At 35.1% G+C, this 106,983-nt stretch overlaps 7 protein-coding genes and 1 long non-coding RNA gene across 17 annotated transcripts; 4 read left to right on the forward strand and 4 right to left on the reverse strand.

Annotated features, from left to right (window-relative positions):
• The first annotated feature begins 5,751 nt into the window (after window positions 1–5,751).
• On the forward strand, window positions 5,752–43,652 carry LOC119069626 (DNA-binding protein Ewg). 6 transcript variants are annotated; one of them, XM_037173757.1, is made up of 9 exons: window positions 5,762–6,330; window positions 9,430–9,768; window positions 9,840–10,265; window positions 10,330–10,473; window positions 10,683–10,835; window positions 12,916–13,044; window positions 13,123–13,270; window positions 13,360–13,487; window positions 20,089–20,355. In XM_037173757.1, exons 1-9 carry the CDS (start codon window positions 6,295–6,297, stop codon window positions 20,281–20,283), a joined length of 1,698 nt encoding a protein of 565 aa, XP_037029652.1. In that variant the 5' UTR covers window positions 5,762–6,294; the 3' UTR covers window positions 20,284–20,355. The 6 variants fall into 6 exon arrangements, with proteins under 6 accessions (XP_037029661.1, XP_037029652.1, XP_037029634.1 ...); XM_037173739.1 differs by lacking the exon at window positions 20,089–20,355 and adding an exon at window positions 43,617–43,652 and having other exon boundaries at window positions 5,763–6,330; window positions 13,360–13,790; XM_037173728.1 differs by lacking the exon at window positions 20,089–20,355 and having other exon boundaries at window positions 5,763–6,330; window positions 13,360–13,955.
• On the reverse strand, window positions 28,103–34,760 carry LOC119069607 (transcriptional regulator ATRX homolog). 3 transcript variants are annotated; one of them, XM_037173702.1, is made up of 15 exons: window positions 34,603–34,760; window positions 32,783–33,382; window positions 32,518–32,700; window positions 32,173–32,244; window positions 31,661–32,110; window positions 31,356–31,593; window positions 31,113–31,293; window positions 30,473–31,052; window positions 30,257–30,409; window positions 29,994–30,192; window positions 29,504–29,927; window positions 29,264–29,435; window positions 28,783–29,143; window positions 28,539–28,720; window positions 28,103–28,472 (listed from the first exon to the last, which is right to left on the reverse strand). In XM_037173702.1, exons 2-15 carry the CDS (start codon window positions 33,362–33,364, stop codon window positions 28,224–28,226), a joined length of 4,026 nt encoding a protein of 1,341 aa, XP_037029597.1. In that variant the 5' UTR covers window positions 33,365–33,382; window positions 34,603–34,760; the 3' UTR covers window positions 28,103–28,223. The 3 variants fall into 3 exon arrangements, with proteins under 3 accessions (XP_037029597.1, XP_037029611.1, XP_037029603.1); XM_037173716.1 differs by lacking the exons at window positions 32,518–32,700; window positions 32,783–33,382 and having other exon boundaries at window positions 34,603–34,758; XM_037173708.1 differs by lacking the exons at window positions 32,518–32,700; window positions 32,783–33,382 and having other exon boundaries at window positions 29,504–30,192; window positions 34,603–34,758.
• LOC119069659 (visual system homeobox 2) lies at window positions 42,138–66,323 on the reverse strand. Its single transcript, XM_037173780.1, has 6 exons — window positions 65,090–66,323; window positions 53,116–53,294; window positions 52,930–53,037; window positions 45,829–46,005; window positions 45,611–45,716; window positions 42,138–42,597 (listed from the first exon to the last, which is right to left on the reverse strand). The coding sequence occupies exons 1-6, from the start codon at window positions 65,457–65,459 to the stop codon at window positions 42,491–42,493; spliced, it is 1,047 nt and encodes a 348-aa protein (XP_037029675.1). The 5' UTR covers window positions 65,460–66,323; the 3' UTR covers window positions 42,138–42,490.
• LOC119069669 lies at window positions 48,100–51,323 on the forward strand. Its single transcript, XR_005086375.1, has 3 exons — window positions 48,100–48,205; window positions 48,987–48,989; window positions 51,313–51,323. It is a non-coding gene; the product is annotated as an uncharacterized LOC119069669 (long non-coding RNA).
• Window positions 66,324–89,750: 23,427 nt separating the features above from the next.
• LOC119069675 lies at window positions 89,751–92,000 on the forward strand. The gene is made up of 3 exons (XM_037173799.1): window positions 89,751–90,028; window positions 91,422–91,542; window positions 91,607–92,000. Exons 1-3 carry the CDS (start codon window positions 89,807–89,809, stop codon window positions 91,888–91,890), a joined length of 627 nt encoding a protein of 208 aa, XP_037029694.1. The 5' UTR covers window positions 89,751–89,806; the 3' UTR covers window positions 91,891–92,000.
• A 1,272-nt stretch (window positions 92,001–93,272) lies between these two features.
• LOC119069684 (multiple coagulation factor deficiency protein 2 homolog) lies at window positions 93,273–95,123 on the forward strand. 3 transcript variants are annotated; one of them, XM_037173827.1, is made up of 5 exons: window positions 93,327–93,366; window positions 94,180–94,207; window positions 94,260–94,358; window positions 94,414–94,664; window positions 94,947–95,123. In XM_037173827.1, the coding sequence occupies exons 3-5, from the start codon at window positions 94,330–94,332 to the stop codon at window positions 95,090–95,092; spliced, it is 426 nt and encodes a 141-aa protein (XP_037029722.1). In that variant the 5' UTR covers window positions 93,327–93,366; window positions 94,180–94,207; window positions 94,260–94,329; the 3' UTR covers window positions 95,093–95,123. The 3 variants fall into 3 exon arrangements, with proteins under 3 accessions (XP_037029706.1, XP_037029714.1, XP_037029722.1); XM_037173811.1 differs by having other exon boundaries at window positions 93,273–93,366; window positions 94,180–94,358; XM_037173819.1 differs by lacking the exon at window positions 94,180–94,207 and having other exon boundaries at window positions 93,293–93,366.
• Window positions 95,124–96,651: 1,528 nt separating this feature from the next.
• LOC119069715 (cell wall integrity and stress response component 3) lies at window positions 96,652–103,857 on the reverse strand. The gene is made up of 2 exons (XM_037173844.1): window positions 102,587–103,857; window positions 96,652–102,291 (listed from the first exon to the last, which is right to left on the reverse strand). Exons 1-2 carry the CDS (start codon window positions 103,583–103,585, stop codon window positions 102,223–102,225), a joined length of 1,068 nt encoding a protein of 355 aa, XP_037029739.1. The 5' UTR covers window positions 103,586–103,857; the 3' UTR covers window positions 96,652–102,222.
• Window positions 103,858–104,841: 984 nt separating this feature from the next.
• Window positions 104,842–106,760, reverse strand: LOC119069704. The gene has a single exon (XM_037173831.1). The coding sequence runs from the start codon at window positions 106,623–106,625 to the stop codon at window positions 104,874–104,876; it is 1,752 nt and encodes a 583-aa protein (XP_037029726.1). The 5' UTR covers window positions 106,626–106,760; the 3' UTR covers window positions 104,842–104,873.
• Window positions 106,761–106,983: the final 223 nt, after the last annotated feature.

Raw genomic sequence — 106,983 nt, forward strand, 5'->3', positions numbered from 1 at the left:
GGTTTGGTTTTTATTGGTAAACATCGATTTGTCATTCACAATCATACTACAATTAAATTATCAAATACTGAAGAGCAGAATTGAACATTTATCGTATGAATAAAACTTCACAAATCGAAAACACTGAAGCCAGTCCTTGTTGGGCCCATTGTGCTATTTCTCCGTTCAAAAAAAATTGTCAGATTCCCATTTCGGGTTGGAGTAGCCATTTGCTTCCTGTAATAAAAGAAAGCACGTTAGCCAGGTCAGAAGTCAAATAAAAGTCTCCTAGATGCATCCCGCCAAAAATTCTTTTGACTCTCTACAGGTCGCAAGCGAATCCCATCTTTCCTGATGACGTCGTTTAGTCCTGTCCCTTACCAAAGATTTGATCATATCTGCATACCTACTCACGGCAGGTTCTGGTCCGATGAAATCTGAACCACTACCCTCTCTCGCAAGTTCGTCAGCTTTCTTGTTACCCAGTACTCCGGAATGGCCTGGCACCCAGGTAAATATGACTTCATTGTCTCTTGACAGCATTTCCAGCATATCCAGCATTTCGAGGCACTGGAGGACTACTCTGGCCGAGACTTTCACTGAAGACAGTGATCCGATAGAAGATCCACTGTCTGAACAGATCAGAATCTTTTTATTCATGATGGCATCTCGTAGCATCTCTCTTGAACTTGGTGGTATATACACCCTAAGGTATGGATATTTTATAATCTAGATCCTCTGAGTATACTCCCGAACCTGTTCCTTCACTCGTTTACGATCCATCTGTGTACACCGTGACATCTGCCTCTATTGGCGGCATACCCAATTCCCAGTCAGACCTCTTTGGCAGACAAGTCTCAAGACTTCTGGCATTTCTATTTCGCTGAACTCCTTCTTGAGTCGCGTCAAAACCTTCGCATGACCAAAATCTCGATCTTGCTCTACCCGATTACCTCATTTGTACAGCCGGTACACTATCAACTCATGATTTCGATTACTTATGGTCTTCAAACAGGATAAAGCGATGAATAGTTATTTATGCATAATTACACATTAGAGCCTAATAAAGTACTTTGCATCGAGTTACATACGTTATAAATATATAAATGAAGTAAACGAGATCAAAATTACATGTTTATCACAAAATTGTCCAGAACCGTACGAAAATGTTGCTTTCCTCCAACTTCGTTGTAGTACCTCATTCATTCAACTTCATAAAAACACTCAATTGCTTGCACCGAATGTGGGCTTCTTTTAAAGCAGAGATGCGCGCCGTTTATTTACAGTCAATACATTGTATACAAAATAAAGTTATAAACGAATCTTCAAATGTTTAAATGATAGAAGAATTTTTCGTTTTTGAACAAGCTCTTGTGGTGAGTACACCTTCTGTTCTTTGAAATTGTGAATTTTAAATGTTCAAATATTTCATTATGTTCATTAGGTTGAGACGACAGAGTAACGAAAAATTGTTAAGAAATTTTTAGACAAAAAGATTTACAAGAAAAACTACTCAATGCGGCTTCGCTCAACAATTTCATATCCTTTGTATATTTATATACGCTTAACATATCCAGTTTTATAACTTTACAAAGTCTTTGAGTCTTATTTGATCTCCGATTTTACAGAAACTATATATACGGAGAAAAAAGAACATTGATTGAATTAGTTCCGCTCTGACTAACTTAAAGTTTGCTTATTCGGATTATTCTTTCAGGAATATTTTGATTGAAAACTTTGTTTATTCGAATACTTATACACAACGTTCGATGAATTCCTTGTTCTTACTTCAGTCTCATATAAATAGGTAGTGTTATTACAGAAGACATAATCAAATTATGAGCAAAAAAGGTAATTATGAAGCAGAAAATTACGGTTTTTCCTCAAGCGTTCGTTATTCATGAATGATGTCGCCGTAAAAAGGAATTCTTTTAATTATTTGATCCTATTATAAGTAGATTATGCACCTCTGTCTAAAATGTTTATTTTGACGATTTGGAAGTTATGTATGTACCAAACTGAAGGCATGGTACATAATCTAAATCTCTTAGCCTCTTAGCATAAGTTAGGAATAATGTTTTGTTTATAGTGTGTAAAAAATGAAAAATGAGCGACAAAGTCGCGATATTTCGACACTAGATGAACAGACATTTTAAGTCGCGTGAAAATAGTTTTGACAGGAAAATGTTTAAATATTTTGTTTATCGAGTGTCGAAATATCAAACAAAACGTTGATTCTAACTTATGCCTCCAGCCGAAGCACCGAAGCTGACTTTGACAGTCCGTTGCTCCAGCTCGTGCTGGAAACCTCTCGTTCACTAAAAACTAAAAAAAGCCTCTCAGAATGCCTCAGGAAAAATACTATTGAACTCGAGGGGCCTGCGCTATTATTTTGATAACATTCCAGATTTTCTCATACTAGGTCCTGTATATGATTATGCATGATCCTGCTCGACATAGCTGGAAATAGTAGTTATTTGTGTATCAAGGGGAGAAAATAGGAAATTCTAATAAGAGTGCTTCGCTCTGGCCGCAATTCGCTTGTGTTGGAATTTCCTATTCTCTCCTTGAAGTGAACACAAAATGTTTCATCCGTGCGTGGCGTGAATAACCGTTTTATACACTAAAGAAAATACATAAAACTAAAACAAAGTGACAGTTGCAAAGAGCAAGGCCTCTTGTTCACCCCATGTGAGAAACAAGAAGTGAGAGAAGTTTCTCACGATAAACTGTCGTCAGAGAGAACGTTAACAAAGCACCATCTTCTCACCGCATTTAAGTGGGGAAAAGGGGGGAAAATAAGTCTATTCATGCCGAACAAACGATAAGGCGCATCATAAAAAGTAAAGATCTTGTATCAATCTGTTATAAATCAAAAGAAGTAAAATTGATTCAAAATTAAGTAGGTGATATGAATCATATGATATGCGTCTTCGAAATCTTAAATGTTTGTGATATTATGCAGTACAACGCCTCTCTTCCATTTGGGATTGTTCATTGATTTGATACTCGGTTAAGGGAATTTATTCGATAAAATATTCACGTGAATCCAAGGAAAAGATGCCCTTATTGCACCACGAAGTCAATAAACGGTCAATATAGTATAACCTTCAAACCACTTCCTGATTTATTTGTTTACAATCGTTGATCACATCTAGTTCAAAATTATGTCAATCACACTTTTGAGGTTAACAAAAATTATGTCAAAAATGTGAAAATGTCTAAATCACGACAGAGTAAAGTTAACCAGGCAGGAGCGCTGATTTGACTAGGGACCTGAATAATCTAGTAGCCTCATATTTTTTGCGAACAAAATTTTTCAATTTATGTCAGTGTTCATTTGAGTCAAAGCACCTAGCAGGGTAATAGAAAAAAATAAAGTAGTCTTTTAATCGAAGTATGCGAATATTTCCATACATTTTTTTTCATAATGTCATTGCAAAATTACCATTAAGGCTGCTAATGGTATTATTGGTATCAAAAAACTGCTCTATTTGACGTGTAAAAAGCTCTATTACCCTGCTAGGTACTTTGTTTGAGTTCATTTTCATCCAGTGTATTAGGTCACTTATTTGACGTTTCGAAAATGAACCGCTACTGCCTGGTTTATTTTACTCTGCCGTGTCCAAATTTTAAGTGTTCATGCAAAAAAGGCAATGGGGGATTAAAGTTTTTATGAGTCATTTTTAATCGACGTAAAACATTATTCTAAACAAAAAATTGTTCGACGGTATGTCTCTAAAATGCACTGATCTTTTTAAAACGTCGTCTAAACTTCGAAACGTACAGCCGCCCGTAAGAAGATTACTTAATGGCGGCCCTATATTTTTGATTTTACACTGTTTTTAGAAATGCCCACGTAGTTCTTGCTGCAGAATACCTTACACATACTTATTTTCATCTAGACTGGAAACGGCCTCCGGCACATTTTAGGATACTGACAAAATTGGGTCGATTTAGGGTCGTACTTTGTAAACAAAATTAATTTCATAAAAACATGTTTGCATTTTAGAGGCAGACCGTAGAACAATTTGTTGCTTAGAATAACGTTTTGCATCGAATTGGTCAAAACTTCAATCCCCCATTAATGTAACCAGGTATGGTACCAGGTATGGTTTAATATCCAAGGTTCTGAAAGAACAGGTTAAGGCACTCCTGAGTTGATGACGAAGACAGTGAAACACAAATTTTGACAAAGTGTTTAAGTCACAAGTACTGAAAACTGAATACACAACTAACTAACAACAGCTAAAACAACTTGAACATAAGTTACACAAAACAAAGAAAAGCTTTCTCGTTAATGTTGATGAAAAACATAATTTGACAGATGACTCATACATTTCCTGTCCATTTTTCAAGCAATTCAAGCTATTTTCAGCCATTTTTCACAGTCAATGTAAATATTCATCTTATTTTTTGAATCACCCTAATGGTAGCCGCTCACACCATACAAAATTTGAAATGATGCCAATGACGCTTTGACAGAATAGTGAGTCTAAGCCTGGAGATGTAAATCAAACGTACTCATTGTGATTCGAAAAATGATTTTAATGTTTTGCACCATTGCGATGAGCACCATTTTCTTCGTGGAAAAACATTTTAGGAAAATCTTTAATATAAATTTTTTTTCCCGTTCTACATTCGACATTTTTTATTCTTCGACGAATAATAACGAGAGTCTAGCAATGATGATTTCTCGAAGTAGACGTTTTCCTTGATACAGAAATTTTTATACGTAAAAAATTGAATACACGAATTTCGGTTTCAAAGCATTGTGCTTCGTGCTGTAACTTGTATGGTAGATCGGAATTCACATTTTCTGTAATCCATGTATTACCACGGAACACGATAAATTGCGCTTAATTATTAATTTTTTCCGAGAAAGTGTCGATGAAATCGTTAATCAACCTTCAGTTTAACATAAAGTTCAAGTAAATTCAGCACGTTGCCGGTTATTGTGACTTGTCAACTTCAGGCACATCGGAAAGTGCTAAGGGAGTCAAAGAATACCTCCAAATAAATTTCTAAAAATCAAAAATTTGACTTTTGATTTTTAGAAATTTATTTGAAGGTATTCTTCGACTCTCTTAGCACTTTCCGGTGTGCCTAAAGTAACTGCTCAAACATTATCCCCTACGTGTTAACACTTTCCACGCTTTTGATGTTCAAACCTTTAACTCTATCCATATGCCATATCAGCTATTGTTCAAAAATGTTGTCAACTAGCAAAAATTCGATAAATTATCTAATCTTTACTGTGCTTGGAACTACATAAAGCATACTTTTGCAACAATAATTGGCACACAGATTTAGTTTAATGAATTAATCGAACGTTCAATCAATCATAAAGGAAAATCTGTGAAGCTCAAGTCATTTAAGCGATCGACCAACAATTTGATCACATTTTGTGTGAGTTGAACCAACTTCATTGCGTATACACAGACCTAGGATTCGATGTTCCTATTTGGAAGTCATCAATAATAATGCCTCAGGGACGTTGATAATCAAAGACGGTTAACTCCTCTATAATTTGTTTATTATTCTCATGGTCCTTTGTTACTAAATAATTTGCAATATTGAAGTATGCGCCACTCGGTAATTCTACATCTAAAGTGAAATCGTAATTTTTGCTTGTCACAGTGACAATGTCACTCCAATATGATTTTCTCGTCGCGTAACTTCAATTTTGAAAAATAAATTGCGCGTTCAACGGCGGATCGAACGACAGAAAAGTTTTGCTCTCATAAAGTGTAAATGTGCTCATAGCACTCTCATATTATTGATTTTTCGAACAAAATTTTTTTCACAAATTCTGACATTCATCATCGCCATTCTTCAGTCGAGAGAAAATTGTAAAAATTTCAAATAATGGTGATAAAAAACGAGTGCTAACTTCAATAAATAAAGTGCTTTTGTTTTTGTCCGAAGACAAGCGTGAAAAGTGCACAAGGTATCCAATTTTTGTACGCGCAAAATCGTGTATACATTCGACACTGGGCTTGCGTTTCTCCAAAAAAATTGTTTGTTTTCAAAATATAAATATAATAATAATGTGTCTGCCTAGCCGCTTTTCAAAGGGCAAACGCGAATTTCCGTGCTGCGCTTCATAAAAAATACCTCATGTTATTCCATTCATAAAGTGATTATAGCCAGACAACCGATTGCATTAGTTTGTGTCAAATGCACAATTTTGTATAATTGTACATTAAGCGAAGACGAACTAGAACAAAAAAAAGATCCGTGAGCATACGATCCACTGATTGATAAGAAGAATGCAAATGCACCCCAACTGTATATAAAAAGAAAGTGATCAATATGCAATCCCAACAGAGCCCCAATTATGAGTACACTGTACGAATATGAATGTTTCTATATATAAATGTATTCTATGTTTTTTTGTTACACGCATTTTTTTGTGTTAAAAATCCTAGACCCATCCATGATACATGGAGAAAACCCTTTAATTTTTCACTCAATTTTATCATTTATCATTTATCATTCATTTATCTGCTGCATGGACCAAAGTCGTTTCTGATTCTTTCCTAGTAAATCATTTCAATATCGTTTCCATTTTATCAGCCAGTTGATGAACGGGAATTGATGTTTTTTTCTTTTTTTTCGTTTCTTTTCCTGTTCCTAAAAGTTATGCATTTCTTATATTGATTTTTATTCCCGTCATATTGATTTTGATATATAAATAAACATCGACGCCAATGCACTCTGTGTGTGAACGTGTTCACCAGCCATATCGCTTTATTTTGTGTTTGTCGATGTTTTGAAATTATTGAATGCACTTTTCCATATAATGTGTATCTCGGTTTATAACGTGATAAAAGTTGTGTGTTGTTTTAGTTAGAGTAGTGATAATTATGGTTTTATGTTTAAATATGTTTTCGACACTTTTTTGTAACTGAAAACAGTTTTCTTGGATGGTGAATCAAAAGAATATTTTACGTTAAACCAATAAGTTAAGCTTCCTGAAAGAGTACCGAATAACTTCTTAATGATCTACAAAAACATAGGCCCAATGATGGTCTCGGCCAAGCCGGCTAGCAACCGCACACAAATTGTTTACAAAATTACGAGGTCTAACATCTGATATTGGTCTCTTGCTAATTACTTTACGTTTGAGTGTATAAATACAGTGTAATCTCCACTTTCTGCTACGGATACAACTTATCGTTAAGCTTCGTTATGCTATTGAATCCTTAGAGGAATCATACCTCTGATCTGATACATCTCGCAATGAGAATGGACTTTTCTACCTGTCGTCTTTAGAAAGACACACAGGGGTTCAGAGAGTCTACGGATTATCTGTGTAAGAAAAGAAATTTCGTCCATTGATCCACCGTTCACTCAGAGTCTCAGCGTCAGTTTTTCACCATATTCAAAACTTCAACCGAGCTAAACAGAACAACAAAAACCACGACAGAAGAGCCATATTCTAAGTCCAAATACAATCAAATCCGCGTAAGAACGCAAGAGCGCAAGAGGTATAATTACTCTAAGATTGAATCAAGACGAAATTTCTAGAAATGGTTGGGACCTGTTCTTTTGAGTAAAGAGGGTTTTATCAAAAAGTGTTAAGTCAAATTTCATTTTATTATTGAATAAGGGATGTGACCCACCCCTTACTAAAGGTGTTATCGTAAAGTTCCTCAAAAGTGATTGCTTTCGCACTCATTTATTTCAAGGGAAACGTACATATATTTAAACTAAAGCATTTCCGTTAAAACCTAATTTTTAAGATTACCGCTGACATTTTAATTCTACTGGGTCTTCTGCGAGGTCTTCTGTTTTGAAACTCACATCACACCAATCGACAACATTGTTGTTAAAACTGTTAAAACCACACAAGAAGCACATTTACGAACAAAATCTGAATTAAATCACATCGAAATCACCGAAATTATTACATTTTTCACAGCCAACACTAAATTTTTGTATTGGTATTCGTTAAACCATATTCGACTAAGTTTAAGGTGGATGTGATTTGGGTGTGAAATTGAGTGGGAGATGCTATTTTCATAGATTTTCTTTTTGTAAAATCTTTTCAATTTGGTAATATTTTGGAAATGCCCGATGTACGAGTTTCTTATTTTTCGTATTTCTGATGATATTTGACAAAAACTCGTAAAAAAAAATTGATTTGTCCCTCCCTTATTGTATGAAAAATGAAATGGACGAAACGGTTTTTGCATAAAACACTATTGAAGTATCGAAATATTCGGAGATGAAGTACGTCGCTAGGAGCATTCGTTATAAGTATTTGTACAGTTCCGAATTTGTACAGTTTTGCTTCCGTTAATCACTTAATTAAATCGCTGAAGATCTTGTCGTTTTAAATTTATGACTTTCATAGAAGTAATTTGAATTTCACGCAAGTGTAAAGTAATTGTAACTTGTAAACACATCAAATTGTATATGTATGTACAGCCGCTGTTTGTGGTTCATCTACTATTTCTTATTAAGTATTAAATGAATCGAGCATCAATTGTACTAATCTACAGTCGAATGGGAAATTATTTGTGTTTTCGACAATGTACATCCAGGGCCTATTATTCCGAATTTCTTTAAGAATTTTCGTAATTTCAAATAATTTTTAAATATTCCTAAAATTCTTAAAAATTACTAAAATTCTGAAATGACGTAAAATTATACGACTTGAATATACATTCTACGTAAGAGATATAGTATTTGAGCCTCACGTAAATAACATTTTCCTTGCATCACTACTACTCCTTGGTCTCCGCTACGCTTCGCGTCGCTCCATCCCTGGACGTTTTCACCATCCTTGGTATGTAACATACTATTTCCTTGCATCAGTACTTATCGGAGAAATTCCGTCTTTGACGGATGTTGCATCTCCGAATTAATGTCAATTCTTCGTTAGGCCAAAGTTTTGTGGAATCCATTACATACCACAACAAATCAGATTTCACTTTTCGACGAGCGTGGTGAGACAATAAAATCTTAAAAACATTCTCGACAATGAACTTCCGTGCCTTTGTACCATTAGTCTTGGGGATCATAGATCATTACATGTAACTTAATGCGTGACTAACCATACTGTGACTATTTACTTCTAGTTTTCTTTGAGTTTTGACAGTTTTGAATGTAGGAAGAAATTTCTGTCTAATTACTGAGATAACAAAGACGAATGCGGTGCGTGACTCGCTCATCTTATTTGCCTGCGCATTCTTTTAAGTTTAGCAGAGTTAAAGTCATTATTCTGTGAACAACGTCTCTTTTCAGAAAATTTTTCCCTTGAAGAAACTGACGTCCTAGTGGCTGTTTGTTAGCTACAGTCTTGAACTTAACAACACAAGATTTATTTGCATCAAATATTCAGTTTAATTTTTCCTTGTTTCTAGTGTTGTTACGTCCGTAAACAGATTAGAATCATATCAGGCCACTGGGATATCTCTAATGTTATCATTCACATTTCAGATCACTGAAATTCAATTAGTCGACAACAATCAGACCATGAATCAGTCAACTGAAACGGAAACGATAGAAATGATGGACGATGGCGTGATGACTGGCATGTACGAGGACGACGATGACGACGGTGCCACCAGTCCAGAAAGTACTTACAACGATGATGACATGAAGGACGATGAAGGCAGGGACGATGACGTTACCGCTCAATTAGCTGCAGCAGGTGTTGTAGGTGTTGCGGCAGCAGCAGCCATATCATCAGCAAAGAAACGAAAGCGACCGCATTCTTTTGAAACGAATCCATCAATACGGAAACGACAACAGAATAGACTACTGAGAAAATTGAGGGTTTGTGTCCATTCATTCGGTAGGGTTACGATGTCGCGTTTTTATGAAAACATTTTTTTCCCTGTCTACAGCAAACTATATTCGAGTTTGCAACGCGCGTCGGTCAACAGGCAGTCGTACTGGTAGCGACGCCGGGAAAACCAAACACAAGCTATAAAGTATTCGGTGCCAAACCACTTGAAGATGTTGTCAAAAATTTGAAAAGCATCGTTATGGAAGAGCTGGAATCGGCACTGGCTCTGCAAGCACCGCCACCTATACAAGAAGATCCATCACTGTTCGAATTACCGCCGTTGATCATTGACGGTATACCGACACCGGTGGAAAAGATGACTCAAGCTCAATTGCGCGCTTTCATACCGCTCATGCTGAAATATTCCACTGGCCGAGGAAAGCCTGGCTGGGGCAGAGAATCCACACGGCCAGCCTGGTGGCCGACTGAATTGCCGTGGGCGAATGTTCGAATGGACGCACGTACAGAAGATGATAAACAGAAGGTAAATTATTGATGAGTGCACTGCTGGAGGACCAATTAAATTTGAATTTCTGGTACCAATTTAGATAAGCTGGACGCATGCACTGCGGAAAATTGTCATAAATTGTTACAAATATCATGGACGAGAAGATCTCCTACCGGCGTTCTCTGAGGAAGACGAAAAGGCTAACCAATTAGCGACATCAAACTCATCAGTAACCTGTCAGAATGTAAGTTCAATGTTTCCGATTGTTGTTCTTCTAAGACCATTTAGCACAACCACTTAACCCGATCATGGTCATTGGATCATCGAAACTAAAATTCATTTAGCCGACACCCTTAATATAGCATCTTCCACAGACTCCACACTGCCTATTGAAATCTAAGAAACTAAATTTTCACTTTCTTCCAAACATTGTGTTCGATTTATCGTGTATAGGTGGGAGTACTAAAAATTCACAATTCAGGAGTTGTAACATCAACTTCAACGTCCAAATATGCCGGCTCCAAAATCGAAATTCAATCGCCAAATACACAGACTATTGCAAACGCACAGGTTTGCCTTGACACGATGCAACTAAACGATGTGGATGTTCGTACTAACTCAATTTCACTATTTTTAACCAAAATGTTTTTCGATTTCGAATTTTTCATTTTTTTTTTCTTTTTCATTTTTTTACACCCCCAACACTGGCACTTTTTTTGGGAATTTTAATTCTGAAAAAATCTTTATTTTTTTCAGGATTTTTCGGTATTTTCAGATTTACAATTCCCAAAACAGTCAGCCCCCACCCCATTAATATCTCTTTCGTTTGTGTGTGTGATCATTTTGAGTTTTATGGCTTGGCACAATTCTTTTTTGTTTGTTTCTTTTTTTGCTTCTTTTTTTGGTATTAACACAATAACTCACAGATTCTGAATATCGGCTCTCAAACAACTATTTTTTAGTATCGTCCTGCAGCCGTATCACTGAATTTTGACACCATTCTTTCACTAGTATTGCTCGTCGACCATTTCTATAAAAATATTTTTAAAATCCCTTCTTTACGAGTGAAAGAAACTGATTTTGAATAGGGTTGACGTGTTACGACGTCGACTGCACTTAGTGACCAATTTAGAAATGTTGTCGAATGGATCTGTATTTTCAACAGGTCACGAAACTTGAATCATTGCCCGAGTAAAAAAAAGTTCTCATAAAAGAATCTAATCTGTTGGAGTTACACTTATGACCGACTCATAGAGGGAAATTTTATACGAAAAATCCCACTGAAAATCCTCATTTCGACAGATTTTACTCGGGTGATCTAGAAACGTTACAAAATCGATCGTCAAAATTTTCTTGATCTAACAGATCCCGAAGTAACGGGTCCCACGTTACTGAATTATTACAGCCGTACTTATAAGGCTTGAATCACGTTTCAATCGACACTAAAATTTGGCATTCTGTAATTTAAAGAAAAAAATCTCGCGGGACATGCTACAAAAGATCCCTATGCGTCTACAGTAACTAACATTCTAAAATCAAACAACCTAAGAAATGTCAGTTTTACGTTAATTTTGACATTTTCCGGTTTATAAGACGTAATAGTACATTATACGTCCTTGTTTGCAGATTTTTATTTTGCCGAGAGGGAGGTTTGTAGCCAGAGCCGAAGTCGAGGGCTATAATACCTCGTGGAAAAATACAATCTCCAAACAAATACGTGAGGTATTTTACTTGCAGCAAGTAAAAGCGCATTATTTGAATACGGGTGTACTTGTCACATGCGAGTATGAGTAGGAGAACCAATGAACAAGCCACTGTCACTTGACATTTGAAACACTGGGAGCCTCAACGGCATATAATGCGCTGGTTTTCGATTCTAAAACCAGGACATTGTATGGCATTGAGGTTCTCTGAAACTATTTCTGGAAAACATTTTCACAAATTTTCTTGAATTTTCCTTTTATTAGATTTTCTCAATGTTCCCAAAAAGTATTTGGAAAAATCTCAGAAAATTCGGGAAAATCAAGGAAAATATTTTCACAAAAATATTGTCTGTTTCAGAAAGTTAGTCACTGTAGAACAAAACGTTGAAGTCGTTTCCGCGTTAATCGTAATTTTTTTAAAAATCAAATAGCCGAATTTCTGCAAATAATAGTATTCAAGGGGAAAGCAATGTAAAATAAGAAAACGAGGAACGGTTCACAAAGTCAAGAAAACGTAGCATTCTATGTACTATCGAGTACCCTGTACGCTTCTGACATTGAACCAATCACATTCCTTTGAGGGAGTCGGATATGATGTAAAGGAAACTAGGTGATCATCATCGTATCAACAACTATTGACAGACCATTTGTGTTTGGTTTACACTTTCTTTGAATTATAGTCCTCTAATTGTGGAGGATTTTGTTTAATTTTGCGCACAGCTTTCAATTATTATTTCTGTTATTCTTTCGGTATTATTATCTTTGGTTTTTTTTTTGCTATCTATTTTTTTCTTGTTCGATACCAGCCATGACGATTGTTTCATCGAAATTACCATAGTCATAAAATGACTCAATTCAAGTCACTTTTCGATTGAACAACGTCGTTTATTTTGTGTTTTTAATTTGATTCGTTCATTTGATTATAATTTCTGGTATTTGAGCTAGCGATAAAAAAGTAAAAGGTTTCCCAACTCAATTTTCAGTATACACAAGCCATGATCCACTCCATTCAAAATGCCGATGGAACTGTATCAATTATTCAAGTTGATCCGAATAATCAAATTATTACACTTCCCGATGGCACTACTGCACAAGTACAAGGAGTCGCAACGGTAACCGATCGCTTATTTCCAATTATTAGTATTTTGTCGATAGAATGAAACTCACGTTTGATTTCTGTTCCACAACAGCTGCATACAACACAAAACGAACAAGGAAATACTGTGCAAACCATTCAAGGACTCGAAAATGGTCATGGTGAAAACATGACGGTTGATTTAACCGAAGCAACATTAGCTCAAGATGGACAACTGATAATAACCGGTGAAGATGGCCACGGTAAGATTAACTTTTTTTTTCTAGTGCCTAGTACCGACAGGGACATTATTTTAAATATTGAACATCCCCTTTCCTTGAACCCGCTACAGGCTATCCAGTTTCAGTCAGTGGCATGATCACCTTACCGGTATCGTCATCTGTGTACCAAACAATGGTGGCGAATATCCAACATTTGCACACGAACAGCGACGGAACACTATGCATCACACCCATGCAGGTACAAAATAATAAATCCCAAATGCACAACAACAATTTCAATAGTACCGCATCAGTAAAAGTAGCACGAACGATAATGAGTACACATAATACTGATACAATAATCCGATCGTCGTCGGACAACAAAAACAATCGCAACAACAACACGATGGCCTGTTTGATACCGAAAGTCGAGCATGCCGACGCGGATCACACGCAGGCGATTGTCGATTCGGACGGTAATATTATTATTCGGTTGGGTGATAATGATCCGATTAAGATCGAATGTGATAGTGAATCGACGAATTCGTGAGAATTAAAAAAAAAAATGGGAGGGGGTTCTGGTTCGATTGGAATGGAAAATTCGATCGATTTGGTGAAAGTGCAAGGGAAAATATTTACTAAGAAAATGCCAAATAGAGAAAAATGATTCGATGGATCGAATGGAGAAAAAAGTTTTTTGTTCTCGATACCTACGAGGAAAAGTTTTTCTTTTCCTAAAAGAATAATGAAGAAAATTTCGTTCAACAGAGAACAGCATTATCGTTGTTGTTGTTGTTGTTGTGGTTGTTTACCAGCAGCGAACTTACAATTATACTTACAATAGGGGTAAACCACTATGGTTCGGAAAGCTCGTGAGTATGACGATTACGTAGACCTTTGTATTCTATGTATTCTTTGGTAGAAACGTCAAAAGTTCACGAATGTGCTATACTTACAAACTTTACGAACCATAATGGTTTACCCCTAATATATTCGTCTGTATCAATATTATCGTGTAATTTATTGTTGTTTCTAGTCTCTAAGATTTTTAGTTGTTTTAATTTTTTGAGTTTTTATTTCAGTTTTTTTTTAGTGAAAGAAAATGCCAAATTTAATTTATTTACTTCAATGACCTTTTTTATGTTAAAATATACATTGCATACTATTATGTAGTTGATTGATGAGAGTGTACATTAGAAAATCTGTCTTTTTGACGAAGAAAAAAAAACGAGCGGTGGAGAACGTCACATCAATATTGATGATTTTTGAATTCGTTAAAATGATTGTGTCTCATTTGTCAGCACCTGTAGATCACGTTACTGATTCTACACACATCGAAAATATTCGTCACAATAACACAAAATGCTAAATTTTTCTGCTGTGGTGACTCTTAAGTTCATTCATAAAGCCACGGTTGTATTTGCTAATTTTCTCGCTCATAGAGCATGTCACACAGTACTAGTTTATACTGAAATCTACTAAAGGGACACCTTTATTTTCGTAGCTGAATACGGGCGTTCCGTGAAGTTTTATGCTGGAAACTACAAGGGCGTCATATTTAGCTATAGAAAATGTGCTAAAAAGTGGAGAGACCCAAGGTGAATATAGTGTGGAGGTAATACTATACACGGTGCGGTTGAATGAATTTTAACTGAGCATTTCGATGCACTTTTGATATTTTTGGTTATTATTAGTCAAGGTTCCACAAAAATTTTTGATTTTTATCCGTACCGTCGGTGACATTGGTGCATTGTCTACAGAGAGAGTGGTGGGAAACTGATTGTGGTTTCAATCGATAGTGCCTGATATTCTAATAACAATTGTACCAAAATTCGGTACCATAAGTGCAAGTGAAGCCGGCAGAGACACGCTAAAGTTGAAAAAACGTGATTTTCAAGCAGTCATAGAGGCATGGATACTTGAGGGATGAAAATTTAGGGAGAAAATTAGCGAATACAGACCCGTGTAAAATCAGATGAACTGTCAATTTCGCATCAAAGAAAAGCAAATTTCTCAATTTTGTAAACGTACTGTGCCAGTATTAACTATCGCTGTGTAAAAACATTTCTTGTGTACACGGCAGAGTAAAATAAACCAGGCAGGAGCGGTTCATTTTCGAAACGTCAAATAAAGGACCTAATACACTGGATGAAAATGAACTCAAATGAACACTAACATAAATTGAAAAATTATATTCGAAAAAAATATAGGGCTACTAGATTGTTCAGGTCCCTAGTCAAATCAGCGCTCCTGCCTGGTTAACTTTACTCTGTCGTGCTTGTGTAGCGTAAACTCAGTGCGGTGGTAAGCTTTGGCAAAAATTTGAAAATCTTACGTCGCAATGGGTTTGTTCCCAATAACTGTAAACACGAATTTTCACTGGCCGAACGAACACGATGTAGTCCATAGAGATCGGGTTATGTCTCTATGGGAGAAATTTGACAATAGTTTGGCAATTTATATGGCCTTGGAGCAAACCTGTAAAGCAATGGAAATCTCGCAAATGTTGTTGTGTAAGTCACAGTAAGAGTAAACGAGTCAAAAATATCAAAAATATCACGAGTATGTTCATCCTTAAAGTAGAACCATTGTAGCATTACCAGTTTGACATCCGTTAAGCTGACCTAGCAATGACAAGGTTTACTAAAAAGTTTGCGTGATAGTTGTTAACGAAAACAAAGCAAAACTACACAAATCAATTTTCCTCCGTTAAGTTGACAGTTCTCACTTTAAGCTAAGATCGTAGTCACCACCGGATCATCCGTTCATGTTGACACCTCGCTCATTTGAGAGCTTTATGAACTTCTAAAGGGACCATCTTTTGGGACCAATACCTTCATTTCGACACCAATATTGACTTTCTACGATGCCTGACAGCTAAGAAATACACAAGGATTACTCTCGTTAGGGCTTTAGGGTTCAGAAATAAAACACAGTGTTTTGTGTCGGATAATGTAATAATCTGGCATAGGTTTCAAGCCGTGGCCTTACGACATGTGCAACGCTGACCTATTAGATTTCAGCTATTTTTCTATCGAAAATGAAGATTCTTTTCTATTGATTGGATTCACTGCAATCATTCGAAATTCATTTCAAATTTGAAACAATTTCAGCCTTTCCAGAGAAAAGAAACGATTCAGAATGTCTAATATTCGGTAATTGATTCCTTAAAATTCACAAAATTTCCTAAGAAATTAGACCGAACCGTTCACAGTATTTCGTGAATTTGCTCCCAAATATTAGACATTGATTCAATGTCTGAAACGATTGACCATTGCGACTTCAATTTATCGTTAAGACTTAGACGAACTGAGACGAAAGTTTTGACACTGCTCCAGACTGGGAGTAGTTATCCTGCGAATGTATACATTTTTGGACGTTTCATTTCCCCAAATTACATCACCTTTTCCGATGGAATGCTAAAATCTAGGTCGTATCAATATCTAAACTAAATAACTCAGACTCAAAAATTCCATCACCAATTGTCTCAATATATTGACGAATATTTCAACGAAGTAATAACGAAGAAATGTCTCGTGAACGATTAGGAGGCTTTCTATTATTTAACATACAAACGGCTGATCACGGCTGAATGTATCATCGTATGTGTCAGTCAGTCGTTTTAAAACTGGACACAAATTATGACGAGGAGTGTACTCCGACCCAATCTGTTGTATAATACCCAGAAGAACGAAAAAGTGCAATTATTAAAAAAAAAATCGTTAACCGTTTTGAAGCAATGAACGGCGGAGTTCTAGAATTAGTACAACCAATTTTTTTTAGCCCAAAGTTTTGTGATAATTTATGAATTAATCGTAAACTTTATAGTATGAAATTGACGAGTCAACAAAATTTCAATGAAAATTTTCAATAATTTTTAATTCTTAAGTCAAATAAATAATTTAGTCAGTGAGGCGAGTGTAATATAAGATCAGTTGATCGTCGGTTGGATATGCGACTTGATATCTTACTTCCGACACAATGGACCCGTAAGTGATCAGACAATGAAATCGCGTATGTTGAAACCAAGTAAGGATCGGCGTAGTTTCACTGTTTCTTAAACTTCTAGTTGTTCTTTCTCACTTCGGAACCCAATTAGAGATGAGGGGGTTACCCAATTTTTGGTAAATAAAATCCGACTCGACCGATTTACTCTTATCAGGTTTCCAGAAATTAATTCTGGTTGGGTGGGGTTTTCAATTTTTCAGTTCAGTCTTTCTAGTAAGACTGACTTTAACACTAACACTGTTGATCGCTTATTTACCTAAAATTTATCATCGGCTCTAACAATTCAATTCGGCCGAGATCGGGTTTCCGTTTCCTTCCTCGAGCCTGCTCATCTCTGAAACGCATTAAAATAACTGATCACAATATATACCAGCTCGAAACTAATTTTAGATAGATGTTAGCCTGCTAAGTTTAACTAAATATAAATTAAATTTTTATTTATGATAATTGCTAACACTAAAATTTAAGTGAAAAATCTTTGGAAAATTAAGTTAAATTGTCTAATGTGTAGATGGATCCAGTTTCGTTTTTAAGATTAATTCTTGTATTCTAAATGTAATTAGTTTTTCCGAGTATCTTTTATGCAGTAAATTAATGGGAAGCTTTATGATCATTTTTCGTTTTGTATTTATTATTTGTTTTTATTTTTAAATTTCGTTTTTTTTTTTTAAAGAATCACAAACTGTAAATTCGTACTCACAACAAATATCATCATCAACCTGAATTTTGCCATTTTTAAACGTGTAGGAAATAATCAAAAGATTTTTATTTTATCATTTTTTTGAAAGAACGTACCAGTCACATTAGGTTTAATCATTTTAGTTTTAAAGAAATATTTTTTTTTTCAAATGATTTTTGTAATTAAGAAAAGATAAGTGTAAAAAGAAAAACAATGAAAAAAAAAACAATTTCCTATATATGAATTTTATCTATATTATTCGATGTTAAACTTTTATTTTTAGTTTTTAAATAAATGTACCGATTTGAATTTATGATTTTTTATTTTTATTTTCCAGCATGATTTTTAGACCAGTGCCTCACGACACTTTAAGTTTCTAATAGTGCTACTATGAGCATACGGGGCTATTTTTTTGAATTCTTATAAAATTCTTAAAACTTCTTACAAAATTCCTTAAAAGTCCTAAATGTTGAATGCCTAAATTTAACATTTCAGATTTTCTGGAATTTTTAGTAATATAACTTCTAAAAAATGCCCTGCATGGCATTGTAGACTATGACATATTATGTTAAGAGCAATGCACCCTTTTTAAATTTGTAGCCTACTTTTAGGCGGGAAAATATTAATTTTTTGATAATTTCTCTGAACTAGAATCTTTTTTTGAAAAAGTAAAACCATTCAATCACGCAAAAATTCGGTTACTTTTAACACTTTAAAGGTTACTGTGGCTTGTCGACTTTACGCACCCTGGAAATCAGCAAAAGAGTCGAGAAATACTCCAAATAAATTTCTAAAAATCAAAATTTAAATTTTAGATTTTTTAAATTTTATTTGTATGTAACCCTCGACTCATTTACTACTTTCCAGGGTATCTAAAGCTCCAGCGTGCGCATTATTCTGCAATGTGTTCAAGGAAAAATTGGTTTGTTAGTCATAGCTTAATTCACTTGGAGAAACCTGCGCAGATAACATAAATTTACACTATATTCAAAGGTTTTTCCAAGTGGGGTAAGTTATCACAGACAAACCTTATTCTGGTTTCATGACTTAACTTTAAAAAAAAAGATTTTGGTTCAAAAAACGAATATTTTTCCGCCTAAATGTGGGCTACAAATTTTCAAAGGGTCCATTGCTCCTAAGAGGAACCTACATATGGCTAAATTGTGGCGTACATTTCGGGGCCAAATTATTATTATTTTGATGATGATTTTGATTTTGACATTCTTCAAATCGATTTTTGACCATAAAGCCATGATGGCTAATTTTTGACCAAATGGAGAAAAATGTAGATCTGGTTGTGTTCTACATTTTTCTCCATTTGACCAAAAATGAGCCAACATGGCTTCATGGTAAAAAATCGATTTAAAGAATGTCTTGGTCAGAAATATGTCACTAAGTTTTATGATTCTTTGAGAAGCGAATCAAAGTGTTGTGGGGTACTGGTCCATTATTATTTGCCCCCAGTTTGTTAACAGTTTTTTTCTTTCTTTTCTTCAATGTTCATTTTACTTCTATTGTTTTGATCTCACATCTTTGTGAGAGTACAAAATTACGTAAGTTTTATTTTGTTTAGGAACGAACAGTTTAAAAGTACGGTTTTGTGTGAAGTGTGTTGATACGAGCCGAAGGCGAGGTCAATGTAATGATTTTACATGATACATACAGAAAACCAGAAAGTGCCTGAAACATGAAAAGTACAGTTTACGATGCATATAGCATGTAAAAGACTTGTTACATGCTCTAAGCACCCAGATCAATTTCCCGATGAAATCAGACATTTTCGACCTTAGAGAAAACCAAAAACAGGAAGACTTCGATGACTTCGAAATTGAACCACATCATTTCAGATTTCAACATTTATTTACATTGAAATCTTAAAAACCCAAAATGATTTGTGAAGGTACACAAATCCAAGTTGTTTGATCGGTACCACGGTAAAATAATAAATGATTGTCAACAACAACAATTCGTACCTTTACAGTTTCATCAGCTTTTATTTTCAGAGTTTTTCGATTTCAGTTTATTAGTCGCAAGTATTTTTGTTTCTTTGTAATATTTTAAAGCACGAGAGTTAAAATTTATGGTTTGTAGCCGCTTAGATTTCGTTGAAATCTTTCAAAATTAAAAAAATTGCAAAATTTTATTAAAATAACTAATTTACTCAACAATCTAGGTGGAAAATGGTGACGGACTGGAAACAATAACCGTCTCACCCGGCATGCATCAGATGATGATCCAAGGTCCACCGGGAACCGAGCCGCAGGTTCTGCAGGTACTAAGTCTAAAGGATGCGACCGTGTTAACGAAAGCTATGGCTGCAATGCAAGATATTAAAACGGAGGACGGTACCACTATTTTGAACAATTAGATTAGCATATAGAACGTTTTTTGGTGAGTGAGCTCTTGCATTGACGATTTTGCAGACTGCGAGTTTATTTATTTATTTATTTTTTACATTTTTAATTTGTGTACCTGAGACAGATTATTTTTAGATTTTTGTTTTTGATTTAGAGCTGTGGTTCTCTCTATTTATTTTTCTGGTCAGTTTTTTGTGATATTTAGAAGAAAAAATTAAACAAATTTGATTTCAACGGATAGTCAACGTCTAGTCATATTAGATATCCATTTTGCCATACGAAGAAAAGAAAAGAAAAATGCTCGCAAACATGTCAGACTGGAGCCCGAACCTGATCTTGCCCTAAATTTGAATTATGATTTCAGATTCGACACGAATCTGACCCGAAACTGAATTTTTTTATTTCGGGTTTTACTTGAACCTACAATTTATCGGGTACAATCGAGTCGGATTCTAGTAACTGAAATTAAAGATTGAAAATTTTCAGGTAAAACCTGGTCGAACCTGAAATATTGAATTCAGATTAAGGTTCAGGCGGGTTCAGATGACCTGGGGTCAATCTGGACGTAAACTGGTAACCTTTAAAAAATCAGGTCTTGCAAACTTAGTACTTTCTCATTAACCGTTTTTATGGTTGGTTTGCAGGGAAAACATTTTCCATATTTTCTTGAATTTCGCCACATTTTTCTAGATTTTTCCATATTTTTACAATTTCTTTTTAGAAAAGTTGGAAAAAATCAGTAAAATTCCGGAAAATTCAGTAAATTATGGTAAAATGTTTTCCCGGATATAGTCCATGTTGGTTTGTAAAAACGCTAAGACCTGAACTTAGTCCAAATATTTTAATAGAATCAACAAGCAACTTATTACTTTGGGGGTGAGTAAATGACCTCATTTAAAACATCCCCTTTTAAAGTACGGAAGAGGATAGCATATTGATCTAGTGGACAATGTACTTATTTACCGTTACAAAAACACCATCCTTGTTCCCATAGCTCAATACGGTTGTTAAGTTTTATCCTGAATACGACAACATAGCCATATTCAGCAAAAGATAATTTGCTTACAAGTGGTAAAAACGTCACCAAGATCCATACCCTACTGAAACTGATTTTTTCGGTTTATATTTATTCAGCCAAAGTTTATAGATCTAAGCGCTTAAACACTCATCGTAAAAAGATCGTACAACCACGACCAATTTCTCAATTTGTTATTTTATTTTTAAAAAGTTTTTCTTTTCGTAATTTATTTCTATTTATTCGTTCCTTAATTTATTGTGATTTATAATTTCGTTGAAACAAAAAATGAAACTTAGCGGAAAGATTTTTCTAATTTAATTTTCCTTTGGTCTAGTTTTTAGTGCAATTTATAGATTAATTTTGTAAATATCGAATGATATGCATGAGGCATATAAAAAAAGTGAGGTGTGAGAATAAAGAAGAATTCGTTTGCCTAATTTTTAGCAATCGTCGCAGCTTTCGACAATTTTTTTTTCTTTTTTTTTTTAAATTTTGCATATTGTAAGTTGCGAACTCAAAGTAGATTTCAGCCTGAACAGCAGAGAACTGTAAATGTTTGGTATTTTGCATTATATACAAATAAAAAATGATGATTTTGACCGGTTGTTTGGGACTTGAGAACGGTTGAGAACAAACACCTCAACATCGAACTGAAACATAATCTATTAACAGCATACAAAATTACAATTATTAAATTTAACGTAAATAAAAACGTGTAGTCAAAATGTTATATGAAGCAAAAAGAAATTAATTAATAATGAAAAATGAAATTAATTAAATTAAAACAAATTAAATGAAAATTATAAATAAATTTGTAATTGTAAATTAATTTAAAAATAATTCGTATAACAGAAACAACCCACTAAGTGTAAAAACAATACTCCATTTTTTTTAAATAAAATTTAAAGGAAAAAAAAGAAGAAAATTATTTTATGATTGTACAAGCTATAAACAAAACAAATAAATTTTTGGAGAAAAAAAAACATTAAATTTCAAGCGACGAAAACTCATTAAATATATGTGTGTGCAAAAGGGAAAATAATCATATGTTTCAAACTAAACTTAATAAAAATAATTCATATTTTGATTATGATCTCGTTCGAAGGGTCAATATACCAAAGATAATTTTTTTCTTAGTCGTAGCATAAAATATTTTTTATTTTTAAATTATATCTCAATAAAACAAAATGTAAACTTACTTTACAATATAATGTCAAAAATGATGTGGAAAATATTTATAAATAAATGTACTTTACAATTAAAAACTCTTTGCTGAAACACTCGAGGTCCCACCCAATCTACATATGGATCTAAACGTTTCGTTCAATAATTTTTCACAGAGAGTGTCAACGAAATGTAGACATGAATTTGCTACACCTGTTTTTCAGCTGGTCGACACATGTGTGCCTGGTGGAATTACCGTTTTTCTTCACGAAACAATCGTACATTACCTATTATTTTCAAAATATGGTTAATCTCACCGCACATACGAAAAAGGGTTAGCTTGCTGATCAGTACCTACGCACACTGACAAAAAAGTTTAGATAAACTCACCTGTCGCAGGTAACTCTCTCCAGGTTTTCCAGATAATCTACATTATCTTCCGCAGCTGTATTTTTTGTATGGGGCGCTACAGCTGTGGCAACTATTGTAGATTACCTGGAGACAAACTTACCTACAACAGCTGAGTTTTTCGAAACTTTTTTGTCAGTGCGTGAGCAATAGATCTTTGTATCAATAGATCCTTTTCAATGTCGTTTGAGATGTCAAATGAGCTGTCATTTTCACAAAGCTAACCACAATGTTACAAAAATTTATATGGAGCTGTCATTGTTTGACGTTAGCTTAGTGAAATTGACAACTCATTTGTCACTATTTTGAGAGAAGAAACCGTCATTTGACACTGATCTATAGACCAGCTGAAGCAAATTCATGTGAAATGCCTTAGCTGATTCAAATTTCGTGTCTAAATATCATAGACTGTGAAGCACTTAAGAGTGAAATTGTAGCATTTTTTAACTTTGGGAACAAGCGGTCTCCGATTTTAATTAGTGATAGCTCGTTGGATTCGTCTTTCAATTCTAGGAAACACGTATCTTTCACTTTTTCTTAAAAAAAAATATATTTTCTGTGAAAAGCGCTCAATAGTAGAGACATGTCAGAGGGTGCGGAATAGTATTTTTCTTCCTGAAGTACCAAAACCGTCACATTCACTCACCAAATTTAGTACCGAAAGAGCAACATTCTCCGACACTTTTTTCTCTCAATTTTCATTCCCGCTTATGTCATTTTCGATCCTATCTTTATTCTTTCCCAGATGTGTCATGTACTATAACAAATGAAAATGCTACACATGTGATATTAAATGCGATCTCGCATCAGATTTTGTGATATCGCATGCGATCTCGCATTATATTTTGTTATATCGAATGCCATCTCGCATGTGATATTGTGATATCGCATGAGATTTTGTGATATCGCATACGATCTCGCATGTGGTATAGAGATCGCAGCTGAATATGGCGTGCAAATCTGTTGTTATGTTTTGTTCGGAATGTGACTTTGGTACTCCAGGAAGAAAAATAGTATACATACCACGGATCGAAAAGGTGTGTTTTAGACCACGGTGGTGAAAACCTGGGTCTAAAACACACCTTTTCGATCCTTGGTATGTAACATACTATTTCTTCCTGTAGTACCAAAACCGTCACATTCACTCACCAAATTTAGTACCGAAAGAGCAACATTCTCCCCTACTATTTTCTCTCAATTTTCATTCCCGCTTATGTCATTTTCGATCCTATCTTTATTCTTTCCCAAATGTGTCAAGTTGTTGTATGTACGCGAATGTAATGTTTTTAGTGTTTTGTGACAGTGCATTCATAAGGATTGCTTTCAGCATTCATACGGACTGCTTTCGGCATTCATTCGTATGTCTTTCGGCATTCCTACAGATTGCTTATTTTTCGACATTTGTGAGAATACATGCACACGGAACGGACTTCTTTAGGCATTCATACGGATTACTTTCGGCATTAATATGGAATGCTTTTGCACCGGTATGTTGTTCAGTTTTGTTGTTATGTTTTGTTCGGAATGTGACTTTGGTACTCCAGGAAGAAAAATAGTATACAAACCACGGATCAAAAACTGGGTCTAAAACACACCTTTTTGATCCTTGGTATGTAACATACTATTTTCCCGCACGATATATAGTTCGGGAAAAACTGGCATTTCTTAATGAAAAATCATGGCAAAATAGGTCGTATTTCAGTTGTGGGATGCACAAAACAGTTTTTCGTCAATAGCTCAAGAAACAATTATTTTAAATTGTTGTAATGTTTTACGAATGTCGGCCTTGGAAAGTCCTACAGGTAGAGTGTACGCACTGCTTGGTGTGAGTAAATACACGAGAGTTACACACACGGAATTTTGAAAACCGCCACATTTTCTGTTTCTGTGTCTTACTTGAGTTTCTGATTTCTCCATATAAAAATATATGCAAAATTCACAAAAAAAAACAGTAAACCACGAAACAGAAAATGTGTCGGTTTTCAAAATTCCGTGAGTGTATGACTAAAAATATAGTGAATGTTCGGAGAGTCCGGATTCTCTGCAGCATCGATGTTCCGCGGAACTGAGTATGGGGTGTTGTAGCTGGCCTCACCCACTATCGTTGCACATATAAATGAACCCAGTACTTTTGGGCTGCAGCCTACAGAAGTCTTAGAAAAAAAGTTTGTGCCAAAATGTAGATTTTTTCCTTTTTTCTGAGGGCGCTGGAACAGCATCTGGAACGGTACTACGGTAGTCATTTTTTATATTCTACTATTCTTTTACCTTATTAATAGAAAAACGCTTCGATATGTCGCGAATATATGTCGTTAAAACAGATCCAATGCAAGAGGAAAATTATTAAATTTTTCTTGAGGATTTTAGTCAAATAAAGTGTTATCGTATAGCAAATGACCTCAGGACTCTGGAACAGTAATTAGTTTTTCAATCGGACCAATATTTGCTACGTGACAGGAGTTTGGAAAAACGAATATTTCAAAAGGCTAGAAAATACGATGGGAAGACAAAAGTCAACATTGTGATAATCTAGAATCGAATACGGAAAATTCAGAGGCGGTTGTAGTCTCAGATGAATTTTTTTCATCAGACCAGTAGGTACTCTAAATATGCTGAAGGTAGTAGCGCCCGCAGGCTGAATTTTTGCGTAGAGGTGAGACGTTTTTATAGGAAACTGCGGCAAGTGAGTAAAAAGTGAGCAAAGTCGGAAATGGTTGAAAAAGTTCCCACTATCGTCGTCGTCAAAATTCGTTGCTAAAATTTACAATAGTGGCAAATGCATCCACGGATTTCTCAAATCTGTAAGTCAGTGTTATATAATCGCAAGGAATCTCTTACTCCGGACTATCTGCAATCATTCGTTGACGGATTATTTATTGTCTCCGTAAATGGATTATATCCAGGCACTAATTTTGAGAAATTTTTTTGAGAAAATTGAAAAAATTGAGAAAATTTGGGAAAATTGAAAAAATTTGAGAAAATTAAGAAAATTTGAAAAAATTTAAAAAATTTGAAAAAATTTAAAAAATTTGAAAAAAATATGAAAAGTTGCAAAATTGAACAAACGTAAAATTTATAACTTTATTTTGAATTACAAAAACCAAAACATTGATTAAAATTGAATTTTTCGCGAATTAGGTCTATTGTAATGTTTTGCTTCCGGAAAATGATGGAAACGCTAAAACTTCGGAACATAATTCATTAAAACGTAAAATTTATATGATTCATAATTGATGGAATTCGAAGCAGACGGTAAGGACAAAGTGTTTACCTATGTTCATAGATGACAAATGTGCAATAAAAATGTTGTCTGTAGTCAAAATAGTGAGGCTAAGTTCGAAGATGGGCATATTCGGGTAGGCCCTTCGTGAGTTAGGGCCGCCTAAGTGTTTTAAGTTCTTTTTTGTGGATATTAACGGCAAAATAAACGATGGAAATGTAGATGAAACGGCAAAAGATAGGTATTGTCGATACGGATCCAGGAAAGTTTATTAAAATTGGGTGAGTGGAATGAGAGTTAGGGCACTAGAAGTGAAAGGCTACTTGGCCCTAAGTGTATTTTGCATATAACTCGAGTAAATTTCAACTGATTTTCCTAATTTTTGTTTCATTTGGAAGGTAATCGAATACCGAATTTTAGGTCAGTTTGAAATTTTTACATTTACGTTACGCAATATTTGAAATTGTGTTACATTTGAAAGGACCGTTGTACGGGGCTTCGTAATTGCGCTATGCGCAATTTCTAAGATGTACACATTTCATAATAATTTTACTTTAACTTCGTTTACGGACCTAATAGGCTTACGGTCAAAGTAGGGTCACGTACGCAATATATACGGCAGCAAATACTACGACTGTTCTGATGGTTCGTTTCTTATTTATATGAACTTATTTTGATAATTTTCTAACATTTTAGGATGCTCTTGATATATCAACATTTTCGGCCTTTAAGTTATAGCTCGTTCGATAGCTTTGGGTGTAATCAACGCAAATCAAATCAAAAAAAAAAAATCAAAAATGGTCAACAGGTGTGTTTTTGGCCTTCTAATTCTGTGATGTCAAAGTCAGCTTCGGTGCTAGACAGTGCGTTGGTGTAATGTGTATAATGATGTCATCAGGGGGTATCAGAGGGGTGATATCAGGGGGTGATCAAAGCACTTTTGTTGAATTGCAACAGATGAAATGCATGAAAATCGATTTTTTTAAAAGTGTCTTTCCGAACCGATTCGTTGAATCTGCATCTGTCGGTTATGGACTAGAAATATGATTCAGACACTTTACGGTGCCATAATGTGAAAGGAACTATTTTAAAATAGGATTTGGTTCCAATTTACTTTTATATTCCAGCGGAAAAGGTCAACTTTTTTCAAAGGGTCCTCACTTCCGTAAACATAAAAGTTCTGAGGAAATATTTTTGTATGTTATTGTGGCTAAGGTCAGCTACCGTTACCAATGGTCGGTCCATCAAAACAATAATCTTGTAGAGGTACAGCTCTATTTGAAAGTTGACCACACTTTGTTTGATGGTTGCTCAAGTTATTGCTAAAAAAGTGTCTTGACCTCGGTTTTGACCGTCCCCTGACATCACATGACATTTAGACAAATTACACACCATTTCATTACATTTCATATAAAATATACCTATTTGCTTAAATTGAACGACGAATCGAACGAGCTATAACTCAATAGTATCGGAGTGAATTTGCTTTGTAATTTTGCAGTGAATTTACTTTTAACAAATTAATCTTACGGAACATGTTGATAAATCAAGATCCAGCATACCATAGACGAAAATGTTCATATATCAAGATACTTTTAATGCTAAATTGAACTTAAAAAATTTAATTTAAAAAAATTTGAAAAATTTAATAAAATTTGAAAAAATTTGAGAAAATTAAGAAAATTTGAGAAAATTAAGAAAATTTGAAAAAATTGAAAAAATTAGAGAAAATTAAGAAAATTTGAAAAAATTGAAAAAATTAGGAAAACATTTTCTCAAAATTAGTGCCTGATTATATCACAGAGTTTAAGATAACTAGAGTCTCATCAGGCTCTGGGCCTACGTTACGCATGGATTCTAGGGAGTGCTAGGCGGATCCGTGTATTGAAAAGGCTTCCATTTTATTTTATGACAGAATTTCACATCTTTATTGATTTTATAAGTGACATGAGTCTAATCTATCTTAAGAATCGTTATGAGTATCTTCACCAACTTAAATTCATTAATACAAAAAAAAGAGTGGAGAAAAACCAGCATCGATATTTTGATCTTCTTTTCAGCCGCACACAGAGGTGTGCGAACACTTACAAAATGAAAATGATTTTTTTGTTGTCGTTCTTAAATTAAATGAAGGAATGATATCAGTCGAGTTCGATAACTTGATTTGATGATGTACTTGTTGCATTGGTTGTATGTGCTTGTGGACTGGACAATCCCATTAAACGATTTTGCGCTTGCATCAACAGATACTGTTGCTGATTCATGACGGCCGAGTACGGATTGTATGTACTCATTCCGACTCGATGTGAATTCATTTGGCCGATCATATTCTGGAAAGCCATTGTGGGGCCTTGTTGGAGATTTTGCAGCAGGACCAAGTCGGCATACATCTGAAAAGGAAATAAAGAAGAAGTTGATTACCTTCCCATGACGTCAATGATGATGTTGAAACTTACGCTCGTGTCGCCCAAATTCATTTTTTCGTGCAATTGTGTCAGCAGCAATGGAACCAGTTGCTTGATCTGAGTATCATTAGCTGTAGGATGTTGTTTTCGTGCGTACATACTCAATAGGTTGAGCATGATGTCCGAGCGGAAACCGTAAATCGTATTGCTTGTAACGGGACCCATTCCGGACACTGGAAAACAATTTTCATAATTAATTTGACCAATCACTATCGACAGCGACAGTTCAACGTACTTCGTGGTGTAGGATTGTAATTGTAGGTGACAACGGGTCGTGATTTTTCCGCTTCGAATTCTTCCCACGCCGCTTTCATCTCTTCCTCGTTCAGCGTTTCTTCGTGTTTGTTCTCCAGCAGTGAATCGTGTTCGTGATATTTGTAGATCACTTTATCGAATTTCTGCAGCTGCAACGCAAACATTCGATCTTTCGGTAACGGTGGTTGTTTCCGCGGCTCGCTCGGAACCAAATCGGTTTTGTACAGCTCCATTAGATCGTGCTCCTTGTAGTGTCGATCGATTTGATGTTCATCGATGACACGTTTCGCGATAGCCAATTTGGTAACCTGTCGTTCGTAGATCTTCTCTTCCATGGAGCCCTAGGTAAGAGTAACCAATTTTTTGTTGTCAATTGAAGCGGAAATTCGTTATTTGTGAATGCTGACCAATAGAGCGCACACACAAATGACAAAACTAAACGAAAAAAAAGTCTCATTTACCAATGCAATGAAGCGGTAAATGTAGCACGGTTTCACTTGACCGAATCGGTACACACGAAAAATGCTCTGTATGTCATGGGACGGATTCCATGAAACATCGAAAATGACAACACGATTAGCTGCAACTAAATTGATGCCCAAACCACCGGCACGTGTCGATATGAGAAACAGTCTGCAAGAAATGAAATTCGGAAATTGTAGCCGAAGGACGTGATGAAAACCGGATTCAGTTAACCGAACCTTGCCAGCGGATTACTGTCCGAATTGAAGTAGTTGCAAGCAAGATTCCGATTTTCGATGCTAGTCGATCCGTCCAATCGAAAATAGTCCACACCCAGTGACCATGAACCTGTATAGCCGCCTAATAGTTCTCCCTCCTTTTTAACCTCTTCGTCGTCGTCGCTGGCATTGTTCTTACGTTGCGTGTATTCGTCGATTCGCTTCAGGAACACTTCTATCACATCGAGCGTATACAGAGATTGCGAGAATACCAACAGTTTATCACCAATAGCATAACACTCTTCCAACAGCGAGAACAGCAACATTAACTTTCCCGAATGCCGTAAATCGTCCAGTTCCTCCTCCGGACACAGTTGCATCCACCATTCGGTCGGATTTTCAATTTTGGCCGTCGGTAGTTCGAGTGGTTCGACCGGATCCTCAACTGAAATCGAAACAGAAGAATATTGATGGAATGGTGGAATAGTTACCGTCATCGGACAAAGCTTACATTCGTCTTTATTGGCACGGGTCCGGCGTTTCACTGGAACTTTTGCTGTTTTTCTTTTCCCTTTTTTTCGACTGTCATCAGAAGCTACGCTCGACGATGAGCTAGAGGTAGATTCAGCTTCCGATTCGTCAGTGTCCGAGTCAGCAATGAAATCTTTTAAGGAACCTTCGGATTCTTCATCTTCAGATAGTTCGGCACGCTGAAATGTGTGCACCGATATATTAGTGGGATTGATTCGAAACGGGGAATTTGGATCGACTTACTCGACGCTGCTCCTTTACTTCATACCGATCACTGTTAAAACGCAACACCCTGGGATGTGTCCAGATGCGTTGCAAATTTTGAAAATCTTGAAACAAAATGGACGATCTGGTGGGCTTGGTGGTGTCGGCAACTGGTCGTTGTTTGATGTAATACTAAAATGTGAGTTGAGTTTAGCGCTCAGTGTGTCGTTGAGATCAAAACGGCTGAACTTATACCTCATACAGCTTAATCTGAAGCGGTGTCAACTGTATCGAGACGACGTATTCATGCTTAATGGGTAGGTAAGGTGCTAGAACCGAATAGTCACGGCGCTGTACACATCCGTCCAGCAATTTGTGCAAGATGTGTGATCGCTTTTTCATCATTTGAATGTCGCGCGGTGTACTGTCCTCATACTGACCGTTGGTGATTGGATTAACGAATCGGTTGAGATATTCGTTGTACTTGCCCAGTAGGTTCGGCTTCACGAATTGCACCATGCAATAGTATTCGTTCAGATTGTTCTGCAGCGGTGTCCCTGTTAAGACGATTCGTCGCAACGTTCGAATTCTATTGACCGCTTTGCTCAGCGATGTTTTGCTGTTTTTCAGCAAATGTCCTTCGTCGCATACGACCAGATCCGGACCGGGATCAACGAGTAACGCGCTAATTGATTCCTTGTCGCGTTTTTTCATTTTCTTCATTTTACTCGTTTCGGACGACAAAATGCGGTACATGTCGTAGCCCATGATCAATACACCGCCGTCGTTATACCATTCACTGATTTTGTTAATTCGCTCGCGAATCAGTTTGTATCTGAAATCAAATTTGGATTATAACATTCCGGCAACAGATGGGTGGCCGCCGGTGACCTACTTTGAGATTTCATAGATTTCAATGTCTTTGTTGTCAGCGCACTCCTTTAGCCAAATACGGAATTCGTTGACCCAATTGAGAACTGTACTAAGCGGACAGATAATTAGCACCTTCTCGACGCCAGTTTCTTCCGAATGGGACAACAATGTATGTACCAATGTCACGACTTGCAATGTTTTGCCTGTCAGTTTACAATTTTCGTGTTATTGGATTGTCGATCTCTTCAACAAACATTCAACTCACCCAAACCCATGCAATGGGCTAAAATGCATCCAGATCCCTTTCCCTTATCGATTCGACTGATGGACTCAAAGCAGGTGTCCCACATGAACTTAACGCCGCTGCCCTGATGTGGTTTCAATTTCTTTACGAGTTTGCGGTCGACGCTGACGAGTTCTTCTTTCGATTTTTCATCGAAGTCCAATACAAGTTTGTCGAGTACCTTCACCTTTTCCGGTTCTTCTTCGTAGTACTCGTTGTACTGAAAACAAATGTTACTTTCGAATCTGTTCCAAACCATCGAGAATCGCGAATTTTTTCCCACTCACCAACTTTTGCCGCTCTTCGATTCGCCGCTTTCGTTCCATCTCCTCTCGGGTCGCCTGTTTGGTCTCATCCTCCAGATCTTTTTCGTCCAGAATTTTGCGAATCTTTTTGCGACTGGCGTTCTTCTCGTTGTCACTACTGTCCGAGGCATTCTTAATGCGACGTCGTTTCTTCTTGGCCGGTTTCTGTTCGACTTTGTACTCATCGTCCGAATCGTCGGACGCGTTTTTTGCCTTCTTCGCCGCCTTACGTTTATTTATTTTGATTTTCTCGCTGTCGCTGCTATCACTTGCTTTGAAATCTGAATCCGATTTGGTGGACGCTTTGCCGGCGGCTTTACTTTTACCGGATTTCTCGTCATCGGACGATGAATCGGAACTATGCACCACGGCGGTACGTTGCTTTACTTTGCGCGTTGGCTTTGATTCGACTATTTCTTCGTCGCTGTCGGCCTAGAAGAGATGTTAGGATTGTTTCACTGGTCGGATGATTTCGACATGTCAGAAAGACTTACGCTGCTCACAAGGCTTATCGCCTTTTTGGTCACGTTCTTTGATGCGCTAGACATATCATTTGAGTCGGACACCTGTAATTGAGAGAAAAAATTAGATGGATGAGTCGAACGCAATCAATTGGCAAAACATTCAAGTGAAGAAGGTGACATAAAAAGCATAATGGTCAACAACAGAAACGAATTGTTTAGGGATGCAAGTTCGATGCTACATTCTACACAGACACATGATGCGATAAGCCGATGGAATGATAACAAAAATGGACAATTCAGGTTTCAGGTGAATTTAGGGCAGCACAAGTGGACACACAACAAAATTTAAGTGTTTACATTAAGTTAGCTACGTACGTTTCGATCATCCCCATTATCGTTCATATCATTCGTACAGTCGTCTTCGCCTTGACTACTACTTAAATTAAGTAAATTTTTCGCAACCTTCTTCGAATTCGATTTCGAACCATTAGTGCGATGGGATTTGGTCGATTTGCAGTCTTCTTTTTCTTCCGATGAAACATCGATTCGAAGGGTGGTCTGTGAATAAATCAAATTAGGCATCTGACACAGTGCAAAACGGTACAAAGATAAAAAAGAAATATTTTTTTTTTGAACGAACCGTTGTTGAGTTTGTCGATGCATCGTTTAAAGTTGGCATTAATTCTAGCCCTTTAGATGCTACTAATTTAGTTAGATCGGTTCGGGATAAATTGATCGTACAATTTCGTGTTCTCTCGGCTGATCGATTCACATGGACGTGATTCTGTGTAGCAATTTCTTTCACCGGATTGAACACACCCTTCAAAATACTAGCTTTGGATGGTGACGTCTCCGCTTCACCAGACTTTGATTGTGCACTAGTGACCAATGGTTCACTATCAGAGTCACTCAATTCAATGGGTGCCTTATCTAATACTATTGTGGCCTCTTTCTGGATCAAATTTTCGATCGGAACCAATTTGATCATTGTCGATCGCGAATCGTCGCCCGTTGATGGTTTATTGCCATTAAGTCGCGGTTTCGGGCGCTTCGATTTCAATTGAGTTGCAATGGTTTTGGAATCTTCGATTATTTTGTCGAAGACTTCAATGCCATCCGCAATATCGTCGTTTTCATCCACAGACTCGTCGGCTTCTAATTTGCTTAGTAATTCGGTGGATTGTTTGATTAATTTCTTAATCGATTCCTTTATGTCCATCATTCGTTCTGTTGGTAAAAACTAAACAAATATTTTAGATTTGTGTTGATATCCGACCAGCGACATAAATTTAGGGAAGTGGAGCTTCTTTTCAATTAAATTGAACAATAAGTGTATGGGGAATGACTGGGCTGTTACATATTACATCAAACATGAACAACCTTCACGCAAACTATTCGAAACGTTATTTGCGACAGTTACACCAAATCTCATCAAACGATAGAGCAAACCGTACTAGCCTCCTTATATCGTTCGTTACTTGACAGTTGGCATGTACAAAAAGTCTTATGTGAGAACTGTCAAGTTACGAATAATTCTTAACTTAAGAGAGAATTCAGACTTTTTGCGCTTTTTGCTAAGGTCGGCAATTCGTATGCGGTTGAATTCATGACTCAAATAAAAAAAAAATCGTCAGAATTGTCGAGTTAGGTGCCGAGACTAGTGCTGTCACCCTACGAATTCTTTAGCATACATTGAAATCTCAGACGTGGTAGTAAATGGAGTTAAGACAAATATTATCCGAAATTAACCATTCAACTCAAGAACCATTCCGATATCTCAATAAACTTGCACTCTCTTCATTTACATAATATTTCGTTGTATCATTGCTTCAGTTCGTTCGTAATAGATCCCTTCATGTAAACAAATAAAAATTTCTCAAAACATTGCGCAAACTAAAGGTAACTTGGCAGTGAATATAAAAAAAATAATCTTTAATTCGATTGCTTTCTAGCTCGTGCTATGTCGGGGAGGCATTTTAGCATGTAAATTAAATATTTTTTTGATTGGATAAATAGTAATAGAAGAAAGTCATCAGTTTCTAGTATTCCTTAAACAGTTTAACAATAGAACAATAGACGACATGTCAGAAATCCTATTGGATGCAAAGTACATGACCGGAAAAATGGAACGAATGGATTTCACCGGAAAATGTCTATTGATCACTTTTGCATAACGCAAAACTGCAACATTTCAAAACCTATCGAAAAGGAATATTTAAAACTACTTTCATGATGTAGAAACAAGTGATTCTATTCAAATCAATTGCTTTAATGCAGCGGTGCCAACATTAATTACAAATGAAACTTAAAACAACCGCAAGCTAAACACACAAAAAATTCTAAATTCCATACACACAAAAAAAAACCATTGGATCAGACACAGCAGAAAAAAATGTATCAGAAGTTACACTTTCAATAAGGAAACGTTTACGGTTGAAAATCGGTTGCAGGTTTACTTACTTGAACTAGGTAAACATTTAATTCATGAGCGAGATCAATTTAGTAAACTATTCATCACTTTCGTCAACTTGTTAAAAATTTCTCAGAGACATAAAAAATGTTCTGATGTGTGTGACACTTCGAACGCTTCGAATGTAATTTTTTTTGGTAAAACGAACAGTAGATTTTTTGTTTTTGTTAGGTTGAAATTCCATATACACACTGTGTATACCGGTAATACCTTTCAGATCATTACCGACAATACCACAAATGTACCGAAATGTTTTTGAAACTGAAGCGGATGGTACATTAATTCTCCAAATTAATTAATAAAAATCTGATTCTTTTTGTAAAAAAAAACTTTGGAAGGAATAGAATGATGTCTACGAGCTGAACTTTTCATTATTCATACCGAAAATCTATTCACAAAAAAATCAACAAACATTTTATAACCGATTTTTGGAAAATAATTGGAAATTCCGGATCGTAGAAATTATTCCACTTGCTTCTTTTGAAGAAAATCATTATCAAAAATTAATTAATTCAATCGTAGAAATAGTATCGGCCAACGAGTACTATCCGATAGACCAGCTGTACTGGTAATCGGTCAAATCAATTGGTAATTTAAATTATTACAACCAGTGTCTACACGGAAATTCAACTTGACAGAACCAAAAACCAAAATCTACATTTTATTGGTTTCATTGAAGCGATTGGAGTTCGTACAAAATGTCACACATTGGTCACTGTCAAAAACTGATCGACATCATACAAGACGTGAGCAGCGAAATCTTATCGATTGTATATTTAAGCGGGAAATTCAATTCTTTTTAGAACAATACCAATTCTTCACATTTTCAAAAATGAAGGGAGGGTTTCACAAAAACTACAAATAATGAAGTCGGCATCGAATATGACCATACGGGCTTCGTATTTTATGTAGAACTCTATAAATAAAATTGAGTTTTCCTTTCAAGAGTTAAGTTTCTGAAAAAGCAGATTTTACACACGTCTGAGTTGGTCAAGTTTCAGAAAGAACTGTTTATGAGTTATGACACCACTGACTCAATTACGAAAGCGATAAAAATTTCTAGGTGCTTCTTCATCGACTTAGAAGAAATATCTGCGCTGATGAAATCCACTGCCTCTTTGTGAGTGTCTCAACCTTTTATTTTGCAACGACCTTCAAAAAACCAGGTCAATTTATCTTAGTGGATACAGATTTTGGCAAGACACAATTTCTTGCAATAAGGCATGTTTTCTGTTGACGGTTTTCCGACAGGCAGCAATTTTTCTATAGCTGAATATTAGGGTGGGTCGTATTTTCATTTTGTTTTTATTTTAAAAGGCCTGGCCCCAGGCTGTACTCAGAATTGACCAAGGAATCCGAAACAGCAAAAAAAAAATTATTTTTTTTAAATTTATTTTTCCCTTGCTGATTTTTGATTTTTGATTTTTGGGGTAGTAGCATGAAATTGCACACAATGTTGACAGATATCTCGGACAGTTGGGAACAGAAGACATTGCTGCTAACTGTAGTGAATAGCTGAGGAGTCCAGCTATGAAATACCATAAGAACGTTGTTGTTCTTCGCCTTCACTCGGGCAGGCTAACTCTGTCAGTGTTCCCAACTAAGACTTTTCAACCAAAAATTTCAACTTTATTTGCAAACAAAATCGGCAAATCACGACATAATACATCGTGTGAGGTATGTCTGAACAGGTAATCTCATAGAGAATCCATTGCAGAGACGTTTTTTGAAAACAAGTTGAGAAAACTCACAGTAGCTTTGTTTTTGAAGCCCAAAGTTGGCAATTTTTTGTTAGAATGAAAAAGTTAAATGAACAAAAAAGGTTCTAATCTGGTGAAATTGATAGTTTTATACCTATTCACCCTAAATAACAATTTTCTGAGCAAATAAACGTAAATTCGTCGATTTTTGTTCATTTAATTCAGTGAATATGGCTCTTTTTTATACAGTTTGTTCATTTCATTTTTACACAGTTTTAGATATGTCAGAGTTTTAAATGTACCCAGTCAATTAAGTTCTTCCCAAATTATGAATTTTTGGCGCAAAATTTAAAATTTCTATCGCGAATTCAAATATTGCGCAATTTGGGAAGGACTTAATTGACTGGGTACATTAAAAACTCTGACATATCGACAATCTTTAGAAACTGTGTAAAAATGAAATGAACAAACTGTAGTTTTCAGTATAAAATTTCACGAAACGACCGTGAGCGTATTCATCGTCGAAAATAAATGTGTCTTTTTTATAGTTTTCAGTATATACTAGTACTACGAGACATGCTCTTTTGATACTTTCACCAAGGAGTAGCACTGCTTCTATAAAGAATATAGAAAATATTTGGAGGCGGATTCAGAAAAACCAGGTGCCTCTCGGGAAGATCATACTTAATAAACAGCAACAGCAACAACAGCAATAAAAGAATCTCCCACTTTTGAGACGATCACACTTTTTTAATTTTTTTTTATTTAAATTTTTACAGTTTTCATTATTTTAATTCGACTATTATTAGTACAATGGGTTTTGTTTTCAATTCTTAAATATCTAAAATGATTTTTTTTTGTATTTTTTGCTGATTTTTATTTGTTTAATGAGATTACACTTTTAGGGTTTTCTTAAAATTTAATGTTCATCTTTATTTTGGTGGCTCGTTTTTTTTACAATTATAAAAGGAATTCACACCGAATCGTTAAATTTAATTTTACTCTTTTAATTATATAACAAAATGTTTGTTGTTGTTGTTTTGACATTGAGTTGCTCATGAAATTATTTTTTCGGCGTTTAATTGTACTTAAGAAGATACAGAAACGAAAAATCTGACTTTAACTTACTTCTTAGTATTATGTACATTTTCTTCATATTTTTTTTTATATTAATTCATCCACTTTGACTTTCTAAATTGAAATCTTTGCTTTATTTACAAATATTGATTTTCTGGTTCAATCAGACCCAAAAGCATTGACATTTTGTATTAGTCTACGATGTATATGGTATAAAACCTTCAATAGATCATCTTCAAGGCCGTTTGAAATGCCATCCACGTCAAGAAATGTCATCCACGTCAAAAAAAAAAACTCATACAAGTGAATGAATGAACGAAACTTAAGTCAGGTTACGTTTGAAAGTACCGTATCTTGAAGATGATCTATGATCGCTCTGATAGAGACCTGTGCGCCATTTCCGACATGCCATTTTATACTGGAGGTTCGAAAATTGGGTCTCATAAGTAATTAGTAATTAAAACTTATATAAATGTTTGACAGTTTACTTGAATGAATTTTATAATGAAGTTCAGGGACCGTTTGGCTACCGGGTTGGCGTTGGTCATTCACTCTATGGACGCAAAATATTACTATAAAGTCGCAAAATTATGTGATATAGGCGCCAATATAGCAATTTTATAGAAACAATATGTATGGCCAATGTGTACGACCACAAGCGACATTTCACAAATGAAATTTTGTTAGAAAATATATATTCGTCGCCTTTAGCATGAAAGGTGTATTCGTTAAGGTTCTGAAAGAACAGGTGAAGACACTTACGAAGGCAGGTGAAACACAAATCTTGACAATTCAGACATGTATATTGTTTGAAAAGTCAACTTGAAAAGATTTTTTTTTTTGTTAAGTTGAAATCGTCATGTAAAATTTTTCCAAACCTAGTTGGCGCTACAGGAAAATATTGATCACACCGCCTTCGTGATCAACTCGAAAGTGTCTTAACCTGTTCTTTCAGAACCTTGGTATTTGTAACATTGCATGAAAGTGTTTTTGTGCCAGACAGAGCCAGACCAAGGATGTATATTGTTAGGGAGGTAGCGTTACAGATGCGCAGATTGGCATTTGTTTTTCATTTCAAAGTTTCAATACAACCGAGAATACAACATAGGAAGGCATCGGGGATCTGGCACACCATCAATTTGTATTTACCCCACGCCCATAGGAAATAAATTATTTTGAATGGAAGGTAGCGTATCAACGAAGCTTCGAGCTAGACACGTACGAGAAACACAGTACATGTCTTAGTGCATGTCCATTGTCCAGGCCGTCACACCTCGAGGAGAATCTAAGTTTATGTCACAATGGAGTTAATTGAAGCCAAATAAAGGGAGAAATTGCAACAACAAAAAAACTGAAAGACTGTCGTGTCAGACAGGTTTAAAATTGGTCAGAGTCAAAAATGAAAGTCGACAAAGTGTCGCGCCGTGGTGCACCGATCTAGCATGTTATTTTTTTTTTTTTTAAATATAATTTCCACCTGCCATGAGTGACAAAAAAATCTTCGCCGAAACTGTCGGTTAGACCCAATTTTAGGCGTCGGAGGTGGCATGGCGATGTACAGGTTTAATCAGAGCGTTCGATTAAAATTAAATTTGATTGGAACGAATATAAAACGTGACGCGATAAATTGACGAAAACGTTGATTTACATGAGTATAGGGTGTAGCGGTTTTTACAAAATGTCTTATTTCTTTTAAGGCTCAGCCGGAAATCCACTCAGCTGGTCCAGCTGATCATTTTATGGAAGAAAAAAAATTTTTAAACTTTAATTTTGTGCTGCCGCCAGATCGATTTTTGAAAATTTCGTCGTTTTCGGTCCACGTCACATATATCGATTTTTTACGGTGGGCTCAGAGTACATAAAAAGTTGGGTCTATATGGTAATCTAATCTCCAGACTTCATAGATTATTTAACAAAAAAGATAAAGTCTAAAAAATATTTTTTGAGCTCGTGACTGATTGTCAAAGTTCCCCGATGGTGATTTTGAGACCTTAACCCTTGATTTCATAGCATATCATATTTGATATTACAGCTTAAAGTGTTCAATTCACATATAGTAGGCCCTCCTTTTTGATTTCTTGACAGAGAGAGCCTCTTTTATAAGTAAACGTAAACTTTCAGAATGCGTCTGAACAAGTCGCGTCTAAAGAAAATTGTTGAGAATTGGGGGGATAGCGAAGATGAGTTTCTTGAAAATGAAGATGATGACGATGATCTGGATTACATACCAACCGTTAACCGAATCCGTAACAAGAAAAGGAAGGAAAATACACCGAAAAAAAAGAGTGTAAAAACAAAACGTACGAAGAAAGTCTCTTCTAAAAATCTAAAATGTAAAACTAAAAAGAAAAATAAGGAAAAACCTTTCTGGTATTCTGGCTATGCAAAGTCATTTCCAGTAAATGAAAAAGAATTCCTGGGTGATGTCACCTTACCCGATGACATTATGAGTTTGGAGACTCCATATGAATTCTTCAAATATTTTTTCAATGAAGATGTCAGCAATTTAATAATAACCGAATCAAACAGATATTGTTCTCAAAACTGGCCAGAAAAACGGTTGCAACTTTCAAAAACAGAGCTTGATCAATTTATTGGTATATGTTCACTAATGTCTGTGATTCAAATGTCTAACACGCGTCGCTACTGGGCACCTATCACAGGAAATGCACTAATAAAGGAAACAATGTCCGTTAATAAGTTTGAGCAGATAAAACAACAATTGCACTTCAATGACAATGAGAATATGGTCCCAAAAGGTGACGTAAATCACGATCGGATCTATAAAATTCGTCCGCTCGTCAACGCACTCATCAAAAGATTTCAAACAGTTCCATTGGAAAAAAATCTTTCTGTCGATGAACAATTATGTTCAACTAAATGCAAAAGTATCATCAAGCAATATTTGCCCAATAAACCTCATAAATGGGGATTCAAGCTGCACGTCCTTGCTGGAAGTCATTCAGGATTCTGCTACACTTTCGAAATTTTTACTGGTTGTGAGAATGACGCTCGATTCAGACTAGCTAATGAAATGGATCTGGGATCGAGTGCAAATATCGTTATTCGGCTGCTGAGAATCGTACCCGACTTTCAAAATTATATTGTATGTTTCGATAACTATTTTTCTACCTTACCACTTATCGGCCAGCTATCGAAGAGAGGAATTCATGCTGTGGGCACAATGAGACGAAAGCGGCTCCACAATGCAAAATTGCCGGAAGATAAAGTTATCATGTCTCTTGGTCGTGGCTCGTCTTTTGAAATGGTTACCGAAATAGATAAAACTGAAATGGTCTGTGTTACCTGGCGAGATACAAAGGTCGTTAATCTGATTTCAAATTTTGTGGGCGCAAATCCGTTGCAAAGTGTAGACCGCTTCGACAAAAAACTAAGCAAGAAAATTACTGTTGATTGTCCAAGCATCGTAAAGCAATACAACAGTTATATGGGTGGAGTGGACTATCTCGATAGCATGATTGGACGAAATAAAATTAAAATGCGTTCCAAAAAATGGTATATGAGAATCTATTACCATCTCTTGGATTTAACCACTACAAACGCATGGATACTATATAAAAGAGTTAATTTTCATCGCGGTACACACCGAAAACATCTGTTATCATTGGCAGATTTTCGTCTCAAGTTGGGCGTAACTTTATGCAGAGTAAATCACGTTGCTCGAAAAATTGGACGTCCTCCAACCGAATTGGAACGCCAAATCTCACTAAAACGAAAGCATCATAGCTGCTCGCCGATCCCGCCGAAAGAAACTCGAATGGACAAAACTGACCACTGGCCGATGTGGTTCGATAACCGTGTGCAATGTAAAAAACCCAAGTGCAAAGGGCTCACGTCAGTACGATGTTCTAAATGTCATTTGGCTTTGTGCTGCAACAAGCAGAGAAACTGTTTCCACGAATTCCATAATTGTTAAAAAAAAACTCACATTTGGCCCGATGAATTTATATTCAATACGCGTTAGTTATAAAAATTTGTTATTAAAACATCTGTTGTCGAAATATACAAAAATTAGAAAATATACTTTGTGTTGACCCTCAAAACCCTGGTGTTTATTCCTGTACGGAATTTTGAGAAGTGAATTGTTTTTGTTAGTGCAAGCGTGGATCGGTAATTTGTCTTCTTCTTCTTTTTCTACTACTCTCTCTGAGTATTTTTTTTCGACACATAATCATTATAAAGCAAGGTTTTCTTTGATTGTTTCTCAAAAAAATTATTCGTTCACTAAAAAAACTCATGAAGTAAAGGGTTAATCTCTCTACAAAATTTGATCAAAATGTGCAAAAATGTAAATTAAACTTTAAATATGCTAAATGGACCGCTGTGAGTCAAACAAAACATCTGATTTGATTTGGGGTATCTGAATTTGATATTTATCTGACAAAAAGTTGTGATTTTGGTACATGGGATATTGGTGACGAAAGTCGGATTACCTCCAATCAATAATTTTTTAGCTTACAATGTATTCCCAGGTTCTGACAATACGAAACCTTTAATTTTAAACGTTGTCTAAGCTAATTTACATCATTAAATACATTAAAATTTGAAAATGTAGCGAGACCTACTCACTAGCACTAGAACTTGTCAACAGTACTTAAATTTAACAAAATTAAATTTAAAAAAAAAATTTTCTTCCATAAAATGATCAGCTGGACCAGCTGAGTGGATTTCCGGCTGAGCCTTAAAAGAAATAAGACATTTTGTAAAAACCGCTACACCCTATGAGTACAATCCATTGGTAAATGTCGGACTGTATTAGCATTGTAAAGATAAAATCGATCGATTTAACTGAAAACAAAATCTTCTCTCAATGCCATGACCCATTCAAGCAGTGCATCCACACGAACGAATAATAATTAAAATTTTTAGATTGAAAAACAGAAGCAAAATAAAAAAAACGAAAATTCTCGTCAATTTGAAATTCCAATCACAAAATTCCTATTTTCCCTAACATGCTTGATAAAAAAATAAACAATTTTCGTACAACGAATTATTTTGCATTTTGTAGTTTGTTTGTCGTTTGGCTGTTTTATAAATTCTCTTCATTGTGGCTATCATTTCTCTGATTTTCCATTTTTAATTATGTTTGATATTGTAGCATCGGTGCCGACAAATTTGGATGATGTGAACTGTTCATTCGGAGCGCCGATAAGCTTTTATTATACCATTCATCTTCAGCGGACATCCCTGTAAAATTGAAATTTTAATTAATTTTTCTCGATTGATTTAAATAGTAATCCCAGTGCTTCCGACTAATCGAATATCTTAAGTGAAAATTTACTTCATTTGCCGTCAGCACCATTACCCAGTTCTACAATATTTTATGCATTAAAGTTATGAAAATCGTTTAACGGAAGACGAGAGAAGAAATAAAAAAAAACGAGCAACAAGCATTTCCTAAATCTTAAGACGTTCGTGCCAGTAGGATGTAACACGTCTTGGCTGAATACTGTCATTTCCGGTAGGGCGGTCGTTTATGTATTTATAGAAAATATTACAAGACTATTTTGTAGTGATGCAACTTGCATGCTCGATTTTGTAAACTATAAGCCAATATCTTGAAAGGAATAAAGGAAGTGAAATCGTTGAGAGACACATCATGTTAAAGTGGAGGACTCTAATGTTAATGATAAAGTTTGGTGTGAAAAACATTTATTAACTTCCGGCTGTAGTGGGAAATAGAGAACTAATCTGAGGATTTACTTCGAAATATTGAATTTAGATTTGATTGTTGCATTCCTTTGTGAAGGAAGCCGTTGATTACACAAACAGCTTTCCAATCTATTTAATGGCGGATATGAATATTCACAGTATTTTATTGTAATGCTTTTCGCACTCGGATACATCATCGTTGTTAGCTAATTGCATCTAGGTAAATCTCCGGACCTGTACCAGCAATTGTTCTTTAACGGATAAACTTGTTTATGAACTGGTAAATGTACGGAGACTGGTGCCGCCATGATATAATGATTCCAGGCCAAGTATCGATGACTTATAAAATGGCATGGACTTACGAGGACAGACTTTTGGACTCAAATCAATCAACGACGTTGGGTATGCTCATGAGGAGCAAGAAGCTGTTTCTGAACTAATGAAAGTTTACTGTAAGAAATCTGTTTTGGTAGCAGGTTTTGGTAGACTCTCTGGCAGATCAAGTTGTCGCACAGAATATCATGATTCACTAAACACTCCAAACATCTTGGTAGTTTTTTGGTAGGAATTTTTTGCTTTGACGAGTGGAAAATGCAAATTACCGCAACTGTCATCAGTTGGGGTGATGGGAGTAAAACGATTTTGCTCGCTGCAGCCCCTGTAAACTCGTTCTCCGTTAATGACAGTACAGAGTTTGGAGATCATTTTGTTTGACTCGTGTGGTCGCCTCGGATCGATCCGTTCACTCCATTCACTCATCAAAATAAAAATCTCCGAACCAGTACGTAATCTACTATTTTAGTCAATTCAAGAAATTTTCCCCTCAGAAAAAGGTTCTTGCCATTTGAATCAATAACCTTGGCGAAGCTCGTTGCTTTCTTAATATAGACAACTTGGAATATTATTTCCAATTCGACTCCTACTGTTTTTCACAATAAATAATTTAAATTTGAAATTGTTTTCATTTAAATGAGGCAGCTAATTAAGATAATGGCCAACCCAAATATCAAGAGCAGACAACGTTTTCTTCCAGAAAACGTTTGTGCTTTATTATCAACATTAATCTTAGAGCATTCATGCATTTTCCGACTAGAAATTATTAATGAGTGAACCGAGGGTGGAGATTTACTAAAGTTGTCGGAATAAAAATTATTTTTGTGAACAGTTTAATGAAAAGGGATGAATTTTATAAATAAATTATTTGGAAAGGTAAGATACGATCCAAACTTGGCGTGGAGAAGAAATAAAGGATGATAAACCTTTTTCTCTTTTCTTGTCTTAACAACCTTGAGTAACTAATTTTGTAACTACGCATACGCTAATGCATTATCCTATGGCTAGGCATCTGGCTTGTGACTTCATTGCAAACGCTAATGAAATAGATGATTTTGAATCACGACAGAGTAAAGTTATTTTACTCTGCCGTGTTTTGAATGAGATAGAAGAAGTGTCAGATTACAAGATCCTCTCTGCCTGTTTGCAAAAATTTAAAAATGGATTACTATTTTACGCACGAAAGTGTGACCAAATTAGCGCGTAAATCGGGGTTAATGAATACTCACTTTCTGAAACAACACTTTTACGCACACTTCTAGTACATAAAATCTAGATCAACTTGTGCTTTTTGCCTATGAAAATGGCTTACGGTCAGAAAACGAGACTTTGTTGTTTCTCCTCATAATCGCGGTTATTCCAAAGTATAAAAACAACTGAAGTTTGCACATCCTTCTTTCGGGTGAATGTTTTTTAAAGTTGTTAGGCAACACGTGCTAAAACTCAATACTAATCAACGCCGTTCCAACAACATTATTACGCCAAACGTCACTACTTTGAGCCCGCAAGCGAGTAATAGATATTTACATGCTTTTATTTTCCCTAGGGTCGAAAGTCGCTTATTACACACCTAGGGAAAACAAGAAATTTGGTTTAGGTTTCAAAAGCATGTAACATATATTATGCACCTGTTGCCAAGATTGATATTTTGACGTGTGGGACATTATTGCCCTAGCCGAAGGCGTGGGCTATAATGCCTACACGTCAAAATAACAGTCTGGCAATAGGTGCATATCATATTTTATCTGTCGAGAACAGATATATCGAGATAAACAAAAACTCCCTAGAGGGATAAGCTCGAGATTATAGTTCTAGACAGATAAAATCCATTACATAACTCGGGATAAAAGTTGAAAAGTCTCGTTTTCGTATGCTTATTGACCTCGGCTTCGCCTCGTATCAACAAAATTCATACGAAAACTCTACTTTTTAACTTTTTATCACTTGTTATTTAAATCACCATTACGTCACAAGGACGGAAAAGTTGAAAAGTCGAGATTGTTAATCCGAGGCAAAACCGAGGTCAATAACCACGCGAAAACATGACTTTCTTACTACGAATTTCCCACACGTCACAGAAATAAATATCTAGGCAAGAGATCAGAGTGCACTACTATCAAATTTGTGAGTCATTAGCAACTCCATCAATACATCAAATATTGATTATCATCCCTATTCATATTTCCCTTAATCTTTGATTTTCTTTAAAACTTACCCATAGAGTCTTGTCGAACACCAACTGAACCCATATTAGAACTATGACTCATCGAAAACGGTTGCGTCATTCCGGGATACGATGTTGCTCCCATTTGAAAAAGATCCTGCAAAAAATTGTTTTTCTTTTCATTTGTATTTCGATGATGTTAAGTGATTGGGCAAAGAGCCATGCAAAAGATACGATAAATAAAAATACGAACGGAAAGTTATATTTACCTGCGGATATCTATTTATTGAATTTGGGTGTGGATAAGGTTGGTATCCCCGTGAGACGCTGTATCCCTGTATATTTCGCATCATTCCATTACATGATGGGATTACCGATGGTGCTAATGCTTTTTGAAGTTGCTTTTCCTGTTTTCGATATTTTGCTCGTCTATTTTGAAACCAGACCTTTTTTGGAAACAATTGTGGTTTTCATATATACATTTCGACTGTTCAAGTATAATTTTTCATTTACAATATCAAGATAAATTACATTGTCAGTTAGATCAATACAATACAATCAACGGTTGAATTTGGATCATTATATTGTATAACAGAGATATAACTAAAATTTCTATTAACCTGTCACATACGGCTATTCATCTGTTATCGAAAAAGACAACAAAAATAACGACAAAGTCTGGTACTTGTTTTAGTAAAATGCATGATAAAAAAATTGAAGTACAAGATTTGAAATCAGCCGATTTAAAATATTTTGATCGATGGAAGTAATAGACCTGATACTGATACTGGTCATATGCTTGCCACTTGTAACAGGTGCAATGAGCCTGTCAGGGAAGCTGAGGAATTTAGCGTTTTCCTGAATGTCTGTATCATAAATCGTAACCTTGTCTGTAATATTAGCTGTATCCGAAAATTACAAATAAGTAAAAAGCGATATTAGAGAGATTGAATGCAAAAGGGAGACCAGGAAAATATAATAGGGTGGCTACACATGTCAGTGGATTTTAAAGTTGGTAAAATGGACGTGTATACTTTCTGCATCAATCTCTTTTATATCTCTTCCCCTTATTCAGAGTTTTCTAGCAGCTCGCACTACTCTATTATTTTGTGAAAATATTGCAGACGATGTCCGATTAGCGATTTAGTCTCGTTCCCAATATTCTTCTTTTGTTCTTCAAATTGATTGTATAATTATGAAAAATTACGAATTATCACATTTTTGTTTTATGTTGGATCTGATATTACTAGTCTTACAGATTCTGACAGCTGTTGTATTGAATATAATTTTTCAATTTTTTCGCAGGCGAAATTTATGTCGCACATATATAGCGACCAGTTTACTGGGATAAAAACCGAAAAACCATTCAATATCAAGACTGTCTTTGTGGATCTAGAAATTATGTAGAATCTGTTGAAAACGAAAATGTGATAATTCGTTAATTTTGTTAAGTGTACCAGCAGTATTTGTAGAGCTCCGTTTTCTCTTTGTTTCAACTTTAAACAATAGCAAAAGGCGTGGTTTAGATAAACGGAGGCAAAACGGAGTGGATTTTTGTAAGTGGAAATCAAGACTTACTGTAGATGCACATTGCAACGAGAGCTTGACATAAAATTCCTTTGTTTTTGGGCCCTTTTCCAATCCACGCCATTAGTCGTATAAATTTATACGTCAGATAGATTTTTTCTCCTTTGTTACGATCTGTCAGTTTTTATATTTTGCGATTTAGTATGGAAATGAAAACTAAAATTGAGATATATTTGCTGCTTTAAGTGGTTTTTCATATTTTTTTGGACCAAAATGTTTTAAAGTGTGTTTGGAATCGATTAACATTAATAAAATAATAAAATAGAAAAAAATATTGTCACACAATCTGTTTAAATTTATTCGTCAGAGAGAGCTTTTTCCTCCTTTGTTACGATCTGTCAGTTTTTCTATTTTGCGATTTAGTATGCAAATGAGAACTAAAATTGTGATATCTTTGCTGTTTTAAGTGGTTTTTCACATTTTTTTGGACCAAAATGTTTTAAAATGTGTTTGGAATCGATTGACATTAACAAAATAATCAAATAGAAAAAATATTTTCACACAATCTGTTAATGCCAATCGATTCCAAACACACTTTAAAACATTTCGGTTCAAAAAATATGTTAAACCACTTAAAACAGCAAAGATATCTCAACTTTAGTTTTCATTTCCACACTAAATCGCAAAATAAAAAAACTGACAGATCGTAACAAAGGAGAAAAAAACTCTCTCTGACGCATAAATTTATACGACTAATGGTGTCAGTTGTAGTCTTTAGTTTTAAGTTAAGTCAAGTATTAGAAAAGGTTTTTGTCTAGTTTTCCTTTCGCCCTCTCGCTCGTCAGTCGCCATTTATATAAATAACTAACACATTAACGCTGAATTAAGTTGAAAAGCCGTCCTTAGGCTAAACACTTACTGCAAGTGAAATATTATTATTATATTCGTAATTTGTATTTTTTTTTTGAATAATAAAGTTCGTTAAAAGTATACGACTAATGGCGTGGATTTGCCCACCAATTCTCACACTATCAAATAATTCGTTTTTTATGTCGGGGACACAATTTTTACGTAATTTTGTTCGTAATTTCCAGTCTATATATATATAATTCGTCTAAGGTATCATTAAAAAGCTGTGATGTTATATTACAAGTTAACGCTCAGTTCTGAGGTTCATATCATAAGAATCATATGTCAGTTCGTTAAATATTTAATGAAGAAATGTTTGCGAGGTGTGTGAGTTTTCAGGGTTTTTTTTTGTATTGGGTAGCAGCTGGGTTGATTTACCTAAGCTTTGTTTTTAGATCTCCTGCATCTCCTCTACTGAGAACCATAGTCTCTTCTTAGGTACATTGAGTTTAGACTTTATCTTTTGTTCAGTAGGACCGTGTGTAGTAGTTTCACCATACCTAAGAAAACTGCGCAGTCTATGAAAATTTCGGTAAACTGCACAATTTCCTCAGAATAAGTCAATCTTTTTCAACCAAATATATTTCAAAGTTAACACATTCGTGGTCGTTATTGCGGTCGTACATTTTTCAAAAAGGATTCTGCTGAAAATTTATCACCGAAAATAAAATACGAAACACACAAATGTAAGCTTACAATTTCAGGTAAGTATCGGGTGCTTCTTAATGTACAAGTGGAACTTCTGACAATGTTTACTTCTGTGAATAGCTTTCTTTCGCAAGAAGCTCAAATTGATGATTTTATCAGGCCTAACAATATAAAATTCGTATCAGAAATAAATACACCCAAAGAAAGCCTCAATAAAGAAACGCGAAAGAAAGAAAAACATTTAAATTAAGAGAGTAGAAAGAACAACATCATGAAGTCTGACGACTAACAGCGAATGGGTATTTTTTTAAAATAGGAATTCAAAATGAGCCATTCGTCACAGATTGTACTTTATACTTTTTGAATGTTGTAAAATAATACAGAAAATCAACCTATAACTGCAACATTGTATATATACTCACAAATTCAAGTAGAAATGCTAAAGACGAAAGCTTGTAGAATTTTTTTTCTGGCTGTAAGCACAAGGGATATGCTTTACGAGTCTATACCATCAAATGGATACGTAATGCAATTACTCCGCCCCGAAATTCCACAATTTCTCATTCCAATTTCTATTTTCAGTTCAATTTCTTGTATAAATCTATACACAAACGTCGGTACATATTCACAATATAATGTATAGACGTCTATCGTATTCTGCGTACTTTAATATTAACATGAAAAATGGCGACAAAAACAACAACAACAAAACCCCCCCTAATATAACAAAATGTATACGCTAGCTGTGTGTATATACATATGGAATAGCTAGCTACATAGCTTCGGAGAATCTTAGGGTTATATGTGCTCAGTGTTACGACAAAGAAATCCCTCATCTCATACCCTAATTTATCTTTACATCTCTAAACGTACAGCAATATATATATATAGAGGTATATTCCATGTATTACATAATGTATACGTCCATATACATATTCCATTAAAACGTATATGAATGTTTCATCTTCATTCTCAATCCACAATCCCCATACTAAAATCCTACCCCACATAAGTTAGTCACTCTGTGTGGATAGGACTCGAGATCGAGAGGGTGGAACTTTAAGAGAATACACATATAGTGTACAATTTATATCTCCATGGTATGTTATTATGTACAGCCGAGATATTCCAAAAATTAATCCATGATACGCGAGGGTGGATTTTTTTTATGATAATAAATAATTACATACTTTATGGGCGAACAAATATATGTCGATATAATGGCAATGTATCCATTAAATTGTATTTTGTGTTCCGGTATATTTGTAATCAATAAACTTTCGCTCCAGACTAAAAAAAATAGTGTCGCTGCTCATTGATTCGCAATTGTCAATTTTAAAAAATCTTTGTCGCATCCATCAAATCAAAAATAACCGGAAAAAATGCCTGTTTGTACTTGGCTTTGTGTATACAGATTTACGGTTTTCAGATGTAGAGCGGCAAACATTTTTTTATTTCCGTTTCTTGGTTTTTTTTTGTTTTTCCTCTTAATATCGAATTTTCTATAATTTCCGGAATATGGTAAGGAGGCAACGAAGAAAAAAAAGAGAGAATAGTAACTGGTTTTTGGCGCGCTGGAGCGTAAAATTGAAAATTTAGTTTTTCTGTATTCGTCTCAAGGTGTTCACGCATTGATAATGGAATAGGGAGTGAAATGGCGACAGAATATAAATTTATTTTTTTGAAGTAGAATACATTGCAATTTTACGATCCACCGATCATCTGAGGGAGTTGCGGGAAATGACGTAATTTAATGCACAACAAGCTTTTTAATTATATGTTTTATATTTATTTGGATGGGGGTTATTCCATGATGATTTCTTTGAAATAACCCATTATACCCAATTACGAAAAAATTGCGTTTAAGAGCTACATGCACGGAATTTTGAAAACCGACTTATTTTCTGTTTCTGTGTCTCAAGTAGTGGAGTTTTTGATTACTCCATGTAACAATACATGCAAAATTCATTAAAAAAATCAGCAAACCACAAAACAGAAAATGTGTTGGTTTTCAAAATTCCGTGTGTGCAAGCTTTTCAGTCAGGGCATAATAAAATGAAAGCAAAATAAAACGATCGATTCTAGTTTTCGACAATTGAATTTCAATTGTCAAAAACCAGACTCGATCATTTTATTTAGCTTTCATTTTATTAGCGAAAACTTTCACTAATTTTCGCTAATATTTCAATAATTCACTAATTTAAATTGGCGAAATTTTAGTAAAATTTAGTTGAAACTTCTCGCTAATGATTAGGTACTGCTTTCAGTCTACAGTCGAAGTACCGAATAGTGAAATGAAGTTTAATCGCACGAAGTGCGAATAGGGAAGAAATGAGGACTATTCTACTACTGAAGTGGTATTAGTCTTTGTTTCACCATTCGCACTTTGTTCGATCAGCCAAAATAAGACTAATCGCATGAAGTAAGAATAGTACCTACCAGTACTTTGATCACCATACAAACTTAAGTTTTTTAGAATTAGAATTTTTTAGGTCATCAAACTACACCATGATGTTGCTCAATGCAGTATTTGCCACACACACCCGACCAACCATCAAACATAACTTGCATAACTAACAAAATTTTGGGGCAGAAAATGTGGGGAAAGTACACGAAACTCGGCAAAAAATTCAGTCAGGAAAATTATCAATCACAAGTAGAGAGCTGAGGCAACGTAATAGTATATTACTTCCGAGGTTCCAAGTTGTGTATTTGATAAGTGGGGTGTTACAGCCCGACCCGAAGGGCTGTATTCCCCACTTGTCAAATAACAACTTGGAACCTCGTAAGTACAATGCTTTACGTGATTAGGCAATGTAAAGGAAAATGAAACATGCCGTAACACGTAAATGATTTTTAATGTAAAAAAAATAGAATTGGTCGGCAACTTTAGAGCACCAGCCAAAGCTTTTTTTGTTTTAGTAACTCGCGAGCGTTTTCCTTCTCAACGAGCCCTCAAGAGCCAGTTATGTCTGAATTTGGCGGCAGGAAAGCATCTCTCTTTCTTGACGGATTTTTTTTTTGATGAGACGGGCTTAGCTTTTGCAGCTCCCTGGACAATGAACCTCACAAAATTCCACAAAAAATACGCCTTACAGTGTCACATACAACATTTTTTAACGAAACCTATACGGTCATGTTCCACGAGCTCATGGCATAAACCGGCCCTGTGTGTGATTGATCTGACCTTGCACTACAATCCGGTTTTGGAAGAAATCGACGGCTTATCACCGAAGATAAACGATCAAAATGAGAGAAAATATTTTCAAACAACTCTACCGACTTTACCACTCAAACGCTTCTTAGGATAGAGACAGGGACAGACTAACTGGAAAAAGCACTGTGACTACACACAACTCCCTTGTAGAAGACCCTAAAATTAAACATTTTCAAATAAAAATTCGAAAGAACCTTCAGGAATCGGCTGAATGCACAGTATGGCCAGTTCGGACACTTCGTCATTTCCCTCTTCACGAATTAGCTTCGAACTCTTAGCGAAGAAGAGGCTGTCAGTACGAGCCGAAAGCGAGTTCGCTTAAAAGCCCTTCAGCATAAAACTTAGGAACAACGATTTGTTAATAAAAAAAACTGTTATCACCGAGTAGCATACGATGTTTTCCTCAAAGAAGACAACTGAATATTTTTATTTTTTGTCCACATTATCCCTGGAGCGATTAAGAATCATCTCAGAACATTGACATTGTTGTTGAATTATTCCATGACCATAAAATCACACAATTGGGTGCAAAGTGAATGCCCGTACATGTACATACTATCGTCAATAATTGATAAAACTAAGAACTACTCTGGTGACGCCAGATAAGATTCAATTGAAATCAAAACCCGTAATAACTATGTATTGTATAACACTTCATTGAAGGTAAAATGTACCAGCATTAACCGCATACACATACACACTACGTAAATGCAAAATATATTTCCCCTTCAATCCACCCCCTGTCTTTTAAATAAAATTCCGAAATAAAAACATTTGATTGAATTATAGACTTATAACAGTACTTTATTGTTGGTCCTTACATCCATAATATGTATCCTGTTGTCTTTTAACCATGGGGTGAACAACTGTCACTTTTTTTCTTTTCCTTTTTTTTCAGCCCTTCTTTTGTTAAAGTGAAACGGTGTTAGGTTCACTAATTGTGGGTGATTTTCATTCAAATTGGGAAAAGTCTTTAAAAAGCGAATCTCGTTGATTCTATTCGAATTGTCGTTTGGGATAAACTAAATGTTGAACGACGACGTAGGAATATATAAATTTAAAAACTTACTTGTATTCTCGCTTCGTTTAATTTAGTTGTTCGTGCTAGTTCTTCTCTACAATATATATCAGGATAATGTGACTTTGCGAATGCAGCTTCCAATTCAGCTAACTGTTCCTGTGAAACCGAATGCAACAATAACTTTGTTGTAATGATGAATGCAACTAAAAATTTATTCCGGGTAAAAGTCAATACCTGAGTAAACGTTGTCCGATGCCTTCTTCTAGCTGGAGTTGGACATGAAGCTGTGGTTGGTGTGTGTCCGGCATGTTGAGGTAACGAGGAGACTCCACTTCCGGGCGAAGATACACCACCGGAAACGGACGAAAGTCCACTATTTGGTTCAGGCTTTAGTTTCTTAAATGCACCTTCCGCTATATTAATTGGAAATAGAGTTTCAGAGGTCAGTGTTGCTGTGGACAACCATGCTATAATACTCAATTTCGAATTCCATTTCATATTTAGTATTATGTCCATTTACAATATCGTTTATATAAATGTTGCAAGAATAAACTTTAAGTTTTGCATTGACCGACGACGAACGAATTCGATTTACATTACAGGTAATTTCATTTCCTCAAAAATCCTTTTGCAAACCGCAAATTTTGCTTTCCCTCTAAACGATTTTATAAATGCATATCGACTATATGTATATTCCATAAACGTCGTATGGAACGGTTACGGAACACACATGTGATGGATTGACCTGCGTATTTTATGTTGGTACAATTTTGTTATGATTACATGCAAAAAAAGGTCATTTTATTATTTAATGTTGAGAGCAAACACGGAAAATGGGAAATTTCCCCATCGAATTTGGGTTTATTGTTTTTTTTAAACAATTTAACGCTGCAAGGTTTTTTTGTTGATTGATTTTTTGTTTCAAGTACATACATTACTGCTATACCAACTAGTGGATAATAGTAGATTACGTACTTAATTGGATCATTTGCTTTTGGACCATTGAGAAGTCTGTGCTGGCTGTAGGCAAAGGGTAGAATTTCAATACAATCAAAATAAAAAGGTCCAGACAGGCGCCTAAATAACGCACTTCAATCATGAGTGGTTCTCTAAAAAGGAAAAGGCCATTTTATACAAAATAGTACTCTTTTTGGCAGCTGTCAAGTATGATCACTTTTGCTTGAGGTGCGTTGGCCTAAGTTATTTAACTCACGAATAATTTCAGTGAAGTGAGACCATGCTTATCAACTCAACAAAACTCAAGTAAAATTTTAAGTTATTTCCTTGTACAACGTTAAACAAATTGTATGAAAAATAACCATCAGGAAGTCTCATTCTTTAGTAAGCTCTGAAGATGACAACAACTTAGTTGTCGAAAGCTAATCAAATAAAACTAAAAATCACTAAACCACTTATCCAAGTATCTTAATAATCCAACCATCAGGAAGTTAAACAATTACATTATGTTAGAGAGAGTGTCTTGGTTTGCATTTAATACGTACTAAGAACAGTAATATTCCATTTTCATGCTTCGGAGCCGAAAATGAGGGCAATTTTTCGAATTTTCTCGGGTTTCCGGCCCTCTGCATGAAAACTCACATGTGCACCTGTTTGGGACGGTTGATTTAAGGCACTTTCGCTTGTAGACCTCACTTCGTTCGGCCTACAATCCGCGAAATTGCCTTAAATCAATCGTCCAAAACAGGTACACAAATGACTATTTAATTGTAATGCTGTGTTGCACATGTAAAAAGTGCCACTTCGTATCTAAATTGTTCTTCTTCGTCGCCTTCTTGATATCTCTGATTTGCTGTTTAAAACAACATACGAAAATAGAGAAATGGAGAATAACGGCAAGAACAGAACAGCTTAGACACGAAAGTAGCCCTTGTTACATATGCAAATATTTTTCAGAATATTTTTCTCATTATTTGCAACATATATCATCTAAAAATGTCAGTCCTCATTTAGCGGTGAAGAGACCACTTCGCTGGTATAAACAGAGCCAAACATACTTATATACCAGTTCTTTTACAGACATTTCGAGAAAAATTATCCTTAAAAGATATCTAAAAGATCTCATAAGATCATCCGTCTTCAACAAAGACGACAAAAGTAAGCGATAAGTCGTGGCAGCTTTTTTTCAAAATTCGTGCTGAAACTGAAGTAATAGATTTTGTATTTTGTAACAATATGTGAAAATTTGAAGCATAGCACTGGTTGTAGCAATAACATCGGCGACTTTTTTTACGATACAATTTTCCCAGTTGTCAGAAATTTTAGTGAAATTTTTTTTTGGAAAAAGACTAGTCATTTCTATGGAACCATTTCTGACCATTTGTCAGTTTTCGAGTTGATCTTTCATAGTCACGTCAGAATGGGTCATTTTCGCTGATACCTCACAATCCGAGGTTTTGAATCAAAACCTCAAATCGTGCAATATATAACCGAAAATGTATAACTGAAAATGAACCATTCTAGCGTGACCATTTACCACCCCTTTCAAAATCTCAAAAATCTTGAGTTGTACTCTTTTTTGTGAAAATGTAAGAAAACCTGTGCAAATTTAAAAAGAATGTCAGAAAACTTTTTCCCAAAAATAGTCCCCGACGATCATAATTTTTGGAGTAAAAGCTACCGTTTTAACCGTGTCATCTACATATGTTTTTAAGCCAAGTGTTGTTCCATTCGTCTTCCAAATATTTTCTATGTTAATGCTAGGAGCAGCGCTATGCTTGAACTAAAGAATTATCAGATTTAGTAATATGAGCAGATATAGACAAAAAGACAATGACATGAGTCGGCTAGCAGAAAAACCGAAATTTAACTTATATTTTCATAAAAAATAGCAAAAACGTAGGTGCAACCGTCAGAATAGATTGATTTCAATGCAAATAAATCTAGGGGAAAAACACTAGCAAATGTAGGGACAAGGATTGGTCGAATGAAGATAAATAATGTGCGAATAAAGGGAAAAAGAAGCAAATAATAGCGAAATAATAGGCGAATAATGGGAGAATGGTCGTACGGTGGGACAATATTTTTCATTGTTTATTCCGCGAAGTGCATCAAACCTTAATTGCATTTGAGAATATTTCCAAAAATTGGCCCTAAGATTGAGTCAAGTAAATTGAAGTTGTAATTCTCACTTTCAGCGCACTCAAGAAATAATATTTTTAATCAATAAGTATGAGAAAACTTCGATAGCTATTGTGATGTTAAATACTAAAACGTGAACGTAATTCGATTTTTAAAAAGTTACATAAATATTCCGTAAATATCGAACCAATTGTAGTGTACCAGACAAGCCGAAGATAATCAACAATAAACTTTTGCAGAGTCTGAGCGCAAGCGCGGTAATTTTTATGTTTACCATCATAGGTGCAACACAGCACATAGACACATATCATATTGGAAAATTGAACAGTCCTCGCTATCAATATGGTAACTTTTTCACTGCAGATTTAAATGGAGCACAACTAATTAGTTAGTTGGACTAAACATTCATTGTTTACAGTTTATTAAAAATCATATTGCCATGTAACATTAATATAGATTTGTTGTACCAAAATTGTTTACATATTTTGAGCTAACTACCCACCAAAAGCAGCCTTAGGGCTTTTTATTTGCATTTTTTTATGCCAATTTTATTATTCTAGTTGGAAATTACGGAAATAAAATTGGAATTGGAATTTCAATAGTTTAAAAAAAATGGTTTGTTTTTGGGTGCACATCGGGACAAATGTATCTGTAATTTGTTTAGTCCATTTTATGTATGACTACAGGCAACATCCTATATTAAAATTTAACAAATGATATTAACAGCGATATTACAAATAAAAATTTAGCAAAATAAAATTATTTTATCAAAAAAAAACTTTTACAAAAGAATTAAAACAAATTTGCAAACAAAATCAGTGGAAAAAGTGGAACATGTCAGTAACAAGGTAAATATTACCCGAACAATATCAAATATCGATTTTGGTTCATTAAATTTAAGAAATTATGTAATATGTCATGGATTTGCATACATGTACGCAATACTCTTATAGAGGCAATAGGAAAGAAAAATAGTTGGAATTTTCACTTAGAGGAAATGACCCGAGAAAATGAAATTTCCAACTTTCCTACACTTCGTTTTTCACAAGAAAGGTTCCCGCAGTTTCGGCTGAGGTGAGAAAATGACTACTTTCTCAACTGCGTTATGAAATAGTACATTATGTCCTAGTTTGGAACATTTTATTTTGCCAAGTGTAGCATTTGTAGCTCGAGCAGACTACGAGGGATGCAAACACACAAAGTTCCTAACAAGGAAGTAAGTTATTTTCTGCGCCTGAGTAACACATTTCGACGTTTTGCGTCACGGCACTTACAATCGAAAAGTTCGATATTTTACCATATGCGGCGGTGAAGGTGAAAGTAAGTTTCTCGGGTTATAAACAATAGAAATTCATTTATATTTTTTCGAACGCGATCGAGTCTGCAACGATTGGCTGCCAAGAAAAATTGAAGTGGCTGTAGTGTAGAGTGATTTATTTGTTTATCTTATTGTGGTTTCATCTCATTATGTTCCTCAGACGCAGAATAATTATTTATGCAACCGAGTGATAAATGCTGTTTTAGGCATTATATGTGTAGATTGGGACTCGAGGCCGCAGGATGAGTGAGATACAAATTTTATCTCAAAAAAGTCAACGAAAGCCATATTGTTTAGTAAACAAATAAAATGTAAACATTTGTTGACTAAATATGGGAAATTTCGCGATTTTCTTTTATAAGCTTTTCATGCACAATTACCAATTCTTGGTTTTAGAGTGTTTCCAGTCAAACTGAGCAAATTTTCTTTTTACAGAACGGGAAGACTCAATTTTCTTTAGCACAATGTTTCTATTGACATATTGGATTCGAACTCATTTCCAATTTTTGTTTCGCCTCTGAAGACTCTAAATCGAGTTTGGTGCCACTTCTAAAATCACGAAACTTGAAACGTTAATGAATATGCGCGAATTTCCTAGCCAAGAGTAAGAATATCACCCGGCGCGAGACTCTTTTTTTCGCTATATAAATGTGAGATTTTCGCTATCTATGGGTTTTTCTTAGAAACCAACCAAACTGCATACCGCATTAATTTAGTAATGTCGGGCGTTAAAGATATGTGAAAAATATTGTCCTAAAGTGGCTAACAGTTTCAGCCTCTTGTTGTAAATAAAACCACAAATTAACCATTAATGAATGGCAAGCGTATTGCAATTAAATCTGTTACTTCATTAGTGTAAATTTCATAAGTATGATTGATGCAAAATCTATTACTTCAATAAAAGATAACAAATATTTCACTATAAACACTAGTCCGAGTAAATCGCTCATTCTTGTCGTTGGCGTTATTTTGTCGACAGCAGATGACTATTTCCGAAATATGTGACTGAATCCCAACTGCTGAAATTTGTATTGTACAAAGAGAACAACAGTCCGATTGGTTACAATATGGGGGGATCTATCTAAAAGACAAGCTCATTTCATTTATACTTCTTACATCTAAAAAATTCACTTCAATTGCTTAAGTGGGATAATTTATGTAAACCATTCCTAAATGACCGCTAAAATTATATTTCATCCGTTCATCTCGTTTGTATCAAAATTATGTTATGTATACACGAAAACGACGATGGAAGTTCAAAAGCTTTAAAATGGGATAATTTTCTGTACATTTCTAATATGCTGGGAAATATGGCATTCACCAGATTATATTAGAGATGCAAATTTCGAGTTTAAGTCTATGTAATTACAAATGTCCGTGACAGACGATTTTCGGCATATTATGTGCTCCGTTTCGTACATGTTAAATTCCAGGTTCAAATGTATGCTAATTTTTTGGTCCAGGTAGTTGGTCTAAATTGTATTCTCATTGCATTTATATATACACGAGATGTATTTACTGGTGTAGTAGCAAACGTTGTCGGCTAATTATCTCATTAATACGGGCAACGGTAACTTTCACATCCCATAGATCCGAATGCATGAATTTCATTTAATTAACGACTGAATATTTCAGCGCGTGTTCGGTGTTGTCCTTTTTCGAGTTTCATTTCCACAGACAAGAAATTTGGAATGAATATTAATGTTATGGTCTCGTTTTTACCGGCATGATTGTCGTACTTTAAAAAAGAAATCAAAAAATGAGAAATTAAGAACAAAAAAACGAAGGTTAGTCCGATGGCTTAGGCTTAGGCTATAATACTGTCGATACGAAGAACTAATAAAAAGTAGAGTGGATGCTTATCTCTTGGTATACTAGCACAAGAATGAGGAATGGTTTTGCTAGGATTTACAACTACGGCCATAACTGTCAGTTAGTAACTGATGCTACACTGCAATGCGAGCTTGACATAAAATTCTTCGAACTCGCGAAAGCTACGCAATTTTGATTATTGAAATGAATTAATCAACCAAATTGTGTATCTTTCGCAAGTTTGGAATTTTATGTCAAACTCGCGCGGCTACAGTATCTACAGTAAGCCTCAGAATAAGATTTGTTTTAAGAAAACTTCACGTTCTGTTATGCAAAAGCTTGGTTAGATTAACACATGCAACCTCATCAAGTCCTAAATTAGTCTTAAATGTCCTTTTGACAGTATTTACAGAATTAAGAATGGTCGAATCGTAGCTATGAAGCCCCGACCGACCCGTAAAGACTGTTCGATTCATCTTGATATTTCATCTTTAGCTTGACCTGAATTTCACCCGATTCTGAGCCCTAACTACGACTAAAATTGACATTGTATGCTTTGCGATACGGGAGATAAATGTATGGAACGGCTACGGCACATTCATTTGCTGCCAATTTTCTTTGATTGAAAATGTATGGTCAATGACCATTATTCATACTGTCAATATTTCCGTTCACACGAAAACATCAATGACACTATGTCCATATGTTTTATGTCAAATTTTTATTTTCGCTCGATGAATAAACCGGGCTTTCATTTCAGTTGAGAAAATTTAGCAGTAAATACAAGCTTGACATCTTAAAAGTCAATGCGAAAAGTGCTTGAAAACAAATGAAATTTTTCGTTGACTTTACATTGCTGTCTAAATCAGCTGTAGTTGTAATCTGGTACGTAATTTGTAGGAAAATTCGACAAATATGTGTATGGCAGTTTCCACGCTCAGTGAGAATTCACAATTTGTACTAACACACAGGGACTGTCGTACTAGTGTTAAAAATATACATTTACCGGTATTTTACAGAAATTTGTAGCGGATTTTTGGTTGCTACCGGTATTTGGCGTCATTAATCTTTTGTTTTCAATGTAAAATAGCGCGCAAAGCGCTATTTGTATACCAATTTAATGCACTTTAGTAGCGGTTTGTTCGAAAAATGTTTGCCTATCGGTATGATGTTTTGGATTTTTTTACTAAGGAAACGTTCGGAACGGTGATATTTTTAATTATTTTATATTAATTTTTCAATCAAATTTAACTTAATCTGTGATTAAAATGAAGTTTTGCCCTTCTTCTTATTTTTAAATTAAGTAATGGTTCAAATTTAATTATGAAACTATAAGAAAACACCTTTGCCGTCGATGACTGCATACAATTTTTCTCACTTTAGAAACGTTCGGAACGACGATTGATTTTGTTGTACTTGGCAGATTTTGCATAAAAATTTAGATTTTTTTGTCTTAATATGAAGATTCATCCTCATTTATCATTAAGAAACAGTTTTCAAATCATTTCCAATGTTTGCAATATCTTTATTTTGTATTGGAAAAACACCATGCACGAAAATGTTACAAAAGAACATGCCGTATACAATACGAGTGTGGCTCGAAATACAACCTTCCCACACGCCTTAACAGAAAATGCCCTGCAAAGTACGGTATTTGTCTTTTTGAGGCTTGAAAAAGCGAAAACCCGATTTTGACGAAACAGTAATGAGGTATTTTCCTGAAGACCTTACAACCCTCCAACTCAGATTTTTCGAAAATATCATTGACCATGTCATCGCTCAACAATTTGCTGATGCAACCGAAAATCTCCCAAATCCTCCCGTTTCTAAATAAATTTTGTGTCGAAAACTTTCACTTTTCCCAATTTGTCCCGATTGACAACAAATGCATGTAATGGTAGAAAGGGGCATATGTTAACTGTGAAATTAAGAGCTCTATTAAAAACTCATAATAAACTATCAAATTGAGAGGGTCGACTGCACTTATTATTATTTTATAGCAAAAAAAGGGTGCGAATTCGAGCATTCGAACACATATGCAGGTTCTTTACAAAACTGATTTTATATCAGATTTCACTTGACATTTTATACAAGAGCATTTATGAACATATGAAAGAGTGTTTTTTTTAGAGCAATAAATTGACACCTATTGGGATTTGATTTCAAATCGCAAACATAAATCTTTCCAAGTAAACAACAATATCAAATTTTCTGTATAATTTTAAATGATGTAATGGATTTTGTGTAAAATTAGGTGCAAACTTATATGCAGTAAATACAACCTCATCTCACCACCAAACCACAAATTTGTAGTTTTTCGCACGTAACAGTGGATTGATTTATAAAGCCTCACATTAATTTGAAAGCAAAACAAAACAGTTTTCTAGAAATAGACAATTTTGTGATGTTTTTAATAAACTAATTATTTGATCGATTTTCAAAAACGGCCGCCACTAATTCAGTTATATTATACGGCCAGTCATTAAATAATAATTGTTGTAATGTTGGACGTGATAGTGACATAATTTATTGGAACAGAATGATGTTAATTGAAATATCAGTTAATAGGGTAACGACTTCGGTTACGAGCCCTCTTAAGACCTGTTACGAGCCTACCAAATCTATTGTTCTGGGGCTCGTAACTGATACATTGTTTTTTATGGTAAGAACTGAGGGGGGCTCGTAACTGAAACATTGTTTCTTGTGGTGAGAGGGGGCTCGTAACTGGCGGACGGCTCGTAACCGGAGTCGTTACCCTAAATCTTTACAAAAAAAAAAATCAAACGAAAATTATTGTGTTTTTGTGCCCATGCACAAAACCTATCAACAGTCAAGATTTCTTTCATCCATAGAGCAAAGAAAACAAGGACTGAAGGAGAATGATTTGATTACTCATACTCATTCGTCGAAATTATGGACATCCGACAAAAAAAAGTTTCCGGCTTGTAACTGCTGATTTAGATAGCAATTTAAAATTAATAGAAAATGTTTTTTACATGCTTTTGTTTTCCCTAGGGTCGAAAGTGGCTTATTACACACCTAGGGAAAACAAGAAATTTGGTTCATCAAAATCGACTTTCAACTTTTTATTCCTCGTAACTGTTGTTTTCAGCTCTTTTCGCATTGTTTCCAAATGTCAAACTTGCATTTGCTACCAATTTTCCTTGATTGATTCAATTCAATTGAGAAAATTTAGCAGCAAATGCAACTTTGACATTTTAAGACAATATGCGAAAAGAGCTGAAAACAAAAGAAATTTTTTGTTAAATTTACATTGCTATCTAAATCAAGAGCAAGGAACGCTACAATTTATTGGTAATTTAGTACCCGGCGGAGAATATCATTTGGAAATCGAATTATAGTCATTAATTGAACACCTAATGATGCCACCAAGTATGGGTCTCTTATTTTTATTTGTCCAATTTGTTCCACGCATTCACATTATTTGAATGAGTCAGTAAGATATGAATGTGTGACAGAACTTTTTCGTGCTGACGACTGTATTCAACGCACTTCAAGCAAACGTGATCATAGTCGACAGCTGCCAAATAGAGTACGATTTTGTATGAAATTGTTTTTTTACAGTCTTTTACAGTTATATGACACACTGTCAAGTTTCAGTACCCTATTTAGAGTAACGCTCATGCCGCTCATGCTTGAAGTACGTTGTTGTAATAAATTTTGTAAACAAAAAAAACAGATAAATTAGGCCAAGAGAAGTTTTCCAATAGCAGTTTTCACAGCGGTTTTTGTGAATTTAAGAATTCTCAAGTTCACGATAGTCTTCAAGGCGGCAATTGTCGAAACATTCGTAACTTTAAGAATTCGTAACTTGACAGTTCTTATGTAATTCTATACATGCAACTGTCAAATTACATTAGTGTTACGAATGCTACGAGAATAAATAAAAATAATTTCTAGACAATGGTTTGTGTATTGTTTTGGGAACTCTAGCAAATATTGTAGCTCTAGAATTCGTGGTCAGTTTTTCATTTTGCATAAGCAAATTCATCTTCTGATAGAAAATGGTTAAAAAGCCGGCAAACTATTGTCTAATTTAACAGCATTTGCGTTTGTCAAAATATTGCCACAGTTTAACTATAGTTCGCAAGAACTCACGTGTACAAAAGTAATAAACGTTGCACTATAAATTTGTCTAAAATTTTGGAAAATTGCTAACAAGCTTCAAATAGTGCATTTCTATGACAAAGGTTAAGATTTTTATGGTTAGATAGGCGGATATGGTGAAGCTTATTTAATTTACCGACGCACAAAATAATTATGTCTTGGCATTGACCCGGTTACCAGAGTTTTCCAGAGCTGGTAAATTTATCCCTCTGAGTCTCTCTGCTAGCTCAGCTGCCTGCTGACGACATGTCAGTATCATCATACTTAAATGATAGGAATCGTGTTATTTATCATTTGTTGCTAGCTTAAGATTTTATTATCAGCTGAAAGCTCTATCGGCATTCGTGTTCACTTCAAAATTAGTTCTAAACACATGGGAAGCCCTAAATGAGCTTGCATTAACACATAAAGTAGAAATCATTTGGATTCCCAGCCACTCTGGCTTTGAGGGAAATGAAAGAGCGGACGAACTAGCCAAAATGGGAGCTCTTAATTCATTTAATGGGCCAGAACCAGTGATAGGTATACCTGATTCTCTCATTAAAGCGAAAATTAAGAAAATAAGGGAAAAAACATTCACACAATACTGGCAGAATATTCCTGGTTGTCGACAAGCAAAAAAGTGTATCAATATAAATAAGAAAAACTCAAAGTATCTCATAAATATCAGCAGAATAAGACTAAAAATATTCACAGGAGTGATGAGTCATCACTGATGACTGGACATTATGGCTTCAACAAACACTTATATACCATTTGAAAACGCATTAGTTCAAGCTGTGATTTGTGTGACTACCACACAGATTCAGCCGAGCACTACCTCTGCAACTGTCCGGTTTTTATCGAAAGTAGGCGGAAGTTCCTAGAGGACTATCTAATCTCTCTCAAAAAATTGATTATACATTTGGAACCACAAAACTTCCTCAACTACATAGCTAGTACAGGCCGATTCACTAAACCACAAGTGTAAGAAACAAGTAATAGTAAGCATAATAAGCCCACACAGATGGCCTCCGTGCGCGCTCGACTAGCTCGAGCTACTATCTTTAGTTAAAAAAAAAATTATCAGATTAAGTGACTGTATTACACAAGGACTATTTTTGGGACTATTTTCCTGAATTTTCTCAAACTTTTACAAATCTTCTTGAATTTTCACACATTTTCCTAGTTTTTCATATTTCCGTTAATTTTCCATAAAAATATTTTCCAAAAAGAGTCCCCGGTTTTGTCTAAAATGTAACGTTGTCACTTCGATTCGGATAAACCTTTTCAGTTTCAGTTCATGGACTCTCTGGCATGCCAGAAATTTAGACCTTCAAGCAGAAACTTTTCACATACTTATGCTTCAGACATCATTTCGAATAAACATCGTACCATGACCAACGGCCTCACTTTTTATTATTATAAAAAAGACGAACATCTGACGAAGTACGTTGTGTTATTTATGTGCTTTTTTCTCATACCATCGGTCAGTCCTTTGAATCAGAAATTGTCTGTTCCCATATCCTCAATCGTCATCACATTCTCATTTTCAAAGGAACATACCACTCTCTGCTAACCGGAAACTAACATTATATTCACAAATTCAATTATAATCCCATACGCGTGGCACTTCATTAACAAGTTCCACAACAAAAACATTTCTAGCAACAAAATCCCTTTTAACAAATAAACCAAATGGCCATTAATCGGATCGACCATTCATAATAAAAGGATTTAAACCTTTGCGTTACTATTCACACAATCATCTGTCCATAAAAGTGACCATTGACCATCGTACAATGTAGAAAACATTGTGAACCGCTCACAACAATGCATGTAAATTTATTAAATGATTTTTTGCCATCTCACCTGTTATCGAATGATCGCCTAATCGTGATGGAGGCGTGTGTGCTGGAGTATGATGATGCGATGATGTATCACCAATTCCAGATGTCGATAGTCCTCCATATAATGCACTGAAATCCTCTGGCGTATTACTACATTTACGTTGGCCGGAATTTTTGTTATCCGTACTAACCGACGATCGAACATCTTGTGATAATCCTAAAAGGCGATTTTCATGCGTCGATATTCCCATTAAGCGGTTGTCTTGCAGCGACATAAATTTCGTATCCTGACTACTATGCTGCAGGTTACCATGAGACAAAGCATGATCTTCGAGCAGTCCTTGCTGTAAACCTAACAGTCCACCAACCAAATTCGGTCGTAGTTCATCCATTAATTTACCTTGACCGCCCGAACCCGCTGTAAAATTTAATTGACGACTAAAAATAGCTGGGAAAATATTGAATTGTTGTGAGTCCGGACTCGACGAACTGATGCAAAGATTTTGACCGCCGGTGGTCGAAGCACAGCCACTACTGCCACCCCCGGCTCCGATGCAATTATTTTTGAAATCCAATTTGGTGCCGAATAGCTGCTGCTTTTGGGATAATGTCAGGCTATTATCCAATGACGCTGTTAGGTCCGGTGGTAGATACAGTTTGAAGCTGTTTTGGTTAATTTTATTTTGAAATATTCACACAATTTTCCACCGTAGCAAAGACGAGCCCTCTTTATTTGTTCTACTAATTCTTCAGATCCCGATCGAAATTAACATTTTCCCATCAACATCACTACGTGTCATATCTCTCACAAGTTAACCACAAGTTAATCCAGACGTCCACATACAAATCGATCAACCGAAAGATGTAAATTTCAGGAAAATAAAATTTCAACAAAATTCTTCTTATCCACTTCGATCATTCATTATCTTTGCATTCACAATTTTATTATACATAAAATGTATCCCTTTTTCTCTTCTGTATATACCATAGAATCCACAACACAATCACAAGAAAATACCGCACGATGATATGATTCCACTTAGCTTGCAAATTAAATAATTAGATAAAAACACTCAAGGACATAACAATATCCTTTTGATTTCTTATCACAAGTTTACGGAACTGGATTATAACTGTACGGATCAACTGTCGGTCGGACTAAAAATGATTTCGGAGAGTAACAAAATTATCATGTGCACAACAGAGTGCAGACCTGCTCCCTGATATAAGGGATAATACTGTGTGTGTACTACAATTTTGCAATGTCTCCGTATCAAAATAGAAACAGCAATAAAAATCTAACCACCGACGACATGTGTATGGCAAGCGAAAAGAGAGACAAACATAAAATTATTATTTTGACTACGAACATTTCCAATTTTCCACAACATATGTGGATACTCTCTTCATGGCCTTTCAATAGTGCCTTAATCCGTCGTTTGTAGCCGAAAATTTATTCAGTTGACTGTACCAGATGAAAGGCATATAGATTGTTTGCGCTCTTTTTCGAACACACACTGTTCAACCCTTACATTCAGCCAATCCCATCGAAGGTATTTATCCCCTCCTGTTGCTATGGTCACCAATCATATAAGCGGGGATATAACACAACGTTATATATTGTACATGCCGTGCATATATTCCGCGAAGGGATGAAATTTCGTACGTACATATATATTGTGTTTCGTTTACTATTGCAAAATGGTGGTTTATATATTGGTGTATAGCTGCTAGCTTATTTTATGACGTGATATTGTCGAAATACTCATTTTTGGAACGGGAAAATATACGAGAAAAAAAATCTTTTGTTTTATCTGAAGATAGAGATATGTCAATTTTGTGTATAACATTAGAAAATTGTAGTTTTTTGGGGGGGAAGGGATCGTTGGGATTCATTGAAATAAAACTTTTTTTTTATATCTCTTCGTCTTCTTCTTTTCGTTTTGATGGAATGAATAATATCGATAAAAGTTAAGTAATATGAATACCAAATTTCTAAGGCAAAACTGTAAAGGAAAAACATTAAGAGTCTACTGGTGGACAATGTATGTATGGATTTTCCTTGAATTTCTGTTTTCATTTTTAATACTTAACGGGTAAACCGATTAGGACGATGAGAGTTTTTTTTTTCGTATGCATACCTTTAGTGCTGAAGTTTCGGTAAAAAGTGAAACTTTTAAACTTTGACTACTCTACGTTTTTATAGGTTTACTAGGGTGGGTCGAATTTTACCTTTGATTATTTTTTAACATCTGTCAGCTGGTTGTATTCAAAATGAACCAGAAAAATTTTTTACAGAAGAAACTTTAATTTTAATCATATCAAATGGAGATCAAAAATTTGTTACAATTTAGCATTGTGTTGATTTCTGTTAAACTGTAAGAGGCATCGGTACTTAGCTAAAATTGTAGCCTATATTTGTGTGTCTCGTATTTCATTTTTGATGATATCTTTTCATCAGATTCCTTTATTTAAAAAATTTACGACCGCAATAAAAGCTATTCAAAGTTAACGCATTCTTGGCCATTTGTAAGCTTTAAATAAAAATTAATTTTAGTTGTAGTCGTTTGACTGGCTCTGAGAAACGAAATTTTCATAAACTTCTCAGTTTTCTCAGAGCTGGTTAAACTGTCACATCACATTCGAGGTCATAACTGCGGTCGTATAATATTGAAAATGAATTACAGTGGAAAGATATCATCAAAAGTATACTAAAATCCAGTATTTAAAAAACGCCTAAATGTATGCTTTTCAGCAAAGCATCGATGCCTCTTAATCCTGACATATTAAAAATATTAGTTTTGAGACATGAGAAAAACGATTTAAAAAAACATCCTTGAAATGCAACGCTTAAATTAAAATGAAGGTAAAATTCGACACACCCTAATTGATACACATATATGTAAACCTGACGACAAACAAATTAATGTATTTAATTTCAGGAGCTTTATTCCTGAACTTTTATACCAAAAAAATGTGAAGTTCACTTACAAGTACGATATTACATCATATGACATGAGTTTGGATTGTCTAGTATTGTCTACTTTAGAAGTGTAAATTAGCTATGCATGGCGGAAAAAATGAAATATTGCTGGGCATTTTTGATGAGAGGTGAGTTTGTTTATATGAAATCACTATGTACTTCCGCTACATACAAAGTTTGACATTCGACCATACCTTGTGTTGACGTTCATTGGGTAGAACATAGTCTTAACTTCGCAAATTGTGTATGAAGTTATATAAGTTTTAATTTTGATGACAGCACTGAAAAAACGCTACAAGATCTTTCACGATGTTAGCCCTTTTCTATATCTCCGCTGTACGACATCAATGACCTGGTCAGAAAAATCAAAGCTGTAAATTTTGGGGAGGTCACGCAGATCCCCAAAGTTTACAGCCTTGAGAAAAATAGCTTTAAAAAACTCATAAAGTCCATCACGTGGACAACTAACATCAGTTTCGCCAACAATTTATTTAATTGCCCAATTTGATATCATGACTACGAAGTTAATCGTTATTGACCATTATGCGACTTTAATGACGGACACTGTAATTGCAACATAATCTAGATAAATGCACATTATCGATGTACACTGTGAATTTAGTGTTTCACTTAATTCATTCGATCATTGTGTTTAAGATTTCGTATGAATCGGACTTGGCAGTTGTTTTACGCTATGGAATTAATAGAAAATAAACTTGTTTTGGTTTTACTGTTAACCACACTCGTTTTTTATCAAGTCTCAACTTATCAGGTCGGTCGGTCTGTCCTCCTTTGTATTTTTAGAATTTACAAGCAATTTGTGAAAGATGTTGTGGAATGTACAATAACAATTTTTGCAGCATCGACGCAAACTGTCGCCCGTTGAATAGAACTTCAAAAAGGATATCATTCGATCTAACTTTCTAAAAAGGAGTCATCCTTACAGCTCCGTTGATTGTTATTTTATCAAGAAATGGCTCAGTTTATTGGCTTAAATGTCTACAATTGCAGGCAGAGGTTATAGCACACGAAAAATTTTGAACAGAATATCGTCAATAGACTACACCAAAATGATTTTTTTTCTCAAGTTTTTTACATAAAGCTGCTAAAAATTGAAAATAAAGATACCCGTGTCTCGTCTTTTGACGAAAAAACTTGAAACCGGAAAGATTTTTAACTTTATAAATTCCTGAAATATGTGATTTGCGCCATTTTCCACCCAAATTCCACATAAGGTCTTAAGTTTGCCACTTTGCAATTACAGTAGTATGAGTAGTATTGTTCACTCAGTTCATCCAGTTTTGACTGATTCACTGAATTTTGTTTTGATGAAATGTCAAATCGGGACAGTAAATTTTAAATCTCAAACAAGTTTGTGTCGAAAATTTGGAGTATTTCGCGTAAAACAAAGTGATTCAGTTTAAATTTCGCACAGAAAATAGTTCCGAGTGTGCTCATGCTAGTGTCTTAAACAGAATTTAGGACAAATTCTCCGAAATACTTTTAAAGACAAATTAATTTGGTCAAACATTGTAGGTGTTGTGAAAATCTCATTTTTAAAAGTAATTTGGTGTGAATTGTGCCATTCAGTGTTCAATTCCTTAATTTTATGTGCCTAGAAATTGCCTGCAATACGTTTCGTGCTAATTCAATCGGTAAAATGTGAAGAAAACATACAAAAATATGTTGCCATGCAGGTAAACAAAATTCTTGACATGTCTGTTGTGAAGATAGTCGTAAGTGACACCACAAAACTGAAATTTTTTTATCCGTTAATTTAAAAAATGATTTTTTTGGCGGAAATGCTTTTATTTGAATGTGTGCATGATTCCGGTAAAATAAAATAGTGATAAAGTCACCACTATTGATGACCTTTAAAATGGCATCATTGGTTAAATATGATTGGCATAGTCTATTTATGGTGAAATTGGAAGTCGAATTCTGTTCTGCAATTGCGGAAAGAAGTCATCCTTTATTCAAATTTTTTGATTTTAAATCAAGATCTGGGAACATTATTAGATCCGTGTCCGTTAAAAGTAATAAATGTTACAGTTTCTATGGAAATACGATAAGTAAAATGTCTAAAAATTGCAGGGTCGTAGACATATAGTACCGACAGCAACGCCAGCAACGACAGCTGAAGAATTTTAGTTTGCTTGTTTAAGATTTCACCTATTTCTGTTTATCCTATCCTAGCCTAATAAACTAACTAAAACATCTGTCTTAACAGGTCAGGTTTACCCGATGCCTGATACCTATTTCTGCGTGAACCTGTCCTGTTATCTTAAATATCTTTGTGAACGTTTTCTGGTTTCCTTAAATCTGGCCCGACATTTTAGCGAAAACACAAACGGAAAGGGTACGTTTGAAGGGTAAACTGAAAAATAATTAAATTTTGACTGCACACACATTCTAATCAAATAAAAAAAATGTCAGTATATAGCCCATGATGTCAGGACTTCGGCAAACTAATAGTTTTTTCAGTTGGACCAATATCTCCCAAGCGAAAAAGCACGAAGTAAAAACCTTTTTTTTGTATTGACCAACATCGCTTTTTCAACGTCTTATCGCTTGAGATATATCAGTCTGATTGAAAAACTAATTCGACGAAGTTCAACGAAATTCTTAGAGAATATGGAACCACAACAACTCCCAAATCATAAAACATTTCGAATTTCACTTTTCTCTATCTGTACTCGTGAGTCAAAAGTTTTCAGTTGATCAATCAAACTTACCCTTTCCGTTTGTATTTTCGTTTGAATTTATCGTTAGAAAAATCTGACGTTTGTTTTCTGAACAAAAAATCCAAACGAAACTCAACGGAAACGGAAAAGGCAAGTTTGACAGATTCACTGAAAAATATTCAAATTCTCATTACAACAATGGTAAAAAAATAATCGTCAACATACGTCCAGTATGTATGAGATGTACATATCCATGTCAGACGTTGGAATATACATATCCGAAGCAAGGCAGAAATGAACCTGTCGGCCAGCCATTTCATACATACTGGACGTATGTTGACGAAATTTTTATCAGTGAATTATTTTTATTAAACAAAATGCCATTGTGTAGTGCATATGATATCAGGAGTCTTGTAAACTAATTATTTTCTCAATCAGACCAATATATACCAAGCGATAAGCATTGAAAATGCGATGTTTGTATTGGTGATATCAAAGATTGGGACGACAAGTATAGAAACTAATCAAAATCTTTCATTCTAAATCTCATAGAAAATGACAGAATTTGGATTTTTAAACGGGAAGTGCATCTCGTTAGATGTGACATTATAACACAATAAAAAATCATTGCTAATTGTGGCTACGCCCCGGCCTATGATGATGATCTATAATTTGATTAAAAACCGTTTTGAAATATTTTCCGTCAACAATGCATAAGTAGATTCAATTGAAACTTTTCAATGTGAAATAATAATAATAAAAAACTGTTTCCTATGCTGCACTGTAATTACTCAATAAAGACTATATTAAACGAAGCTTGTACCTATACCATCCCTCTCCGTATAAATATTTTGACATTTTCCTTTTCATTGAGTTTATTTCATTCACTCTTTGTTGAACTTAAATGACAAATCGCGCGCACACACGTGCCTAAAGTTAAGACCGTGTAAATATGAGAATTGACTTTTATATCGCTTATTTGCACAGTATGAGGTTTCACAAAAGAGCATAATTACATGTTTTTTGGTTACGATTGGCACACGCATCAAATTAGGTAGGTGTTTGGTTAAAAACGAAATTGCGTATGTGAAATTCAATTATTACTTGCGTACATAGCAAAGCCAGCAGGATTGGATTACCTATCATTAAAATGTGACTGTATCGATGTAGAATACATGAGAACATTTAGGCGAAAGAAAAATAGAAAAGCAAGAACTTAGAGAGTATACTCATGTTAAGGCCCGTCATTGGGAAATGACAGGACAGTTTCCCGAAAATGTATGGAAAATTTTATCACAAAAATTCACCGAAAAAATTTAAAGAAACTCACCTCTTATGCTTTCCATTGTATTCGGGTATAATCTCTTTAGGTCGCCAAGGCATATTTGAACACTAAAACACTTTTTACTCGATGCAAAAACAAATAGTATATTTCGACATACCCCACTACACACAAGATGTGTTTGCACAAGCGAAAACACACATCGAGTGTGTATTGGGGCATTTTGAAAGATATTTTCTGTAATAGTGAGAGTGTGTTGGTGCATTCCTTCCCAACCGTTACTTTCCTTCTCGACTGTTTACTTTCCCTACCGACCGATTCATATCAGGGCTCATCAATAAACTCTCACGTATACAGAAAAAGTTTTTTTGTTTTGTCGCGACAAAAACACAGAAAATATTTCGACACAACTGTGACACCTTAACAATAGCACATTATTTACCAAAAGGTGGAAATGACACTTCTTATCGAGGCTAAGTAATTTTCATGATTTACGCCATTGTCAAGCAACACTTGAGGTAGTGGTCCGGATTGCTATGTCATCTCGTTTGCTTTTTTTTGGGTCTCATGTACCGGTGAAAATCGGTTTTTCTCTAAAACTTTAAACTTAAATTTCTCCGTCAAATCTCAACGTCAATGGTCGTGCTATGGAGGATTCTCGAGAAAAAGATCACGAAAAACCGATTACTTTGAGACTGTTGTCCGTGGTCATTTCTTAATTCATTTTGACGATTGGAAGCGTTTTGGAAATCTGATCTCAAACCACATCAGGGCCAAGTACTGGTACATGGTAAAGGACCGGAAACCTCAGCTCTACTAAGCATCATCTGTACTTTCCTGCATCCTCTTCAGGAAAATGTCAGCATTGGCTAAAGCTTCGAAGGATTTCATCTATGTGACTTTTCCTGGGTCTTCTCACACTCATTCCGAAGCTAGAATTTCAGGACATCATTTTTTTTTTGCAGTTTTCTCTTGATTTGGCGAAAGATTGAGGTGGTTAGAGGGTAGTTCCTGAATTCTATCACTCCAGATGGTTTATCTTCTTCCCAGCTCTAGAACTCAATTGCTATCTTTGAGTTCTAGAGCATTTCCTTCAGTTTCTTTGATTTTTTTTTCTGTACTTGGGTAAAGATTAGAGCGTCCAAAGGTCAGGTCCTAGAATTCCATCATTCCTAAGAGTCGATCTTCTTCCCTGTTCTAGATCACAAGGACGATAAGCATTTTCATTTGTTTTCTTGATCTCTTTTCTGGATACAAGAAAGACAAAGGTCTCTAGAGGTCAGTTCCTACAATTTCATCGCTTCTGAACGTAAGTTCCCGAAACAGAAAGATGAAACTGTAGGATCCGACCACTAGATACCTTACGCCTTGCCATAATAACATCTCGACGCATCGTGTTTCACAGTACTTCGCGCAGTGCTTCGATTACATGTGTAGAAATACTCACGTTCTCTGAAATTTACTTTTTCTTACAATGTAATTTCTAACAAATTCCAACCTTAGGGCAACAAATTATGAATTGTTCCGGACGCTATATGAACATTTTCATTCAATTAACGGCAATGGTAACAGCTCTTAGAATTATGTAGGTATACGAATCGGCAGGGTCTTTGTATAAAAGGATCTCAGCCAATTTTTGTGTGTGGTTAACAGAGGTTTAATAGTCGTGTGTCGTTTCTTCAGCATTGTATCCAATAAACTCTTGAATAAAGTCGCAACATTTTGTGTCATTATTAAAATAAACGCGAGAGGAAAATTGTGCAAATTTATGTATTTCCCGCCAGCAATATCATAATGTATGTATATATTCCGAAAATCCGTAATAGAAATAGTACACACAGAGAGATGAGGACAACGCTTCATTTGTGGGTAATATAGTCATGCACCCATTCTACCCATTGTTTTTGATGATGAATAAATTTCAATTCCACAGTTTGATATACGGTGTATGTATATTTAGAATTCACATGCATATAGACGACACTGCCTGGAGAACGTATATGTAATCTCAACGGATGAAATATTCATTTTGTATATTATGTATTGCCCGAAGGACATTTTCTTTGTTTCCAAATTTTGTATATAATTTAAACAAGGCCTTTTCATAAATTCGTAAACAATCAGGAAATGCAAAACTTTTACATTATATTGTTTTTATTGGTTTGAAATTGTTGGAGGGACACATTACCACCGGCCGGCTCAAAAAGATGAGAAATTGTTTCGTTTATTAAATAATTTCGATTTTTAATAAATTAGATTTGGAAAAACAAAACCTGATATTTGTCGCGATTAAATTGCCTCTAGATTACATATATAATTACGTATCGCAAGGATATCATCTCTGTGAAATGTCTCTCTCAAATACACATCATAATGCATATTAATGATATGTAAAGCGCCATTCATCAAATATGTTAAAATTCACCCTTCCATGAATCAAAATTGAATTTTTGAAATTTATTCAAATTACTAACTAGGCATATTATACGTATACGTATGTACATAGAAATGAAGATATCCTACCCTTTCATTTATTATCATTTGATCACGAGACATATGAAAATTGTTGCGGTTCCTAATCTTTAATGAAGATCGAGATGGAACAAATGTTTCGAAAAATCAGTAAATTTATTTTATCAATGCGATAAAAACAATGATAGAAATTTGGCGGATTAGGGGTTTGATTATGCATTCGGAGATTGATACAAGAAAATAGTATTCATATTAAGTGCAATGAGTAAATTGATTTATGAATTATACACCGAGTGAAGGAATGGGTTTTACACTTGAGCTGTGGAAGTTCTTGTTTAGCTTGTCTCGAGTTTTTCTTTAAATCAAAAAGAATAGACGGCAGCGTTTCTTCAATTGTTAGATCCTTTTCTAATTCTGATGAAGATTTCTTCTAAAAAACCTGCCTGAGTAAACCATTCCGTATAATTTGACCGATCTCTCATTCACCATATAAAATAATTTTTCTGTAAATTTTTATGTTTTTTATTTATTTGAAAATGACTGGAAAATATTTACAAGTTTACAAATTTGTCATCAAAAATATTGCACCCGCCACTCTAGCTATCACAAATTTTTCAAATATCAGATTCAGATTATTTAACCATTCCAAGGCGGCAGTCGTTATCGTGTGAATCTCCTCGATATTCCCGTTAAATCTGCGTATAGGGCACTCCTCCACCAGATGTTTCATTGTTTGTAATTCACCAAACTGGCAAAGCATGCATGGAGACGGGATAACTCACTGGTTCGATTCCATCGACAGAAAAAACTCCACAAGGATTTTCTGGCGAATGTGTCGCATTGTAAATGTTTTACAAATTCTTTCGTTTAAGTTTTTCACTAAGTTCCTAATGCAAATTACGCCAGAAATGTCGAAAATCTTGCAGATTTGGCGATGGCTTTAAACTACGAAACGAAATTCTATGATTGAATCGAATTTTCCGGTGTTTTAAGGTGCTGACCATCACATCGTTAGCTCAAAATTCATTACTTACTTCTGACTCCCTTTCACGAAAAAAATGGATTTTAGTTTACTTTTGATGATATCTGTCCTTCAGAATTCTTTTTCAAAAATATATGACCGGAATAACGACCACGAATGTGTTAGCTTTCAACAGAAAATAGATTTACTTGCAGCAGTTTGACCAGCTCTGAGAAATCTGAGCAGTCTATGAAAATTTCGTTAAAGTGCTGACTTTTTTCGTAGCTGGTCAAACTGGTACAACGAAATCTATTTTCTGCTAAAAGCTAACAAATTCGTGGTCGTTATTGCGGTCCTGTATTTTTGAAAAAGGACTCTGGCGAAAGATGTCATCAAAATTGAACTAAAATCAAGTATTTTAAAATCGCCCGAATGTAGGCTTTTCAGCAAAACATCGATGACTCTAATCTTAAGATCTTCGCAAATTTGTAGCCTACATTTAGGCGGAAAAATATTAGTTTTGTGATTATTTCTCTGAACCAAAATCTTTTTCAAACGCGAAAACGCAAAAATTGGTTACTTTTAAAGGAAAAATTAGTTTGTCAGTCAGATTACATTAATTTACACAATCTGCAAAGGTTTCTTAAAGTGGGCTTAAGTTATCGTCCACAAACCAGTGTGTCCTTAAAAAGTAACAAAGTAACACATTTTTGCGCGCTTCAATGGTCTTACTTTTTCAACAAAAAAAAAACATTTTGGTTCAGAGAAATTACCAAAAAAAATAATATTTTTCCGCCTAAATATAGACCAAAAATTTACAGCGGGTTCATTGATCTTAAGAGGCGTCGATACATAGCTGATTTCAGAGTCTACATTTCCTGATAAATTGTAACGCAAGACTACAATACCAATAAAAAAAAAGTTTTTTGCGGCAGTTTTACCAGTTCTCATAAAAGTCAACGGTTGCTAGGAATCTCGCGCCGCGTCATTCACAATGATTCACATTTTGACACATTTTGTATAAGGAAGATGTCACTTTGTGAATTATTGTGAATGACGCGGCGCGAGATTCCTTAACACCAAGTCAACAGTTGTACTAAATTTGTATGCTAAAACTGAATTTTCTCACAAACAAATCTATTTTCTGATGTAAGAATTACTAAATCTCTTATTAACCTAAAAATCTTTACTAATATGATTTCAAAATATGGCCTACCATAAGTCTGAGTCTGAGATAAAAATGTCCTAGAATCGATGATAGTTTTCGGCTGAGAGATTTATTCGATTGGGTTCTACAAAATGTTAAGTAATACATAAAGCATAAATAAAATTGAATTTTAATTGCATAACATGAATTAATTCATATTCACATGACTTGCTAAAACTTATAAAACTGAAAATTCGTACAGCGTTACGAGCGAATGTATTTGCTGAAAACTGAAAATTCGCGACTGAATATTTAATAACTTTTCGGAAAATTCACGGTGCACTCATACAAAAAGATACATTTGCATTTTCTCTTCATTTCCCTAGTCCTATTATCGCATAGAGTACAGTAGTCACACATACACACATATAGTGCAATTATTTATATGTGATTTTCAGTCAGTAATGTGTTGTGCTTCCGGATGAAATTCTCCATAGTTTTATACTACTGTCGTTCCGATGATGTAGTCTAGTATTACGATGTTGATTAGATGATGCTAAGTGTCGCATTGTGCTGTAACTTGACGCGCAAGAGGAAATTTTTTAATTCATTTAACTAATTAAATTAATCCGAATTCGAAAACTTAAAAAAAATGATTCTGAATTGCTGAGCATCGGTAGACATGAATTGTGATTTACGATGCTGCTATACCAATTTTTTCGTACTTATTGAAATATAATTCGCAAGAATTCCCGACATAGAATTGCTATATTTATGATAGGACTCGACTAAAACAAAATTATCCATACAGCGTTGTGTATACCTACGTATGTCTTCCAAAAATCTCCCCCCAAAAAAAAACAGGATAATATCATTCGGTAGGAAATATTCCGCCAGTGTATCGTATCATTCATCTATATAACTGTACAACGGAATATTCTATATAGTTGGCAGCTTTTTAGATTAAAATCTAAAAACTTTTCCATATATTCGCTTTTATATTAGAGGGTTTCATGGTTATCTGGAAAAATATGTGTATACGGGATACATGTACGACCATCACAATGATATAATGGATGTATGTGTAGCATAAATAAGATATACAACACAAAGTATCAAGAGAAAATTGGTATTTTATATAAAATAAAAATAAAAAAAAATAAATTGAAATTTGAGATCGGAATCAGTGCTTTTGATTAATTTTAGATGTCCACTTAACCTAACCACAGAATTGGATGTGGGGTGGTGGGTATATTGCGACGATAGAGATGCTGAACGACCGAATGTGCAATATGTTTACATCAAATTGTAATTTCAGCACTCTAAATGCATGCTATTAACATTAGGATAATATTTTCCGAATGCTGGGAATATGAGGTCGAAATAGCACAAAATAAATCTCAAAAATGAAGTATCGCTGAAGTTTAGCCGACTCCAAGTAATAGCCAAAACAGTGGACTCTAGGGCCTGCGGCCTTGTGTCATAATTGCACATCTATAGCCTAATAAAGTACTTTGCACTCGATGTCATAAGTAATAGTAATAATAGTAAATTATTTGCTCTTCCGTCCAAAATGCTTATTTTGACGATTTGGAAATTATGTACCGAGCCGAAGGCCGAGTCATCCGAGAGAGAAAGGGATAGAAAGATGAAAAGTCGAGTTTTCGTGTGAATTTTGATGATTCAAGACGTACCAGCGTTACAATAGTTCCACTCTTTTAGTTCCACTTTTTTCGTAAAAGGAAAAAGTGGAACTATCTTCACGCCGCATAGCCGCGATCAATAAACACACTAGACTTTTCATTTTTATCCCGAGTTATGTAATGGATTTTATCTGTCTAGAACGATAATCTCGACCCCTCTAGGGAGTTTTTGTTTATCTCGATATATCTGTTCTCGACAGATAAAATATGATATGCACCTATTGCCAGACTGTTATTTTGACGTGTAGGCATTATGGCCCACGCCTTCGGTTGGGGCAATAATGTCCTACACGTCAAAATATCAATCTTGGCAACAGATGCATAATATATATTACGATGTTGTGACGTAAAATAGGATATCGATACATGAGAGGCAACCTCGGCAAACCTCGATTATCCGTCTAATGTATCGATAATCTTATATTCTATGTCTTTGCGTGGTAAGACTAACATTATGCATCAGCTCGGAGAGGGAGTTTAGGTTTATATTTGCATCGACACATATAAAATGATATGCAACCATGTCCAAATGTTTATTTTGACAAGGTAGATTATGATCCACGCCTTCAGTTTAGGACCACAATCACCAACTCGTCAAAATAAACATTTGGACACAGGTGCATCATATTTATTGCATGATGAGGGTGTCGAATGAAGTGGTTGAAACATGAAAAGTATGGTTTTCGACGAATGTAGCATGTAATAGTAGATTTAGGATTTAGGATTAACTACGTCCGTTGCTGGAATTTGTGCATATGTTATGTTCGGAGGCTTTGCAGTTGATTCTGTGTTGCTTGGGGCAGCAACTTCAGTTTCACTAGTCAAGGCGATGAGTGGCTCTTGCTTATTTGTTGTCACTTCCCACAAAACCACTCATGATTGGCAATATCACTGGCTACGTTGATACAAGCAAAGTGTGACCATAAGGTACACGAGTCACACCAAACTTTGTCGCCTTTATCGGTGATAGTGCACACGTCACACTGATACATTGACTCATCAGCTGTGACGGATGTTTTGTTTGCTGTCTGACTTGTTGTTGGTGGACTTCGTGATGTTTTGCCAGAGCGACCAGCAAAATGAGGAATCGTAAACGTACATCTGGTTGCTTTTGGTATTGCTCCTTTACGCTTATCCATTGCGACCAAATGACTTCGAAAAGTTGATTATCCAAGTGTCAATCCAAGTTGATCCAAAAGTAAACAAATTTGAAGCCGAGAGACTCAGCCCGATTATATACCTCCCTTGTAAAATATTATCACATGCTTTTGAGCTTGTGGACTGTTTACTTTTTATTCATGAGGTTGCAATAAGCCACTTTCGACTTTGAAAATGGAAAGAAAAGTCTTATTCAAATATACTAAGGAGACAGGCGAATTTCAACGACTAATTCGTTCGTAATTATAACATGAGAAAATTTAAATCAAATGTAGAGTGTCTACAGTGTCTACTTGACAGAATATAAACTCTTCCCTTTGTAATCACAAATTTTTCGAATGCTGCCAACTGAAATCGAAACAAATTGCCAAATACCTTTTAACAATGGAAAAGTGTTCCGCATTTACATGTGCAAAATGTTACATTGTTCATGAAATTCAAAACATTCTTAACTATCTTAAATATGCTGGCATATGTGTACCCTCTGGGCCCAACATGTTTTAATAGGGCGTTTCTCAAAATGATTTTTCTCCTGTGAAGCCATTGTATATCTCGGCATTGTATACGTTATATATATTCTGATTTCCCGGTTTTATACAGATGATAGCGATCTTTGCGTGTGTTATTTTGGTGCTTCAAATTCAAAAATTTAGTGTACTTATGCTTACAAAATCCGATTTGAGTGTCGTGTTGATTTTTTTTGTACAACTTGTCGACTTCTTTTGCACCAATAATTTTGAAGAGAATAAAACAGAGCTGATTAGACGAATGTTATTTATTCAACAGGTTGTATTGTAATTACAACGAAATTCGGTTCAGTCAAAATTCTGAGCTCTAGCCAACGTCTTCTTATATCATGCCTGCTGCACGTTAGTAAGCAGGTGTGACGCAAGTCCACACTACAAAAATTTAAAAAAAAAAATTTAGGGACTAAGGAACATATAACATCAACTTTTTGACTTTTCCTCCTTGGCTCCCACGACTCTTACGACGTATGATTATCGTATTCTGGGCGTCAATACGAGTTCAACGAGCTATCGCATGTCTCATAAGGTTCAAAATTTCCCGAGATATTGCATTTCAAAATCTAGATTTTTGTATGGGAAAGGTCAGATTTGACCCATTCTGAAATGATGAATTTTACCAACCTTTGCTTGTTTGTTTGTTTGCTTGTGGAATCTATCTCGAGAACGGCGCCTACGATTTTGCTGAAATTTTGGGAGTAGTTTCTGGGCATGATTCTAAGACTTTTGGCAAAAACAAAATGTGAGTCGACATGATCTCGTTTAGAAGCTTGGGCTTTCGGAAGTTCCCATACAAGCCCCATATATTTACGAAGGCTTTTTGGAGATGAAATTATAATGTTTCTTACTTTCAGTTTCGGGAGTAGAAAAATTTGGTCACTATCAGTTTTTAGATTTATCTCCGGATTTATGGCAGATGGAACGTTCGTTTCTTCGGCAAAGTCTCAGAGTTGTGGGAGTAGAATATGGGCGAAATGACTAAAACTGGAAAAGTGTCTCAATTTTATGTTTTTAGACTTTTTTCGAAATGTATGGCAGATGGAGAATTGGTGTCTTCGGCATAATCTCAGAGTTTTGAGAGTAGAATACGGGCGAAATGACCAAAACTGGAAAAGTGTTTCAATTTTAAGGTTGGTGCCTTCGACAAAGTCTCAGGGTTTTAGAAGCAGAAAACAGTGGCAAATATGAAAATTGTCGGGTAGTTGGATTTTCCTGTTTCAAATGTGGTTTTGGTATTATCTTTTGTGTTACGGGACATATAAAACTGCTTTCTTCGTCTCTAAATAAAAACTTTTGATATGTTATAACTGACGCTTTAACCTTAAAACTTACAAAAGTACTGATATCGGACAAAAACCTCTTAAAAGAGGAAGGGTGACGCAAGTCCTTTACTTACAAAAGTATTGATATCAGAAAGGGTGACGCTCAAGGCTAAAATTTAACTTTAACACCAATTCTTTGTATTAAAAAAATTGCGTCATAAATGGCAGATGATGAGGACAACCAAACAACAAATTTATTAAAAATTATTTTTGTCGTCCTCATAACTGAGTGAATAATTGTCGTGGCACTATTACAACTATTTCGGTCATGTATGTTTCGTGAATGTAAATTTTTAACATACAAGAAACTAAGCTTACACAGGTACAATCCGAAGTAATACCTCTTAAAACTTCAGAGCAAACATTTTGAATATCCATAGAGGTTTCTTGAACACGTCTAACTTCAATCTTTATAATTTTATTTAAACAAAATTTTAGATTTATCCGAGTTTTAAAAGTCAACGATGTTCCTCATCAATTAAAAGCTCCCAGTTTATGATATTTTGGCGGAAAACTTGAATGCGCTTTTGATTGGATTTGAGATTTGATTAATTGATTGGAAACACTTAATTCACCGGGAACATCGATGACTTTTAAAACTCTTAAAAAGTTGTCAAATGTGTTGTTTTAGAATGAACCAACTGTATTAACCAACTCCTTCGCCAACTCCAGCTGCACGTAATCGTTGTAAGAAATGCTTCAAATAACTTAAGATGGCATACTACTTATTGAGAGCCATCTGTTGAAAAGCTTCGTGTAAGCAGCGTCTTTTGTATAAAATAAACCACAATTTGTGTAATCGTTATTGAACGGAATTCACATCGAGACACGTATCGGACTACAAAATATTAAAGTTTGGACCTTTTATCACAAAATTGCAGGAAAAAAATGTTTAAAATAATTTATGAAACGAATGATAATAACGTTTTAAAACAGCACTACACTGGTCACGAAACATGTAGAATTTCACATTATTTACACATACAGATGCTTCCAACATGAAGCTTCCAACAGATGGCCGGTGTAGTAAGTAGTATGCCCTCTTAAACCACTTATTTATTAAGAATGGATAACAATTCAGTTAATCTAAAAAGACGGACTCTTAAAGATAAACATAAATTGAAAATTAGACGTAGAGTTACGTTGCTACAACATTGTCATAGCAGGCATAGCAGACACTCGTTATGAGCAAGCATGGTGTTGTTGTAAAGCTGTAGGCTGATCAGGCATTATTGTTTCGTTGTAGACAGGGCGAAAATAAACTTTTTCAGACGACTTTTGTAAAATCCGTTCTCGGTGTTTATTGGAGCTTTTAACCCTCTACCAATATCGTCAAAGTCAATCAAAGAGTTTTAACCTTTATATATCATAATTCAACTTTGTGGCCAGGGTGTCGTGCCATTTGAACACGAATTAGCTCAGAATTAGTCTCTATACCCGCTGCGATAACAATATACACTCAAAAACTCGTGAGTCTCATTGGTCGCAGAAGAAGAATTACGGCATGCTTTCTCTATTCTCTACCCTAGTCCGTCGGTTGAAACATTTTCATAGTAATTTTGATAGATAAGAGAATAGAGAAAGCATGCAGTAATTCTTCTCCAGGCAACCATGGATGCCGGTCCTCCGATACGGCCAAGCGTGTTTGGAAACTGAATACAGTTTCGTACAGTACTCCAATTCCGACCTTATTTAAATTTTGTTCAACCTCACCCTAAGTGTCCAAGTGTTTTTATCTGTTATCCACAACGACGACCGATGATCACTGGTTGGTTTTTCCTTTTATACCAAAGTACATAGTATATATTACATAGCTATAAAAATGAAGACAAATTTTGTACTGAATGCTATAAGATAGTATCAACAGTAAAAGTAATAGATTTAGTGATGTTGATGGATCAAGTACATGTAAAAGTTGTAAAAGGAAACAGTGGCAAAATTACAATTTAGCTCGAACAAGTTAAACACAGCCAGTTCTGAACATTGGCTCCTCATGAACGATTTGTTGTTCATATTTACGCGGAAATGTGGTGTTCTTCTTTAACTTTCCCATTTGACATCATAGTCGTTCTTTAAATTCTCTATCAAATAAACACATCCTAAAAAGTCAGTACCATTAAGATAATAAATAATTTAAATCTAAAGAAACTTGTAAAATGCGTTTTATTTCTGTTTTTAGTTAGATCTTCTATTCCACATATTCACTCTACATCAACGTATCATACACACTGAATCATACGAATAAAAACTGTTGAAAAACTTGAAAGGTTCGCTAGCCAATTACCAACTAAAAGCAACATATCCCAGTGTTCCTCATCACCTCTCCATACCTCTTCCACCGGATATCTTCATCTATACCACAATCTACAACAGCGTATAATACAACCGGTATATATACATGACACACATGTGTGTACGACTGAAAATGTGTATACGGTTTTTGTATCGAGCTTCAACGGGAGTGCAGGTTGGTCTTCATGAGTTTACGAGTTTGTTTGATACAATAACACACACGTCGAGCTTGTATCTATTTTATCGAAGTGAAAGAGTAGAATGAGTATAAGGTTATAAAGGGATGAACATTTTGGTTGTTTTTACTTCGATGCCATTACGGTACTTAAATAACTCCCATTAGTGTCGATATGTGTGTATGTACGTACAATTCTATTCTATGGTTGCTCATGGATATGTGGGCTTACGTATATATCCCATAATGCACGTTAGCTTTTGAACATGAACACGGGGAGTTCGGATACAAAAAAAATATTATTCCAACAACAAACAGTTTCGTTGGTGAATAAAAATTGCATAAAATCCTTTTTTGGGATTTTATAGAAATTACAAAATGAAAAGAGAACAAAAACAAAATGTAAAACGGTAATGTGCCGCATCAATGAATTTTTTCAAAACGCTTAAACATGTACAAACGTTTGCATTGGTCGGTATCCATATACAGCACCGTGGTCATGTGTTGTGGACAACCACGAGTACGACTATAGATTGTATCAACATTATGCGATATTTAGAATAACAGAACTAACAGATTTAATTACCAAGAAATGTTGACGACCTGACCTGAGCTACGAAACAAATTTGTGAAAAATTCAATTTCTCTGTTTCCAGTATCGATACGAAGTTTGTTTTCTAGAGAGGATATTGACTTTACACATCAGTAAGTATAATTATCAAATCTGTTACTTCTTTTGATGCAAGCAATGCACTGTCAGTGCGTTGATGTAAGGATATGCAACGAAATGATGAAAAATCTTTTACTTCATTTGTTTAGATTTTATTTTTCGATACATACAGCACAATTATGGACATATTTTCGTCTTTGTATATTACGTTGTATATTGCAATGATGTACCAGAAAAACCCCACTGTAACATTGATACCGTGCATACGTATCGCAACTTTCCTTAAACTATTCTGAAAACTTTGTTCCTTATGTTCATAGAACTTTCTTTCTTCTATTAGCAAGTTTTAGGCAGCCGTATACACGATAGAATAAAACACATAGAACAGACGCCCGCACATTGTATATCATCAAAGTACCTTTACCATGACGTGAGCTTTCTATACATAAGGGTAAGAGTATAATATAGGTTTTCGCATGTACAGTAAAAACCATATATAAAATTTACACGAAAGACTATAATATGGCTATAATACGAAAAAGCAACGTACTTTCGCGTCTTCCATTAAAAAGTCATTAAACATCATCCCCTAAAATTACCAACTTTCGATGAACAACTTTAAAGCTGTCTTTCCCCTAGGCATTTCAATTTTCTGTATACGCTAAGATATACTACGAAGAAAATATATATTTTCGTTCACGTTGGATGGTTTATTTACTTTGTGTGCTTCTTACTTTGTGTAGCTGTATCAATATTTGAATATAGCAGAGATTTTTAAAACAAATTTTAAATGGAAAATGAACTAGATCAAGTGTAAGTGTACGCATACATAAAGTTAATGTTTTTTATGTTCACACTTTTTGACATTTTAATTTGAGAAAAACAGATCGAAGAGTGGTATAACTAAGAAAGTAAACTAAAATGGAGATTTTAACGGATCTTACCATCAATTATGGCTGAAAAGAAACAGATTCAGTAATATCCTCTTACTAACTACAAGAAGAGATCTATCTGAGGGAACTAGTTCATATTACCTTAAAAAGCCGTCTAGTCTAGACATGTCACGGCAGAGTGAAATAAACCAGGCAGTAGCGGTTCATTTTCGAAACGTCAAATAAGGGACCTAATACACTGTATGAAAATGAACTCAAATGAAGATGGTAGATTGTTAAGGTCCCTCGTCAAATCAAGGAATGATGTAAGAAATGCAACAAAATGATGAAAAATCTCTTACTTCATTTGTTTAGATTTTATTTTTCGATTTATAGGACCGCATTAGGAATAGAAAATTGTTTTTTTGCCATAGTCGATACCAGATGAAATAGCCTTCCGTAAAAAGTGGATTTATTTGCTCCGTAGTTACCTGGAACAACAGATAACTCTACTTATCTCTACCGATTATGACCCTCTACTCTTGTCGTTTGTAGAAGCCTAAAATATGAATCTCGGTGCGAAGTACTTCAGTAGACTCACCATCCTATATGTCATGATTTTAGTGGTTTGTTATGTCTACTCTTTTAAATTACAGTTCATCATCGGTTCTGGATGACCGAATAAAAATAAAGCAGAAAATCTGTCACCGTGTTTTTCATTAGCATTGCTAGTTCCTAATTTCGTCATTTTAATAATTCAATTCAATAACGCATTAAATGGAAGAGTGAAAACAATCTTTACTTATTTAAACAAGAATTCATTGACAATGTTTTCAGATACATTGTATACCTACCTAGTATATTACATTTGGATGAAATGAAAATAAAAAAAAATTGTTTGGAGTAATTTGGCGTAACGGAGCACTTAGAAACATCTCAGATTTATGGTTTTAGATCTTTCAGGCGTTTGAATGAAGTGGGGGTATATTGTATATGACGAGTGGGTATTATAAATATATTTCGTCGCGATTTTGTATCGAGAAAATGAAAATTATATCAAATCTGCCAAAAAAATCGTAAGATCCCAATTTGAAGACTTATCTCTATCAGCTGTTAATATAGAATGGACGTTTATTACAACAACTATAACACTTAAATTCATTTCTTCATACCTCTACTTAATTGATCTGTGATTGTTCTCCATTTCAACGAATATTTTAATTTTTTTAAATTTTCATATGACGATGTGACTACCGCATTTCATTTTCATATATCGAGAAAGTTTTTTTTTTAGTTTCTACAACATAAATTGCTCTGGCAGTTAACGAGGTGTGACGCTACCGCCGATAATATAGCAAAAACTTGGTAACTTGAGAGGAAACATTAAACATCGAATTAATTAAGAGCATCGAAACTTCTATAAAGTCGTCTTTATGTGAACGTTGCACATTAGAACCAATTTACTACGGTGACACAGTTAACTCATTTACCTATATTTCACTTTTTAATTCGAAAAATGGTTATTTGTTTACCATGAGGGAGGAGATAGGAAATTCCATCAAGAGTGAAAGTTTGCGGCCAGAGCGAAACGATGAAGTTAGAATTCGACTATTCCTCACCGAAGTGAACACATGTTTTCTCATTCGTGAGTGGCGTAAATCCACTAAAAACACATCAATTTGTTTCACCATTTTTAAAAATCGAAACAATTTGACAGTTGAAAAGAGAAAAACCTCTTGCTTACCAATGAACGTCAACACAAGGTATAGATCACGACCACTGGCGTGTCGATCGACTGTTCGGTTTTGTGTGCAAACTAATGACAACAAACTTCGCTTCTAAGAGAATTCCCCGTATTTGGTTCATTTGTATTCATTTCAAAGAATTGGACGTACTCAGTTATTCATTACTATGCGAAATCGTGAAGTTAGCTACGATTAGTTTGCACACTTTTCTCATCGTTCATCAGTTTTCTGTCATCAGTTTCGCCAAACGAAGAGATCTATGGTCGAATGTCAAACTTTGTATGGAGCGGAGGACATAGCGATTTTATATGCAATACCTGGTTTAAACTTTCATTGTTGCTTACCTCATGGGAAAAACAAGAGTCGAGAAAATAAAAAATTTCTCACCTGAGAGAGCGTCAATAAAGGTTATTCACGCCGCATGGATGAAAAAATATATTTCTTTCGACTAATGAAGTACTTAGAAAGATTATTTCGCTAATTTCCTTTTAGTGAAGTCTCTCTCTTTCCTTATAATCATGGAGCAAATATGTTAAGAAATAAACGAAACTTGAAAATTTTTATTTCTTGTGACATGGAATTAAGAGCTTGAACTCAATGATTGTTTGTAAAGTAGTGCAAATATGAAGCAATATTCGACCTTTCACGTGTCTAATGAAACTAAAATGAAAATAGATCATCTCCTTTCTTAGAGTATCTTGGTTCCTTTCATTTATAGACTTCGAGTTATAGTAAAACTAAATTTCATTCATCACTGTGGTTGGAGAATTCGCCATATATCTGAGATGATCTCGAAATAATAAGTTGAATGCTATCGCACCTGTATACAATAGCGATTGAAAGAGTAGTATAACTCATGGCGATTTCCTGTTATATGTAAAACTTGATTCCAAATAATGTATGCAATTTTCGTGTTAGCTCAGAAAATAAAAGTGAAGCGACAATCATACCTTCACAATGGTGACAATAAATAACAGACTGTCGGTTCGGTCATTGCCTTTCAGAGTACCTTTCACAACGATCAGACTAACGATTAACCTTTCACAGACGGCAAACAGTTTAATTATCACGTCTATTACTTCTTTTGGTGGAAGTAATTTCCATAGATTTATACAAATTCTTTCGTTTTATTTGTTTCACACAAATTAATGTATTGGCGCTCAGGTTAATTTACAACTTTTTTTTTCTCCAGGTTAGCAAATACCTATTGACTATATGTCCATAGAAGCTGGGTTAATCACATAATTTTGTTGTAATTCCGCACTCAGTCGTCATTGGACCTAGTGATTTTATAGAACTAACAGGGATCTCCTACTTTAATAAAATTGCAGTCTACCTTGGTCACAGCTGTTTGTTAATCCTAACAGGGTCTTACAACCGTAAAATTTGTAAGAACGATATCATACCGACTTATCTGTCCAATGCTTTTGCGGTTGTTAGTTGAATTTGAAGGATCAATTCATAGGCGAAAAACCAAAGAACCCAAAGGAACAATGTCACAGCAGTGCTCCTAACATTTACACTGAATGAACAAGACGTAAATTGAGAATATTTAATGATACGAGCAACCGCTTAAGATTGTTTGTGTGGTATGCTTTTAACTCATTCAGAAGTCGTCTAAATTTACAACGGAAGCATTTCATGAGCCTCCGATTTGTATGTTCATGCAATGATATCTATGTCAAGGACTAAAAATATCTGAATTACTGAGACTACACAGAGCATTTTTACCAGCACCGATTTTGTTACTGGTCTTCTGGAAGAAACAGGTCTAACGGAGGCGACCCTCCCGTGAAATCAATCTATCTGTTCGACAGAAAGTAACTGGCGAAATATTAACCTGTAGCACAGAACTGCTCTAGCATTAACACAGAATTGACAAGTGTCAAATTTGGAGGCTCTAGTGATAAGAGCTACCGCTTAGGGGTGTTTGCATTGTATGCTTCGGGAAGTTTTTCTTTGTGAAGAAAGACATTGATTCAAATATTCGAACACGTTGGTTAGAGCGCTCTATTTGAATGAATGCCTTTTTCGGAGGTGCTCAAATATTTTTAAAAATTATAAAAGATATGTGTTCACTATTTTTGCCCTCCGCACCATTTAAAAACCATGTCAGGTCAGGAACATTTTTTTATTTTTCCCACAAGGAAAACTCACTTTAGCAGTTTTCAGTTATCGGCGATTTTCACAAATGTTTTCCAAAAACACCTAAAATACTTACAGAAAACACACATCGGGTATGCTCATTCATGAATTTTATACGTGAATGAATATAGAAGATAATCGAATCAAAAATCGCATTATGTTAATCTCTTCAATGAAGAAACAGAAAATTTTTACAAGCGAAACCAATTTAAGGGAAACCGATAACAATTTTTGTTTTTACTTTTCGAATTTCAGGTAAGAAAACACAAAATGCAGATATCATAGGATGTCGATTCATTATTATATTGTGAACGAAAAACGTTTTTTTTTTATACACAGAAAACACTCACTTGCGTTCCATTGTTGTTGTTTTGCTTTTTTTTTTCAATGACTTTAATACCAGCTACGTACCTTACACTACCTCTTTATCATGGCCATTTATCAATGCATCTTTAAGCAAAGTAAATGGGTCTATTATTTCGTAGAAAACGAATAATCGACAATAGTTACGTCTATTTATATTTGTTCCTCAAGGGTGATGCCAGTCAGTTGTTTCTTCTACACGCTGTGATTCAGTCGGTTACACAAGTCGCTTCGAGAAAAAATGTGGAAAATTTATTGCATTATTCCGATAATATTGATCGGGCATGTTCATTCGATACGGTCGGAATCGATGTCGCGAAATGAAATTACCAATTCGGTGTATGAATCGAATAGAGGTCGTGGTTGGATGGATACGGCTAAGGATGCATTAGCTGGTCCAGCTGGGAAAATGGTGGTGCATTTTGCTAAAGAAATGATAAGTCGATCGACGGGGAATAGTCAAGTAATGAATTTGTGTGCATTGTGGTTGTATAATATAGTTGATGGTGATTGCAATTGGGTGACATTTTTTCTGTGACTGCTGACGCGGTTGTGGTCAGCACCCAGCGAAAAAAGTACAAATAAATAATAGATTCCAATAAGAGCGAAGCGAGCGCCGTAAATTGCTCTAGTGAACGAAATGTATATTTCATTTTTGACAAAGAACTTAAATAACTGATGGAACTGAGCGAAATGAAAATGCGATATCTACACCTCCTTTTTTGATATCTAGGTTGTTGCTCATTGAATGTCAACAATGTCTGGTGGTGTTGATCTCGCATTCGTCATCATCCTTCTAACAGTTATTTAGTGGTTTGATTTTTGAAAACAAAGTGACAGTTCAAGTGAGAAACGTTCTGTTTTCATACTCGTTGTAGAGAAATTACTGAGAAAAAAGAACTTTTTGAGGACGCATGCGCGAAAATATAGTCATTCCCTCAACTCAGCTGAAACTACGCAGGTCTTTGTTGTGAAAAACGTTGTGTTGACCTCCGGAAAAAAGCTGGAAATTTTATTTTCTTTGGTATATAGATTTCCGACATTCTTTCCCTCGTTGAACAATTAACTATTCTCACTGGAATTGTCATTAGATAACACGTGAACAATAGTAAATTACTTACATATGGTAGAAAGGATAGAAAACGGATTCGAGAGTGAATCCATTTCGCATCATAATCCCATAATACGTACGCTATTTTACTCAACAATAAAAAGCCACTTTTGACAGCATGAGAGATTGTCCTATTGATCTACCTAGAGATCAATAATTTTGGCCTTTTCAGTGGAGAAAGTTGATGTGGTTTGTCAATTTCAGTTGTCCGGTGCACAAAACGTTGTTCGTACCTCGACAGGAAATGGATTTTTTCAGCACACTTCCTAATTTTCCTTACTCGCTTCGCTGGTGCTGAAAAAATCGTCATTTCCTGGCTTGGTACGAAAAATACTATTTTGACACCGCACATGAAATTGACATTATAAAACAAGGGATAAAAAGCGAAAAAGCCCAGTTTTTGTGTGAATTTTGTTGTTCGGCGAGGCCGGAACTTTTCACTTTTATCCCGAGTCGATAGTTGTGCGCAGAAATTAACAATATTACTTCAGCTTAACTATCTAAGCTCCATGCAGTCCTCGCTCTTCTGCACCATGTATTATATCTCGGTATTTACATAAAACAAAATGGCTCAGCTAAAAACCAACTACGAATAATTTCCCTAACAATGAAAGGGTACCAACGAGTTTAAACAGTAAACATGACATACCCGACTGCAGATAACATTTTCCTGATATTTTCAACCTGACAATGTTTACATCAGTTTATAACTACTAGCCTGAAAATGCTTTAAAATCCATTTCAGATTTTGAGCTTAAATCTAACGAACTTATTGATCTTGGTCTTCCTCAAAGCGTTAATATTCTCGGCTGGTTTGATCGGAGCTGGAAACTGGGGTCAATATGCCCGAGCAAGACGTGACGACGGTACGTTACCATCTGAAATTAATTTAAGAAGTTAAATAAGCGAACAATTAACTTTCCATCTTAGTATCATTCACGATAAAACCGGACGAACCACAGCTGTTTCTGGGATTCTTAGCAGCTGAAGGATCAGGAGACGATACTTGTTTGCATAATGCTGCTTGTTCGTCTACTCAATTGGCAACAGAATATGTAAAAGCAGCTAAGGCTATCATAAAGACGGCTGAAATGCTGGATGCGGAACTGGTCAACAATCTACGTTATAGAGAACTGATTCAAAAGACTGAACGAGCAATTGCGGATGGAATGTCAGGAGCTCCATGCGATATTATTTATCATTGTCAAATTTAAAAAAAATTTTGTTCTTTGGTTGCACATCGAGCTAGTGGTTTAATAAATAATTAGTTGGTGTTAGTGAATTTCTGTATTCTTTAGCATGGAATAAAGTTTGCTTTTAAGGAGGAGAGAAGTTTGAATGTGTACAGTCGAATATCCATTCAACAGTAAAATCTGTTACTTCTTTTGTATGAAGAATGTTGAGGGTTTACCTGATTCTCCTTCTATCTTATTTCATTCCTGCAATGCCTAACAAATTTTAAATAAAATCAAATAGCTAGTCATAGATAAAGCTCTCCAAAATAGCAAATCTCTTAACAGAGTTAAAAAAAACTCTTCCCTTAAACAGTCTATCATCACGTAGAGTGAAATTTGATAGCGGACAGAGAGCTGTTTCGGCCTCAGAGCTCGGTGGCGGCCCTGTTAAGAGATTTCCTTTTCTGGCGAGCTTTATCTATGGCAACCCGTATTTGATTTTATTTCAAATTTGTTAGGCATTGCAGGTATGAAATAAGAAAGAAGGAGAATCGGGTAAACACTCAACTTCATATGAGAATGTTGAGTGAATTGAAAATGTTTAGTTCACTGAACATCGAGAATTAACTACTGAACATGGTGAGCAAGTACAAACTAGGAATATAATTTTGCTTATCCAGATTCATCAGCTGTATTCCAGTCACAGTTGATAAATTTAACAACTGTCAGATTTATCCGGGTAAATTTATAACAGCATCCTAGCAACGCACTTCAAGCAAAATTGCTATTAATGACAGCTGTCAAATAGAGTACTACTTTGTATGAAAAAAGTGTCCGAATTTTTTTACAGTGTCAAAATTAGTTCGATACACTGTCCAGTTTCAGTACCCTATTTGAGTACCACTCATGCTTGAAGTGCGTTGATCCTAGCATTAACACTCGTATATCAGACGTCTCCAATTCGACATGCATGTATTCGTATGCACTTAGTTGTGTTGTTTGTTTTGACTCACACCAAGGAAGCATAACTCCTATTTTAACGAAAGAAAAGCAAAGCCTGTTCTGATACAATCAACCTCCAAATATTTTCTATGTTAATGCTAGGAGAAATGCTATGCCGAAAGTCTACTATTTGCTGTGTATCGATGAGTTACGAGTTAACCTTATCTCGGCGCTAGTAAGAGCTAACGGGAATAATTCTTTGACAAATTTTTGTACATACGCACCGCATCGTTCGTGTCTGATAAAAAGTAACATCAAATGAATTGGTAACGGAAATAACGACAATTTCGAAAAATCATTTCAAACACCTTTTCCATTTCGACATCTAGCAAAGGCACCGACCGTATTCGAAAATTATTCGCAAGACAATTTTGTTCCGAATCGAGAAAGGATATTCTGGATATTCTAAGAGGTGTATGCAGGGCGCATGTTTCTTGAATGTCATCTGTCCGACTGAATAAAATCAATGTTTGTGTTGCTAAATAGAGAATCATTTAAATTTATCGTAACAAGGTACGGTGTGGACTTTTTCAATAAATGTATTTTTTGTTCGGGTTATTTAAAAAGAAAACTCCACATAAGGCACTTCATTATTATTTTATTATGATGACAAATCAATGAGGATTACACCCTTATTTTCTGATATAGACCCATATGTCAAATTTTATAGTGGTTTAATAGAATTTTTTTTCTTCTGTGCTCTCTATACTCGGTTGTATATCCGATATGTGTTACACTTTAATATTGTCACTCGCCTTTCACTATTTTGTTTCGTTGTAGGCCTCGCATATATAATGTAATACTCGTACACTTAAATAATATTCATCACATTCTTGATGGGTGTTCAATTTTACTTTATATCAAATCGACTGATATATTTTACGAGTGCTGTTTCACCCCTAAATCGTATTGTACATTACACATGTACATTATTTTTCAATGATCCCCTCAAATTACGACAAATAGAGGCACCCCTGAGGTGTTGTCAGTCAATTGGAATAAATTCACAATAAAAATCGTTTGATCAGATTTTCGGATTTTGGCTTTCCACGTTGGTTTTTCTGTTACGTGAAGAGCTTAGTCGGTTGTCTTTACACACACAGGAAAAAAAAAAACTCTTGACTGCAACACACCGATACGATCAGTGATAACAATACGCGGCTTTTATTTTGTAATATCAAAAATAGACGCTAAACAATGACAACCACAACATATCATTGCGCGTTGTATTTATTCATCCTCTCTGCATAATATGGAGTGTATTTCTAGGCATAAAAATCATAACATTTGTTGCACATGTAATTTTTCCTTATTTTAATCCAAAAGGTCGTAATTAGAGGATGTACTGGTGATTGTAAGATGAGAATAATTTGCACCCCAACCATATTATGTTTGATATCATTTAGCATCAAGTCCAATTTCGCTAAGAGGGGACCCCATCATCCTAAAAGCGAAATTGACAAAGGACGACGCAAAATGGACGAACATTTCGCACATGATGTCGAGTAATTTAGTTCGTTGTGTTGACAACAAAATATCAATTACAATCCCAACTTTCAGACACATTCAGGAAGATCTTCAGCACCATGCTGACTCTGTGATTCAGCATAGGAACATCAGTGAAATGACGGAGGACGAGAAGAATTTCTTTTACTTTAAGTTACATGATTCGGACAATAATGATGTTCTTGATGGACTTGAACTGTTACGGGCTGCTACACACCATTCGGTACATGTTGAGGACGAGGAACAGCATAGTCACGACGACGGTGGAAAGAGTGACGAAGCGAATGAATTCGAGCATATTATAGGTATGTGTGAGAGATACGTTGATGATGATAGGATGGCGGTAGATAGCATCGAACGGTATCAAGGAATCTCGCGTCTTTGTGAATCACAAAATGTGATGTCGTATTAAAAGACACATCAATCACAGGCTTTCGCCCAGGTGACTGAATGGCTTATACATGCTATTGAGTTGTTTAGGAATCATATTTCACGGTATTCCTTGCAGACCATCGCAAAGTTATTGTCAGAGTGTCCTCACCAATGAACCGTGCTCTCAGCCAATTTTAACTTTCCGATTTTTCCAGAAATAATCGACGACTTCATTCAATTCGCTGACTTCAACAATGACGGCTACCTCAACTATCCGGAATACGCTCAAGCCATAAAGCAGAACATCGACATGCCAATAAATAATCACATCGATAATGTTAACGCCAAAGAATTCAAATAAATTCGATAAATCGCTTTTCAATAAACAAAAATGTCTTTAATTAAGTGGATGCGATTGGTCCATTTTCCAATAAATTTCTCCGCACAACCTTTACCTTCGAAAATTCCAACAATGCGTCTCAATTTCAAGATCTACCAGTAATTAACAATCAAAATATTGTTTTTAATGCACTTGGCACCGAAATAACTTTCATTCTTTCAAACTGGATCACATATTATCGAAAACGAAAATATTTTTTTTTTAAATAACCCACCGCATCGTCTATATTATACCGCGATCATCGCATCTCATTTATTTTGGTTTTAGTATATATTCGAACCGGTACCAAACGCATACATACATAAGCAATCCAAAAAAAAAAGTGAATGAAACATCCATTCACATTCTATAATACCGGTCGATTGCCAATTGTGTGTACATATTAAGAAGAACATGAGTGTGATGCTGTGAAATTTACCAAAGTCTTTCCGAAGACTTGCTAATCACCGAAAGTATGCGCAGAGTATAGATCGAAAATATGTCATCAATCAAATTTAATGACCACAATATATGGACCGGTTCATCTGAAAACGAATTGTATTGAAACTAGACTGGACTGGACACCTGTATATATTTTGACCTGGTATGTGTTTTTCCTGTGTGTTTCCTATTTTTGAAGGATTTTATTTTTATCGGAAGTTTGACGTAAAAGGTCTTTAAAATTGAATCAGTCAAACAATGTAAATAACAATAGTTTTCTATGCTTTACGCTTCAATTACAAAAAACTTTGACACAAAATCTTTTACTTCATTTTGTTTTAACTGAATTTCGCTATAAAATGACGGCACTAGGCAAAGTTCATCGCTCATTTTTTTGTGGCTGTCGTTAACAGATAAGAACACGGCAGAGTAGAGAAATTATAAGTCTTTTGTATTACAAGAGTGATACTTCTTGTTACTAGATCATTACACTTTGACGAGTGGACAAAGGAATTTACACTCGTCTACCACACCTGGCAAAGACATTAATTTACGTACAGCCAAAAAAAAATATGGAAATTGCACAATTTTGTTTTTAACAGATGCTATACATATTTCTAGATCCTCAGATTCTGACAGCTTTGATACTGAATAGGTTTTTGGTTTTTGTCTCTGAAAATTAACATGTATGAGATAAATATTTCGGCTGGGAAAAAGTTCGAAAAACTCATAAACATCACATCTGTCAGAATCTGTGGGTATAAAAGGGCATAGGATAGGATAAAATGTCACAGGAATTGGGAAAACATCAGAAAACATCATGAAATCGATCACAGTTAACTTCATGACCTATTTTCCGACGTAAGACCCATGACTTATCAGTCAAGGGATAAGAAGTAATATAAGTTCGAGTTTATACAGACGTTCGAAAAGAGTGGTAATTTTCATATATATTTTTATTAATATCAAAAATTTAAAGTTAACACAATGGTAATAACGTTATTGAGCTTCTTGTTTAAACCATAAAACTGGTGACAAATTAATGCAGTCGTATTGTCACTGAAGCGAATGAGTTCATTCAACTAATTTATTTATTAATTTTTTTAACTTTGAAAAGCTGGGATCATGTTAAGGTGCAACTTGTATATTTTGCTGAAAAATATTGTCGAAATTGTTGTGAATTTTGATGATTTTTAAACGATTTTGTTTTTAAACGAAAGATTTCGATGCTTTTGTGATCTAAATAAAAGGGATAGAAGTTTTCACAAGGTATTTTTAATCGGCGTAAAGAATTATTCTAACTTGATGCCACTAAAATCGGAATATCGAAACAGTAACGGTAAGTGTCTTTTTGCCGCCTTCGGCTTGAATATACCAGCTCTACCCTTGTCGATAAATTGTTACCGAATCAAATTGCTCAAAAACACACGAACGACTTTATAAGTATCATCACAAGCTGATGAATTACGTAGTAGCATCTAAGCAGCAGCATCTAATTTATCTAAGTTAACGTAGAACTTGAAAACAAGAAGTAACTTTTCCATACAAAGTATATCAACTTACAATTGTTAAAAGTGTACTATGTGCAGAATGAGCACCAGCTGAACACACTTATTTTATGATAAACAATCAAAACACATTCTTAACATGTTTTTACTTCATTCATACGTGGTATGTGCGCGCGTTAACGTCGAAATACACTGTGTGTTGGTTGTCTTTGAATTGTTTACAATACAAAGTGTTTTTGTTTGTACACCAGCTGGTGCTCAGTCTGCACATTGGAAACTTTTAGCAATTGTACTCCCTCCCTACAATGTGTTCATCTCCAAAAACACAATTTCAGATATATCAGAGTTTTAAAAGTCATCGATGTTCTCAGTCAATTAAGGGCTTCACAGTCTATTTTAGCAGAAAATTTGAATTCGCTGAGACGTATACAAATTTTGCGCCAAAATATCATTGACTGGAAACACTAAATTGACTATCGACGACTTTTACAACTTATAAAGCTGTCAAAGTATTTTTTTTAGTATGAACCAACTTAATGAATCCCAAATGAATTCTCGTAAAATGAACCGAAAATATTATTCATGGAATGTATCATTTTCGAAGGGGGCAAATTACCACGTAATAGTCAACTTTCGCATGGGGTCGTTGAGAAAATATTTAACGGGTCTCTATTTCGTGTAAAATTAAATTTTTAAGTTTGAATTTTAGACAGACCCAGACTGGCTACCAGAAGGCGCGTCGGGCATTCTGTTTAGGGGATCCTTAAACTCAGTAGAGAGAGCCAATTTTACTCGGAAGAGGAATACATGAATTTTAAGTAAAAAAGGCAGAGCGCATCGGGATTTGCCAAATTAGTCCATATGGCCATTGCGGGCCTGTTTTTAGACCAAATTTTAACTTAGAATAACTTTGTGCGAAAAGATTTGGGCATTTCCGTGTTGCTGGTCGGGTCGGGATGTATCAAATTACATTAATGTTTCACGACGATTAACTATAACTCGTGAAAACGTGAAAACTTCTATCCCTAATTTGATTTAGCAGTGTCAGCATCCTATCTTAATGATCGTCTAAATCTTTTGATTGTTTGAGGATTTAAAAAAAAAAAATTCTTTTTAACTAAATTTATATGAATAAAAAAAAAAGTTAAAATAAGTTGGTATAATTATGGTATAACTTGGGTGACACATCAGACATTTATAATATATTATCGTTTTTAAAGTGTGTAATCGCCTTTATGTTTTTACTTTTTTTTCTAAATATTTTTATGTCTTTTCTCTATTAGTTTAAGTTTTCCATAACTTTTGGTTTTTCTTTTTGTTGATATTTGGTTTACAATTCAAAGTTTTAAATTCTTTCTAACTAATTTCATCATGCAGTACATCAATATACCAACACACAACAGTTTACGTGTTCTGTTTACAATAAATTTTTATTTTCTCAATAATTAGTTTATGTTCAACATCAAGTAAAGTCTATCTGTTGACCGACCTCCGTTCAGACACAACTAATAAAATAGGCCAGTCAGCAGTGTTTTTTTTATTGGTTCTGCGTATATAACATGAATTTTTAAATGTTTTTTTTTTGTTTAAATGTTCAGTTACGAACTGTATGCTCTCGTATGTTTTCAATATTTTGATAGTTAATTTCAACAAATAGTGGAATCGTTTCCCTCTGATTTCCATTTTATTCAGCGTTTTCAGCTTGAAAGATTTTTTGATTGTTTTACATAATAGCCATCGTAATATTATATATATCTGTCTGATGTTTTTATTATCAAAAATGGCTTTCAAATCATATACTGTGTAGCGGTGTCGCTTAAAGCTTTCAGTTTGAATAAATAGATTTTTACGGCAATTGCAAGTGTTTTGGGCTACATTGGTGGATTATAAGGATTTCTTCTTCATTTTTATTTTTAAATATTTTATTAATTGTTTGGAAGTGGATACATGTGGGTTTCAATAGTTTTGTGAACTAAGAACTAATTATATTCAGCCATTCCTCCTCTTGTGTGTTCCACATTAAAAAAAAAACGTAAAAGTGCCAAGATTTTAATTTTAATTTCACTTTTATTATCTTTCCAGTTGAAACAAATTGTGTCGAATTCCAGTGAGTCATATGTTGTCAATAAAATTAAACGATTAGCTCTGACGAATATAGTAAAATTACCATTATGATAATGTTAAGACAAATGAAGTAAAAGATTTTGTGGAAATTGTTATATATGACGACGCGCTTGCGATTTCATAAAGATTACTGTATCTACGCAACATTTTCGAGCACAATTCGATCGATTAAAGCTCTTGTATAGTCATTAGAACAAATAGATAATTCGCCAGTAGCTGTTTCGGCCTCGGAAACGAAAGAGTGCAAAAGGGGGGAATCACATCAAACCCAAACGGGTTAAAAATAGTTAGACGTGAGCTAATCGAAAACACCACTGGATACCAGAGGGCCAATTATTGGTAAATTTGTTAACCGAACTTACCAAAGATTAACAAAGTTTACTGAAAGTTACCAAAAATTTTACATAATTTCTGGAAATTCGGTAAATGAATTTATCAATAATAGGCTCTGATACCAATTACTTCACTACTTTTACAACTTTTAATCATTTCTCTCAATTTTTTTTTGGAAATATGGCGTCATCATCAATTTAAATCAGTAAAAGAATAAAATTCCACTGGTATCAATAGACGAGAGTTTTAGATAATGAAAAGTCCTCTGGCCACTTGTTGCTTCAACGGAAAAGTTTCAAATTAATCAGCCCAACAGAAATTACCTATATATGTGGAACACTTCAAACCCACCATTTCTGTTGTTTATTAACTTATTACATTTTATAGTGAGGGCGAATTCGTTTTTGGTATTATAAATGTCAGATAAATTTTACTTTTAACGAAATGTTTTGTTAATTGTTTTTGGTAAATATGCTTACCGGTATGTCGTGATTGAGCAAAACTAATTTTATTAAAGCGAATTATACTGATAGGTTTCTTCAAATTTCTTAATTTCTCTAATTAGCCGAAATTAGATTACAAAAATAAACGGAAAATTTTTAGAATTATATTTCAACTACATTCAATAGACTTAAATTATATCGAAAATATATTTTTCATATTGATTCAGTAGTTTTATTAAAAAATATTAGTTTTTCTTTTTATTCTACGAAGATATTCTATAAATTTCATATTGCACACGACATGAAATATGTTTTTTTAAGGTTAAATTTATCATCAATTTTAAGAAGCATATTATTTCAATTGTCTTTCTAATATCTAAGGTGTAAAAATAATAAATTAAAATACTTCTCTCTAGCATTGGAAACTTTTTTTCTTTTTTTATCTGAAATTCTACCAATCACAGTTTTTTTTCATCTTAATTACTTATTTAAACTTAAAATTCCATAACTCTTCAATTGAGAACTTAAAATATCTTCTTTTTTGTGTATGTGTGATTACAGTGAGCAAAGTCCGCAAAGTCTTAAATCCAGTCAATGGTTTCCTTTCTTTAAGTAGTTGTTGTCAAAACAAATTGGCTGAATACTACGCTTTGTTCTTGTCAGTCGACCACTGTGGTCTAAATCTAAAATTTGTGCTGAGTCTACGAACAACATACTCTTCTGATCTCTGCAGATAATAGCGACCGAGTCAATATTATGCTCGATTGTCGTTGGACGTAGAAATAACGGTAGAACAATGACAGTAGGTCCATAAGTGACAGTATGTTAATGAATGGCAGTAGGTCAATGAATGACAATAGGTCAATAAAATAACATTGTTGGTCAATAAATGACAGTTTATCAATATATGACAGGCTGTCATATGACAGTTTTGCCAATAAATGACAGTTGATCAATATATGACAATTGGTCAAGAAATGACAGTTGATCAATATATGACAGTTGGTCAATTAATGACAATTGGTCAATAAATGACAGTTGGTCAATAAATGACAGTTGGTCAATAAATGACAGTTGGTCAATAAATGACAATTGGTCAATAAATGACAGTTGGTCAATAAATGACAGTTGGTCAATAAATGACAGTTGGTCAATAAATGACAGTTGGTCAATAAATGACAGTTGGTCAATAAATGACAGTTGGTCAATAAATGACAGTTGGTCAATAAATGACAGTTGGTCAATAAATGACAGTTGGTCAATAAATGACAGTTGGTCAATAAATGACAGTTGGTCAATAAATGACAGTTGGTCAATAAATGACAGTTGATCAATAAATGACAGTTGGTCAATAAATGACAGTTAGTCAATAAATGACAGTTGGTCAATAAATTCAAACTAGACAATAGTGGACAATAGTATTATTGAAAAAGGTTTTTGAGTGAGAAAATCTGACATTTTTCTTCAATCTACACATAATTTTTGTCTTGAAATAATACACGAACTTCATGGGAGGTTCAAAATTCACCGTTGCCTATTCTTCCAGATATTTTCGAGTTGTCGACTTTTAAATGAGTGATGCATTTTCTTTCAGCTGATTTTCACCAGATCCACTCATACAATCAACTCAATTTTGTTAGCAAGAAATTCATGTGTTCGATTGTTTTTTTTTAAGTTCCAACATATCCACACTTCCATCAATAAATTGTACACTTTTTTGATGTGTATGTTACAGTTGTCTCTCTCTACGCGGGCTCGTATGCGTGTATCATCACTTATTTCAAAGTCCTAGTATTCAGCCAATGCTTTCTAACAACTTTTAAGCTATGGAACTGGGCCTATTTTTAAGAATTTACTTGCTGAAATAATTGAAATAACCGAAATTCGCCGAACTTTTCCGACAAACAATATCGGTAAGTTATCGGTAAATTTCGGTAATTTTCTGGGATTTCAGTATTTCAGCCCTGATGGGCCGTGGGTAATATTCCAACTTCTCAATGCGCGCTCGAATTACGATATTACTCACTGTAAAAATTTACACAAAAAATAGAATTCGGTTATAGACACTGTCACTACTACCAATGTTTAAATACAAAAGTAAGAAAAAAAAAAAAAAACATTTTAACGATTAAGGAACGTAATTATTTATGCGAATAATGCGGTGGTGTAAGTTCTTCAGAAATCTACTTTTTAGTGAAAAGTTAAATTAGAGAAAGATTTTTTTTTCTTTTCAAATGTTTATATATCGCCTTGTATATTCAATTTACTCGTCTTCAGATGGGCAATCATTTGTCAGGAGTACGGCACTGTCTCCATTTTCTGCTTCAACAGCCTGCAAACGAGAACAGAAAAATTAAGTTGCAGAATGAAGCTCATTAATTAGCTATAGTCTTTAACTCGACCTATAGGATTACGATTAATTACGATTACACTGGAAAATGGATTCTCTCGGGTGAAAGTGTCCCGCGCCCAAGGACACGGTAACACAATCACCCTAATATCGTTTCTTCCATAGATACGTAATCTAAACTATTGAGTGTGAGAATTGACACAACCGATCGAGTGAAAGGGAAATCATAATCTGAGAATGCCTTACGAACAGATCCTTATCTACCATGCACACTTACCATAAAATCTTGTCGTTTTTTCGAGCAAGGTAAACAGTTCCGCTTTCCCACGACGAAACATAAAAGTATCACAACGACAACAGTCACGAATGCAGAACACAATATTGCCGGAAACAATATATTGTCTCCGGATTCATATGCGGACCATGAGAAATACGTGGATGGATCTACGATGGGCCAATGTGATTTGATCCAGTTCCTGGGTGTTTTGTGTTTTTCCACAATGTCTACGGTGTTTGTTGGTGTTTTGTCGTTGAATTCTGGTTGAATGGAAATAATCGGTTTAGCAAACGGTTTGGTCAGGTTTTCAATGAGAGACGCAGATGGTGGTGGTGATTTCAGTGCTGTTGGCATTGAAGTGGAAGTTGTTGTGAGAACAATTGCCGGTTGAACGGTTGATGTTGTCTGACGCAATGGTTGTTCGGTGGTTGTACTTGTAGTAGGTGTTACTGCAGCTACGGTTGATGTTGATGTTATTGTTGATTTTGCCGTTGTTGTTGTTGTTGTTGTTGTACTTGGGGTAGTCTTAATCGACTGGGGCAAGCCATTTGCCCTATTTTGAACAATTGTACTCGAATCTAACTCTGTAGACTTCGGAAGATATGTAACTGTTGTACTGTATTTCGTTGAATAGACTTGTTGCTTATTTTGCTGGTTGAATGAAAGTATCTCATTGCTGTCTATATCCACTTTGAACTTTTCTGTCTTATTTACTTTCAGCGGTTTAATGTTACTACCACTGGTGCTAGTCTTATTATGCGCCTTGTAAAACCATGCCGATGGACTTGACATAAATTCAACGGAAATCATTAGCGGCACGAGAATAGCACCAACAATTATCGAACAAACGAAAAACATGCCTATGCATGCCACCAGTGATTTTTTCTTACGACCAGTTTTAGCAGGTCGTTGCTTCCCATCCGCCCCCTTGTAATCGTCATGCTGCGGCAAAATTGTATATTGTAAACTGTTTTCGCCATGACGGATCGTTTTATACATATTTTCGGTTTGTTTTCAATCAACTGGTTTTCAATAATTCAAATTTTCTCTACAAAAAATTATTTGCTGCGATGAGTGTGTCACTGCGTTTACACCAATTTTAAAATATCAAAAAACGAACGAAAAACCAAACTGTTAACACTTCACTTTGATTCAGTTACAATGAGCTACACTTAAAGATGCATATTATTGCTAATCAGTTGTTTATTTGTCCAAAGCACCATTACAAAATGTTTATTTAAAATCTGTGTTCCTTTCCTGTGATTTTTCTGTATGTTACAAACAGGAAAATCAATATTCAAGGGAGTCCATATGAATGTCGTAAATGATATGAGCAAAATATCCTTTTTTCGATGTTCGAAATGGTTCATGTACAGGATGGATATTCGAATGTCAAATCTAATGCTCGCTTAATGATAGAACAGGAATATGTTGATGTAGTGAGCTTTTCTTTCAATAATTCAAGATGTAAATAGTTTAGATTTAGACCTGTTGTAGTTCGTAGCTTTAAGTAAGTAAAATTCGACTGAAGAAATGTAAGAAGATTAATAAAACATTTCCTACAGTTTCAGCCAAACTTTCGCAAACTTTATTTTCTAGACGTAGTCTGGACGACGATTCTCGTATCGTATTTTCGTAACTCAAAATATTCGTAACTTGACATTTGCGTGTATAAAATCACATATTAACTGTCAATTTACTAATTCTTACAGTCACGAACGTATGAGAATTGAAGCCCTAGACTTACGATACTGAGAAAATCTAATGATACTGAATCTGAGAAAACACAAAATTTGAGATAAATGTACAGTTAGAGCCCTAAACGAACTTCACTCCGTCTACTCTAACAGTTTTTATTGTTATTTTGAAATGGACTGCGAATTCACCTTGAGAAACACTTGGGCAGGCATAGTTCTCATCTGTTATCGATAATGACTGCAGGAACGAATGACATGCTCTGGTTGATGTAGTCTTATATAGCAAAAAGCATGTTCGAAACAATGAAGTAAAAGATTTGAAATCAATCTATTGGAAATACTTAGATCAAATGAAGTCATATATCACGGAAAATACTGATGCACACTCAAATTGACCCGAACTAGATTTCAACCCGAACGTGAACTTAAATTTCAGGCCGGCCGCGAAATTAACCAGAACCTAATTTTTTTTGAAGTCGGGCTCAAGCCACCCGGCCAGTTCTGAGCATTATTGAATGAACCAACGAAACGACAAGTCAGCATATTCGAATCAAACGCAACTATATTGTAAATCTCTTTTATTCAATAAATTACTTAAAATCTCTTACAACTAATGTAGCACTGGGTACAACAGAATCTTCAACGCTCCGCCTCCGACGTCCTAACACCATTGGCATTAGCATTGCCATCGTTGCAGGAATCATACCTGCACCAACAGCAGCTAGCATTGCTGGTCCATCATTATTTGATGTAGTGATTCCTTTGGTCATAGGCACATTACGATATACTTTACGTTTTTTGACAACAAGCGGTTTATTACCGCTATTGCTCAATGCGGCACTATCTTCGACACTTTCAAATGACGACTCGACTTCCAGCATACCGCCATGTGATAGTGCCATAGGTTTGTGATCATAAGAGAACGTGTTGTTTTTAGCCGGTAGAACCGTTAGTTTAACAGAATGATGAGATAGCAGGTCATTCGCTTGAATGTTTGTCAAATTTAATGCCCGTTTTCCGTTACGTTTGGGTGTTTGATAACCTTTAGTGGTTGAAACGAGAACCCATTCACCGTCACCGTTGTCTGGATGTGAAAATGGACGATATTTTGTTGGATCACGATCAGATGAATGTGGTCGCTTTGATGGTGTTCGGTACGGGAAATTACTAGGTCGATTGTCAGTTATGATATCCTGACTCCATGGTTTCGGTGTGTTTCTGTCGACGTCATAATAGTCACTTACATCATGACGATCATCATCGTACCACTGATGCTGATTGTTACTATTAGATTGTTGGTTGAAATCGTACTGTGGTCTCGGTTTATATGTGGGCCGCTTTTCATAGCCGGTATTCTGATTCTGGCTCCATGAGTACTGCGGACGATTGCTCGGTTGAGGTGGTCTATATGCGTCATATGAAGTGTATACCGGCTTCTGTGTCGGGTGGTCGTCTGCATAGTCATCGTTGAATTCATCGTGGTAACTTGGCGGTGGACGTGGCTTGGGAAAACTGTTGTGATACTTGTCGTCATCGTCGTCGTTGTAGCTTGTTTGATGGGAAAGCGGTGAATCGTACGAATTTTTGTGACTGAATTTACTGCTGTTTGGATACCACTTTGATACCTTGCTCGACGACCACGGAACCGCCTCCAAGGTAACCCAGCCATCTTTGTCGTTGTACGGATTGGTTTGACTTTGATGCTTATGCGAATAGCGGTCGTTCCATTTGCTGTATTTCTGCTCGATTTCGTCGTCATTGATGAAATCCATACGATCCGTTGTCACTTCCTCCTCCGTATTCGTATGTTTTTGATTCATCTTCTCGATCTCTTTCAATGCATTCTTGGTTGATTCGTCGGCATTTTTGATTTTTTCCGAATAATCTTTGATAAACTTTTTCAGCAACGATGGAGGATACGCGTTCTTCTTCTGGTCTACATCTCCCTTGGTATCGTCACCTTCCTGCGGTTTACCCGGATCGCTGATTTGAAAACTCAGTGTTGCTCGAACATCATGATTTCGATTGTTCAGTCGTTGCTCTGCTGATGGCGATAGTGAAACTAATTCTTTTTCCGTGAATCGGTCTCCAGTTCGTCGTACCAACATTTTCTTTTCTGCATCTCTGTTTGTGTTCTCCGCCTGTCTATCACTTAGTTTTGACGCATGACTGATCTCCTCAATTATGGTAATCGGATCAAGTGAGCCGGGAACATTCAGTCGGTATGTGGTGAAATTGTTTGTGGAACTTTGTGGATTATCTGAATGAACTGTTTCCGTGTTGCCTAGTACCAAAACAACTGCCTCGAACAACAAAAAATGCTTTACATTTAACACACTCATTTTGTATCAGAGTTTTTTTCACGACAAATCTGCCAAGTTCATAATTACAAAAACAAAAAAGCAACAAACAAAACACTTTTGTTCTCACTAAAGTTTATTACTCTACGAAATCTTAACTACAACTAATCTAAACTATACCAAATAACCTACTAATATACATAGTTTCTCTTCTGACTATACACCTAGCATCCGATCTTCCATGGTGTGTTATACGCCTTTCTTACCTCCAACCAAAGTATAATTATTAATAACAATATCAAAATGTGATACAAAGATAAGATTGCAACTGAGATGTGTGTGAATATAGACGATACACAGCATAAAACACAACATAAAAAGCCGTATACAGTATATACAC

The sequence above is a fragment of the Bradysia coprophila genome, chromosome II, assembly GCF_014529535.1.
Source record: "Bradysia coprophila strain Holo2 chromosome II, BU_Bcop_v1, whole genome shotgun sequence".
Classification (NCBI taxonomy): Eukaryota; Metazoa; Arthropoda; class Insecta; order Diptera; family Sciaridae; genus Bradysia; species Bradysia coprophila.

Excerpts from the sequence above, each read along its gene's own strand:
- LOC119069626 (XM_037173739.1), top strand. The coding sequence starts at position 6,295 with ATGCAATCCCAACAGAGCCCCAATTATGAGTACACT. Across the intron at positions 9,769-9,839 it reads GACTACTGAGAAAATTGAGG|CAAACTATATTCGAGTTTGC; the intron begins GTTTGTGTCCAT and ends CCCTGTCTACAG. Across the intron at positions 10,474-10,682 it reads CATCAGTAACCTGTCAGAAT|GTGGGAGTACTAAAAATTCA; the intron begins GTAAGTTCAATG and ends TATCGTGTATAG.
- LOC119069607 (XM_037173702.1), bottom strand. The coding sequence starts at position 33,364 with ATGATGGACATAAAGGAATCGATTAAGAAATTAATCAAACAATCCACC. Across the intron at positions 31,053-31,112 it reads GAAATCTATGAAATCTCAAA|ATACAAACTGATTCGCGAGC; the intron begins GTAGGTCACCGG and ends ATTTGATTTCAG. Across the intron at positions 29,436-29,503 it reads GACAGTAATCCGCTGGCAAG|ACTGTTTCTCATATCGACAC; the intron begins GTTCGGTTAACT and ends CATTTCTTGCAG.
- LOC119069659 (XM_037173780.1), bottom strand. The coding sequence starts at position 65,459 with ATGGATGAACTACGACCGAATTTGGTTGGTGGACTGTTAGGTTTACAG. Across the intron at positions 53,038-53,115 it reads ATCGGACAACGTTTACTCAG|GAACAGTTAGCTGAATTGGA; the intron begins GTATTGACTTTT and ends TCGGTTTCACAG. Across the intron at positions 42,598-45,610 it reads TGTTCGACAAGACTCTATGG|GGATGTCCGCTGAAGATGAA; the intron begins GTAAGTTTTAAA and ends TCAATTTTACAG.
- LOC119069675 (XM_037173799.1), top strand. The coding sequence starts at position 89,807 with ATGTGGAAAATTTATTGCATTATTCCGATAATATTGATCGGGCATGTT. Across the intron at positions 90,029-91,421 it reads GATCGACGGGGAATAGTCAA|ATTTTGAGCTTAAATCTAAC; the intron begins GTAATGAATTTG and ends AATCCATTTCAG. Across the intron at positions 91,543-91,606 it reads CCGAGCAAGACGTGACGACG|TATCATTCACGATAAAACCG; the intron begins GTACGTTACCAT and ends TTTCCATCTTAG.
- LOC119069684 (XM_037173811.1), top strand. The coding sequence starts at position 94,213 with ATGAGAATAATTTGCACCCCAACCATATTATGTTTGATATCATTTAGC. Across the intron at positions 94,359-94,413 it reads CATTTCGCACATGATGTCGA|ACACATTCAGGAAGATCTTC; the intron begins GTAATTTAGTTC and ends CCCAACTTTCAG. Across the intron at positions 94,665-94,946 it reads TGAATTCGAGCATATTATAG|AAATAATCGACGACTTCATT; the intron begins GTATGTGTGAGA and ends CGATTTTTCCAG.
- LOC119069715 (XM_037173844.1), bottom strand. The coding sequence starts at position 103,585 with ATGTATAAAACGATCCGTCATGGCGAAAACAGTTTACAATATACAATT. Across the intron at positions 102,292-102,586 it reads AAAAACGACAAGATTTTATG|GCTGTTGAAGCAGAAAATGG; the intron begins GTAAGTGTGCAT and ends TCTCGTTTGCAG.
- LOC119069704 (XM_037173831.1), bottom strand. The coding sequence starts at position 106,625 with ATGAGTGTGTTAAATGTAAAGCATTTTTTGTTGTTCGAGGCAGTTGTT.